Consider the following 144,179-nt stretch of genomic DNA (forward strand, 5'->3'; position numbering starts at 1 on the left):
GAAGCCATTACAGCCTGGTATTGTAGCCTACATTATAAGAGGGAGAGAGAAGGAAAAAAAAAATAAGAAAAACAGAGACCAGCAGAGAGAGGAAAAGCCAGAAAGATAGACTAATGCTGGCCATTAGCGATACAATTGTCAGTGTTCTCCCCAGAATTTATTTCCAGCCGGGTGGCATGAAAAAGTAGTCGGGTGGGGTGAGTGGGGTGAGACAGAAGCATGCAGGGCCGGCACTTCACAACTCTGCTTACCGCATAGGAGTTTGAGGAGGTGAGCAAATGACAGTCAGGTGCTCACTAAAATTAGCAGGTGGAGCACCCGGCTAAAATAGCCTGGGGAGAACACTTATTGTTCGGAGGATTGGCTGATCATGATATCGATCCTGGCAGACTCAACGCTCTTAGACAAGACAAATATTATTTGTCTTGTCTAAGAAATATAACATTAGTAGCAAAGAAGAGTCTCATAATTTTCCAGTACAGAAAGAGTTTAAAAAACAACCAAAACAAAAACAAAGCACACATATGCAAAACAGCTTCTCTGAGCAATTCAACCCACTGGGTGGAATACAATCCTATTTCCGAAGCACTTCAAGTGGACCTGAACTCTTGCTCAGGACAGAAGGAAAACAGAGAAACACATTCTGTATGTATTTAGAGAGTTTAGCCTGTGTAATTCCCCATCATTTGTGTCTAATCACAAGTTGTAATTTGCTCTCTCCCCATGTCACATGACTACTAGGGCAGATCAGCTTATTTGAAAGCACAGTGTGTTAACAATATGTCTGCTTCCATAAAAGCAGGAAGTAGAAACAGTGCAGATTTAATGCAGGGGTATTATGCTGTTACGTATCATTTAGAGCAGAGGAACTTCAGGTCCACTTTAAACAGCCAAGGAACAGTGAGAGACAGCTTGGGATGTTTTACTGCTGGAAAGTTTAAAGGGTCATGATGTCTATTTTGTTTAGACAGAGTGTTTAAATAAAAAAACAAAACAAAAAAACACTTTTCTTTGCTACTAATGTTCCATTAATTATGTGTACTACACATACAATTCATTATACCATAAGTTTGTTTTCGCTTTATTGTCATTTTAAATATCTACACTTTTTAGGTAAGTAACCAATAGAAGTCGCATGCCAGTTTATAGGGCTAAAAATCAATAAAGAGGGTATGCGTATGCTGCTTTATCAGCTCCTTTAAAGCGGACCTGAACTCAAAACCTTCTCTCTGCTCTATAAGATACACAACAGCATAATAACCTTCAAACTAAAAACATCTCTTTGTTACAGTTGATACAATTCCTAAAATAAATCTGTACTGTTTATACTTCCTGATTCATGGAAGCAGACATATTGTTAAAGTGACACTTAAGTCAAAGGAAAAAAAAAATGAGTTTTACTTACCTGGGGCTTTCCTCAGCCCCCTGCAGCTGATCGGTGCCCTCGACGTGTCCCTCCGATCCTCCTGACCTCGTCGGCGGCTACTTTCTGTTTCGCCGTCCCCGGCCGTCAGGCTGGGAACGCTAGTGATTCTTTGCGTTCCCATCCACAATATCGCCCCCTATGCTGCTATATACAAGCCTCATTTTTAGCCGCACAGAAGAAAACTGCCTGGGCATTTTTCCCCTGATGCTGTGCAAAGCATGATGGGATTTCTGATGTTGTTCTCCATCTGCTGTTTTGGTGCAATTTGTTTTTTTACATTTTGGATTTGAAGCCTAGCGCACGCAGATGGGAGGGGTGATCAGGCCACAGAACAGTTGGAACTGTGTCTCATGCTCCCTGTCACCTCCTTTCAACCAAAAAGATGGCTGCTCCCATGAAATCACAAACATTGCCTGTTCTTTTAAAACAGGGTGGGCAAGAGATTATATTACCTATTTTAGGGCCAGTGCACACCAAAAAGCGCTAGCATAAAAGCAAACGCTTATCGCTTTTTGAAGTGATTTTTTTAAGGCCATTTTAGAGATGTGCCTTGCGATTTTCTAAGCCTGCCTAGCAATTTTTGGAGCATTTTGGTGTAGCGTTTTATATATTTTGTTACAATAGTGCTGTAACTGAACAGCTTCTGTAACAAAAATGCTTGGAAAATCGCTCTGTTATAGCGCTTTTCAGAGCGATTTTCAACGCTCCTATTCTTAACATTGAGGCTAAATCGTCTCAGAAGTCAGCAAAACTGCTGCAGGATCCATGTTTGCGTTTGGGAAAAGAAGAAGAAAAAAAAAAAAAAAAAAAAAAAAAAAAAAGCACATTGCTCTGGTGTGCTTCATCCCATTCAAATACATTAGCAAAGCGCTAGCGTTTTTAAAAAGTTCAGAAAAAGTACTTGGTGTGCACCAGCCCTTAATTAACGTAACTAATGTATCTTAATGACAGTATGTTTGTTTAGGCTGAAGTTCCCCTTTAAAGGTATTGGCCCTGATATTTCTACTCCTAGAGAGTTCACTGACTTTCCATCTAAACAGACTTCATTAAAACATTAATAAAGGAACTGCTACATGTCACACATGGGGAGCTGTTGCGTGATGCATTCTGAATGAATGTAACCAACAGGGAGAAGACATGAAAACAAACATACATGCAAAAGAAAGTACCTGATCTACAGCCTGAGTTCCTGGAAACACATCCATGACTCCTGGGTCCTGATTCTCCCAAGGGAACTTATTTTTTCCTTTGCCAGCACTCAACATTCTACGAGCTACAGGATCTATGTGAGGGACTACCGATCTCCCGTTATGACCGGATTGGTAATGTCCGCTTTGAACTCGATTCCCGGTCAAAAGCCAGTCTGTGTCAGCTCCCGGCAAATGATGAGTTCCCCGGACTTGAGCCGAAGACGGAAACGGAAGAGCATACTCTACCAAACCTTGCGGAGAAATCCTTGGTAGGGTCTTGCGTGCCAACCTAGCCTGAACAGCATTCATTAGTCCGTCGCCATTTTCCTGTAGCTCAACTTCATCAACTGCTTTGAGTAAACTGCTTTTCCCAGGGCCCATAGAGGCTGCCAAGACAGCAAAGGCCTCCAAAGCAGCATGGCGGACCCTCCTTTTGCTGTCTATTAAACATGGCGCAATTTCACAAGCTAAAAATGGCAAATTGAAGTCTTCACTGGGATAGGTCAACAGGGAGACAATACAAATATTAACAACTTCTTCCCTTATTCTGGAGTTCTTATGTTTTAAATGTTCGAGGAGGACAGTTAATACTTTGAAAGGTCCAACCACCTTCATTAGTCTCATGTATATTTTCATGTACTCTTGTTTGACTGTAATTTTCCCATCTCCCAACAGTTTGACCGTTGAAGATATGACTTGTTTGAGAAATTCTTTGACGCCCTGGCCAAGATTCATAACAAAGCAATTCAGAACGTCCAGTGTGACCAAAACTACTGTAAAGTTGCTGTCGTCTAGTAGCGTACACAAAAAGCCAATGAACCCAACCATATCGGAATGAGCCACAGAACTAAAGTCGCGATCTTGGATGAGTTGTTTTAGTTCCTCAATTGCCCGGGTTCTAGACTTGTAGTCTTTCAAATCGAGAAGCCTTGATTGAAGTTCTTGAGGAATGATACCCCAGGTCAGATTGCTGCTCAGAGGCACATAAGGATTATCATTACTGGATAATTTTTTGTGACTGTGAGAATATGGCCTAACTTGAGAGATGCTTCTCCGTGTAGTAGGCTCACTTGGGAAATCCATGTAGGAGCTCTCCTGTGTATGTGACCTTCTTCTGGCAGATCCAGTTTGTAAAGGTGTGATGTCCCCGTTACTGGCAAAAGGTGCCACACGGGAGACATGGACCTCCATTACTTCCCCACAGATAAGTCCTGCTAACTTGGACTTTTCTTGCAATCAGAAAAGTCCACAAACTGCATGACAGCATATCTGGTTACTGAGGTGGCCTTCAAGGCTACCTCCAAACTTCATCCAGCTGTTAATGTCAACGAGCAGCAAGAGACCAGCAACAAAAATCATATTGCACATGAAACTAGGGCAACAATTTTCTTTATAAAAGATAAGCTTATGCTTAGCGAGTCATCTTCTACTTTAACACTGGTTCAGCGCATGCCCACTGTTCTCAAACCGTAAAGTATTCAGTTAACTGATGTCCTTCATGGAGACAAGACTCCTGCACAAATTAATAGGATAAAAAAAAAAGTTAGTTAATATTTATTGTATTTATAAAACGCCAACATATTACGCAGCACTGATCAATGGACAGTTTAATCTACATTGCCCCCTTCCCGTGAGTTAAATAATGTATATTTAAGATTTTAAAAGACCACTCCAGCGTAAAAAAGTAAGCAGTTAAAATCTGTCAGAACTGACAATTTTTGGACTAGTCCATCTCCTCATGTGGGATTCTCAGGGTTTTCTTTGCTTTCAAAAGCATTCCCTGAACGGCAGTGGTGAAGTCTAACCAACAAAATAGTGTGCAAACACATTGGGAGGCTGGCATCTTACTATTTTGTCTGTTAAACTGCCGTTAAGGAAAATGCTTTTTAAAAAAAAACAAAGAAAACCCTGACAATCCCCCCATTGAGGAGATGGACTAGTTCAAAGCTTGTCAGTTTTATTATATTTTAACTGCTTACTTTTTTCGCTGCATTGGTCCTTTAAAGAAAAAAAAACAATTTTTGGCCTCAATTCACTAAGCTTAACTCCTGTCTTTAAAAACTCTTCTGAGCCGTTTTACAGTTATCACCATGGTGATATAATTGTGATAACTGTAAAACAGCTCAGAAGAGTTATTGAAGACAGGAGTTAAGCTTAGTGAATTGAGGCCAATTTATTGTATCAGTAAAAGCAGCTTTCTGTGGCTCAAACCGTAACTGCACTATATGCCCAAAGCTTGCATGCTTAGATAAACTGGCTTCCTTCAAAATTGTCCTTAGACTACGATAGACCTAAGACCATGGTAGGGATCAGATTGTAAGCTCTGAGTGACAGCAACAAGACTATATACGCTGTAAAGCGCTGCAAAATATGTCAGCTATACAAATACACAAATAAACTGGCCTAAGAATCTTGTACAGTAATTGCTTCTTCAGAGTTCTATCACTTTTTATTTACTTTTAAATTAAAGTACAGAGTTTACTTATCCCTGAATTGGGATAAGTGGGCCAAAGTATGAATGGTGGCTATGGATGGTCAATGATATGCTGAAATCATGCATCATACACCCATACACTTGTCGATGGCCACGAGTTTAAACCAACCATCAGATGGATCCCTAACTTATTGCAATTTGATCAGAGAGTGATTTATTACTGCCACACACTGTACACAGATTTTCAATAAATCTGTGGATTCGCCTCTTTCTGCCCCAAAGCCTCCCCTCCCGACCTGGCTCCCCAATCTAATGAGCTCCCTCTGGGCTGTGCAGTGTTGCAGCAGAGCATAAGTCTGCCTATCTGCCAGTATGCCTCCACCTGTGTCTTTTCTCCACTGACCACCAGGGCAACATGAGATAAGGTACACTGGTGGATAGGTGAGCGTAAGCTTCAGTGCACAGCCTTGGAGGTAGAGAGACCGGCCAGGGGTCTGCCGGTTGTCCTTATGTCGACTGCAGCTACCACCCAGCACCCAACCGCAACCTTTCGGGGGAAGACCTTCACAGCTTTGGTGATTGATAGTTTTTATCAATTTTAATCAGACATTGACCAAATTAAAGAGGTCAAGAGATTTGTAACATTAAAAAAATTACCCTGCGGGTACTCACCTGAGGAAGGGGAATCATCTGGAGCCTATAGAGGCCTCCTCCGTCCTCCTGTGTCCCACTGTGGTCTCGCTGTTCCCTCCGAACAATGGGCATGTAAAGATTTACCTTCCCGGGTCCAGCGCAGACGCAGTAGCGGCTCGGAAATAGCCGCAGGCATAAGTCTCCTGCGCCTGCGCAGTAGAGCAGACCAGAGTGAAATTGGCTATTTCTGCCTATTTTTGAGCCGAGAGCCGCAACATCGCCCCCGCTGGAACAGGGAAAGGTAAATATTTCACGGCCTGACAAATTGTCGGCTGTGCATTCAGTGGGCTGTAGCGACACCCCCTTGGGACGGAGAAGGACGGGGGAAGCCTTGATAGGATCCAGAGGCTTCACCCTACCGAGACAAGTACCCCTCAGGGGAACTTTTTTTTCATTACAGAGTCTTTTTAAGAACAGTCTGCCACGTCTGTGGCAACGATCTCTGGCATATTCGACCACAATGTTGGAATATGCCAGGAATAAATTATAAATTGCCAGGTATATTAAATTATTTGTATCTGTCCCTAAAGGTCCGTACACACGCCTGACCAAAGGCAATGAGGGGTCCATCGTCACCTCCTGCTGGGCGTGTTTTCAGCAGACAGTACAGCGTGTGTACCGTCTGTCGATGGACTGATAAGGCTGTTTCTGAGCGCCTTTGATCAGGCATGTGTACGGACCTATATGGCAACTACATGAGGCAACCACCTTTGCAGTAGTATCATTAACCTTATCTTAATTAACTTTATCTACCCAAGCATCTCATGGAAAAGAATTTCTTTGTTCTCTGAAGATGCAGTGATGACAGGTTAACAAAAGCGTTTCCTCTCCTCAGCTTCCTTTTCCTGCCTGAAGGCAAAGGCAGGAGTAAGTGTCAAGGAGCGGGATTTTTCATTCACCGCACCAGAGGTATTTTGTTTTGCTTTAGGCAACAACATGATTTAGTCACTCTGACACATGCCCTGTTTATTTATGAATTGAGGTATTTTTTATTCAAACAGCTACACACAGTAATATTTTACAGATTAGTTTATTCATTTAAAAGGTATATGGAGGCTGCCATGTTGATTTCCTTTTAAACAAAATTAGTTGCCTGACAGTCCTGCCATTTCTTCAGCGGCAATAGTATTTGAATCCCATACCTGAAACAAACGAAGCTAATATTGTCAAGATTCCTCATTCTATCAAACAAAGCTCTACATAAGTTGCCCCCTCCTTACTAATCTCCAGATACCATCCCAAACGGAATGTTCGCTCCACCGGGTAGAGCCTCTTGTCTTCTAGCTTGGTCGCCTCCTCTCACTCCCGCCTTCAGGACTTCTCACGAGAGGCCCCTCTCCTTTAGGTCACTCTCCCACAGCTTGTCAGTCATGCTTTGAGTCTGGAAACCTTTAAACATTCTCTCAAAACACAACTATTCAGACAAGCCTACAAATTGCTATCGGTAGCATTGGAGGTTTACTGCCTCATCTGCTGACCCCCGGTGTCTCGTTTTCTAATCTCTCCAACCCTCTAATGTAATTTATGACATGAACATGCACCAGTAATGGTGATGTCTCAAACCACACATCAACAATAATAAATTCCAATATTTGTATAACGCTTTTCTCCTGTCGGACTCGAAGCGCTTGCGAGGCAGACACTGGAGCGAACCGAGTAGGCAGTTGCAGTGTTAGGGAGTCCCAAGAACTCCTACTGAGTTTACTAAATAGCCGAGATTTGAACTCAGGTCTCCTATGACCATTACACTATACAGCCACTACGCAAAGTATTTGTATTTCTGGATGTCCTAATCGTATACATGCTCTCCACTATTTGTTTTGTACTACAGCGCTACGGAAGATATTAGCGCTCTCAGGGCCGGCCCTAGGTTTCACAGCTCCCTGAGCGAAACCTGATTTTGGTGCCCCCCCCCTTCATCCTCTTCGCACCACATCAAACGCTCAGATCTCCGTGACACATCACATATGTATAATAAAAAAACACCAATAACTACAAAACAAAATGGATGGAAAGAGTGCATTTTCTTGAATACACTTAAAAATCAAGGCTATAAACTTTCAGGAATAGTAATAAAAATAATCAGTGGGACAGCTATTCCCCCCCCCCCCCCAATTTGGAATGATAACACAGCACCGACAATTTTCACACGTGTTGAAGCCGCAGTGCGCCCCCCCCCCCCCGCCAAAAAAAAACCCGCCTTCGGGCTCAGTATAGGTAGGTAGCCAGGTATAGGTGCTCCCAGTATAGGATCTAATGTGTAGGTGCTCTCAATATAGGTAGTCAAGCATAGGTGCCCCCAGTATAGGAAGTCAGGTGTAGGTCTGCTCCCATAGGTAGCCAGGCATCAGTACCTCCAGTATAGGTAGCCAGGTGTTTGTGCCCTCAGTATATGTAGCCAGCTCTAGGTGCCCCCTTGGAAGCCAGCGCCCTGAGCGACCACTCGGGTCGCTCAGGTCAAAGGCCGGCTATGAGCGCTCTATCAATAAAAAAATAATCTGCATGCTTGTTCAGGGTCTATGGTTAAACGTATAAGGCTCTTTTACATCCAGAACGCGTGCAGGTGCCGTTCTCCTGCACGTGTTATATGCCCTGCAGCAGCGTTGGGATGTACCGGTGCGACGCAATCAGCGGTGATAGTAATTAATTCACCCAACGGGAAAACGCCGGCTCCTGACGATTAAAAGCTCCCGGGTGCATTGAACCATATTGCACCAAAACGCAGCGTCGGATGTGAAAGGTAAAATGAAAGTCTTTGGACTTTCATTTTACCTTGGTTAATGCAAAGTTTTGACTTTCCGTTAAACCGCAGAAAACGGGCTCCGGTGTGAAAGAGCCCTTATTATTTTTTATTAGATTTATGTAGCGCCAACATATTACGCAGCGCTGTACAATAAATAGGATTACAGACAATAACAGGGGTGACAGAGCAATACAGGTAATAGCAATAAGATACACAACACAAGGCAGAATATCAGCATGACAGCCAGGCAATTTGCAATGTTTAAAAATAAATAAATATGTCAACCTCCATATTTCTCTCCCTATGAGGTTTCCCTCTGGATCACTTCCAGCTCCCTACAAATGATGTAAGCAGGATGGTAGAGTGATCACAACTGATTTCCTTACAAAATCAGCAGAAAGCCCTATGTGGAGGCTGCCCTAGATGAGAAGTAGCAGCCATGGGCAGCAGCAGAGATTACCTGTGGCTGCTGGTCTGCGGTATGGATCCGCTGTACGTGGGCAGAGCAGCTGCAGATCCCATCAGGATGAATCATACGAGACCCCCCACGTAACGTCCGCTGCCTCCCTCCCCTCCCTGCTCGCACTGCAGGCAGCTGCTCTGTGTTGCCGGTTGCTCTGGTCGCCTGCGATCAGCTGACCTTCTGACGCCATCAGTCTACAGGAGCCCGGCTGAGGAAATCTTTTGCAGTAGGCGATCTGGCCCCGCCCCCTCTTCCCTGGCATTGTTTCTTGGTAACCAGGAGGTTGCCCTGTACGTGACACCAGGGCTCATTCATGTTTTTATTTCCCGTGCCCGCTCCTACCCTTCCTCCAAATGCAGCTATACACAGCTAGAGCTTTAGCAAACCTCAGCATAACCTGTTTCATCATCTACACCTGTCTGTATGTTAGATTCCTTCCTACAATCACATTCCTTCTGTTGATGCACATTGGGCTCTATTCACGACCAAACATGCGGTAAGAGATTTTTGACCGCTATATTACCGCCAGTGATAATTTCCGCATTTTTTCCATATACAATAAAATTTTCGCCATGTCTTTACGCATGCGGGTAAATAATGCGTACAATTTTACGCAACCGTTTGTGAATGTCAACATGATCTTATTTTAGTTGGGAATTTACCGCAACTGCATTTCCGCATGCGGAAAATGATCGTGAATAGAGCCCAATATAGTTTTACCATGTAAAACAGAAGGCGTCAGCTGTTATTCTGTTTCAGGCCATGGAAAACTTGCATTGCTCTGTGCTATTTTTCTGCGCTGCTTCGCCGCCATGCAAGTTTATGAGGACTTGCACAGTTCATGCGGTACAACGTAGTGTGACGGAAATATCCAAATCACCACGGCTGGAGCGCGTTACCGCATGATCTGTGTCACACGGGTCCTGCAGCAATGCAAACCAATTGGCAACGCAGCAAGTGTGCATGACAGGAGTGTGACTCTGCGCATGCGCAGACCGACGGGAATCTCAATGACATACTTCCTGCCCAGCAGGGAGTACATTTTTAGCTGGGGGCGGCGCTATGCATATGACCCTGTTGCCGCACCATATGAAGGCTGATTTCTGCGGTGCTTGCGCCGCATTGCACCGCTACTTTTAGGTGTGCAACCAGCCTCAAGAAGTTACACTGATAATGTATCAATTCGGGACAGTGGGCTGAATCTGAAAAGAAATATACATTAAAAAAGCTGCTGGTTTATACCATGCATGTAGCTTTAAGTGAGAGATCACACTGGTATCTGAAGGAATTGTAAACAATTCCTGGCAAGCTTTTTGTCGCACAATAATGTATTTTGCAAAGCGTTTTAACTTGAGTTTTTTTTTCCAGTTGCCACTGATTTCAATGTAAAACCACGTGTTTTTTTTTGTCTGCGGCAAAGCGCTGCAGAGTTGCTCAAGTCGCAGGGCCGTGCCAACACAGAGGCCCGAGAGGCTGGAGCGTCTGGGCGCAGGTCATTAGCAGTCTGGCTGGGCGCAACTTGGTCTGTGTTGCCTCTGGCTGGCCGCCCCCTACTGTAGTCATCATGGTGCCTGCTGAGCCGCCCGCCGCTATTCACACAGTGCTGGCTGCCTGGCGCTGCCGGGGATGACAGAGCTGGAGCCGACTGTATACATTCCGCTCTCCGCTTCCCTGTTACCATGGTCACCATCCCGGACACCGACGAGATCCAATGCCGCCCGCCAGCCCCTCTCTCTCACAGAGCCAACCAGCGTGCGTCTCTCTGTGACGTCGGCAGCCTGTGGGTCCCGCCCCCCTGGCGGCTGGCTAAACGTGCCTCTCTGTGTCTCGCTGTCTCCTGTCCTGTGAATCAGCAGCTAGGAAGGAGTCAGGCAGGAGACAGTGGTGTTAGTGATGGGAATTCCGGCTCTTCTCAGAGAATCGGCTCTTCTGAATCGGCTCCCATTAAAGAGCCGACTCTTACGGCTCTGAATCGGCTCTTCATTAAATATCACTAGACACTACTCAGAATCGGAGTAAAAGCACCGCCCCCGTCTCCATGACAACTCCTGACTGCTTCTCTGACTGGGGCAATCCCTCCTGCTACTGCTCTGCTCCGCCCCATACACTCCTACAAGCTGCAAGAGGAGGACTACATCTCCCATCATGCCTCAGCGCCAGGGCCGGATTTACCATAAGGCACTGTAGGCACGTGCCTACAGGCGCCTGATAATGGAAAGGCGGCTCACTCCCCTCCCTGAGCGCCTCCCCTCCCTCCTTCCCTATGCACAGTCCCAAACAGAGCGTAAATGAGAGGTTACTCATCCAGCTCTCTGCATTCCACTGATGAGATCTCCCTACCTCTGGCTATCTAATGCTAAGGGACACCTGTAGCTACCTATGACGGGCAAGGGAAGTAAGGGAGAAGTGGCCGGTGGGCCAGCCAGCACACTTGCAGTGCAGTTTGGTGGGAGGTTTGTGGGTTTGAGGAGGGCGAAGCCTAGGGTGCCTATAGGCTCCAGTGATGTAAATCCAGGCCTGCTCAGCGCCCTTTATTACACAGCAAATCAGAGCTGTGTGTGGCGGCTGAGGCATCGGCTCTTTCAATACCAAGAACCGGCTCTTGTCGTTCGCAGCAAAGAGCCGGCTCTTAGAGCCGGCTCGTTCGCGAACGACCCATCACTAAGTGGTGTGGCTGTGGACGGTGGAATCGCCTGCCCTGTGTGGCCCGCAGCCTGGCTGTCCCTTCATAATTATTAAGTAAAAGTAAGTGTGACAGTCATTATGGATATTGGATAATAATAATCAGAGGCGGGACAAGGTCCTCCAGCACCCAAGGCTGAGACACCAAAGTGCGCCCCTCCATCCCTGCCACCCCAGCCGTCACACACTGGTTGCTATTAGACTAAGAGGTGCCACAGGGCCCACAACCTCCCTAACACCTTAATATCTAGTTATCTGGCTTGCAGTCACTGGTATGTATCCCCTTTTCTTATTTCTTTCTGCTTCATACACAATTAGGAATGACAGCTGAATGAATTGTGCGCCCCCTCCTACACTGCGCCCTGAGGCTGGAGCCTCTCCAGCCTATGCCTCGGCCCGGCCCTGATAATAATTATAACAGCTCCCATCATGCATTATATTTTTGATATTATTACATTAATGTGACAAGCACAGCTAAGCTCATGTCTGTCCTGCATTATGGATATTACATACATAATATTATAATGTGAGAAGCACATCTATCAGCTGCTGATAATATCCATTCATGGTGCATTATATATATGATGAATAATATAAAGGAATCATTAGGCCCCAAAAAAAAAATCAGCTTTACTCACCTGGAGCTTTCTCCAGCCCCTTGCAGCCGACTGTCCCATGCTGACCTCTCGTCCTTAGGGCCCGTTTCCACTAGGAGCGGTGCGATGCAGCTACATAGCCACATCGCACTGCAGGTGTCCTGAAACACATGCACGGCAATGGAAGAGTTTCCACTGCGTGCATGTTGTGATGTGGAAGTGATGCGGCCGGTGGCGGAAGTGATGCGATGCGGCTAGGCAGTGGAAACGGGCCCTTACTGCGCCTGCGTGAAGCGCTGCTGTCAATCATGGCCATGATGTCCATGGCGCACTGCGCAGGGCTGGTGTGCAATAGTTCATTTACAACAGCTTGAACTACTCGGGGGGGGGGGGGAGGGGTTCACTTGGGCAGCTCAGCCTCTGTTGATGGTGGATCTTGTCCCGGCCCTGCTCAAGTGTGACCCCTGCCTTAAAGAGAACCTGAGCTGAACTTCAGGTTCAGAAACACAAGGGACTCTGAGCACCTCTCATGGGCATGCCTTTAAGCCAGACGACTTCCAACAAAGACGTGCTATGACCCCTCTGGAGGAGTCTCTTGCAATGGCCATGCGTGTTACTTCCTCCTCCTGCTTCATTCAGTGATGCACTTCTCTAACAGAGAAGACAGGGGTGACCTGGAAGTTATAACCTAACCAAGATGGCAGCCGTGATCTTTAAATTGATATTGAACAAACACTATTTGGTGTAGAACGGCATCAAATGAAAGAGGAGAGCACAAGCTACAGAAAGGTATGCATCTTTAAGTACTTTGCAGTACTGGTCGGAGTCTCTTTAAGGCAATGAGGCATACCCATGAGAGGTGCTCGGAGTCCCTTTAAGGAGAGGAAAGCTTCTGGATCCTAATAAGGCTTCTCACAGTATCCTCTGGTCCCCCTACTCCCCCGTTGCCACCTGTGGATCCTCCAGCTGATCTGGGCCATGTTCCTCTTCTGGCATGAGAGCCGTCGCACAAGCATGGCTGTGCTTCCAGAGCTGGCATGTATGGTGAGCTGTCCTGATGCCCCCCGTTCTCCTGTCCCCCTTACCTTACATACCTAAAGCCCCTCCGGCAGTCTCTTCCCAGGCACCGCAGTCGCTCTTCATAGCACAGGCACTAGCCCGGCTTGTGTGTGTCCCTTAGCGCTACCGCGCCCGTGAGTGCTCTGTGCATGCAAATGCTCTATAAATCCTTTTCAGGGAATGTCTTTATAAAGAATAAAAGCCTTGTTGAGAATCCCCCATGAAGAGACGGACTAATCCAAAACATGTCGGTTCTGTCAGATTTCTATTAACTACTGTAAGTGACAGCAACATAGGAGAAAAGTAATTTATAGCTCATTTTACTCTGGAAGAAACACTTCTTATTTGTATATGTTTACATGTACTTTAAATTTTACATTTTTTCGCAATAGTTGTCCTTTAAATGGTTATTTCCTTTTAAACTCTCCTGAAATCTCTCTCTCCCCCCAGCAGCTCAAAAAACTCACAAATGTTTAAATCTCATTCACATTTGCTCACTCTCTCCCTCCTGCTCTTACTTGCAGCTGGTGATATATCATCTAATCCCGGGCCACAGCTTGTTGCGAGACAAGCAATCCCCTGCTTCACACACTTCACGGCCCTTTGTCCACAAATAACCTCAACATCCATCCTCGCCCCAACCTTATTTCCATCCATCCCAACCACAAACACATGCTCCCCCTACCCTGCGGTCTCTGGAATGCCAGATCCTTCGCAATAAACTTACAGCAGTCCACTCTTCCTCTCCAAAACCCTCACCATCCTCGCACTCACTGAGACATGGCTCACCCCCTATGACTCTGCCACAGAGGCTGCCCTCTCCTATTGTGGGCTATACCTCATTCACACCTCCAGACCAGACAACAGGACCGGGGAGGGGTGCGTCTGCTCCTCTACCCATCCTGCACCTTTCGTGTCCTCACCCCACCTCCCTACAATTCACATCATTCAAGGCCCACACTATCTGCCTCTACCATCCCCTCCCAGCCATTGTTGCGGTCTTATACCACCCTCCGTCGAGCTCCTCACCACAATTTCTCGACAACCTTGCCTCTTGGCTCCCACACATCCTCTCCTCTGACCTCCCTACCATCATCCTCGTGGATTTTAATATTCCCATAGATGAACTCAACAACTCCCTCGTGACCCAGCTATTTACCATAGCCAACTCCCTCGGCCTACCGGTAGTTCAACACACGAACACCTCCACCCACCCTGTAGGTCACACTCTCGACCTTCTATTCGCTAAATCCACCACCATTACAGACTTTGACATCACACCCTTCCCACCCTCAGACCATCACCTACTCACCACAGAGGATCAGCAGGACAGCCAGGAAATGTGCATTGTTTAAAATATATTGGCAGCCTCTATATCCCTCTCGCTTCAGGGGTCCTTTAATAAAAAGTGTCTTTTTAGTCAAATTAGTAGCAAGAGTAGAAGTACTCTTTTAGTTTACATTACCGCTTATCAGATACAGTGCACACATTTCACATCGTGTAATAAAACTCTAGGTCGGATAGCTCTTATGCTGGGAATACACGGCTCGATTCTGAGCCATTTAGATGGCTCAATAGATCATTTCTGACACGTCCGATCTCCGGGCCGATCGTCTCCGCGCTCGATTCTGCATGGAGGAGAATGGGAAAAGATAAGAAAAACAAGCGGAAGATAAGAGAATCGCCTGCAGAATTGAGTGCGGAAAACGATCGGGCTTGGAATCGAGCAGTAAAATCGAGCCGTGTATGCTCAGCATTAGGCACTCCTCATGCAACCTGCAGAAATACTCGTGTCCTCTCAAGTCTGAGCTTGTGTGTGCGCAGTATGAATGCGCTTGTCTTTGGAACTACTCAGGGACTACTCAGTAGTTACAAAGGCTGCGCGAATGCCAAAGACCCAGATTCTGGGCCTTTGGCATCCGTGCAGCCTTTGTAACTACCTAGAAGAGCGAGTAGCTTGCACCGGGAACAGCCCAGGAGCAACAAGGTATTCAGAGTTTACATAGGTACGTATAAACCCTGAAGTGAATTTATCACTTCAGATTTGCTTTAAAATGGCACACTGATCTCATTTACTGCCTAATCACCTCAGGAATGAAGCTAGGTACTATGGGTAAAAATTATCATTTCAAAGATTTAACTAGGGAGGGCAGGCAGTGTACAGTGTCCACTGAGCCTTGTACTGTACTATTCATCTCCACTTTCACTCGAGTTTGAGAATTAACTTTGCTAAGGCTTAATCAACACTAGGACAGATGCACAACGGTGCCTCTCCACTCTCCAGCATATTCTGGACGGATACACTGGTTCTAACTCAAGTCCATCGCAGCCAGTGACAATAAAACTTGTCGCTAGCATCCAGCCTAGCAATGTATCGGTACAGCCACAGACCCACACTGTCCTGAAAAGGATCCGGTCTTGAACCCTGCTGGGCAACAGTCCTTGTACATGTATACAAGGCTTAAAGTGAACCTGAGTGGAATCTGGGGTCAAAAATCAAATACTTACCTAAGGAGCAGGAAGCCTCTGGACCACCACTGCTGCCCGAGACTCTCCTCCATATTCGAACCGAGCTCCTCTTTATACACGAACGTCATGTGGCCATGCTGCACCTGCAGAGGCAGGGCCACGCTTGGGCACAAGCGGCTCCGACTTACTGCACAGGCATGGCTGCACTAGAGCCGAGGCAGTACAGCTGCACTCGTGCTGGGAGAGGAGCATGGTGGCAAGCTTGGAATCCGACAAGTTCCTTTCGGATTCCTTTGGTGCTTGGCAACGGTGAACCGGAGAACGTAGTGGGAAGACTCTACAAGCAGGGGCGTAACTAGATAAGATAACACCTATGGCAAACACTGAAATTTTGCCCCCCCCTCATTGTCAGAGCCCCCTTCTCTTTTAAAAACAGCATCCTTTGTTGCGTACATGTGTAATGGTTGCCTGTGTTTTTTGGCTCAAGATATTGATGAAGTTACATTTTTGGAAATATCTGTTCTTATTCCCTCTCTGTACTCTGTTCTAACACTAAACCAAGTGCGCCCTACATACATAAATTAAGTAGCCATGTTCCCTAGATAACAGAATTAATCTGAGGTCTGAGTGATGAGGAGGCACAGGGGCAGGCATGGCGGTGTAGCACAGGACCAGGAGCCCATGGTGTTGTGGCACCCATGGCACGAGCCATGCCTGCACCCCTCTAGATATGCCTCTGTCTACAAGATCCAGAAGCTTCTCTCTTCTTAGGTAAGTATTTGACTTTTGACCTCAGGTTCATCTTGGGTACACTTTAAAGAGGAACTTTAACCCAGGATTGAACTTCATCCCAATCAGTAGCTGATACTCCCTTTCCCATGAGAAATCTTTACCTTTTCTCAAATTGATCATCGGGGGGAAGTCGATATGGCCAATATTGTGGCCCCTCCCACAGTGTGATGTCAGGACCGTGGTCCTAACAGATTACTGTGTAACCTTGTAGCATTGTGGGGAATATTGGCTGTTTTCAACTGCCATATGGCCAATATTGTGGAGTCTATATGGCCAATATTGTGACCCCTCCCACAGTGTGATGTCAGGACCATGGTCCTGACAGATTACTGTGTACCCTTGTAGCATTGTGGGAAATATTGGCTGTTTCCAACTGCCAAGCTAGCAGCATCTCCCTCTGCGGCGTGTTTGCTTACTGAGAGTTCCATGCACAGAGATCACCTGGCAGGACTAAAGATGGTGCCTGTGATAAATTTCAGAATGTAAATCAGGGTGAAGAAAGATTTTATAATGGGAAAACGATGACTAAAGTATTCATAAATTAATATTGTGAAAAAAAAAAAGCAACTTTATTAATCATGTTATTTTCACTATAGTTCCTTTATAACCACTTGAGGACCGTAGGCTTACACTCCCCCAGTGACCAGGCTATTTTTTAGAATTTAGGCCACTGCAGCTTTAAGGCCTTGCTGCAGGGCCGTACAACCTAGCACACAAGTGATTCCCCCCCCATTTTCTGGCCACCAACAGAGATTTCTGTTGGTAGGCTCTGACCCATGCCGGCATGTTTGTTGTTTTTTTTTTGTTTATTTATTTGTTGTTGTTTTTTAAATAAATATTCTCTTTTTAAAATTATTTTTATATCCCTCCCTCCCCCCGCCAGCCAATCACAACAATCGGCTGTCATAGGCGTCAGCCTATGACAGCTGATCGCTTCTCTGCCTCCCAGGGGGCCTCCCGTGTCACACGGCTGTCTCCAGTACAGCGCTACCATAGATCACAGTGCTGTACAATGTAAACAGACGACCGTTTCGCCGTCTAACAGTCTCCTAGTGGCGATCTCTGCTGGAAGACTGATGACAGAGCGTGCGATCTCCTGCAAAACCCCGCCCCAGGACTTCACGCCAATTGCTGTTGAGCAGCCCTGGGGCTTTCGCTGCATTCACGCCAATTGGAAGTGAATCTGAACCGAGTAAAATTATTTAAAATTCGCACCTGCAAATGAATATTACATACTTATATTGTTGTTCAGAAGCTCACCATTTTCTTCTTAAGGTGGCCACACACCATACAATTTTTTAAATATCTGTTCAATTTAAGAATTGCAATACATTTTTCTGACTGATTGTAACATTTCAAAAATCTGATCAATGTACCACACACGTATGTTCAAGTTTTCCCCAATTATGATAAAAAATTATTGGAAACTCTGACAAAATTGCTAGGATGTGTATATTAATAAAGTGACAATCTAACACACACCATACAATCTTTATGAAGATTGAAGAAAAATATCTGGCATTCCGAATCGATAAAAATCGAAGAAAACCGGAAATCCAATCGGATTTTTCAGTCGAATGAAAAAAAAGCTTTCGATTTTTTCGAGAGATCCGATCATTTTTATCGAATTGCCATAAAATTGGATAATTTTTATTGTATCGTGTGTGCCCACCTTTACAATGATTCCTCCATGTCTGGCAAGATTTTGTCAGAGCTGAAATATATCAGTTGCTCTCAGTTAAAACTGAAAGGATAACTGATGAGCAAGGTAATGTCCATGTTTGCCCATGGCTCAAGTGGGCGATATTACCGTTTAACAGTGTGCTGACCAAGAAGCTGTTATAGGGTAATGGCCATTTTCATAATGGAGGATGGAGAATTCCATTGGTTACAGTGGGCAAACAGGACGCAGGAGAGAAGAAAGATATTGAGGAGTAGACTACATGGGAGGTTTGTATGTAAGTACGGTATAAGTATGATGTCAGGGAGGTGAGTATGATGTGTGTAGGTTTATTTTGACTTTCAATTTTCAGTTCAGGTTTGCTTCAGGCTAGGAGCACACATAGCAGAAACGCTATCATTGCGGAAAATGCTGCGTTTTTGCCCCTATTGCAAGTCAATAGGCCGCATCAAAAAACGCATATAAAAAAAGCATATGCATTTTTAATGCGTTTCAAAAAAGCTGGTTTTGTTGCGTGATTTTCAAAATGCAACAAAAGCACATACAATGAAAGCCAATGGTAACGCAATGGAATGCAATGTTCATGCGTTTTCATACGCATGGGTTTTTTTATTGGTTTTCTGATGTATTTCCGCTTCCTGATGTCTTCCTAGTGATTTGCATAAAACGCAATTGAAAAACGCATGGAAAACTCATACAAAACGTATATGCGTTACGTATATGTAAACCGCAAACGCATAAAAATGCCAGCAAAACGCTAGAAAAACGCATATGTGGTTAAAAAAACGCTAACGTGAACGCACTAAAAAAAAACACACACGGCAGAAAACTCGCCCTTTTCACGCACAGCCATATGTGCACCCAGCCTCAAGGTCCAGCTAAACTCCCTGACCAAACTAGCCTTTTACTAAATACAGATAGTAAATGTAATGCAGTACTAGTGATTTTCCCTTACTGCATCCTTGTAAACAGGATGCTAGAATTTTTTGCATTAAAAATACAAAATGGCATAGCGTGAAGGCTATGGCTGTGTGTAGGATATTATGCCTGGGGCTGCACTGGTGAAAAATCTGAAGAAATTTGTTGGGCATGCTTGTGTACGTGTAATTGCGATAATGACATGTTCACTTGTGTATAATGATGCTAAACATAACTGGAAATGTAATTACATAGGGAGGGAGAACATAGGAGTGCTGTACACACCTGTAAACCGCGCTAATTACATCTGTACTTGTTGTTAGCTGAGGCATGCTGGTGTCATGGGATTTGAGGTGAAAGGGACCAAGAAGCGAACGCACCTATTTACAAATATAAGCTAAACGCCTGCCTTCAAAGGGAACTCCACTTTCCCTGTAAATCTTTACATTGGTGCTTGTATTTCAATTAAAAAATATATTTTTCTTGTTAATATGCAGCTAAGAGATTTCCAAAAATGACTAAAACTTCAGACTACCTAGAGCACTGGTGTCAAACACAAGTCCCGCGGGCCGAATGTTGCCTTTGTTGCCATTTTATGTGGCCCTTCAGAGCTTCAAATGTGCACTTTAAAGGATACCCGAACTGACATGTCACATGATGAGATAGACGTGTATGTACAGTGCCTAGCACACAAATAACTATGCTGTGTTCCTTTTTTTTCTTTCTCTGCCTAAAAGAGTTAAATATCAGGTATGTAAGTGTGACCCTCACTGATAAGAAATTCCAACAATAATAAAACACTTTCCTAGCAGAAAATGGCTTCTGAGAGCAAAAAAGAGATAAAAAGGGGAATTTCTTATCAGTGAGGGTCACACTGTAGTCACTTCCTGTCTGAGTCAGGACTGAGTCAGCCACTTACATACCTGATATTTAACTCTTTCAGTTAACAAAAATGCACAAAAATGCAAAATGCTTCCGTTTGCATTTTCGATTTTGGGTGTAAATGAGGCCTTAACTACTTTACGACCGCTCCATGCCAATTGGCGCGGACGCGGCGGCAGCCCCAGGACAGCCAAACGCCGATTGGCTTAAGTTCCTTCAGGCGGAGTTTGCAGGGGCATCCCCGCTCTGATGATGAAGCTCTGCTCCTTCAGTCTACCAGCGGCGATCGCCGGTAGGAGACTGGTAGACGGCGAAACCACAGTCTATTTACTCAGTACAGGACTGCAATCTTATGCTGGGAATACACGGTTCGTTTTTGCCTTCGTTTAAACCTTCGATTCGTTTGGTAAACGAATCGAGTGTTGAAAACGTATGTGAAAATAGTCATAATCTCATTATAGTTTCGATTAATAGACCCCAAAAACGAACGACTAGTGATCGAACATGTTTGATATTATCTCTCTTTATCCATCTAATCGAGCCATTGGTAGGCTTGATGGCTGTTCAGATCGATTATATATTCGTTTATGCTAGTCTGTCCCTGTAAAAAGGGATTTTCGTTTCGTTTCTTTGCAGCCTTCGATCATTGGAAAAACGAAACCATCAGAATAAAAAAAAAAACGAAACCGTGGGTGGTGATATTAACCGTATGACCGATTATTTCGGGATCGAAAAGGACAAAAGGCACAATCGAAACGAAGGTTTAAACGAAGGCAAAAACGAACCGTGTATTCCCAGCATAAGGTAGCGCTGTACAGTGGACAGCCGTGTCACTCGACTGTCCCCTCTGGTGGCACAAAAGCGATCCACTGTGATAGGCTGAAGCCTATCGCAGCTGATCGCGCTCATTGACTGGCGGGTGAGGGAGGGAGTGCTGGGGAAATAATTAATAAAAAAAATAAATAGGGAAACTTATTAAGAAAAAAATAAAATAAATATTTATAAAAAAATAAATAAACAATGCTGGGGGTGATGATCAGACCCCACCAACAGAAAGCTCTGTTGGTGGGGGACAACTGAGTTGTGCGGCCCTTAAAGCTGCAGTGGCCCATTTGTTGAAAAATGGCCTGGTTTTTAGGGGGGTTTAACACTGCGTCCTCAAGTGGTTAAAACAAAAGCACATTGCCCTCCCACCCAGAGGAGCACACCAGGGACAGTTTCTGGTTGAAACATTGCCAGTTTGAGGCCTGGAACCCACTAGAGCGTTTTTTTGAGTGTTTAGGGAGCGCTTTCAATCACTAGCGATTTCCCTAAAGGCTCCGCCAATGTAAATGGATGGGACAGATTCCACTAGAGCGATTGCAATTAAGGAAATCACAATTGCAGAACATGCAGCATATTGGGAGTTTTTGCATTCTGATGAATTGGATAGGAGCTGGGAAATCGCTCCCAAAATCGATTGCAAAACGCTATTACAAATCGCTAGCGATTGCGATAGCGTTTTGCGCTTTCTAGTGGGTTCCAGACCTAAGGTGGGGTGCAGCAACAACTCACGGGATTCCCCAGTGAAATTAGCATGGGACTCTCTCCTGGGAACCAAACCCTCTTGTGTGCCTGGTAACTTGCCTCACTCCCCACACACATTTTTCCTACCACCTCAATTTACCAAAAAGACTACGACCTCAATTCCGGTAGCTATGTATTTTTGCACCTCATCCCTCCCTGTGTTTCATTACTAGATATCGCCCAACCGTGCTGCCATGGAAACATATGGAAAACGGAAAATTGAATACTTACCTGCCGGTAATTTTCCTTTCCAGATGTGTCCATGGCAGCACGGGGCTCCTTCCCTTTGATTCGGTGATTCCGAGTTAAAGACTGGGGGGGGGGGAGTCACTGGAAGAAATTTATAGGTAGGGTCCTAGCAAAAAAGTAAAGATGACCAGCACTTGCCAATTCTTAAAAAGCAGAATATTTTATTCACAAAAAAGAGTGAATAAAAATAGCCATAACATCCGGACTCCCAGAATGTAACTATAGCTCTTGGTAGTAAGTATAGCTCTTAGCTGCATACAATGGCATGAGGACTTCCTCCAGAATAGGTTACGCCTCCATTGCAGCCCAATTCTAGTCACAACAGACTGTCGCCGTTTCGAAAAGATAAACCGCTCTTTGTCAAGTGAAAGCAATGTGACAAAGCAATGCTTTCACTTGACAAAGAGCCGTTCGAAACGGCGACAGTACGTTGTGACTAGAATTGGGCTGCAATGGAGGCGTAACCTATTCTGGAGGAAGTCCTCATGCCATTGTATGCAGCTAAGAGCTATACTTACTACCAAGAGCTATAGTTACATTCTGGGAGTCCGGATGTCATGGCTATTTTTATTCACTCTTTTTGTGAATAAATATTCTGCTTTTTAAGAATTGGCAAGTGCTGGTCATCTTTACTTTTTTACTTGCATCAAGTCTGTATCAGCCACACAGGCTAGACCTGGCACAGCCGTTGAAGCAAGATAGGTGTGCTGTCCAAGAAGTATGAAACATAGGTAGGGTCCTAGAGGGGTCAAGTGGGCGGGACTTTACCCAACCGTGCTGCCATGGACACATCTGGAAAGGAAAATTACCGGCAGGTAAGTATTCAATTTTCCGTTATGTAGCAACCAATGATGAAAGGTATATTTATTGGCACCCCTTATCAAAAAAAAAAGTAAATATTGGGAGTTTTATTTCTACTATTCTTTTCTGCCTAAATAGGCGCTCCACTAAAACAGCAAAAGGAACTCCACTAAAAACTGCAAAATGCATATAAATTGACTTTATCCCCAGGTACAGGCAGGTCTTAAAGGGACTCCGAGCAGCGCAGAAACTATGGGAAGATACATATCATTTTAAAGCTCTCTTTCTCCTCTTTCCAATGATATATAAACCGCCGCCCTACGCTTTTTAGTTTTTGCTATTTTCGCGATTGAAATTGCCGCGGCTGTGATTTCGATCGCGAAAATAGAGAAAACTAAAAGGCGTAGGGCGACGATTTAGGTGTCGTCAGAAAGAGAGCTTTAAAATGATATCCATCTTTCCATAGTTACATTGTATTACACAGGGCGACTTCTTCTCAAAGTCAGCAGCTCCATTCAGCAGAAAAAGTCGCTCTGTGTAATACAAAGTAACTATGGAAAGATGGATATCATTTTAAAGCTCTCTTTCTCCTCTTTTTGACGACCCCTAAATCTTTGCCCTACGCCTTTTAGTTTTCTCTATTTTCGTGATCGAAATCGCGGCCGCGGCAATTTCAATCGCGAAAATATTGAAAACTAAAAGGCTTAAAGAGACTCCGTAACAAAAATTGCATCCTTTTTTTTATCATCCTACAAGTTCCAAAAGCTATTCTAATGTGTTCTGGCTTACTGCAGCACTTTCTGCTATCACAGTCTCTGTAATAAATCAATGTATCTTTCCCTTGTCAGACTTGTCAGCCTGTGTCTGGAAGGCTGCCAAGTTCTTCAGTGTTGTGGTTCTGCTATGAATTCCCCATTCCAGGCCCATCTATGCACACTGCCTGTGTATTATTTAGATTAGAGCAGCTTCTTTCTTCTCTCTTATCTTTTACAAGCTGGATAAATCGTTCTCTGAGCTGGCTGGGCTTTCACATACTGAAGAATTACAGACAAGGGCAAAGCTGTTTGCAGGAGAAAAAAGAGCAGCCTGAAACTTCAGTGCATGAGAACTGCAGGGAGAAAGAAACACACAAATGATCTCTTGAGATTCAAAAGGAAGGCTGTATACAGCCTGCTTGTGTATGGTTGTATTTTCTATGTGTGGACATACAGTACATCAACCTACTTCCTGTTTTGGTGGCCATTTTGTTTGTTTATAAACAAACTTTTAAAAACTGTTTTTAACCACTTTTAATGCGGCGAGGAGCGGCGAAATTGTGACAGAGGGTAATAGGAGATGTCCCCTAACGCACTGGTATGTTTACTTTTGTGCGATTTTAACAATACAGATTCTCTTTAAGTCGGTGGTTTATATATCATTGGAAAGAGGAGAAAGAGAGCTTTAAAATGATATGCATCTTCCCATAGTTTCTGCACTGCTCGGAGTCCCTTTCAACTGATGGGTAAATTATGCGCAAACATATCCCCTAATTTCCACGAGAATAGCTATTTTCGGTAAAATTAATGCAAATTACCTCATGAATTACCTCACAATTTACCTCATGAGGTAAAACATGACTAAAACCTACCAGAATTGCTAAATGTCATTACCTCATGAGGAAAATTACTTCACATGAGGTAATTTGTTTGATAACCCTACCAGAATTGAGGCCTATGGAGGAAGTGAAGGCAAGCATCTTGCCTTGGGCCACATTTCATCTTGATCCTTTTCTACCAAAGCAGCACTGAGGCAGGTAAATATTAAACTGATCCACAGTGCTACTCTGCAGAAGGAGGAGACGCTGACTCCCCATGTTCGCTATGGTTACCTAGTTTGAGACTGTTCAATAAATGTTAAACCTTAATAAACAATTTGGCCCACCTACGTCATACCTGTCTGGACTTTCTAAAAGCTCCTTGAACTGCCTGATTGTAACGGTTGTGGAATTGTCTCCGTGGTCAGCGCACAAGATGTGCGCTGACACTGTGGAAGTCCTCCACAAGCGTATTAAACGATAGAACCCAGATTTGGTGCAATGCACCTGTAGAGAGAAAAGTGAGCACAGAGACAGAATGTATGTGTGTCCACCAATCTAGTCACCACCCGGCGACAGTGAAACACACAACAGCGGAAACCAAGTGGGAACGCAATCGCAAGAATGGCGATTGCCAACAGCGACACAAGACTGAAAGAGCACAGAGATAGAATGTATGTATGTCCACCAATCTAGTCGCCACCCGGCGACGGTGAAACACACAACAGCGGAAACCAAGTGGGAACGCAATCGCAAGAGTGGCGATTGCTAACAGCAACACAAGACCGAGCAAAGACAGAGCATAAGTGTAGTAAGAGAGACACAGCAAACAATAATGCTCAGAACACCAAGGAAAATAACAAATAGCTAAACGCGAACTCCGCACGCAACAGCGAACGCGTTTAAGACACAATCACCGCGCGCTAGGCACCCAGTGACAAGTGTGCCACCCTAACTAACCAATGTAACACGAAAATGAAAAGAGAACTCGAATGCTTGCTAAACGGTAACCTCACCGAGCCTACAGCAAGCGTTCGTACCAGACAAGACAGACGGAGTAACCAGTAGCAATCGCAGCTCTGGCCTACACTCCCAGACAGAGTACAGAAGGAACCACTACCACTAGGGCGGATGCGATCCAGACAGACAGACAGATGGAGTAACCAGTAGCAACCGCTGCTCTGGCTTGCACCCCAAAGACAGAGTACAGAAGGAACCACCGCCACTACCGATAGGGCGAATGCGATCCCAACAGACAGAACTATTTCCTGTCGACAGCCGCTGGCGACAAGACAATCGCAACAGACAAGACAGAATAGGCAGTACAAATTAAACACAAACCTGACTGCACTAAATAGGAGTGCAAGGAGCACTCCCCAAGAATGAACTACACTAAGATAGCAATGGCTGACACTCCAGGTGAGTTAGCAGGAACAAACCTCTATGACCAGCAGGGAATTCTGGGAGCAAAAGGTATTTACACTGCAAGCCATCAAAGGAAGCAGCTAAGCAATTTGCATGACAAGTGGATGCAAATTTCTTACCAGCAGAGCAACTCTGAAACTTGCAGTGTGAAGACAGGTCTCTTTTCCAGAGACCTGCAGCACTTAGACCTAAAAAATGGTCAAACAGCTGTCTGCCTGTGCAGACAGCAGCGCAGATCATTACACTGATGAAGCCGGATATCACCCGTGAAACGTGTTGCATATTTGTGGAGTTAACTTGAATAAAATTACTTTTTAAGTGAACACTGACTCTTAAAGTGGACCCAAATTAAAAATACAAGATTTCAGAAATAAAATCTATTTTCTAAATTATAATAATAAATAGCAACCTTTTTTCAGCTGCATGATGACAAATATAAAATATTTTACATTTATTGGAGGAACCCCTCCCTTCCTTTCAAATTGCCGGGAAAAAATCAGGCAAACTGGTGGAGTAGATCGTGTCCGGCAATGGAGGAATTGCTAATGGCTGCCCCCAGTATAACCTTAGTTATGAAAAGAGAAAGGTGAAAAGCATGCACTGAAATGCTCATAGGTTTGAAGGAGTGTTTATTTATCTTTGTATGTGTCAGAGTGGTGCAACTAAATATTTTTAATTAAAAAAAATGTTTGGTTTGGGTCCGCTTTAAGTCTTCTTGTGGGAGGTAAGTCCACCACTACCTCCCTTTTTAAATGGGTTTTAACCAATTTATTCTTACCTGGCACCTCTGTTTAAACATTCTGTTTATTTTGTGAGTCCACCCTTGTTGTTACCCCCCTTTCTTCCACTTCTACGGAGAGAGACATCTTTTAACCCGAGTGGGGTCAGGTCGAATCTCTCCACCTGCCTACATGGTTGTTACTGGAGGTAACCCATCTTTGTGAGCATATCTGCTCATATATTATTTATCACACTCATTGAATTGACATATTGCACTATTGGGGCTCTCAATCATTTTTGTTTTTAGTTTCTCTGTGACCCAGTAGCATGTTACAGAGGCACCAGCAAGGATGAAGACTGAAGAATTCAGACTGTAGGGAGTGTGCTGGCTGGATGGGTGAGTTCACTACGCTACCATGAGTACTCTGCAGAGGCCCCCGGGGATCACTATTCACTTGGGGGAGACCTGGGGGGGAGAGCAGGCCATCATCTGTGTCTCTGGAGCCCTGGACAATTGCCCAGTTGCCCCCATGAAAACAGAGGCATAGCTATGGGTGGGCAAGGGGGGGGCACATGTCCCTGGGCACAGCACTGTAAGGGGGCTCCGCACAGCCACTGCTCCCCCACATGCATGAGTGGCGGCTCGCTGGCTGCCCCAAAGTGCCCTGCTTCTCCCCTGCCTCTGCAGAGGAGTGTAGACGCGTTAACGCAGTAGAAAAAGTGGGGCACACCTGGCTATTTATAGGGGGGGGACACCTAGCTATCTAAATGGGGAATGGGGGGCACATCTTGCTATCTAAAGGGGGGCACACCTAGCTATCTATAGGGGGCACACAAAGCTATCTAAATGGGGTACGGGGCACATCTGGGTACCAAAAAGGGGAGCACATTTGGCTATTTAAAGGGGGGCACAGCTGGTTATCTGAACAAGGGAAGGGGGCACATTTGGCTATCTAAATGGGGGCACATATTGCTATCTTTGGGGGGGGGGGGTTCATTTGGCTATCTAAACAGCATTTGTACATTTGACTCCACCCATGACCATGCACAAGTTGCACATTTTTTCCAGGTGGGGGATGGGGGAGGGGGTGCAAAAACTGTCTTTTTCCCCGGGCGCTGAAAACCCTAGCTACGCCTCTGCATTAGGGTACCGGCCATGCTTTGGACTATCTATGGGCTTCCCACTACTGAGAAAAGTTTTTTTGTATTTTACCAGTTCAGGTACACTTTGAAATGCTGGTGCGCAATGCCAGTTTCCTGATACCATCCTCAGCACTACCTGTGCTCTGCTGATGAACATCTCCTTGCATAAACCTTTGTCACTTCATCCCACTCTGCATACAGGACTCCCTGCGTCTGGGCCATCCTCTAGAACTCCTTCACAAACTCTGTTTGATATCTTCAAACTCAATGTAAAAATGCACCACCCCAGATAAATATTGACTGTATTTTTTGGACTATAAGAGGCTCCTGACCATAAGATGCACCTTGGTTTAGAGGACAAAAACCAGGGGGAAAATATATATATACTAACCCTGGTGAATCCATGGGGAAAGGGCATCTTGTGGATTATGCCCCCTTTGTACCTCATCCCCCCCCTGTACCTCTTGTGTCTCCCCGTTTCCTCCTGTGTCCACCTCTGTCCTCTTCTATGCCCCTTTGTGTCCCCGTGTCATCCGTTTGTCCCCATGTCCTCCTCTGGATGGGCACAGTACAGGGTGTCCCCGACATTGTGGCACGTTGGAGGTTCTTAGTGGCAGGCATTCACAAGTCAGGAACTCCCTGCATGCATTTGGACTATAAGATGCAGTGACTTTTTCGCACACTTTTGGGAGAGAAAAAGTGAGTCTTATAGTCCAAAAAATACAGTAATCTAACCTAGGACATGCTAGAGCCATTTATTGACCTAACACAGTTAAATTGTAAGGAAGTCAAGTATCCCAAAGCTGAAAGAATATGAAGAAAAATATACCTGTCGATCCATGCTGTAACAGGACACTTTGGGCTTGATTCACTAACCGGCGCTAAGCCGGTTATTGTGCCCTATCACTTAGTGGGCGCAAACTACGGCACTAAGTAGTTTGCGCCCACATATCAGTCTCAGTCCCGCTTACTGCGCGCGCAGCGCAGGTGCGCCTATATTAGTGCGCAGTGCGACGATAACGTCGCACCCGCTGCCCCTTAAACTTTGCACCTGGTGCAACGATAACAGCGCATCGGGTGCCCCTGAAGTGGCACATTAATGCGCCATTTCAGGGGCACCCAATGCGCCGTTATCATCGCACCACGTGCGACGTTTAAGGGGCAGCAGGTACAACGTTATCGTCGCACTGCGCACTAATATAGGCGCACCTGCACTGTACGCGCAGTGAGCGGCACTAGGGGGAAAAAATGGCTTTTCACATCGGCGCTGACACTTACTGCCGGTTAGTGAATCAAGCCCTTTGTAAGTAAAGATCCCGTTTAGATCCTACTAGGGAAAAAATAGAAGGTTCCACAAATCCCTAGAAATAATGCCTATTTCTCATTTTCGCCGCAGAAAAGCAGACAATGGAGTTGATTCATTAAGCTGCTTAATGTGAGCAGTGTGAGTTGTGCGCAAGCTGCGCGTTGTAGTGCAGCGTAGCGTGAGCTGCTAACTTACCCTCGCTCCATTCACATACCGGCCGCTCCACTCTTCTCGCCCCCTCGGTGGGTCCAGATGCTTCCTAGGACATGATCCCCACACATTCATTGGCCCAATATGCTTAATAAATCAACCCCCATAGCTTCCTCTTGGAAACAACCATTCCTATTCTATTTTTTTTAAGTGAGAGGGATATGGAGGCTGCCATATTTATCTCCTTTTATTTATTTATTTATTTTATTTATAAAGCGCCAACATATTACACGTTCCTTTTAAACAATGCCAGTTGCATGCCTCTCATGACAACCCTCTACTTCCAATACTTTAGGCCACAAATCAAGAATGAATACAGGTAGTCCCCAACTTACGAAGGCCCGACTTACGAATGAACCGCCGATACGAAAGGCATGAATTCTCTGTTTCCATGGGAACAAGGCAAAACAATTTCTTTTTTTTTTATTGAACTTGTAGTTTTTGAGAAAATCCATTTTAAAAAATTCAAATAAAAAATGGCTCTTAAACTTCTATAAGCAAGTACAGAGGGCAGAGGGGGACACTTAGGGCCGGATTTACCATAAGGCACTGTAGGCACGTGCCTACAGGCGACTGATGATGGAAAGGCGGCTCACTTCCCTCATGCCTCCCCCCTTCCCTATGCAGAGTCCTGATGAGAGTGTAAATGAGAGGTTACTCACCCAGCTCTCGGCATTCCACTGACGAGATCCCCCTTCAGTCAGGGGCACCTCTAGCTACTTAAAGCGGAATGAAACCCAGCATTCTTCTTTGCTCTAAAAAATTATTTACAGCATATTATATACAACCAGCATTTTTTTTTTTACTAGAACAGCATTCAAAGGGTTACTCACAGGGCTGGAAAGTTCAGTGCAGAGAAATATGGACGCATCTGAAGTGTAGATAATGTTATCTTGTGTTTACTTAATTGTATCAAGTGAGGAATGTGACACATTCTCTGACTGTGGAGAAGCTCCTGGACACAGAGAGACACTCAAAGCATTTCTGCCTTCAATATATTATGAATAAAACCAGTTATGAATAAAATGCCAAGTCAGCTCACAAAGCAAAAAACTGTACTTTTGGGAACGCATAATTTCTAAAAGAATAATAATACCTATGCACATATGCAAATATGATAACCGTATGGCATATAAAAAGTAGAAAAACATGTTTTTATTGAATATTATGTCAGGGTTTTATACCGCTTTAATACTTGGGGATAGCTCTGGCTACCTAACGCTAAGGGACACCTGTGGCTACCTATGCTTGTGAAAGGAAGTAAGGGAAAAGTAACAGCTGGAAAAGCCAGTACACTTACAGTGCAGTTCGGCGGGGGTTTCTAGGTTCATGGAGGGCGAAGTCTAGGACATCTGTGCCTATAGGCTCCTGTGATGTAAATCTGGGCCTGGGGACACTGGAGGCATGGGGGGCACAGAGGAGGTTCAGGGGGCAGAGATGGCACAGTGTTCCAACTTAAAGTGAACCGAGCATCATTTTTAACACCCAGTGCAGCTCTATAGCAAATTAAAAATGCATTCTAAAAATGTGGTTTATTATTAAAAAAACCTTTTGTTTTACCTCATCTTTTTACATTTAAGGGTTAAAATACTCACTTCTTGCGTCCCTGAAAGGACCTGCGGACAGAGATCAACAGATGATGGAAGGCTGATAAGAAATCACCTCATTAGACTTAATTGACCACAAACAAACCCTGAGCCTTCCCCATTGTACTTCAAACAGAAAACATAAGACGCACTTGAAAAATTTCACACCTAGCCTGGATAAGACATTGTAAAAGCAGCAGGAGTTTTTGAACTCCTGAAACATGGCAGCCCTTTCAGCTATTTGAAACCAGGAGCTGCTTAGATTACTTTAAAGTGAACCGAGCATCATTTTTAACACCCAGGGCAGCTCTATAGCAAATTAAAAATGCATTCTAAAAATGTGGTTTATTATTAAAAAAACCTTTCAATTTACCTCATTTTTTTACATCTAAGGGTTAAAATAGCCACTTTGTCCGTCCGCAAAGGACCTGTGGTCGCTGAGCAGGAGATTGTGGAACACAGATAAGAAATCACCTCATTAGACTTAACTGACCACAAACAAACCCCATTGTACTTCAAACAGAAAACATCAGTTACAGTTGAAGAATTTCACACCTAGCCTGGACAATGCTAGTTGTAAAACAGCAGGGGTTGAGCTTTTGAACAATGGCAGCCCTTGCAGCTGTTCAGAAGCTCAACCCCTGCTGTTTTACAACTAGCATTGTCCAGGCTAGGTGTGAAATTCTTCAACTGTAACTGATGTTTTCTGTTTGAAGTACAATGGGGGTTTGTTTGTGGTCAGTTAAGTCTAATGAGGTGATTTCTTATCTGTGTTCAAAAATTAAAAACAATGGTGCATGAGCCAGCCTGGGGCCCCGGGAACTCTCACTGCCCGGGGCCCCAGAACCAGCATCTAACACCATATGTGAGCGCAGCCAAAACCTTGGAGCTGCCACATCCAAGGCCTGTCTCCTACTGCTCTAAAACTTACCAAACACACAATTTGGTAAGTTCTTATCTGTGTTCCACAATCTCCTGCTCAGCGACCACAGGTCCTTTGCGGACAGACAAAATGAGGTAAATTGAAAGGTTTTTTTTAATAATAAACCACATTTTTAGAATGCATTTTTAATTTGCTATAGAGCTGCCCTGGGTGTTAAAAATGATGCTCGGTTCACTTTAAAGAGGAACTCCAGCCTAAACAAACATACTGTCATAAGTTACATTAGTTATGTTAATTAAAATAGATAGGTAATATAATCTCTTACCCACCCTGTTTTAAAAGAACAGGCAAATGTTTGATTTCATGATGGCAGCCATCTTTTTGGTTGAAAGGAGGTGACAGGGAGCATGAGACACAGTTCCAACTGTCCTGTGTCCTGAGCACCTCTCCCAGTTGCTAGGCACGTGAATAACAACATAGGAAATCCCATCATGCTCTGCACAGCATCAGGGAAAAAAGCCTGGGCTTTTTTTCTTTGATGGGTGGAACTTAGCTAAAAATGCAGCTAAAAATGATGCTTTGGTAAGAAAAACAAAGTTCTGATGCTGTGAAACTGTTAAAGAAACACCAAGCCTTTTCAGTTCTGCTGAGTAGATTTTTAGTCCGGAGGTTCACTTTAAGAACAGGTTTAGGTTAAGAACGAACCTACAGTCCCTATCTCGTTCGTTAACCGGGGACTACCTGTATATAGATTTATTTATGTTAATAAAATGGTGTCAAGTTATTTACAATATCCAGATGAAGCCTTTTGAGAACCTCCCACATACAGTAGATTGACCATGCCAGATATTTATAGTTGGAAATCATGGTTTTACTAATGTATCAGAATCAGAGTCAAGTTTATTGGCCAAGTACAGGGGTTTGTACCTGGAATTATTTTTGACACAGCACAGCTCAAGAGTACACAAGACAAGATATCCAATACTATAGTAGAACAAGGTATACAATAGTAGTACAGAAGGACAGTAGAATAACTTAAGTTAAGAAGTCAAGACAAGTTACAGTCAGGGCCGGCCCGCCCATGAGGCGGGGTGAAACTTTTGCCTCAGGCGGCACTTCTGGGGGTGCGGCACCCGCCCGTCCATGGGTGTGAGGGGCCGCCCGAGCTGAAGGGGATAGCGGGCAGGAAGGGGGTATTGGGCCTCGCGGCGGGGAGGGGGGTCGGACCCCCACTCCCTCGCCTGGGTCCCCCGTCCTCCGCTCCCCTCCAGCTTTAAAAAGTTGCGTGGCTGGCTGCAGCTGTAAGAGGCAACGGGGGGGGGGGATCACTCACCTCTTCCTCGTTCCAGCGTGCGCTCCACTGACGTCACTTCCTGCGGCGTAGCAGGAAATGACGTCAGTGGAGCGCAGGCTGGGCTGGAACGAGGAAGAGGTGAGTGATCCCCGCCCGTTGCCTCTTACAGCTGCAGCCAGCCACGCAACTTTTTAAAGCTGGAGGGGAGCAGAGGACGGGGGACCCAGGCGAGGGAGGGGGGGTGATTTGCTTAAAGCTTGCCTCAGGCGGCAAAAAGTCTAGGGTCGGGCCTGGTTACAGTGATGTGACGTGGGTGGGCATCTACTTGGGTGGGGAACGTTGAAACAAGGGACTGTGATTGGGAGGGTAGGTTGAGGAGTTCAACAGCTTGGGGAAAGAAGGAGTTTCTGTGTCTAGTGGCCCTGGTGGATAAGGACCTGTAGCGGCAGCCTAAGGGGATTAGATTGAGATAGCGGTTGCCGGGGTGGGAGGGGTCTCTTGCTATCCTAACGGCCATTAAGCACAGCCTAGAGGAGTAGAGAAGGTTGTGGTGGGAGGGGGGTACCGATGATCTTTTCCACAGCCTTTATGACTCAGCAGAGTAGAAGCAGGTCATAAGGTCTTGCAACATTCCAAACTATTTCAGTTGACGTAGGAAAAACAGTCGTCGTTGGGCTTTTTTCAGGGTTTTTGTGGTATTTTCCTCCCACCTTAGGTTGCTGGATATGGTGGTGTGGTGCCCGGCGAGCATATGGGACTCTGGCGACCTCTTTGATGAGGACCGGGGGAGTTCAGGATGGCCTTTTCTGAAATCTATGATTTTAGCTGTGTTCAGGACAAGCTTGTTCACCTTGCACCAGTTGCAGATATTCTTAATCTCTTGGCGAATTTCCAGCCCTTTGTAGTCTGTGGGCTCCCTCAGTATCAGTCCGTTCTGCCACAGTCAGGTAAAGACTACTAAGCATCCACACTACTCCTTGATCATGCTCCCGTTGCCAGGAACGTTCTACACATTAGTGTTGTCCGGATCATAAACGATTCGGATCTTTGATCCGAATCTATTTTGTGAGTCAAATCATCTGAATCATCAAAATGAGTGATTCCGATCGCAAAAGGGGTGGGGCCAGGAGCGACACGCCCCCTCTCAGCGGGCAGCGGGGTCCTGGAAGCAGAGCAGAGATGGATCGCTCTGTTGGAGGGGACTCAGGGGAGCCAGCCTTGCAGGGACAGGTAGAGAGGACATGGGTGCCACTGCCAGATATGTGTAGAGCACACATACTGGCTATAACGTGCTGCTCATTACAGGCTGTCTGTTCCGTAGTTGTGCACAGTGAACACATTGGAAACTTTTGGCTCAGCTCAGCATAGCTCAGTAACTTTGCAGGCATTGTGATTGCAGCGTAATATGATCCTCCTGCACTCGGCACTAAACAGCTGCACTTATCTTTGGGGAATGCTATCTTTCACTGTGCGACGTTTCCATTCAAGGTATACAGATGAACATGTAGGTGAAATATATGTAAAGCATATGATTGCAGCATGTGGGTATTGTGTGCAAGCAAACATGTCTGCTCTCTGCTTCCCTCCTCCCTTCTCTGTCCACTCCCTGCCCTCTGTCCATCTTCTCCCCTTCTCTGTGTGCCAACCCCCTCCCCTTCTCCTGTCCTGCTAGTCATTTCAACCCCCGAATCATTCGGTAGTAAAATGATCCGAGATTCGGATCAAAGATCCGGATCTTTTCAATGATCCGATTTGAATCATCCGGATCATTGAAAAGATCCGAACTTCCCATCTCTACTACACATGCGCAGTTACAAGCATTAACTAACTACGCAGGCGCAGAATGCTCTGGCCAAGGGAGCACAACCAAGGAGTCGCATGGCCAGGGCCGCGCATGCGCAGCACTCAGCGATTATGTGGGCTGACAGCGGGAGAGCAGATGGGACCAGACAGACACCAAGGGAGCCCAGGGACTACTGGGGGCTGGAGGAAGTCCCAGGTAAGTATCAACCCATTTGATGTATTTGTCTCAGGTTTACTTTAAAAAGCACCAGAGACAAATAGAACATAAGAATTTATACGTACCTTTGGCTTCCACCACCCCCTGTAGGGCTGTCTGCTTGATCACCATCCTCCCAGACCTCTCCATTTTTCCACAGTCTGGCCCTGTAAATTCATCGATTGGCCCAGTCAGGGGAATCTGTAACAAAAAAAAAAAAAAAAAAAGCCCTGGGAGGGGGAAGCCTCTGGATCCTAATGAGACTTCCCTTGTCCTCTTCAGTCTCAGGGATCCAGCGCTGGCAGTCCCCGTGAAAAATCCGCCACTCGGATGCACACTAACGCCTGCAATATTACCATCTGCACAAGAACAGTAGTGGCTTTCCAATGGGCTCCGGCAGAAATAGCCAAACGAGTCCGATTAGGTCAGCTCTAAGGGGAAGGCGCGAGTTGCCTGTGCAGTAGAGAGGACCCTATTAGCCTCAGCTATTTGCGCCAGAGCCCATTGGAAATCCACTACTGCGCCAGATAGTAAATATTGACATGTGTGAGTAAATATTGACATGTGTGCGGTTTGGGGACTGCCAGCGCTGGATCGCTGAGGGTGAGCAGGATGGGAGAAGCCTCATTAGGATCCAGTCTTCCCCCTGAGGTAAGTGTCCCCAAGGGAAAGTTTTCTTTATTACAGATTCCCTTTAAAGGGAACCTAAACTGAGGATATGGACTTTTCCTTTTAAAATAATACCAGTTGCCTGACTCTCCTGCTGATCCTGTGTCTAATACTTTTAGCCACAGCCCCTAAACAAGCATGCAGATCAGGTGCTCTGACTAAAGTCAGACTGGATTAGCTGCATGCTTGTTTCAGGCGTGTGATACAGCCACTTCCGCAGCCAAAGAGTTCAGCAGAACTGCCACGCAACTGGTATTGTTTAAAAGGAAACATCCATATCCCTCTCAGTTTAGGTTCCCTTTAAGGTGCCCCATAAAAATCTCTGTCAACACCTCAATTGTTCTGTGAATGGGACCCAGTCTGGTGAGGCTGCCTGCAGAAAAAAATACACAATGCATGATTTAATTTAACTGCTTCTTATTGTAGTTCTCTCCATCTTTGCAAACACAATTTCTATCATGGTGGGACTTCTGGTTCTCTCGGGGCTGGATCATGGATATTCCTCTCCTCCTTGTTGCCAACTGTCCCCCATAGAGATATTGCAGCTATTTCCCTACCAGGATTCCCCTGAGAGACCTCTGCAGCACTGACACACTTCTTCACTAGCTCAGGGCTCCGCCCCCCAACTTGCGCGGTGCACACCGGGGAATGTAGTCTACAGTGACAGTGCTGTGCCGCCTCCATGATATGGTGCTGGGTGGAGTCTGAGTGACCTGGAAGTGACGAGCCCTCCGCTGTGTTTGGGTTGAGACAGGAGAGGAGGCCAGGATCGTGTCTGTTCCGCTGTCTCCGGGTGACACAGGTGTGTATCCTGCAACACCCGCCCGCGGGAACGGGGAGGGGGGACACAGGTCTGCGGGGACACAGAGGGTGGGGGGAGAGAGAAGAGCTGGACTGGGTTGTACAACGGGTAGAGGTCATGTGTCATTTTGACAGAGGGGTCGCTGGATGTGCAGGAGACAGGTGACAGGGTGGGCTGGGTGTGCAGGAGACAGGTGACAGAGCAGAGGGGTGACTGGATATGAAGGAGACAGGTGACGGGGGGTGTGTGCAGGAGACAGGTGACAGGATACACAGGTGACAGAGCAAAGGGGCGGCTGGATATGAAGGAGACAGGTGACAGGGGGGCTGGGTGTGGGAGCTAGTTTACTTTAGGGGACCCACCATAAATCCCCATAGAGAATTGTGCAGGTGACAGCAGAGGGGTGACTGGATATGAAGGAGACAGGTGACAGAGGGGGGGGGCTGGGTGTGCAGGAGACAGGTGACAGGATACACAGGTAACAGAGCAGAGGGATGGCTGGATATGAAAGTGACAGAGGGTGATAAACATGAAGGAGACAGGTGACAGAGGTTTGGCAGGATATGCAGGAGGCAGGTGACAGAGGAGTGGCAAGATATGAATGAGACAGGTGGCAGGATATGCAGGTGACACAACAGGTAACAGAGGGGTGGCAAGATACAGGTGACAGATTGGTGGAAGAATACACAGGAGACAGGTGACATGGGATGGCAAGAAATGCAGGAGGCAGGTGACATAGGGATGGCAGGAGACAGATGGGACAGATGACAGAGGGTTAGCAGGATACACAGGAGACAGGTGACACGGGGTGGCAGGTTATGCAGGTGAGAGTGGGATGGAAGGATATGCAGGGGAAAGCTGAGACAGGTACCAGAGGGGTGGCTGGATATGCAGGAGACAGGTGAAAGAGGGGTGACTGGATATGAAGGAGACAGGTGACAGTAGAGATGGGAAGTTCGGATCTTTTCAATGATGGCACAACAGGCGACAGAGGGGTGGCAAGATATGCAGGAGACGTGACAGATTGGTGGAAGAATACACAGGAGACAGGTGACATGGGATGGCAAGAAATGCAGGAGGCAGGTGACATAGGGATGGCAGGAGACAGATGGGACAGATGACAGAGGGTTAGCAGGATACACAGGAGACAGGTGACACGGGGTGGCAGGTTATGCAGGTGAGAGTGGGATGGAAGGATATGCAGGGGAAAGCTGAGACAGGTACCAGAGGGGTGACTGGATATGCAGGGGACAGAGGGGTGGCTGGATATGCAGGAGACAGAGGGGTGGCTGAATATGCAGGAGACAGGTGATACTGGGTGGCAGGTTATGCAGGTGAGAGTGGGATGGAAGGATATGCAGGGGAAAGCTGAGACAGGTACCAGAGGGGTGGCTGGATATGCAGGAGACAAAGGGGTGGCTGGATATGCAGGAGACAGAGAGGTGGCTGAATATGCAGGAGACAGGTGATACTGGGTGGCAGGTTATGCAGGTGAGAGTGGGATGGAAGGATATGCAGGGGAAAGCTGAGACAGGTACCAGAGGGGTGGCTGGATATGCAGGAGACAGAGAGGTGGCTGAATATACATACTTAGCTGACAGCAAGGCATGTGGGAGATGGTATACAGGCAACTTAACCTAGCAATAGGGTAGTACCGGTAGACCTAGATAGGACTGTGTATGCAGGAGATAAAGATAGCTGATGTGGAGGTCAGGCAAGTGGGAATGACTGGAGAAAATCATACAGGAGAATTTGCATGTGAGTGTGCAGAGGGCTTACTAGTTTGGCTGTTTTATTTCCCAACCCCCCATTTGGCACCTCCCTAATACAAATTCAAATGTCCTAGCTCAAGGTGAGGAGCATGGATTTTTTGTACTTGCATGCCTCAGATGAGTCAGTTTTAAAGCAGACCAAACTCTTCCACAGCACACAATGAAAAGGTTTCATACCACATATAAATGATGTAGAAATCCACTGCTCTGTGTGTTTGTTTAGCAACATCAGAGTGTAATTAGCCTTATCAGTAGCTGTGAATGAGAGTGCCAAGCGGTGGTTCTGCCTGTACAGCAAAAAAGACTGAAGCTTATCCCTTTCTGTGCTCCCTGGAAAGTTATTCCATTTAAAACTAATAGTCTAGAGCAGAGAGAGTTCTGTGTTTAGACCCACTATAAAGGGAACTCGGCACAGATTTTTTTTTTTTTTACTCTGAACCTCTTCAGAAAGGGGGGGGGGGGGTTGTGACACTGAATGTTGTGAGAGGTGTTAGGGGGAGCAAGATTGGTTACCTACAGGGGGCTTCCCGCGTGAAGCCCCCCATCCCTGTGATGGTCGCCATTGCGACATACAGCTCCCAGCAAGCATTGTGGCCGGGAGCGAGCTTCAGGCGCGGGTCCTTTGAATTGTGGCTGGCTGTGGATGGGATGGCGACAATCACAGTAACGGAGGGCTACACATGCAGCTCCATAGGTAACCAATCATGCTTCCCCTAGCCTACCCCCTTCCACGGCATTCAGTGTTGCAAACCTCCCTGTGAGCTTCAGTGTAAATTTTTCTTTTCCTGTGCTTAGTTGCCTAAGCCTGAGATGGCTCAAAATAAAAAAAATTATACATAGCTGGGGCTTCCTCCAGCCCCCTATAGGCTAATCGGCCTCTCGCCATCCTCCTCTGCCGCCTGGATCCTCTGCACTTTGGCCCAGTAATTCTGCTAGTCGGCATGTACAGCGTATGCCTGGCCGTGTACCCTGCCGCGCTCCCCTTCCATGGAGAGTTCTGCGCCTTTGCAGTACTACTGTGCAGAACACTCCAGGCTGGGGGAGAGTGTGCCGCCGGACTTTGCCTGCGCTGACTGACAGACTTACTGGCCCGAATTGTGGAGGACGCAGGCGGAGGACGGCAAGGGAGCAATCAGTCTCAGGGCTGTGCAGTCGGTACATAAATCATCCGACTCCTCAGTTTATGAAACCCCCGACTCCAGGTACCCAAAATTGCTCCGACTCCTTGACTCCGACTCCTTGGTCTAATTTTTACAAAAGCTATGGATTTGGTTCAACATTTATCCGACTCCTCAGTTTATTGAAACCACCAACTTTGACTCCAGGTACCCAAAATTACTCAGACTGCACAGCCATGATCAGCCTGAAGGGGGCTGCAGGAAGCACCTGGTATAAATATTTTTTATTTTATTTTGAGCCATCTCGGTTACACTTTTACTCTAGTTAGAAGGCAAGAAAGTGATAAAACTGCATGGTATGTTGAGGGCAAATTGTGTGCATCACTGCCTATGCTCGTTAGAAGCTATGCCATGTTCATACTCGCTCCCAAAATACATAAGGAAGGGCTCCCATTACAGTATACCACATTCATGATTCTAAAGAATTCCTCTCGAAAGATAGTAAATTAAGCTTGGGAACAGTGATGTATGAAGTGTAGCGTCCACTGGTGTGGCTTAGGAGCTCTGGGCTCCAGTGCCAGTTTTACAATGGGCCCCCCAAGCACTCTGTACAAAACAATTGATACGGTGTACCAAAACCTGCCAAGGACAACCACAGTATTAGAGTAGTAAGCAGGGGACGGGGAATTGTTTGTTAATGATTACCACTATCATAGCTCCCAACTGTCCCTCTTTGGGAGCACTGTCCTTGTGTCCCTCTTCCACTCATTTGTCCCTCTTTCAGGACCGATGTACAGATTTATGTAAATATTTATATTTTTCTAATGAAAAATGTGTTAAATTGACTTTAAATTGATATATTTCTTATTTTCAAATGTTAATCTAAAAGAAAATGAACCAAGAATTTTAAAACACCTCTTTCTTATGAAATCTTTATATTATGCGTGACTAGGGGTGTGATTAGGGGTGTGGCTTAAAGCGAATCAGAGCCGAAACTCGGGTTTAAAATCTGCACTTACCATTGAAAGAGGGAAGCTGCAGATCCTCTTCCTGGTTTATGTGCTCTCAATGGGCGCGTGAGCCCGCATGCGCAGTAGCTCGGAGCCAGCGGTTTCATGCTACTGCGCGGGTGGGCTAAGTCGGCCATTGCGCACACTTCAACCAGGAAGATGAGATGGGCGGCCATGATGTGATTAGCGTCAATGCATGGTCGCTAATCTTCCGGGGGGCCCGCGCTCAGCAACGGGGGACCAAGGAATAGCGGGGGAAGCCTCAATTGGATCCTGAGGCTTCTCTCTCTTTAGGTACCGGTAAATATCTGATTTTGCCAAAGCTTGGGTACACCTTATGGCTTTGTTTACATTATAAATCGCCAGCGCTATCGCAAGAAGACTCTTGTACCCGGAAATGAATAAATGGGCTTGATTCACTAAAATGGGCTTGATACACTGGTCGATTTGCCATCAGATCGACCAACAGATAGATCCCTCTCTGATCGAATCTGATCAGAGAGGGATCGTATGGCTGCCTTTACTGCAAACAGATTGTGAATGGACTTCAGCATGAAGCCGTTCACAATCTGTGAAGCTGCCGCCGCCCCCCCCCCCCTCCCCCTTGCATACATTACCTGATCCGGCCGGCGCGAGTCCCTGCTCTCCTCTTCTCCATGCTTGGCTCAAGGGCTCCAGCTTCACTGAACTTCCTGTCCGGGGGAAGTTTAAACAGTAGAGGGAGCTCTACAGTTTAAACTTCCTGCCGGGACAGGAAGTTCAGTGAAGCCAGCCGGACTCTGAGCCCAGCGCGGATAAGAGGAGAGCGGGACTTGCGGCGGCCGGATCAGGTAATGTATTGCCGCTGTATTGCGTCGGTCGTTGGGCATTCGAACGCCGCTATCAACGCACCTACGACCCGCCGGCGATCGAGCAAAATCTTCCGCGCAGACGGAATGACGGAAACGATTGATTTCGGACAGAATTTGATCGTTCTGTCAGCGTTTGCGCAATGATCTCACAGCAGATTCGATCACAGTGTTCAAATCTGCTGTACATCGGCGGGAAAATCGTTAGGTGTATGGGCCCCTTAAGACAAATAGCATGCCTTATCAAAGTTAACACGCCTTATCAGAGTAGTATAGCAAGCGCTACAAACTTGCAGGGGCTCAGGGCAGGACAAGTGGAGCTCTCGTCATTGCCAATTAGTAGGCATACGTACGTAGCGCTCACTATGCTACTCTGATAAAGCGTGTTAACTTTGATAAGGCATGCTATTTGTCTTAGTGAATCGAACCTAATGTATTTATTCATTAAAACACTCGGGAAATCGCAATTCAAAGCGCTTTTTCAAGCGCTTTGCGATTTCCCTATACTTTCTATTGAACACAAACGCTCAGAAAATGGTACAGGAGCCGCGTTTGCGACTCAAAAGAAAGCTCATATATGAACACTCCTGTAGGAAATCATTGCACAAGTGCTCTTAGAGCGATTTCCAAAATTGCCAGCGCTTAAAAAAATCCGTAAACGGTCATAGTGTGAACAAGCCCTAAGTGTCCCTCCGTCTGATCTCAAAACGTTGGGAGGTATGACCATCATTCAGAACATCTACAGAAGTGATCATTACCAGCACCGGACCAATAAATGGCTAATACCGGTGTTGACAATCAGCCCTAGAGGCAACAAGTAGGGTTGCTCAAATACGGATCTGGGAGACATCCAAATAGTTCTATCGGGATATCTCCCAATTACCTGGGCGGGGGAGTCAATCTTACCTGTCTGACGCCTTCTTCGTTCGACCCTCAGGGCCTACCATGTGCTCCACGCGCGTCACGTGATTACAAACACTTCCTCCTTCAACCCGGAAGGAGGAAGTGTTTGTAATCACGTGACCGTCGCTTGGACCGCGTCGTGGGAGGCGCCGAGGGACGGACTGAAGAAGACATCGAACAGGTAAGATTGATCCCCCGCCCAGGTAACTGGGAGATATCCGGATCCGGATGTCTCCCGGATCCGGATTTGAGCAGCCCTGGCTTCGAGAAGGAGGATCTTTTGATCTAGCAGCCTTCAGTACATTTTCCCACACAAACTAATACCATGTTTTGAGTTGACCCACTCACTGGAACACATGCTGGTTGTTATTAGACCTTTACACCACTGTGCTAAGATAAAGTCCAGTGCAGTGGCAAAGCACGGGGTGTACCAACACTTCAGAGAATCTGAGCCTTTGTAAAAACAATTGTACTGTATAGTCAAAACAGAAAGCACCAGACTAAGGAACAGATGAGAGAATAAGAGATTGTGTAGCAAATAGTCATTCCATGTGTAGCCAGAGAGACCTGGGAGGATCTTGAAGCTCACCTACAGTAAGAGGGAGATGGAGGTAGCCATATTTATTTCCTCTTAAACAATGCAGCTATCCTGCTGATCCCCTGCCTCTAATACTTTTATCCATAGCCCCTGAACAAGCATGCAGCAGATCAGAGGTTCGCCTGAAGTCTTACTAGATTAGCCACATGCTTGTTTCAAACATTACTGAAACCCGAAACATTAGCGGCTTGCCAGGCAACTGTGATGGTTTTAAAGGAAATAAATATGCAGGCAAAATGGTGCTGTAGATTTTGGCGCACCGGGCACCGCCATAGGCTGTAATGGGAATTACGACTATACCTGCGCACAAGCAGTCATTTGGGTGTCGTCAAAAGACAGAGCCCAAATTACAATAAAAACAGTGTAATTGGTCCATCAGCAATAGCTGGCAGCCGAATTACGTATTTCCCCATTGTTCATGGTAACCTAGAGGGGAATAGTAATTAATGCCGCCGGGACTGTTGCATTAGCAGGGTGAGCGGTTTTTCAGCTTCACCCTGTGTTCAAATTTCCCAGCTCACTTCAGGTGTGCTTCAAAGCAGACCCAAACTATCACAACAAACAATGTAAAGTCAACAGATAGTTGCTGAAGAAATTCACTCTGTTTAGGCAGATCAACTTGTCTAATTAGTTCTTAGCAGCAACTGTGAACAGACCCCAGGAGAGTTCTGCCTAGGCAGGGCTCCATATAGTAATCACTGAGGCCTATCCCTTTCAGGCTAGGTGCACACATAGCAGAAACGTGTTTTTGCCGCAAATGAAAGTCTATAGGCCGCAGGAAAAAACACATGTGTTTTTAAAAACGCTGGTTTTATTGCATAATATTTATGAACGCATCAAAACACACGAATGGAAAGGCAATGGTATGCGTTTTTTGAACAAAAATTGTTTTGTGATGCATTTCCGATTCCTATTGTCTTCCTAGTGATTTGCATAAAAAGCAAAAGAAAAACTCATGAAAAAGAATACAAAACGCATATGTGAACCGCAAACGCATTGAAACACACGCAAAATGCTTAAAAGCATCTGCGGTAAAAAACATTAACGCAAACGCACCAAAAATGCAGTAAAACGCAAACAACATTGACATAAAACGCAGCTTTTCACGCTATGTTATGTACCTAGCCTCAGTGCCTTCTGCAAAAGGGAAACCAAGTGCTTCAGGTTTTTTTGTAAGATTTCCCAAAAATTTTAATGAACAGGGTCCCCCCCTCCCCCCAATAAAGGCTAATTGTGCTGTGTGTAATATTTTTTGGAGCAGAGAGGAAGTTTTGAGTTTAGTTCCACTTTAACCACTTCGGGACCAGCCACCCAACCCCCCTTAAGGACCAGGCATTTTGCGGTGGAGGGGGGTGCTCGCGTTTGGGGGGGGGCAGGTGGCCGGATCCCGGCTGTGGCTGGCTGGGCATGGTGTCCCCCATGGAGGCAGGTGTCCCTCCTTACGCCAGCAGCCATCACTCACCTTCCAGGCTCCAGCGATGAGCCGCAGTAGCCCCCTTCTTCTCCAGCCGGCATCTCCGCTCCAAATGACGCTCAGGTCGGGTCGCGGCTTGATGACGTCATCAAGCCACGATGTCTGCTGATCACTGAGGGGAGATGCCAGCTGTCATATGACAGCTCAATCTCCCCTCTCGGGTGCGCACGATCGCGTTGGGACAGTTGTTTAGCGCGGACGTTGAATCAACGTCCGGTCAGAACGGTAGCACCACCTGCTGGACGTTGATTCAACCTACGTCGGTCCCCAGAAGGTTAAAGAAACATCACACTCCCATTTTCTTCAAACCCAGAAACACACTGAGTATAAACAAAATAGCAGCGCAGAGAGGGAGAAATGCTGCTAGAGGTGGGCCGGCTTCACAGCCCAATGGAGAATGAATGTAAGTCTAAAGTACCTCAGCGCAGTGGATATAGAGTATACCCACGTTAATCAGGATGGCCACAGTACCTGTGAAGTTTTCCCACCTCTGGAAACAACGGGGGTGTGCTCAAGGATGACGTGTCTTGCTGTAATCCCGACAATCCTAGATGCGGCTGGCGGTTAATGGATGACGCCGGGTCCGCTCCGTAAGTATGGTGAAGAGGTCGCTCTGGGCGGATCTCCGGCTCTCCTGGTCATGTGATCTACGCTCTTTCCGGTTGTGCGCTCCACAGACGTCCCCTGCAGGAAAGGGCAATGCCGCGAAATGGCTGCAAAGGGAATAAAGGACAATAGTGCACACCGTGGGGGCAAAAGACCAGGCGCAGGAATCCACTGACTGAATGTAAACTTGTTTAATAGCATATATTGCAACGTAGCCTCCACTTCCCGACTCGAGTTTCGGCTTCAGATGTAAATTTTTTAGACCTGAACATATTTATTGAAAATGGTCGGTTGCTGACAAAGTGTTTTTTTAAGGACAGCGACCGAAATTCCTACATTGATTCAACTAGCTGCCATCACACCCCTTGGTTAAGGAATGTCCCTAGAGGCCAATTTTGTAGGGTACGCAGGAACAACCCCCGTTGTTGCCAGAGGTGGGAAAACTTCAGTAACAGGTACTGTGGCCATCCTGATTAACGTGGGTATACTCTATATCCACTGCGCTGAGGTACTTTAGACTTACAGAAACACACTGAGACTGACACTTGTAAACACCCAGTATCCAACATCAAAGGACAAAGCAGCTTAGTGTAGGTCTAGTAGAAAAGATGGTCACCTGTATGACAAGGAGAGACCAAGAGCCCAATGGTGCAGTATTGTAGGGTATTACCGTAGATGTTAGATCGTAGTATAAGAGTATTTATACTCACAAAGGTGGGTTGCAGTTCCGGCAACCATTGTATATCACCAACGGGGAAGCCGACCCCGCTCGGTATTCCAGGTCCTGCTGGAACTGGATGGTCGCACTCCTGGTTGGTCCTGCTTGGTTGTAGATACCACACCCGGAAGGTAAACACCTCCAAAGGAGAAGTAATGTATAGTACTGGGGGGTGGAGGCACCCAAAAATAGGTAATGTGATGAAACTAAAAATAATTAGGAAGGAGGGAGGTGTCTTTACCATTCCAGATGGAAGAACCCAAACCACAGGGTTAATGTAAAAAGATTAAATTATTTATTCAGCGACACGTTTCACCTGTCTCAGCCGCTTCTTCAGGTAAATACAAGAGCCTTTAAAATATAGCCACAAGCATAGACTCCAGCTGAAGTGGTAAAGACCCCCTCCTCCTCTATTATTATTTTTTGTTTCATTACATTACTGTATATTCCTGCGTATGACTACTTTTTAACCCTTGAAAATCTTCTGAAAAGTCAGGGGTCGTCTTATACGCCGGGTGTCATTGGTGCCGTGTGATACACCCTATCTTATTATCGGCTCTCAGATCTCACTGCTGAGGACTGTAGTGAAGCGACGCAGGCGCACATGTGCGAGATCTGAGAGGCAGAGAAGGAGGTAAATAGGATACAAGGGTGGGCCAGACGGGTGAAAGAGGCGTGTTTTATGGGCACAGCGATATCTATTCTTCCATACCGCTCTGATAAACGGGTAGACAAGGAGAGCTGACCAATCCACTTAGGGAGAGTTGACCAATCTAACCAGTTAATCCCCTGTATACTGTTATATACTGGGTACCACATACAGTACAGCACCAGTACCTGTTCATACATAGCACCAGTATATGAAGGTTTTTAAAAAAAATTTATTTGGTGTGCGTTGGAAGAGGGGTAGTCTTATACAGCAAGTATATTCCAAACTCCATATTGTAACTGGAAAAGTTGGTGGGGTCGTCTTATACACCGGAATATACGGTACCTATTTTTGGGCGCCTCCACCCCCTAGTAGTGTAGGTCTAGTTCTAGTGTTTAAAATTGTGGAAAGCTTTATACATTTGGAAGCAAACATTGAATATGCGCATGGCTCTCTTTGCGAGTCAGAATTCTGCAGTCAGCCTACACCTCATGGAGAGAAGGACACGCTTTTGCAAGAGGGATTAAAGAGGCCATCTATGTTAAACTGCCTCAACCCGACCTAAGTAAGGGAGAGAGCCTTTGACATCATTTGTCATCCATACGCAATGCTGTTTTATAGTGTTTTCCTAGACATTTTGGAGACCGTACACACCTTCAGTTTTCATCTGCATAACCTAGTCACTTATTTAGATTGTTGGCTAAAGGAAGTTTATTACATATAAAATGCCTAAAACCTCATAAACGCCTGACTTAAAGTGTAACTGTCGGGCACAAAATCAAAAATCAATGCTTTATTTTTATCTGGTAAACAAGTTATACAGATGCTAACCAGGCAATCCAAAAGTTAAAATCTCTATTCCTTTTCTTGTTTATAAATGATCATTGACCAGTTTACCTGACTCTTATTTGGTACGTTGCCGCACAAAGGAAGTTGCAGGACATGCTGGGTTGTCTTTTTTTAGCTTCTTTATTTCCCCTCAGACCTAAAGAGACACTTAAGCCAGAAAAAAAAGTTTTACTCACCTGGGGCTTCTACCAGCCCCCTGCAGCAGTCCTGTGCCCTCGCAGCCACTCACTAATCCTCTGGTCCCCCGCTGCCAGCTAGTTTCGTTTTTGCCGACAGGCCCGTCCGGCCCGCAATATCGCTAATTACAGTCGGGAATGCGGAAAAAGATACTTGGGCGTAGGCCTGAATGATAAATCAAATTTAAACCAAAATCACGTTCACCAAGATCACGATTTGGAAATCGTCTAAGTGGCTATTTACGAGATGACGTCATTTCTGCATGGGTACGTTTGAAGAAGGCCCTTCAAAATTCCCGGCGAGTTATACCTGCAGCATCGGCAGCGTTGGACATACCTTCCGACACGAGTCCAACGCTGTCCATCCTCTCTCGACATCTGTCAGCTCTTGTGCACGGTATACTTCCTGGTTCCTGTATGTCACATGAAATACACACACCGTACTTTTGCAAACTACGGGTCCATCAGACCCTCCCACAGGGCGATCATTCTGTTGCACGTGAGTACAAGCTGTTGGCAGACTGATAATACTGTTTTTGACTGATCCGCTCGGCGGATCAGTCAAAAACAGTCTTATCAGTCTGCCGACAGCTCATGTGCAACTGTTGGCAGAACAACCGCCCCGCGGGAGGGTCTGATGGACCCGTTGTTTGCAAAAGTACAGCGTATGTACACGCCTTAAATTTATTTTACAAATTGCCCAGCAAGCTTATGGAGAACCAGAACACCTAGGAGTTTGTAAGGGGCTGAAAGAGATGCAAACCCATTAATCTGTAGTAAAAAGAATTACACTGCGAATGAGCAGAAAGTCATGCAACCATGCATTGCGATTCCACAGTGAATCGCAGCGCATTGATGGGGACTAGTGTTGTGTGCTAGAAGTATGTAGCTACTTATAATTGAAATGTAACTAAGACAATGCTGCCCGCAGCAGAGGGGGGTTAACTTACCTATGCTGCCTATAGCCGATGCATTCCACGCGTGGTTCACGTAACTCCACAACTTCCTCCTCCAAACCTGGAAAAGGGAAGTAGTGGAGTTACTTGGACTGCGAATGGGCCCCTATAGGTGGCGGCATAGGTAGGTTAACACCCCCCCCCCCTGCCATGGCTAATGCTATCTAATTTAAATTTCAATTATGAGTAACTGCGTACTACATACTCGTAGCTATTCGTAGGGTACAACACTAATGGGGACATCAGACGGTGCACACTCTATGCACTTCTCATGTCCCTGCAGATCGCATCACTGCATGTTGCTGAAAATGTGACTGGAGTGGAAACGAGGCCTAACATGTTTCTTAATCAAATGACATTGAGATGAATGAATGTTATATTTTTTTTTTCTTTGATTTTTCAGATGGACCAGTCCTCTCAGTCCTACATGCTTGCCAACATAACCCACTTGCACTCAGAACAGCTTCTGCAGGGCCTGAACCTCCTCCGGCAGCACCACGAGCTCTGCGATATTGTCCTCCAGGTCGGCGATGTCAAAATCCACGCCCACAAAGTGGTGCTCGCCAGCATCAGCCCCTATTTTAAAGCCATGTTTACAGGAAACCTGTCGGAAAAAGAGAATTCGCAGGTGGAGTTCCAGTGCGTCGACGAGGCGGCTCTCCAGGCCATCATAGAATACGCCTACACGGGGACAGTCTTCATTTCCCAGGAAACGGTGGAATCTCTTCTTCCAGCTGCCAATCTGCTCCAGATCAAGCTCGTGCTGAAGGAATGCTGTGCGTTCCTGGAGAGCCAGCTCGATGTGGGGAACTGCATTGGCATTTCGCGCTTTGCAGAGACTTACGGCTGCCACGAACTCTACCTAGCCGCCAACAAGTTCATTTGCCAGAACTTTGAGGACGTGTGCCAGACGGAAGAGTTCTTTGAGCTGACGAATTCTGAGTTACTCGAGATCGTCTCCAATGACTGTTTGAATGTTGTCAATGAGGAGAGCGTGTTTTATGCACTTGAAGCCTGGATCAAGTACGACGTCCAGGAGAGGCAAAAGTTCCTCTCCCAGTTGTTGCACTGTGTCCGACTGCCTTTACTGAGTGTCAAATTTCTCACCAGGCTGTATGAAGCTAATCACCTTATACGCGATGACCACACCTGTAAACATTTACTCAACGAAGCTCTGAAATACCACTTTATGCCTGAACATAGACTCTCCCATCAGACGGTGCTAAAGACTCAGCCTCGCTGCGCTCCCAAAGTACTTTGCGCGGTGGGAGGGAAAGCTGGACTGTTTGCTTGTTTGGAGAGGTAGGTTACAATGGAAGAGTTGGTATGGTATAGACTACAAATCAGTCTGCCAGAATGAGGTCCTTTTTTTTTTCTTTTGAATCACTACTGTCCAGGCTTACCTGGACTAGTGGGACTGGTATGAAGTGTCTGAGAATTTCTTCTATTAATCCATTGTCCCTCTTCCATTGCGTACACATGCTAGTCAACCTAAAGCCAAGTTAAAAAAAATGAGATGAACTCACCTGGGGCTTCCCTCAGCCCCCCGCAGCCGATCGGTGCCCTCGCAGCCCCGCTCCGATGGTCCAGGACCCGCCGGCCAACACTTCCGGTTTGGCCGTATATCGCCCCCTATGCTGCTATTGTGGCCTCCTGGTGCTTTTTACAATGCTAGCTAATGTATTTGTATGGGATGGATCACACCAGAGCGACGCAATTCTTTCCCAATCGCAAACGCGGGTCCTGCAACATTTCTGAGGCGATTCAGCCTCAATGTTGAGTATAGAAAAGCGGAAAATCGCTCTAAAAAAACCTCTAGAACAGAGCGATTTTCCAAGCGTTTTTTCATACAAAAGCTGTTCACTTGCAGCTCTACTGTACCGAAAATAAAAAATTGCTACACCAAAACGCTCCCAAAATAGCTAGGCATAACTAGAAAATGGCTAGGCACATGCCTAGAATCGCTTAGAAAAATCACTTCTATAAACGCATAGCGTTTGCGATTACGCTAGCGCTATTAGGTGTGCACCAGCCCTGAGAGAAATGGCTTGAGATAAGGTTATACTGCAGGAAAGTTCAAAGGTTCATTATTTCTGCTTTGTTTTATAGCCTAAAAGATGGCTTAGATTGCCCATATGCAATTAACCTCTTCTCCTGAGTTTTCTCCTAGGTGAAACTTGTCCATAAAATGCCTTTTAGACCACCACAAGCAAAAAACTACTCAAATTCATTTTGATACTATTTTTTTCATCTACTTTTTGGTGCTTTTTCTATTGCAAAGTGCAGAAAAGTTATTCTACATCAAAGATGAAAAATAATCTCATAGGCGGAAAGTTAGGTGAAAAAATTTGCATATGGCCCAGAATGTGTTTTTTTAATTGTGACAGAATGATGCAGTGTGTTAAAAACAAAGCTATAGAACTAAAAATAAAAATAGGAGAGTATTTTCTTTGCTACAAATGCTCTATTCATTATCCGTACCATGCATACAATGTAGAGGGAAGACTCTGGATACCATAGTGCCTTCCCGGTCTTTAATCCATCCTGGCTTTCCACCGCTGTCCTCGTGGAAGTTATTCAGCCTGATACCGTATTTACTCGGATATGTCGACCCCAATATTTGACCCTCTTAAGGTGTCTTTTTTTTTTTAATTACTCAAGTATAAGTCTATCCAGAAAAGTTAATGGCTGCACTTGGGGACCAGGATGGGCCCCCAAGTGTAGCCAGTGCTTCCTCTAGGCCACCACATGCAGTCATTAATCCTCTAATCTGTCCCCTGTCTTTGTGTTCCCCATGCCCCCTGTCTGTGTGGTCCCCCTGGCTGTGTGGCCAGTAGGTGCTTTCTCTTCTATGTGGCCACTAGCCAGTATTCTTTTGCCACCCCCACCCCCCCTCCCTCTTCCCCAGAGCTGCAGTAGCTACCTTCTCTCTTCCCCTCCCCTCAATGCTAAAGCAGCCAGCCTGGTGAAACTCTCCCCTTCCCCCCTCACCCCCCATCCACCGCTACCACGGAAAGGGGGTCGCCTGTTTCTATCTCCCCCCTCTGTTTGAGGTTATGGAAAGCGCATCCCACAGTGTAAGGCCCTAGTCTCCCAGCGGCGATTTCATATGTATGCCTCTGCGATGGGAGTACTTCCGACAGCAGGCGATGAGTATGAGATGTGATGGTTGTGTAACTTCAACGGGGGCTGGTGCTGGAACAACAGGGTGGGACAGGGCGTGGACCGGGACGGCTCTATGGTATCAGAGCCTTCCCTCTGTAGGTCTGTATCTAACCAGAAGTGGATTTCCTCACTTCAGCTTTAGGACAACTGAAGTGAGAGGAATATGAAGGCTGCTATGGTTCTCTTAAACAATACCAGTTGCCTGGCTGTCCTGCTGATCTTTCTGGTTGGGTCTATGGCTAAAAGTATCAGAGGCAGAAGATCAGCAGGGCTGCCAGTGAATCTGCTTTGTTTAAAAATAAATAAATATGACATCCTCCATATCTGTCTCAGTTCAGTTGTTCTTTAACTTCCCCAGGACAAAAACTGCATTTCAGCCAGTAGAGAAGAAGGTACCATACTTTTATTTACTGGTTGAAAAGCGCTGATCCTGACCTAAAGAAGGCAGTCAGGACTCATGAAACACTTTAGGTCAGGGGTCTCAAACTCAATTTACCTGGGGGCCGCAGGAGGCAAAGTCAGGATGAGGCTGGGCCGCATAAGGAATTTCACAATCGCGGCGCATTGCCGCCTCTGCCCGCCCCTCTCACTCTTCCTTCACAGAGAGGGGCGGGGAGAGGCGGTGATCCGTGCGGCGATTGACGTCAGGATGGGCAGAGCTGAAGCTGAAAGCTCTGCCCCTTCCAGGAAATGCCAGCGGATTGCCCCCCTAACGATTTGGGGGCTCTGCAGCCCTCGTTTAGCATCGGGGATGCAGCGGATTACTTGGGAGCACTGAAGCGAACTATAAGGAAGCTTTTGCCGGCGAGGGCCACAAAATATTGTACCGAGGGCCGCAAATGGCCCGCAGGCCGCGAGTTTGAGACCCCTGCTTTAGGTCGTTTCTGTGATTGCCAGGTGTGACCCCATTAGAGATAGGCCAACATTTACCATCTAGTCAAGAAACATGGAGGTGCTTCAACTTCCCCCGTCCTTCTCCTCTGTCCCACGGCAGCAGTGATAGATCCCCGAACGGCGAGGATGTAAATATTAACCTTCCCGGCTCCAGCGCAGGCGCAGTGGTGGCTCTCGGCTCCGAAATAGGCGGAAATAGCCGATCCCAGTCAGGTCCGCTCCACTGCGCAGGTGCAAGTCTCCTGCACCTGCGCAGTAGAACGGACCCGACTGAGATTGCCTCTTTCTGAGCGGAGAACCACAACAGCGCCACCACTGGAACAGGGAAAGGTAAATATTGCACGGCCTGACAAATTGTCGCTGTGCATTCCGTGGGCCAGACAAGGCCACTGTGGGATGGAGGACGACGAGGGAAGCCTTGATAGGATCCAGAGGCTTCCCCCTCCTGAGGTGAGTACCCCCCAGGGGAATTTTTTTTCGTACAGAGTCTCTTTAAAGTGAACCTGAACTGTTGCACAGGACAGAAGGAAAACAGAGAGAAATGTACCCTGGATGTATTTAGAAAGTTTAGCCTGTGTAATTCCTTTCATCTTTGACTAATCACAAGTGTAATTTGATCTCTCATCTGTGTCTTTTGTAAACACAGGATGTTAACCCTATGTCTGCTTCCATGAAAGCAGAAAGTAGACACACTGCCGATTTTATTGCAGGATTTGTATGAGCTGTAACAAAGAATTGTTTTTTTTAAAGATTATGCTGCTGTTGCTTATCTTTCAAAGCAGTGAGGAAGTTCTGAGTTCAGGTCCGCTGTAACACTACATCTAAAAATCGAGTCTGTAAATTCATTAAAAACTGCTCCACAGTGGTCCTAGTCTACAATGAAAAATCCAAACTTTGACATATATTAAGTAGTTAAAGAGAACCAGAGACGAAGCACCCGCGTGTATTTCACCTTATAAATCAGTAGGAACATGACAGTAAACACCTAATCTGCTCTTTGTTTCATTGTTCTCTGTTTATTCTGACTGTTATCACCTCTGATAAGAAACCCCGACTGAGCATTCAGTCTGGCTTTGCTATGGAATGATTATAGCGGAGTCTGTCTTCTCTGGTGTCTTTTCCATCCCAAGCCTGCCGCCTTGTGGCTCTGCTATAATGACTCAGCAATAATCATTCCCGGCAAAGCTAGACTGAATGCTCAGTCCTGGATTCTTATCACAGCTGATAACAGACACCTTTAGCAGTGAGGATGAAACGGAGAGCAGGGTAGGTGTTTTCTCTAATGCTGGGAATACACGTTAAGTTTTTACTTTAGATAGATGGGTTCGATAGATAAATTCCAACCTGTTGGATCTGGTCGTTTCTACTTTCGTTTCGATTCTCCTACATTCAAGTGAATGTAATTGATAAGAAAAGATAAGGAATCGAGAGGGGAATCGAGCAGTGAATCGAGAGTAGAATCGATCGAAAGCGAAAACGACGGCAAAAACGAACGCAAAAACGCATCGTGTATTCCCAGCATAATGTTCCCACTGATATATATGGTAAAATACATAAGGGTGCTTCGTCTCTGGTTCACTTTAAACCCTGGGACAAGGGTTGCCTGTAGGCTTGTCTTTACCCGCCTCTGGGTGTCTTAGATAGCCAGGTGCCAGTTTTTAATGTTTTTACATTGTAGGATCACAGTTAGATGACCTTGCTGAGATGTTGTGGCTTTCTGTGGGTTTCTCCTGAGTATTTGTGACTAATATCTCTGCTTTAAATTACTTCAGAAGCTTATGTTTTTGCAGATTTGGTGTGCTTTGTACTTTTGTCTTTTTTTTTTTTTTTTTTTTTTTTTTTTACAACTGCTGAGAGATCTCTGTGATTTGCAACATGTTGAAAAATGGTGATGAGAAAAATATCCTAACTTTCCGGTCCTCCTTGACCCAGGAAGAGGCATTAGCTGCTGGTGAATTTACCAGCAGACAGCTTATCGATTGGTAGCTGTTGACTTTCACTGGCTCAATTATTTTCTGCTCTCGGGTCAATGAATATCTGTGTGTTAGGCCCCGTTTCCACTAGAGCTGATTTTGCCCAATTTCACGCACACCAATCCGGACCTGGAATCACAGTCTATTGAAAGCAATAAGCTGCTTCCGAATTGGCGTGTGTGAAAGAAACCTGAAGCACAGCTAAAGAATTCCAGACAACGCATCCGAATCCCTATAGAAGTGCACGGCATGGCTACAGGAATTCAGATTTCTAATCACACTATAATAATAATACTCCTAAAATTTGTATAGCACTTTTCTCCTGTTGGACTCAAAGCGCGCAAGAGCTGCAGCCACTAAGGGCGTGCTCAAGGGGCCACCCTGCAATGTTAGAAAGTCTTGCCCAAGGACTTCTTACTGAATAGGTACTGACCCTAGCCAGGATTCAACCTCTGGTCGCCCATGTCAATGGCAGAGCCCATAACCAATACACTATCCACTGCACAAGGGCTGGTGTTTGTCTCAGAGATGGACGCCCAGCGCTAGTGGAAACCTGACCTTAGGGCATACATTTGAAAAAGTCGCAACCTAATTTAGGCACAATGCTAAATAACGATATTACTAGCAATATTGGTAACTAACAATTTAAGTAAATAACAGAAAACTGAAACGGTAAATTACGATTTAATTGCAGTATTACATTATTGGTAAAACCTAACTATGACCTAACCTCTCCCTACTCTCACACAAAACCCTCCCCTGGTGGTGTCTAACCCTAATTCCCCCCTGTTGGTGTCTAACCCTAATTCCCCCCTGTTGGTGCCTAACCCTAAAACCCCCTTGGTGGTGCCTAGTCCTTAGACCACCCTGGTGGTGCCTAGCCCTTAGACCACCCTGGTGGTGCCTAACCCTAAGAGCCCCTTGGTGGTGCTTAACCCTAAGAGCGCCCTGGTGGTGCCTAACCCTAAGACTCCTCCCTGGTGGTGCCTAACCCTAAGACCCCTCCCTGGTGGTGCCTAACCCTAGGACCCCTCCCTGGTGGTGCCTAACCCTAAATTCTCCCTGGTGATGCCTAACCCTAACACCCCCGATCCCCGCTAACAATAATATGATGCTTTTCATTTCAATTGCAGCCGCCAGCTAAATATCATAACGGCTTTCTATATTACGTTAAATAACAATTCTGCCCACATACAGTGATGTGAAAAACTATTTGCCCCCTTCCTGATTTCTTATTCTTTTGCATGTTTGTCACACTTGAATGTTTCTGCTCATCAAAAACCGTTAACTATTAGTCAAAGATCACATAATTGAACGCAAAATGCAGTTTTAAGTAAAGGTTTTTATTATTTACTGAGAAAAAAACCTCAAAACCTACATGGCCCTGTGTGAAATTGCCCCCTGAACCTAATAACTGGTTGGGCCACCCTTAGCAGCAATAACTGCAGTCAAGCGTTTGCGATAACTTGCAACGAGTCTTTTACAGCGCTCTTGAGGAATTTTGGCCCACTCATCTTTGCAGAATTGTTGTAATTCAGCTTTATTTGAGGGTTTTCTAGCATGAACCGCCTTTTTAAGGTCATGCCACAACATCTCAATAGGATTCAGGTCAGGACTTTGACTAGGCCACTCCAAAGTCTTCATTTTGTTTTCCTTCAGCCATTCAGAGGTGTATTTGCTGGTGTGTTTTGGGTCATTGTCCTGCTGCAGCAACCAAGATCGCTTCAGCTTGAGTTGATGAACAGATGGCCGGACATTCTCCTTCAGGATTTTTTGGTAGACAGTAGAATTCATGGTTCCATCTATCACAGCAAGCCTTCCAGGTCCTGAAGCAGCAAAACAACCCCAGACCATCACACTACCACCACCATATTTTACTGTTGGTATGATGTTCTTTTGCTGAAATGCTGTGTTACTTCTACGCCAGATATAACAGGACACGCACCTTCCAAAAAGTTCAACTTTTGTCTCGTCGGTCCACAAGGTATTTTCGCAAAAGTCTTGGCAATCATTGAGATGTTTTTTAGCAAAATTGAGACGAGCCTTAATGTTCTTTTTGCTTAAAAGTAATTTGCGCCTTGGATATCTGCCATGCAGGCCGTTTTTGCCCAGTCTCTTTCTTATGGTGGAGTCGTGAACACTGACCTTAATTGAGGCAAGTGAGGCCTGCAGTTCTTTAGATGTTGTCCTGGGGTCTTTTGTGGCCTCGGATGAGTTTTCTCTGCGCTCTTGGGGTAATTTTGGTCGGCCGGCCACTCCTGGGAAGGTTCATCACTGTTCAATGTTTTTGCCATTTGTGGATAATGGCTCTCACTGTGGTTCGCTGGAGTCCCAAAGCTTTAGAAATGGCTTTATAACCTTTACCAGACTGATAGATCTCAATTACTTTTGTTCTCATTTGTTCCTGAATTTCTTTGGATCTTGGCATGATGTCTAGCTTTTGAGGTGCTTTTGGTCTACTTCTCTGTGTCAGCTCCTATTTAAGGGATATCTTGATTGAAACAGGTGTGGCAGTAATCAGGCCTGGGGGTGACTACAGAAATTGAACTCGGGTGTGAGAAACCACAGTTAAGTTATTTTTTAACAAGGGGGGCAATCACTTTTTCACACAGGGCCATGTAGGTTTTGAGTTTTTTTTCTCACTAAATAATAAAAACCATCATTTAAAACTGCATTTTGTGTTCAATCATGTTATCTTTGACTAATCGTTAACGGTTTTTGATGAGCAGAAACAAAAATGTGACAAACATGCAAAAGAATAAGAAATCAGGAAGGGGGCAAATAGTTTTTCACATCACTGTATATCGATAAATAACAATTGCGCCTGTTTTTGGACGTGACTTTTTCAACTGCTCACGCTTTAGGATTTGTAGCTCATCAGTATTGGAAACCCTTTCACTAGACAATCAGCAAAATGGGAGACTGTTAGTAGTGGGGTACCACAGGGGTCTGTTCTGGGTCCAGTGCTCTTCAATTTATTTATTAATGACCTAGTAGATGCAGTAGTGAGCAATGTTGCTATTTTTGCGGATGATACAAAATTGTGCAGAATCATCAACTCTCTCAGGAAGATAGTGTCATATTGCAACAGGATCTGGATAGGATGGCTATATGGGCACATACATGGCAGATGAAATGCAATGTTGAAAGATGTAAAGTCATGCATTTTGGTCGTACCAATGGTCTAGCACAATACAAAATAAATGGGATACAGTTGAGGGCATCAAATTTGGAGAAGGACTTAGGAGTACTCATCGACAACAAGTTAAATAATCGTACTCAATGCCAAGCCGCTGCAGCTAAAGCTAACAAAATTTTGGGATGCATTAAAAGGGAAATAAAAACTCGAGATGCTAGCATAATATTGCCCCTGTTTAACTCTGTAGTAAGGCCACATCTGGAATATGGAATTCAGTTCTGGGCACCACATTACAAAAAAAGATATTGCAGTTTTAGAGCAGGTGCAGTGACGAGCAACAAAATTGATATGTGGGATGGAAGGTCTAACTTACCAAGAAAGGTTAGATAAACTGGGTTTATTTAGTCTAGAGAAAAGACGCCTTAGAGGGGATCTAATTAACATGTATAAATACATCAGAGGGCAATATAATAGCTTGGCGGATGAGCTTTTTGTCCCTAGGCCTTCTCAAAGGACTAGAGGACATGATCTGTGCATGGAGGAAAAACGTTTTAGCCATTTATTTTGGAAAGGGTTATTTACAGTAAGAGTGATTAAGATGTGGAATGCATTGCCACAGGAAGTCGTTATGGCAAACTCTATACCTGCATTTAAAAGGGGCTTAGATGCTTTCCTTGCGTTGAAAGACATCCATGGCTACAATTACTAGGTAATGCCTAATGATGTTGATCCAGGGATTTTATCTGATTGCCATCTGGAGTCGGGAAGGAATTTTTCCCTTTTGGGGTTAATTGGACCATGCCTTGTAAGGGTTTTTTCGCCTTCCTGTGGATCAACAGGGATATGTGATGCTGGATACACACGTTGCGTTTCCGCGTTCGATGCGGCGTTCGATTCGCGTCGATTCGATTATTTCCGAGCATTTCCGAGCGCATTTCGATTATTTTTAGGTCGAATGCCATGTAAAGTATGGCAAATCGACCTAACGATCCATCGACCCGCGAATCGGACATGTCGGAAATAATCGAATCGACGCGAATCGAACGCTGCATCGACGCGGAAACGCAACGTGTGTATCCAGCATGAGGGAGCAGGCTGGAGTTGTACTTTGTACTGGTTGAACTCGATGGACGTATGTCTTTTTTCAACCAAAATAACTATGTAACTATTTTGCTTGAACCCATTAGAACGTTTATTTATTTATTTTTTGCATTTAGGGATCACTTTCAATCGCTAGCCGTTTCCCTAAACACTCTGCCAAAGTCAATGGATGGGACAGATCCTACTAAAGCGATTGCGATTAGGCAAATCGCAATCGCAGGACATGCAGCATTTTGGAAGCATTTTCATTCTAATGTATTGTATAGGAGCCGGGAAATCGCTCCCAAAATTGCTTGCATAGCGCTACCACAAATTGCTATTGATTGCGATAAGAAAAAGACACTGAGAGCCCAATATGTAGTATGCTCAGGACAATAGTGAATAATGTAATGTGAGAAGGTTATACTCGCAAACAAGGGTTACCGCTGAGGCAACCACTGTGTATGCAGGTGAGGAGATTAGACCTGTCCTCACTCAGGGTTAAGAAGCCGCTCTCCGTAGATAGAAGAAAGGTAGGGGTGGGTCCCCCTTCCACCAAGGGTGGACACTAAAATGACTTTGATGAACAGAGGCGCCAGCAGAATAAAAACAATAATTAAAAGTTTTAAAATATGTTGGGGAGGCAGTGGTGGACTTACCTCCGAAAGTAGACTAGACTACTTTTCTGACATAAGCAAACACTTTATTAGTACCCCAATAGATGCAACACGTCTTGCAGGACCAAGCCCGCTTCATCAGGCAGTAAAACAGGAGACAAAACAGTAGCTCTCAGGTAGCACATATAGCGCCTCTGACATTTATTCTGCTGGCGCCTCTGTTCATCAAAGTCATTGATTGCGATAGTGCTTTGCGGTTTGTAGTGTGTCCCAGGCCTTAATTATGATTGGCCAATCATGGACCAGTTTTACCACCTCCATGTAGTATGGTAAAATTGATGATTGATTGGCCATTAATAATTGAAAATGAGTACCAGGCTTATTTTGATTCAGATACTCAGGTCTGTGATAGTGCAGGCAGATTTTATGTATGGTATGATATTTTATATCCCGTAATTGCCCTTTTTCCAAAGCCATAAAATAAAAAAAATAAAAAATTCTTTAGCGCTCCTAAACATCTTATATACAGTAATAAAGACCCTGTCGCTGCGTCCTCCTATGTCCGTGCCTTGTGCTTGGCACGCTTGTGTTGCACGTTGACGAACTTAAAGGGAAGGTCCGAGCACTTTAAAAATAGAAAATCCACTTGCCTGGGGTTTCCTCCAGCCCCCTGGCATCCGTCCTGTGCCCTCGCCACAGCTCCGGTGGTTCCCGGCCCCCTCCGGTGGAGATGCCGACCTCGCCAGGTCGGTTTCTTCTGCGCTCCAGCATGTGACTCACTGGTCGCGCTGACATCATCCGGACTGTACTGTGCAGAAGCAGAACTACTGTGCCTGCGTAGTACAGTCCGGATGACGTCAGTGCGACTCTGAGAGCCGCTCAGTGGACATCCTGCGCCAGAGGGGACCCCGGGCCACCGGCGATGAACGGAGCTGCGGCGAGGGCACATGACGGCTGGCAGGGGCTGGAGGAAGCCCCAGGTAAGTGGATTTTTTTATTTTCAATGAGCTCGGGTGTGTCCTTTAAGAGAGCAGAGGAGGACGGGCATGCGCCGGGGAGTGCAGCCCATGTGCGCGTTGTGGGGGGGAGGGGAGTCGATGCCGAGGCCTAGTGCCCATTTTTTGTAACGGCCGGGCCTGTTGACGAGAGGCTGGATAGTGTAATGGTTAAGGGCTCTGCCTCTGACACAGGAGACCATGGTTTGAATCTCGGCTCTGCCTGTTCAGTAAGCCAGCACCTATTCAGTAGGAGACCTTGGCCAAGTCTCCCTAACACTGCTACTGCCTATAGAGCGTGGCCTAGTGGCTGCAGCTCGGGCGCTTTGAGTCCGCCAGGAGAAAAGCGCAATATAAATGTTCTGTGTTTGCTCTGTGTTAACTAGTGATGTAAATAAAGGTCCACATTAAGGTGTGGCTAGTCTTGCAGTGTTTGGAGTTCTGGGTATCAGGAGGAAAAAGATACAGCAGCCATATAGTTTCTTCAAATGAAAAGGAAAATATTATTTCAGTACTGGATGAAATCAATGCAGAGGTATGGTAAGGCTTGGTTGTTTGTTTTTTATAGTAAAAAAAAAACCCTCCTGAAAGTAGCTTGCTCCAGAACTAGCCCTGCACAGCCTCATTGTCATATCGTACTGTTAAATTAATAGAAAATCAGGCAATGTTCCAACTTCCTATATCTTCAAGCACTAAAGCAGGAGTGTTTGTATGTTGTGTGCTTAAAGAGAACCCGAGGTGTGTTTAAAGAATGGTATCTGCATACAGAGGCTGGATCTGCCTATACAGCCCAGCCTGTCTTGCTATCCCAACCCCCACTAAGGTCCCCCTGCACTCTGCAATCTCTCATAAATCACAGCCGTGCTGTGAGGCTCTGTTTAGATCTGTAGTGTCAGTCTCAGCTGCTCCCCCGCCTCCTGCATAGCTCTGGTCCCTGCCCCGTCCCTTCCCTCCAATCAGCAGGGAGGGAAGGGATGCAGGCGGGGACTGGAGTTCTGCAGGAGGCGGGGAGAGCAGCAGACTGACACTATAGAGATAAACACAGCCAGCTCTGACAAGCTGTTTGTCAGCAACGTGGCTGTGATTTATGAGGGATTGCAGAGTGCAGGGGGACCTTAGGGGGGTTTGGGATAGCAACAGAGGCTGGGCGGTATAGGCAGATCCAGCCGCTGTATGCAGATAATATTCTTCAAACCCACCTCGGGTTCTCTTTAAAGTGTCTCGTTACTAGGTTATCTAATTGGCTTGTGAGCTGTAGTTGAGTGCAACTCCCAGAAGACTCTGCTTATGTAGATCTATATGGGCTTGTATACATTTAGCACGGTGCATATAATCCAGAGGAGCTCTCAATTGCTGGAAATTAACAGAAGTTTGCTTTCCCAACCCCTTCAGTACCAGCGGTCTCTGCCCTCTTGAGGACCAGAGACTGCTGGCACCAAACAAACGCAGCATACCGACTAATCGCCGTACTGTATCGCGATCCTGCCGATCATGCCACACGCCCGTCGCCTCAGCCCACCTGCACTGCCATCTCTATGATGCCAGAGCTCTGTAAGCCGGTCATGAGCCGATTTAATTGGCACCTGACCGTGTCATCAATGTAAGCCAATATGATTTGCTAATATTGATGACAGGGTCAGGAGCGAATAAAAGTAGCTCCTGACCGGCTCACAGAGCTCTGCTGTCATACCGACAGCAGAGCAAGTGAGCTGCGGCTGGCAGAGAGCGACGCAATTAGCAGGAGTGGCAAGAGCGTGTCCCGGCAGTGAGTGAAATCTATGCCCTGGCAGGAATAACCGCCTCCAAACAGGGCGTATATTTCATTCACCGCCATCCGAAAGCGGTTATAGGATACCTGAAGTGAGAAGGATATGGAGGCTGCCATATTTATTTCCGAACAGTTGACCTAAGCCCGTTTAAAAACGGGCTCTAGGTCTCTTCACGCCGCCACCCAGCGCACGCGCCCACACCCACCCACTGCCAAAATTAGTTAGGGACAAGGTTACAATAAGTCAAGTTTTAACCCTTACCTAGCCTATTAGACTTTTTTTAACTCCTGTAATGTCTATATCTGTTAATACACCTTTAAGTATAGCTTTCTGTAGAGATCAGTTGTGATTGCTAGGGGTAGTTTCGGGACCCAGTGCTCTACAGTCTCAAACATCTGATCTGCATTTTAAACAATGCTAGTTACCTGGATGTCTTGCTGATCCTCTCACTCTCATGGTACCCATACACGGTATAATAAAAACGTTAAATTTTCCCGCTTTTTCGACCAAAATGATCAAATCGAATGAAAGTTGAAAAGAATCTTCTTTTTTTTTTTTTTTTCCTAGATCAAGAAAAACGAACAATTAACCCGTTTTTCTATAATAATCCGATCAGGCATGTTGGAATAATCTTTATATTTGATCTAACGGATTAATCAATCTATATTATCTAATCATGAAAAAAATATCCATACCAACTAGCATTTGTAAGGGCTGGAACCCACAGGAGCGCTTTTGGCAGCGCTGCGATACGCTAGCACTTTGCCAAAACGCTGGGCTAATGTTAATGGATGGGGCAACTTCCACAGGAGCGTTTGCGTTTCCCAGAAACGCAAACGCAGGACATGCAGCATTTTGGGAGCGTTAGCGCTTCAATGTAAAGTATTGAAACGCTAGCGGAAACGCTCAGCAAAACCTAAACTGAGCGGTTTTGCTAGCGTTTTGTGGTTCAGCACACTGTAACAAAATTAAAAATAATTCACAGGACCAATCAGGATAAAAACGCGAAACGCAAAACGCTACACAACCGCTGAGCAAAAAAATACACTGTTGCAAAAAGCGACCGAAAACGCGCATGAATCTGCTTGCAAACCTCTCAGACAAAACTCTAGCGGTAGCGTTTTGCGTTTGCTGTTTTCAGTGGGCTCCAGGCCTTCAAGGAAATAAATATGGAATCCTCTATATTGCCCTCATTTCAAGTTCCCTTTAGGGCTCTTTCACATCAGAGCTTGCGTTGGAGAACGCTCAAAGCATACGTTTTGTTGTATGCCTTTTACTGCGTTTTGATATGCGTTGCACTGCAGTGAGTGTGCGTTTTTAATCCGTTTTCAATCCGTTACTGCACATAGAAAAACGCAGGTAATTTTTTTTTCTTTTAGTTGTCAACTTTCTACATTGTTCCTCTGTTGCATTCTGGGACTGATTGCCTGCGTTAACGGATTAAAAACGCGCATAGTGTGCGTTTTACATTGACTAACATTGTAACGCATAAAGCTAGCGTTGGCCAAAAAACTGCGCCTGGGTGCAGTGGAACGCAACGCACAAAAAGGCTGCGTTATATGTGAAAGCTAAAATGAAAGTCTATGGACTTTCATTTCACCTTGGGTAACGCAAACTTTATCCTTTGCGTTGAAACGCAGAAAATCTGCCCTAATGTGAAAGAGCCCTTAAAGTGTACCTGAGATAACAAAAAAGGAAAAAAAATATGCATACCTGGTGCTCCTCCAGCCCCCTTCAGGCTGAGCAGTCCCTCGCCGTCTTCCCGGGACGCCTGGATCCTCCACTAGGCGGCCTGGTAATTCATCCAGTTGGTGCAGGCTCCCCCGTCATGCTCCCCTCGCCAGGAGTGTTCTGCACCTGTGTAGTAGTACTGCTCAGGCACAGAACACTCCCGGGCTTGGGAGCACGATAGGGCTTACACTCGCGGCTGAGCCACACATGCGCAGTTCCATCCTCAGGATGAATTACTGGCCACCTAGCGGAGGATCCCAGGAGGATAGCAAGAGACCGATGAGTATGTATATTTATTTTTTCTTTTTTTATGTATAATTTCTTGTTATGTGTAATACTTATGCCAGATCTCATGTACACTTAAAGTGCAACTGTCGAGCATAAAATAAAAAATCAATTCTTTTATCTTATCGGCCTATATTTCTCATGCTGAGACAATGCACTTTCTATAATGAAGGGCGGGCAAATCAGGCAGAGGAGACTAAGGGAGGAAATTACATCAGGATTGGCTTCAAAATAGCCAAAGCTGAAATGAGAAATGCTAAGAAGGATTTTCTCTTTTTTTTTTTTAACTGTAGAAAAATCACTAAAATCAATATGTGGACAGTGCAATACATATGTTATGTAAGTAGAGCAAGTATTTATCTACTTATATATGTAGGGTTTTTTTTTCCTGAGATAGTATCGCTGACCGCTCCTCATTATTAGCTGCAAATGTGCTACAAAGCAGCAGTTTAGATGCTTTCCTGGCTTACAAAGGTAAAACGGATTGTTCTGCATTACTCTGACCAATGTCCTGGATTGATGCATTATGGTTACTTCATTCTGAGCAAGGGGAAGCCGCCACATGTTACCATCTTCTGTTTGTTTATTATCTGTTTGTAGAGGACAGGTTGTCATTCCTATACAGTATTCCAGAAATGACTGCATTGTTTCTCCTTCCTTCCAGCATGGAGATGTATTTTCCCCAGGATGACTCATGGATAGGCCTGGCGCCCCTTTCATGCCCTCGCTATGAGTTTGGACTATGCACCCTGGACCAGAAGGTGTACGTTGTTGGGGGCATTGCCACGCACATGCGACAGGGAATCAACTACAGGAAGCACGAGAGCTCTGTGGAATGCTGGGACCCCGTCACCAACACGTGGACGTCACTGGAGAGGATGAACGAGTGCCGCAGCACTCTGGGGGCCGTCGTTTTAGCGGGAGAACTTTATGCTTTAGGTGGATATGACGGACAATCCTGCTTACAGTCGGTGGAAAAATATATACCGAAGGCTAAAGAGTGGCAGCCAGTGGCTCCCATGATAAAGACTAGGAGCTGCTTTGCTGGGGCTGTCCTGGACGGCATGATCTATGCCATTGGCGGTTACGGGCCGGCGCACATGAACAGGTAGAGTGTGAATTGTTGTGCAGCCTAGTGTTTAGCCTGTAGCAATGTGAGCATTCGTATCCTCATGGTAGTATTCATCAAGGGAATTAATTATCTGTCTTTATTGCTATAAATACTTGGTTGTTAAGGGAACAAATTTGTGCGCAAATAGCCCTGTTAAAAGGAACAGAAGAACGTCGAGGGGCACTCTAGACTCGGAGGACCTGGTGTGCAACAACAGGTAAACAGATGATAGAGGACAGTGCGATGGGATGCCCAAAGCAACCATTCAGGTTTAGCCTCTTAAAGTGAACCAAGCACCATTTTTAGTACCGAGGGCATCTCAATAGCACATTTAATATGCATGCCAACAATGTGGCTCATTAATAACCCCCCCCCCCCCAAAAAAAACACACACCACATATATCCAGGCACATCGCCTCTAGTTAGGATATTGTATAAGTTACCGTATTAAGGAAAGGGTGTGGCCAGAAAACAGCAAAAATCAATTGATCCTTCGCACTCTCGCATGCAAATGTTCAAACAAATGCATTCCCAGATTCACTCATCCAGGCACCACGGTTCTCCCTACAGCTAAGTTAAAAGCCGGGTCTTAGTTCACAGAAGAATACATTCTTATGCTTAATTACCTACCTGGGTACTTCTGCACAGTGTAGGTGACTAAGCATAAGAATGCATTCTTCTGTGAACTAAAACCCCGGCTTTTAACTTAGCTGTAGGGATAACAGTTGTGCCTGGATGAGTGAATCTGTGAATGCATTTCATTTGCATCTGCATGCGAGAGTGCGAAGGGTTAATAGATTTTGCTGTTTTCTAGCCACACCCCCTTCAGCACCTCCCTTTCCTTAATAATTTATTTAATGTCCTAATTAGAGGCGATGTGCCTGGATATATGTATTTTTTTTTTTGTTACTGACCCCGGTGGCTAGGGTCTAATTCAGTGCACTCCCTCCTTCCCCTGTATGTGTTTGTCAGCATGCACACAGCTTATGCTGGTGAATGCGCATGGTGCACATGGATACATAATGTTAGCTCCCTTGTGCGATTGGTAAGATGCACTGTCTGTCCCAGGAGAGGACGTCAGGATGTGTGCTCCTAATCCCTTGATAGGTTTAATGCAATGAATGTTTGTATGTCTGCACTATGCATGTTACAGGGCCAGAGTTAGGACACCTACGTTTACCTGGGTACTTCTGCGCAGTGTAGGTGACTGTTCACACTATATGCGTTCCTAGCCGTTTTCAGGGAACGCGTACTGGAACAAAAAACGCATAGAAACGGCTCCTAATGCTTTTGAATGGGCTAGTTCACATGTATGCGTATGAGACGCATACGTTTCTCATCCGCATTGCTGCACGCAGTTCTGTGCGATACGCATAGAAACGGACGCAATGAAAGTCTATGGACGCGTATCAAAAACGCGTACTATTGCGTTTTTAGCGTCCGTTTTCCTCTGCGGTTCCCATAATTCTTTTTTTTCCCCTGGGTCACGTGTTTGTGCAAAACGCAATAGAAAACGCATTCAAACGCAAGAAAAACGCATGCGTTTTTCAACTTGCGTTTCTTTGAATTTATACGCGTTCTACAAACGCAGCAAGTATGAACAGGCCCTAAGCATAAGAATGTATTCTTCTGTGAACTAAGACCCCGGCTTTTAACTTAGCTGTAGGGATAACCGTGGTGCCTGGATGAGTGAATCTGGGAATGCATTTGTATGAACATTTGCATGCAAGAGTGCGAAGGGTTAATTGATTTTCATTAAAGGACACCCGAAGTGACATGTGACATGAGATAGACATGTGTATGTGCAGTACCTAGCACACAAATAACTTTGCTGTGTTCCTTTTTTTTCTCTTTCTGTCGGAAAGAGTTAAATATCAGGTATGTAAGTGGCTGACTCAGACAGAAAGTGACCACAGCGTGACCCTCACTGATTAGAAGTTCCAACTATAAAACAGTTTCCTAGCAGAAAATGGCTTCTGAGAGCAAGAAAGGGATAAAAAGGGGAATTTCTTATCGGTGAGGGTCAAACTGTAGTCACTTCCTGTCTGAGTCAGGACTGAGTCAGCCACTTACATACCTGATATTTAACTCTTTCAGGCAGAGAAAGAAAAAAAGGAACACAGCATAGTTATTTGTGTGCTAGGCACTTTATATACACGTCTATCTCATCATGTCACATGTCAGGTATCCTTTAATAAAAAAAAAAAACTTCCATTTTACCTCTTATTTTTACATTAAAAAATTTAGCAGAGAGTTTTATTGGCCTACTTCCGCTTCCCAGGCCTGCCCGACCACAGAAGTTTAGATTGGACACTGTGCTTCAAAGAGTTTACAGAAGTCACAGATGCTTTCTTCACACCTTCCCCTGGATAAATAATGGGCAACTAGAAGGGGGGGGGGGGGAATGGCAGCTCCTATAGCTATTAGAAACCGGGGGGGGGGGGGGGGAGTGCTGCTTGGTTCCCTTTAAAGGACCACTACAACAAAAAAGTATGCAGTTAATATCTGACAGAACCAACAGGTTTTGGAACAGTCCATCTCCTCATGGGGGATTCTCAGGATTATCAGTGAGGGTCACACTGTAGTCCCTTCCTGTCAGGGCTGAGTAAGCCGCTTACATACCTGATATATAACTCTTTCAGGCAGAGAAAGAAAAAAAGGAACACAGCCTAGTTATTTGTGTGCTAGGCACTGTACATACACATGTCTATCTCATCATTCCACATGTCACTTCGTGTATCCTTTAAAGAGAACCTGAGGCGGGGTTCTAAGAATGCAATCCACATACTGAGGCTGGGTCTGCCTATACTGCCCAGCCTCTGTTGCTATTTCAAACCCCCCTAAGTTCCCCCTGCGCTCTATCCTCCATAAATCACAGCCGTGCTGTGCGGGCTGTGTTTACCTCTGTACTGTCAGTCTGCTGCTCCCCCCGCCTCCTCCATAGCTCTGGTCCCCGCCCCGTCCCTTCCCTCCAATCAGTGGCGAGGGAAGGGACGCGGGCGGGCCCGGAGCTCTGCAGGAGGCGGGGGGAGCGGCAGACTTACATTACAGATGTAAACACAGCCCGCTCTGACACGTTGTGTGTCGGCAGCGCGGCTGTAATTTATGGCTGATTACAGAGCGCAGGGGGGGCTTAGGGGGGTTTGAAATAGCAACAGAGGCTGGGCAGTATAGGCAGACCCAGCCTCTGTATGTGGATTGCATTCTTAGAACCCCGCCTCGGGTTCTCTTTAAAGGATACCCGAAGTGACGTGACATGATGAGATAGACGTGTATGTACAGTGCCTAGCACACAAATAACTAGGCTGTGTTCCTTTTTTTCTTTCTCTGTCTGAAAGAGTTATATATCAGGTATGTAAGTGGCTGACTCAGACAGGAAGTGACTACAGTGTGACCCTCACTGATAAGAAATTCCAACTATAAAACACTTTCCTAGCAGAAAATGGCTTCTGAGAGCAAAAAAAGATAAGGGGAATTTCTTATCAGTGAGGGCCACACTGTAGTCACTTCCTGTCTGAGTCAGGACTGAGTCAGCCACTTACATACCTGATATTTAACTCTTTCAGGCAGCGAAAGGAAAAAGAAAAGGAACACAGTATAGTTATTTGTGTGCTAGGCACTGTAAATACACGTCTATTTCATCATGTCACATGTCACTTCGGGTATCCTTTAAGAAAAATTTCCAGCATTCCGGATCGATAAAAATCGAAAAAAACAGGAAATCCGATCTTATTTTTCAGTCGAATAAAAAAAAAAAAGCTTTCTTTTTTTTTTTTTTTTTTTTCAGGAGATCCGATCATATTTATCGAATTGCTGTAAAATCGGATCATTTTATTGTATTGTGTGTGGCCACCTTAAGAGAGAGCGATAAGGTCCGTACACACGCCGGACTGGAGGCAACGACGGGTCCGTCGTCACCTCCCGCTGGGTGGGCGTTCCAACGACAGTCCGGCGTGTGTACACACTGTCGGCGGACTGATATGGCTGCTTCTGAGCGATCCGCACGGCGGATCGCTCAGAAACAGCCGTATCAGTCCGCCGACAGTGCGTACACACGCCGGACTGTTGTTGGAACGCCCACCCAGCGGGAGGTGACGACGGACCCGTCGTTGCCTCCAGTCCGGCGTGTGTACGGACCTATATTGTGTGCGCACCTCCAGATAATCAGAGTTCCCTGATTCTTATCAGAGCTGAAGCTGTTTGGTGCAGCATAGTGCAGTGTTCTCCCCAGGCACTTTTAGCTGGGTGCTCCACCCGGATAGTTTTTGTGAGCACCCGGCTGTCATCGGCTCACCTCCTCCGATGCTGTAAGCAGAGTTATGCAGAGAAGTGCTAGCCCTGCTTTCTCTTATCTCACCTCACCTGGCTACTTTTTCATGCCAACTGGCTACTTTTTTATGCCACCCAGCTGGAAAAAAATTCTGGGGAGAACACTGTAGTGATATAGAAATTGTTTCCATGTAACATTTTGGCAGTTATTTTGTTTACAGATTAGTTCCAACCTAAACTGTAAAAGTGGAAAAAACAAGCTAGTTTAGAAAGTTTCCATTAAGTCGCACCACAGTTCACACATAGTTTTTATTCAGAGGTGTCTGTGTCAGTAACATAAGCATTTCCTCCAGCGGTCTGGTTGGACTTACGCCAACAGCAGATCTGTGACTAAAATGAGGTACAGCTTGCTGGTGAGTGATTTCTCATAAATGTCCTTTAACCACTTTACCCCCGCGCGTACGTATTTCTCCGCCCCTTTTTCCATCCTTTAAAAACCAGGGACGGAGAAACACGTACTTTCCGCGTTCCCGACGCTGCCCGCGCTCCTGCTCGTAAACACGCCGCCCGCCGCTAGTAAAACCGCCGCCGCCCGCTCGCCCAGAGATCAATGAACGGGAAAATCCATTCCCGTTCGTTGATCTAAGCCCCGCAATGATCAGCTGCTCTCCTATGGGCAGCGCGATCATTGTGAGAAAAAACTCACGTGTCCATGCTCATTATACTTCCTCCAAGCTTCCGGAAGGAAGCTTGGAGGTCGCATTAAAACAAAAAGTTACTGTGGCCATCTTGTGGCCAAATAGTAAACTACACCCTAACATTTTTTAACATACAAATAAATGACTTTTAACACATAAAATTAACTCATTACCTCCCACACTCCCCATTTTTTTTTTTTTTGTAATTAAAAAAAAATTAAAAAATTTACAATTAAAAAAAATACATAAATAGTTACCTTAGGGACTGAACTTTTTAAATATTTATGTCAAGAGGGTATAACACTGTTACTTTATAAACTATGGGCTTATAATTAGGGATGGACGCAAAACTGAAAAAAATGCACCTTTATTTCCAAATAAAATATTGGCGCCAAACATTGTGATAGGGACATAATTTAAATGGTTTTAGAACCGGGACAAAAGGGCAAATACGTTTCATGGGTTTTAATTACAGTAGCATGCATTATTTAAAAACTATAATGGCCGAAAACTGAAAAATAATTATTTTTTCCCCCACATTTTTCCTATTTTCCCATTAAAACACATTTAGAAAAAAATAATTCTTGGCATAATGTCCCACCTAAAGAAAGCCTAATTGGTGGCGAAAAAAACAAGATATAGTTCATTTCATTGCGATAAGTAATAATAAAGTTATAGACGAATGAATGGAAGGAGCGCTGAAAGGTGAAAATTGCTCTGGTGGTCAGGGGGTAAAACCCCTCAGTGGTGAAGTGGTTAAAGGACAACTAATGCAAAAAAATAGTAACATTTAAAATATATGTGTGTGTGTGTGTGTATATGTGTGTGTGTGTGTGTGTGTGTATATATGTGTGTGTGTATGTATGTATGTATGTATGTGTGTATATATATATATATATATATATATATATATATATATATATATATATATATATATATATATATATATATATATATATATATATATATATACAGTGTTCTCCCCAGAAATTTTTTCCAGCCGGGTGGCATGAAAAAGTAGCCGGGTGGCGTGCGAGGGGGGATGCAACTCTGCTTACAGAATAAAAAGAGGATGAGGAGGCAAACCGATGTACCTGCTAAGTACACAGAATGCAATTTCCGGACAGATTTACTGTCAGTTCGACAATTTTCAACATGCCTGATCTGATTTCCGATTTTCTGTTCACTTCTATAGGAAATCGTGCAGAAATCAGATAGGACATGTTGGGAATAATCGATCTGACAGTAGATCTGTCAGAAAATTGCATTGTGTGTACCTAGCAGATTGTTTCAGATTAAGGTGCTCAGGTCCCTTTTTAAGCAGACCTGAACAGACAACCTCCTCTCTGCTCTAAAAGATGCACAACAGCATAACCTTTAAAGGACAACTGTAGTGAGAAGAATATGGAGACTGCCATATTTATTTCTTCTTAAACAATACCAGTTGCCTGGCAGCCCTGCTGATCTATTTGGCTGCAGTAGTGTCTGAATCACACCAGAAACAAGCATGCAGCTAATCTTGTCAGATCTGTCAATATGATCAGAAACATCGGATATGCTGCATGCTTGTTCAGAGGCTAGGGTAAAAGTATTAGAGGCAGGGGATCAGCAGGACAGCCAGGCAACTGGCATTGCTTATATGTAAATAATTATGGCAGCTTCCATATCAGTTTCACTTCAGTTGTCCTTTAAAGAAAAACATTTGTTACAGCTGATACAAATGCTGCAATAAATCTGCAGTGTGTCTACTTCCTGCTTTCTTGTAAGCAGACATGTTAACATTCAGGGCTTTTCAAATGAGCTTCTCTGCAGTCATGTGACACAGAAAGAGATCAAATTAGACAGGCTAAACTGTGTGTGTAAATACAGGGTGCATTTCTCTGCTTTCCTTCTGTCCTGTGCAAGAGTTCAGCTCCACTAAATTTCCCCAGTGTGCAGGGGGAGGGGCAGCACTACAGATACAAAGCTGGGGCCAGCGAGAAACACACACAGCAGGAGACAAGTGCACAGGGGGCTGCCTACAGACAGCCTGTCATTCAACATGCTCTGCATGGCTGTGTCTCCTCTGCTCACCCCTGCCCCCCCCCCCCCCCCCCCCCCAAAGTAAATAAACATGCAGAGGCCTGAAGGGGCATCACTTCTCCTGATCTCCGTGTCTCCCTCCAGCTGGATTAAACGTGCAGCTGCCGTTTTCAACTACTCAGGCATGTTGTTTAGCTGCAGTCTGGAGGAGACGGAGAGACTACGTGAGCCGCTCTGAGGCTGTCCCGGAAACTCACGTGGCTCTCATCTCACTCCTGGAAGCTGCTGCTGTGTGGGCGTTTTTTTTTGCTTTACTGCTCTCTCCGGTTTCATTAACGAGAGTGAGAGGCACCGTAATAAAACAGATCCTATCACTTGGAGAGCAGTAGGAAGAATCGGAGCAGGAGTCCCGCCCCTTACAACCCGCCCAGCCAATCCCTCCCTGTCTCACCAGAACACTTGAGCTGACAGGCAGAGGAGCGCTCCTTCAGTGTACAGCATCAGCCTTTGCTATTGTGTGAGGCTGGCGCTGACTGAAAGCAGGCAATGGAGCGCTCCTATGTGAAGTTTACTAGAAGCCCCAGGCGAGCACATGACAGGCGGGCGGGGCTTCAAATCAGCCGGGCGGCCCGCCCACCTAATTAGCCCTGGGGAGAACACTGTATATATATATATATATATATATATATATATATATATATATATACAGTGTTCTCCCCAGGATCAATTAAGTGGGCGCGCCGCCCGGGTGAATTAAGGCCCCGCCCGGCTGCTATTTTGCATATTAGAAAAGCCAGCGCTGTTCTCTGCACTCAGCGCTGACTCCTCTGTGCCCAGCAAGCTCAGCTCCTCTACATACGAGATCTCCCGCTTTCCGGCGGGCTCGTACACTCATTGGCTCGGCATGGCAATAGGCGGGGCCATCTGTTATAGTGCTCTTCTAGGAAGTTAGAACGAGGTACGTTGCAAGCAGTCTCTCTCTCACTCTGCCTGCACGATCGTGAAGGGACGCTGGAGCCTGTGTGACTAAAAGCAGAGCTGGGCAAACTACAGCCCGTCTGGCTCTGTAATCCGGGTATTTAGTGCCTCCTTTCCTCCTCATGGCTGTCTCACTTGTCTCTCTCCCTCCCCACCGTACAATTGTTGTACAATTACGTGCCGTACTAACTTTCCCATCTCTGAATTACGGCACTTTTTTGTCAGACTGAAGAGAGGAGTGCAGGCAATCACTCACTTCCTCCCCCGGGTGTCAGACGCACGGAGCAGATCTCCAATAGCTTCAGAGAGCGGGATGTTTTGGCTGCCCAGAGAACAGCATACAGACAGCAGCGCTGAAGGGGAAAAAAAGCAGTCTGATCTGATAGGTACAGGCAAAAAAAAGCTGTGACCTTAGGTCAGCTTGCACACATAAAGCTCTGTCCTGAAGTGTATTCCCACCCCCTCTTTTTTAACCCTTAGGATACACTAAGCTCTGGAATCTCAAGGGGCCAGCATGTCCTTTCAAACCATGCTGAGCTTTGCATTTTCTCAAAAAAAACCCAGTTCATACCTATGTGTGAATTTGCAGCTTCTCAGTTAAATCTGTAGGACATGCTGAGCCTTGTGGTTCCACAACAATGGGGTCCACAAATAATGAAAACCTTACCAATCAGATGATTAGTAGAGGAACCAACCCCAAAAACATTGACGGAACAATAGTGGTTGATCGGAACCATTAATGATGCCCAATACGTATAACAATATGATGTCTGTTTCACCTGCACTGTGAACCGGATTTGTGTACTGCAAATCAAGCCTATTTTTGTTTTGTTTTTTTCAAACGCAAACAAAAAGCACTGTAATAGCACATTAAAAACAACCAAACAACCGGTTTTTCCTGGTTTTGACTTGGCAGGTTCACTTTAAGACAGATGGTGCATATATAATACTGGGTACACACAGATTTTCCGGCTGATTTACTGTCAGATCCATTATTTCAAACATGACCGATCTGCGTTCTGATAGATTTTCGAGCATTTTCCGATCAATTTCCTATTGAAGTGAACGGAAATCGATCGGAAAATGCTCGGCAATTGATCAGAAAGCAGATCGGACATGTTGGAAATAATCGTTCTGACAGTAAATCGGGCAGAAAATCTCACCTAGCATCTCTGTACCTAGCAATAAAGCAAGAGTCATATGGAGGCTCAGTGTTTTCCCCAGGCCTCCATCCGGCTAATTTTGGTAAGCACCCGGCTGATATCGGCTCGTTTCCTCCTTCTGCTATGCTGTCAGCAAAGCTTACACGGCCCTGCATTCCCCCTGTTGTGCCCCACCCGGCTACTTTTTCATGCCACCCGGCTGGAAAAAATTTCTGGGGAGAACACTGTATATATATATATATATATATATATATATATATATATATATATATATATATATATATATATATATATATATATATATATACAGAGGGGCTGCAGCACACAACAGGAAAACAGTGACAGGGGCTCTTGGTTACGCTTTAACGCGCTTAAGCTCACCAACTGCGCCAAAGTGTCCCCAATCTGGTGAGTCCTACTCTACCATGCAAAATGCCAGTTTTTATAAGCAGTCTAGTGGGAACTAAACCAAAAACCCTAAAATGTCAACTAGATGGGAAAAAAGGAAATTAAAAACACCTCACCCTTCACCTAGCTACCAAACGAACTCTCTTAACATGTGCAAAGCACTCATTTATATACTTAACTGTGCTAGAGGTGGGCGTGGTCATGCAGGCTCACAGGGGAAAATTCTAAATAAATTACCAAGGGGTGAGCAGCACAAACCAAATATTTTTTTATGCAACTCTATGCAAAGCACTAACTCACTCCTGCTGCCCTCACCAGTTGCGCTGCACTACATTATATTACACTAACCCCTGCTGCCGTGGGCCGTTCACCACTAAACTGAATTTAACATTAATTCTGAGATGACAACAGCTGTGTTCCTTAGTAGTGGAAGAGTTTGTGCACTGATAAGTGACGTGAGAAAACAACCAAAGGTCTAATCACATTGCACTATTTGTTCTGTTCACTATGTGGTATAAAACCTATCGCCAGGAAGTGGTTAAGCATAAAGACTTTTGCAGTTATGTTAAAGGAAATTGAGAAATGCATGTTAGTTAAACAAAACTATTGTTAGTCCAGTGTGCCGTTTTAATACAGTATATTTTAAATGTCTGTCTTCATCATTGGCTTTGTTCGGTTAGAAACACAAATCATTGATAAACCAGCAGCAAAACTATTGAAGAACAGCAGCACAAAGGGCTAGCATACCGTGTGCTTGTGCCATGCTCTCCTCTACAGTGAGGTGAGACAGCCTGGCCAAAGCCCCTCCCTTAGTCCTCTGGTCAGCGTGGAACAGCAGCACTAAGATGAATCATTTTGGTCTCCTCTCCTTCCACCAGGGTTAAACTGTAATGCTGGCAATTGCAGTTGTTTGAAAAATTAATCTGATTAAGCCTCTATGAAAAATGTGTCTGTAAATGTAAGAATAATTAGTGAATTGCAATAATTTTCAGTTATATACAATTAAAGTGGAATGAAACCCATCATTTCTTCTTTGTTCTAATAGATTATTTACAGCATATTATATACAACCAGCATTTTTTACTAGAATAGCATTCAAAGGGTTACACACAGGACTAGTTCCCTGCAAGTAAAGCTGGATCCCAAGTGTAGATAATGTTATCTTGTATTTAACCACTTCACCACTGAGGGGTTTTACCCCCTGACCACCAGAGCAATTTTCACCTTTCAGCGCTCCTTCCATTCATTCATCTATAACTTTATTATTACTTATCCCAATGAAATGAACTATATCTTGTTTTTTTCGCCACCAATTAGGCTTTCTTTAGGTGGGACATTATGCCAAGAATTATTTTATTCTAAATGTGTTTTAATGGGGAAATAGGAAAAAATGTGGGAAAAAATTATTTTTCAGTTTTCGGCCATTATAGTTTTTAAATAAAGCATGCTACTGTAATTAAAACCCATGAAATGTATTAACCCATTTGTCCCGGTTATAAAACCATTTAAATTATGTCCCTATCACAATGTTTGGCAACAATATTTTATTTGGAAATAAAGGTGCATTTTTTTCAGTTTTGCATCCATCCCTAATTACAAGCCCGCAGTTTATAAAGTAACAGTGTTATACCCTCTTGACATAAATATTTAAAAAGTTCAGTCCCTAAGGTAACTATTTATGTTTTGTTTTTTTATTGTATTTTTTTTTTTTTTAATTACAAAAAAAAATAAAAATTGGGGAGTGTGGGAGGTAATGAGTTAATTTATTGTGTAAATGTAATGTTTGTATATGTAAAATGCTTTTAGGGTGTAGTTTACTATTTGGCCACAAGAGGGCCACAGAGTGTTTGTTTACATGCGACCTGTAAGCGTCCGGAAGGACGCTTACAGGAAGCAGTAGGAGGCTGGGAGACTCACAATGATCTCGCTGTTTCTGAAAGAAGCAGCAGATCATTGCGGGGGCTTAGATCAACGAACGGGAATGGATTTTCCCGTTCATTGATCTCCGGGCGAGCGGGCGGCGGCGTTCACAAGCGGCGGGTGCGCGCGCACGAGCGGCGGTAGCGCGGAAGGTACGGATTTACCATTGTGCAACAGTTTGGGACTGAGTGCAGCATACAGGGATTGCTACGGTATAGCCTAGCAATGTGTTCTGTTGCTATGGAGGTGGGAGCAGGGACAACAGTGTGCCAGACGGCAGAGTGGCTTCTGACAGGCAGGTTAAAGGAAACCAAGCACCATTTTTTTCCCCTGCAGTTTCTACTGGTTTCTAATAGCGATAGGAGCTGCCATGCTCCCCCCCCCCCCCCCTCTACCTTTATCCAGGGGAAAGTATGAAGATAGCATCTGTGACTTCTCTATTGCCTGGTACACACTATGCGATTTCCCATCAGATTGGCAGGCCTAATCAATTATTTCCAACATGTTTGATTTGATCTCCAATCGTTTTTCTGATTGATTTTCTGCTCCCGATCAATAATCCGACTGAACTTGCCGGAAATAATCTATTCGACCCGTCTGTCTGACTGGAAATTGCATGGTGTGTACTAGGGTACAGTTCATTCGGATTAATGATCGGGAGCAGAAAATCAATCAGAAAAACACATTAGCACAGAACATAACACATAATCTCTTTGAAGCACACTGTCCTTTCTCTCACTCCCCTGCTCATGAAAGCTTTTGTTTGCTCTCTGCTAATGTGTGCAATAAAATAATTACATCAGTCCTTATCTGCCTTTAATTTCTTTGGTCGGAAAGGCGCTGCCATCCACAGAAGTAGGGTAATTAAACCCTCTGCTAAACTTTTAAATAGATTGGAGCTGATTGGGCGCTCTGGACTTTTTATCTTTTTTTTATTTTCTTTTGCCCTTATTTTTGTAAAATCTATCCTATATTTCTTAATTAAATTAATCACTGTTTTGCTTGTTTTAATCTAGTGTGGAACGCTACGATCCCGCAAAGGACTCCTGGGAAATGGTGGCACCGATGAGTGAAAAGAGGATTAACTTCGGCGTGAGCGTCATGCTGGGATTTATTTTTGTGGTCGGGGGACACAATGGGGTGTTCCACTTGTCGAGCATCGAGCGATACGACCCCCACCAAAACCAGTGGACTGTATGTAGACCCATGACGGAGCCCAGGACAGGTGAGGAAAACTATAGGACCATTCGGAACCATCAATTATTCACCCTCCAGCTCTGCATTGTTGTGAATGTTTCATTAGTTGTCTTTATAAATAATTTACTTGTTTGTGAAAACCTAGCAGTTATTTCAGTTCCTATGGGGATATATAATAGTGACACGAGCTGCCACAAGAGGGAACAGGAATACCTCATGGCACGGTATTCATTCCAGTTGTTCTGTGACCTGACACACTGTGCTTCACTGAACCATAGATCATCAGTGCTGTGCCGCTTCTTCCTGGAAGAATGTCATAGAAGTGGCTGAACTGGGTTCGCTTTCCAGTAATTCCTTTACAACAAAGGGTCAGCTGTAATAAAAGCAACCATGGCAACAGTCAGATTACTACAGAAATTGGGATTGTCTCACACTCATAATGTTGGACCAGTCACCAGAATTGGTGCAGGAGTGCTACAGCTGAAGGTGGCCACACACAATACAATAAAATGATTCTATTTTACGCCAATTTGATAAAAACGATCAGATTTCCCGAAAAATTTAATTCTTATTATTATTTTTTTTTTTTTTAAATCTGATCGGATTTCCCATTTTTTTTTCAATATAAGTCAATTAGGAAGTGGGGGATTTTTTTCTAATCAGTTTTTATGAAAACTGGTGTAGGGTAGATTGTCAATTGTACATAGGTCAGATTTTTCAAATGTTACAATTAGAAAAATTGATTGTAATCCTTGAATTGAATTTTCTGCGCAATCCTTGAATTGACAGGAAATGTAAAAAATTGCATGGTGTGTGGCCACCTTGAGGATGACACTTCGGTCATATGTAGATTACTACAGAAATGTGAATTGTGTACAGTCTACTGTGTATGTTCTGTTGAGCACAGATTGGGGTGGGTGTGTTTTGGCTTCAAATCAGTACACGTTTCTTGTGAGGTAATTTACCTCATGCAGTTAAAATATTTGTATTGCATATTTGCAAAGGTTTTTACACATGCAGTGATAGTTCAGTAAATTATATATATAAAAGAAATCTTTAAAGGGACTCCGAGCAGTGCAGAAACTATGGAAAGATGCATATCATTTTAAAGCTCTCTTTCTCCTCTTTCTGGCGACACCTAAATCGTTGCCCTACGCCTTTTAGTTTTCGCTATTTTCGTGATTGAAATTGCAGCGGCCGCGATTTCAATCGCGAGAATAAAGAAAACTAAAAGGCGTAGGGCAACGATTTAGGTGTCGCCAGAAAGAGGAGAAAGAGAGCTTTAAAATGATATCCATCTTTCCATAGTTACATTGTATTACACAGGCCGACTTTTTCTGCTGAATGGAGCTGCTGACACTGGGGAAAGTGTCGTCCTGTGTAATACAAGTAACTATGGAAAGATGGATATCATTTTAAAGCTCTCTTTCTCCTCTTTCTGGCGACACCTAAATCGTCGCTCTACGCCTTTTAGTTTTCTTTATTTTCGCTATTGAAATCGCAGCCGCGGCAATTTCAATAGCGAAAACTAAAAGGCGTAGGGCAGCGGTTTATATATCATTGGAAAGAGGAGAGAGAGAGCTTTAAAATGATATGCATCTTTCCATACTTTCTGCACTGCTCGGAGTCCCTTTAAAAGGATTTTACCTCATGTGGTATTTCATTCAGTATTTTGAGGAATCGTGCAGTATTTGGTTCAATATGTGATGGATTATTGCAACACAAGGAAAATGGAAGCCGCATGTGATACTAGTAGTTTTTTTTAATGATCGTGACGGCTGTAGGCTGGCCTGGCTAGAGGTAAAATACTTAATATCTCACTTGTTAAACTGCATGTGTTATGCTTTGTGAATTTACATTTATGAGGTATTTACCTCACAAGTCAGTAATTTACCTCACAAGTCAGTAATTTACCTCACTGGTTGGTTATTTTAGTTTCCCATGCCTTAGGCCTTTTTTCCACGGAGAGTTCAACTCTATGCAGAGCAAGCAGTTACCAGGCAGCAGCAAGCAGTTGTGAAAGTTTGAGAGGCATTTCACTGCCTATCAATTGTCCGTGGAAAAGAAGCCTTAGTGAGTTAACATTTCACAAAATGTTTCATAAAATCAGTTGTTCTTTGCATTACTGAATGCGGTAATACTTAGTGAATTGAAGCCCAAGCCTAATGCTAGACATACACTGCACAATTTGTGGTAGATCAGGTAAATTAGATTGCCTGGTCTACCCTTTCTGAATTGAGGCTTTAGTAGGAGAAGGCTATAACTTTAGCTACTTGGATACTTAACCCCCTTGGCGGTATGATTCTTTCCGGATTTTAGGGTCTAAAGGCGGTGCAATTTTTTTGCACCCTTTCAGACCCTAAAACCGGGAAAAAATTGTGCTGCCAGGGAGATCTGCAGCAGTCTACAATCACTCACCTCCCTGGCTCCAGCACTGCAATTATGCCTCCATCCTCCGGGTGGTGCTGCAAATCTAAAGTGAAATTGCCGGCTGTCGTCATGACGACAGCCAGCGATCTCACCAGGACGACGCAGAGCCCCGGAAGAGAAGAAGAAGAATGGCGGCCGATGTCGGGATGCCCCGGGTGGTATGTAGAAATGCCCGCTGCATGCATTGCTCTGCATACAGCCTCCGGCGGCTACCCCGAGCAGAGGTCGGAATTACCGCTCTTAGCTGCGGTTTTCTGTCCCGACCCTAGCTTGGGATTACCGCCAAGGAGGTTAAAGCAGATGTTTTAGTGATGCAAATTGATAGCTACCACCCTGGTTTCACCATTGAATACACAACTATAATACTACAAGTGACCACTAGAGGGTACTTCATAGGCATATCCATTCCTCATAAACAATGCATGAAGTTCTTCAGCTGCAAGCTGACAAATTAGAGAAGGAGAATTAACATTAATTTGATTTTTATAAATAGCAGCTTAGTATTGCCTTTCACAGCATGCTGCTCCTTCCATAGCGCTTCAATTTGAAGAAGTCCAGTTAATTAGTCTAATTTCCTTCACCACACCTTCTTAAGCAGGAGCAGGGAAAGACTAATACATTTTTAAAGAACTTTTAGAGACATATTAACCTGGTTCTGAAAAGTTTTTTTTGGTAAGCCTACTTGGGCCCAATCCAGTTCATTTTTTATAAAGCGGTTCCCAATGACTTTAAAGGACTCGCGAGGTGAAGATGAAAATCTATGTTTACTCACCTGGGGCTTCCAACCCATAGCAGCAGTCTCAATCCCTCGCCGCAGCCCTGGTCCTCCTCGGTGTCCTGCTGGCTGCCTGTAATGATTGCGACCCGCCGCAGGAGTCGGCTCTTCTGTGCCTGTTTGCGCATCCATATCATCAGGCGCATATTGTGCCAGATGATGATGAACGCATGGGCACTTGTGCAAAAGAGCCGACCCCGCCGGTGGGTCGTGATCATTTCAGGGCACCGAGGAGGACCGGAGCTGTGGCTAGGGACTGAAACATCTGCTAGGGGCTGGAAGAAGCCCCAGGTCGGAAAAAATAGATTTTCAGTATGCAGTGGAGGAAAGGAAAGAGGTGAAGGTCGGCACGCCAATCTTCAGTATTTATTAATAGATATGAAAAGCAACAAGCAATCTACAATTGTTGTGAGCGTAGGTCGTTCAAACAAGTTGAGATACACATACCTGTCCTGGTGAGCAGGTGGGTGGATGGTGAGCACTGGTAGCCTGATGGCCGTTTTGCGCTAAACGCGCTTCTACAGAGGCTACGCGCGAAAAGGCTGTCCACTCACAGGTCAGAGCACGCAGTATCTCCGTAAGTGAGCGTACTGCTCCTGTAGCAACGCAGTAGCAATCCTCCAGTGATCTTCATGTACTGCAGTGCCTGTTGCTTTTTCTCTTCAATATTTGTTAAAATAGATTTTCATCTTCACCTCGTGAGTCCTTTAAAGCAAACCTAAAGTAAAAGTAAAAACTTACGAAATAATGAATTGTATGTGTAATACAGCTAAGAAATAGAACATTAGCAGGAAAGAAAAGTCTCATATTTTTTTCCAGTATGGGAAGAGTTTAAAAAAAAAACTTCAGTTATCGATGCAAAAGGACTTCTCTGATATAGATTGTATATAATATGTAACGGATGTCGTAATTCTAACTCACTGCATGTAAGCTTTGTATTAAAGTCTATGGCCAGTCTCCATTGCAGTTCACACTCCATTATAACGCGTGCGTTAAGCAACTGACCACTGTGAACTCAGCCTTACTGTTCTTACACTCCTTATTTGCTCCAGGTTTCTTTTAGGACCATTGTAGAAAAATACAAGTCCGTGTCAGCTGTAGGAACAAGCCCAGTTTCGGCTGTCGTTTTCCAGTGCAACTTTTAAACCATCTATTAGATCCATCTGATCTTTGTGTTTTTGCCCTTCTCTCCCTCAGGCATTGGCGCAGCAGTGATTGACAACTACCTCTACGTGGTCGGTGGTCACTCAGGGTCATCCTATCTCAACACAGTGCAGAAATATGACCCCATCTCGGACACTTGGCTGGACTCCGCTGGCATGGCTTACTCTCGGTGTAACTTTGGTCTGACGGCCCTTTGATGGACAAGCGCACTTTGTGTCATAGTATATATCTGCATGAGTGGATGTCTGAGGCCTCATATCCTGGAAACTGAACCGCCAAGACATGGAGACTGAAGATCAGCTCTTCTGCTGGGAGGAGATCTCCGGCAGCTTCCCACACGGTCGCTCTTCTGTAGTCGGTGATTCCTACCTAGCTTGACCTGTAATACCAAGCTTAGCCTATCTGACGAGATCTAAGTTAATAGTCAGTAGTGACAGGCGTTGCCTATGGGATTTTTCCCTGTATTGTGGGGCATCAACCACGTGGGGGCGCACTTCCACTGTGAGCTGGCAGAATCTTTTGGAGAACACATTACCTAAAGTACCATAACTCTGTAGTCTTGTTAAAAAGAATAACTTGTTCAGGCAGTTTCTCGCTATGCATTAATAGAAAACTATCTTAATTATGCAAAAAAGATTTCACAAACTCAAAAAGAAAAATGCATTAGTTTGTAGATTCTCATCTCCTCAGCGATCTACAACTGCCTGCCCACTCAGTCTGATATAGTCCCCTTTAGCTACATGGGCAAGGAGGGGGTGGAGTAATCAAACTTTCAGCTGAAGCCACTCCTCTTTATTGACTGGTTATACATCACAGCTGTCAGCACCTTGGAGGGAGGTGTGGTGGCAGTAGGAGGATTGGAGTGAGCAGGTAGGGTGCTGAGGAAGCTGCATGAATATATATCTGAAGCTTTATGGATTGGTGCAGTAGGAATTTTCTTTTTAAAAATTCACAAAATTAATTTAAAATGTTCTATTAAGTTCTTGTCAAGAACTGTGCCTGAACTTGGGTTTAAAAAAAATAATAATGCAGTGGTTGTCAAAATATTTAAGTTCCAGCTGCCTGGCATGCCCCTGCGTCATGTGACCAGACTGTAACCGCTACAGTGGGGAAGAGGGCATACTGGGGCTTCCATGCCCCTGGGTCATGTGACTAGGCTGTAATTGCTACAGTGGGGAAGAGGACATGCTGGTGTAAGCATGTCCCTAGGTCATGTGACTGTGCTGTAACCGCTACAGTGGTGAAGAGGACAATGGGGCGTAAGCATGTCCCTACATCATGTGACTAGATGGTAACCGCTACAGTGGGGAAGAAGGCATGCTGGCGCAAGCATGTTCCTACGTCATGTGACTATGCTGTAATTGCTACAGTGGTAAAGAGGGCATACTGGCGCTTGCATGTCCCTACATCATGTGACTAGGCTGTAACCACTACAGTGGAAAAGAGGGCATGCTGGTGGGCGCTACAAACTCTTCAGAAGTGCCAGCACAGCAGAGAACCCATAAGGCTCTTTGGAGCCACTTTGTGCAGATAGGACACAGCAGGTAACACTGCAACATATACAACCTTGCATGTACTATCATTTTTTAACTAGACTACAGAGGTTATTTTAAAGGACCGCTATTGTTCAAAATTGTAAAATTTAAAATGCATAGATATAAAATGTAGGTTTCTTCCATAGTAAAAGGCGCTATAACTTATTTTTTTTCCTAAAAAGCAGTAAACATCTGACTAGTCCATCTCCTCATGGGAGATTCTCATGGTTTTCTTTATTTTTAAAACGACTGAATCACAGTTGCTCAGTCCAACTCCCAATATAGTGTGAATATGAGTAGGCAGGCCAACATCTTTATATAGATCCTTTGCAAGGAGTGCTTTTATAAATAATGAAGGTGTGATACTGAGAATCCCCCATGAGGAGATGAGCTAGTCCAAAACCTGTCTAATCTGTCAGATTTTAGCTTTCTTCTGTAAGTGGCAGCGACAAATGTACTCTGGGACAAATGTACATGTATTTTAAATTTTACAATTTTTCATGGTGGTATTGAATGATAATAGCAGCTGTGGATTTCTTTTTCGAACGCGGTTTTTGTAACTGCTACATTACTGCTCCAGTATCTCTTGTGTAACATGGTTATTATTATTGTGGGATAATATTCTCCATTATAGCAACATCTGCCTACCTTTTAGATGGACCTTCGGAAGGTGAATTGCAGCGCTAAATGATGTTATAACAAGAGATGGGATTAATAACTAACAAGGAACCGAGGATCCCTTAGATCTCCCTATTCTTCCCCAGGTCACTTGTTCTTTGCAGCAGCATGAGATCCTCTGAAGCTGTGAAAGTCACTGCCATAGAAAACCGACCAGTCCGTGAGACTTCACAGACCTTCATGTAGCAGATTGTGTTCTTTGCTGTGTATGCTGGAGGGAAGCAGATCTGGGCCTCAATTCACTAACATAATGCTGGTGTTAACAAATGAAAACTTATCACAAAACAACAATCCACACTGAAAATGTCAATTCACTAAAGAACTTATCACTCCAGTCCTTAAGTTATCACCTCTAGTTATCTTTACATGCAGTAGGGAGGGGAGGAGCACACACAGGCTCCACCCCTCCTGCTGCCTCCTCTGCCAGGAAGATTACTGCTAGCCTGCAGGAGGATCCTGCATATCGCAGCCAGGGAAGTAAAATGACTGAGAGTGGCTGTGTGTGTCAGTGTGCATATCTGTGTGTGGGTGTGTATACATACACTTGAAGTCTCTCTCTTCCTCCCTCTCTGTATGCCTACTGTGTAGATTTCTCTCTCTAGAGTCCCTTTCTGCATAAAATACTAGAAAATAAAGCAGACCGCTCAGAATCCTCCATTTGACATTGCAGTCTCCAATATCACTCCAGCTGAGGCCAGGTGATGACTCCTCACACACTTTAGAGTTATCACTTGCATTCCTCTCTGTGAATTAACATCCTATCCTTAAATTTAGGATTAAATCCACAACTTAAGGATTTCATGAGGTAAATTTCTCAGTGAATACAAAAGGATTTATTACCAAGTTGATAAAAGGAATAAACAGTTTAGAATAGTTATTAAAGGGAAGGTCCAAGCAAAATAAAAAAGAGTTTCATTTACCTGGGGCTTCTACCAGCCCATGCAGCCATCCTGTGCCCTCGTAGTCACTCACTGTTGCTCCAATCCCCCGCTGGCAGCTTGCTGACCTCGAAGGTCGGCGGGCCGCATTGCGTACATTTTTACGCATTCCCGCTAGTGCAGGAACATTAACACATAAATTTTTACGCGTTACTGGCTCAATGTGTACATTGTTACGCATTGAACCAGTAATCCGTAAAAATGTATGTGTTAATGTTCCTGCACTAGCGGGAATGTGTAGAAATGTACGCAATGCGGCCCGCCGACCTCCGAGGTCGGCAAGCTGCCAGAGGGGGACTGGAGCAACAGTGAGTGACTACGAGGGCACAGGATGGCTGCATGGGCTGGTAGAAGCCCCAGGTAAGTGAAACTCATTTTTTTATTTTGTTTGAACCTTTCCTTTTAAAGACATAAGATAATCTTAGTGAATTGTGGCCTTGTCTAAAGCTTTGCACCTACCACTGGCAGAAAACCGAGTGGACTAACGCCGAAAATCCAAGTCTTGCATGAATGGTTATTTTTTGTTTATTTTTAAGATTTTCAAAGGAAGGCATGTTTTGGAGAGGACATTGACCTCATCGGATAACCTCTTTACGAGGAGGGCATGACAGACAACTTTTGATGAGCATAGCATTTATTTGTAATTTAGGACCTGGAAATGGCTTTGTACCTATAGCTGCCATGAGCTGTCAAAATTCTGAACAGCAACAGAATTTGGAATTGTTGGTTGGACGTAATAGATCTCATGACAGCAGTGCAAAGTCGTGTAAAGCCTGGAGCATGGGAAGAGCAGTCGCTGGATACTGCTGATCCCCAGGATATGCGTTTACATTCAGGCATGTTTTCTTTATAGAGCTACAGTTACATTCATCCATTTCATATTTTCTTGACTATTATTATTGTATAAAAAGTTTGTAAAAAAAATAATAATAATAAAAAAAAATAGTGCAGGTATAAATACTGTTCTGCACAGCAGCCAATCAGATGCATCGTTCTCCCTGTTCACTTTGGAGAACCGCACATTCTGGTGTATGCCCAGTCTTCCACATGAGAAATGACGCTCAGGTGGTCCTATCTGAAGGATTGATTGTTTGGAACGATCTACACGATGGCCTTCATATCGGGAAGTTGTTTTTGTTTTGTTTTTTATCAGCGGAGATAAACGGAAAATCAAGCAATAATGCTCATCCCACCGCTATCATAACCAGCGTCATTCTCCTGATACGATCACTGGGCATAGTGAAAGGAGTGATTTGTGTAGAATTGGCTGTATCATGTCATAATATAGAGCTGCCTTAATAGCTACTTATTCAATTGAACGATGTGAACTGTCTTGCCTGCCAAAACCCGTGTTGTACAGTTGCTCTTATGATCCAAATACTCCCCTGCCGGACAACCCAGCCAAATCGGCGACCTGTTTTTCCTCTTCCAAAGCTTAGTTATTAACTGTCCATTCCCCAACTCAAGTTCCCAGAATTCCCGGTGGAAAGTGATTTATTTACCGACCTTCAATCTTTTGCTTTAACCAATTTTAATCTAGCTTGTTTACGGCCACAGTACAGTAGTCCCCATTGTCTGTATCGTGCGACCCCTTCCTCTCCCAGGTTTGACCTCTGTTATACAGGGGGCAGGAGCTACTATTAGTACGGATTATGACACTTAAAAAAATATAGGTTTAAAGTGGATCCGAGGAGAACTTTTACCCATTGCATAATTGTGTCCCTTTCCTATTGTTTATAGGGCATTCCTCAAGCCAAATACTTTTTTGTTTTTGTTCTAATACTCTAATTCCCTATAAACTAAAAAGGCCCCACCCACATGTTTTCAGAGAGCCTTGGCAGTAGCAAGGGCTCATGGGAGCTCAGTCTGAGCAGGAGGAGGGGGAGGTGTTACCAGCCATTGATTTCAGAGGCAGAGGGGAGGAGAAGGGGGATTAGGCTGATGGCTCAAGATGCAGATAAGTCTGTCTCTGTGTAATGTTTACAAACATGGCTGCTGTCATTGTATCACAGGAATAAATAATTGTATTATATTAAAACTGTTTTCAGCTAGATATGCTGTGTAAACCATCTAAACTTTAGATAAGATATATAGACAAATTACTTGTTATAGTTAGTTTTTCATCTCGGATCCGCTTTAAGCGAAAAGGGATAAAAAAAAAACAGTACATTGCAAAGTGAGAAGTTAATAAATAGAAGATAAGATTAAGAAATGATTGAGATTCGCCATGTAATTTGCTCATGTTGTTGGATCCCCAATGAAGCCTGCTCGTCCTCATCTTTACTACTGGCAGACATGAACAAAAACAGACAGCACCAACTGTCATTATCTATAGATATACAGTAGATGGTGGTCTAGAGTGGGCCAAACATAATGCAAAGTGGGGGAACCACTTGGGGGCCAAATCGAATGGCTCCCTGCGCCAGATCTGGCCCGCGGGCCAGAGTTTGATATGTATGATTTAGAGGCTTCCCTCTACTGGGTTAAGTATCTAACCTTTCCCATACATGCAGTGGCGTAGCTAAGGAGCTATGGGCCCCGGTGCAAGTTTTACATGCCCCCCCCCCCCCCCCCCAAGCACTCTATACATAACAATTGATATGGCACACCAAAACCTGCCAAGGACAACCACAGTGTCAGAGTTGCAAGAAGGGGATGGGGAGCAGTGTGCTAAGGATTACTACTATTCAACGCATCTATATAAGTGATTGTTACAAGCACAGGACCAATAGAGAGCTAATACTGTGATAGAGGGTGGACCTTTCGGGGCCCCGATGGCCCAAGGGCCCCGAAGCGGTGGCTACCTCTGCACCCCCTATTGCTACGCCACTGCATACATGCCTTTAAAGTTTAGACTGCCTCTGGTGAATTTTAAATAGTTTTTTATGATTATATGGCTTCCATATAGACAGATCTTGAACCTTTGAACTTTTTACATGTTCCCTGCACTCAAGTGTTTCTCAACCACACAGGAGTTAAATGATCTCTAATTAGTTGTCAGTGAGCCTTGTACTTCAGTCAGACAACAGTTTGACTGCTGAGAAAATTGTCATTGAGAGCTTTTAACGTTTACAGTGAGAAAAAATGGGAACACAGGCTAGTTTTATGTAAGATTGAAACTGTAAATACATATTTATCTCATCATGTTATCGGTCACCTCAGAGTCTTTTTTAGAGTGCATCTGTTACATTAGGCCCAAACTGCATGTGCTCCACAAGGTGCCTGCAATACCTTTATTTATGAACAAATTGATCCATGTGGCTCTCACCTCTTCAGATGCTACTCTGGTGCACGTCTGCTGTCAGCATTGCAGCATGTGTGCCTCTGTTGGCTGCTGGAAACAGCAGACATGTTCCTTCCAGGCACCTATTACTTGCAGACCATCTTGTATAGACAACTTCATCTCAAGTCATAATTAGCTTACTGAAGTTTGTTTCACATTGTCCCTTTTTCTTCAAGTGAGGACACTTTTTTTCCATAGTCCCCCACAAAGCACCAGTAAGGCATTTATAAAGCATTTCTGATGGCATGCTAAATATGCCCTCGAGATTTGACCTGGAAGAGAAGGATTGTGAATTGTTGGTCTTCTTCTATTCTATTATTCTGGGCAGACATCACTTTGAATGCATGTATCAAACACATCTCCAACATATTTATTAAAATGTATTAAGTTCTTAATGTTTACAGAGGACCTCAAATGTTTTGCTTCCATTAGCTCAGATGATGATTAATTTAGCTCTGTGGAAGCCCTTTGAGTGGTCTTCAACTAGGATATTTCTCATGAGATGTCCATCTTAAAGTAAGAAACAAATACGTTATATATTTCCCTATGGAGAGGAAAGGCTCTGGATCCTATTGAGCCTTCTCTGTTCCCTCACGGTCCCCTCGTTTCAGCACTGTTACCACCCTTACAATTCAACCAACTAGTCAAATACACCTCCATGGGCTGTAGGAAGGCTTCAGAAGCAGTCGTGTCCCTGAGTCCTCCTGAAAACGTACATCTCTGCATTGTTCGTGCGTAGTATGCCATTCTTTGGGACCAGTCTGGGACATGAGTGCTCCTGCAGCCCTCCAAACTCTCCCAGAGGTAGTGATGGTCAAGTAGATGCAAATTTATGCAATATTTTATGCACATTTATGCAGCTTTAGTCCTCTTTTCCATGGACTGTTGAACTGTGTGCTCAGCAAACAGTTACCAGGCAGCAGTGAGCAGTTGTGAGAGTTTGAGAGGCATTTCACTGCCTATCAACAGTTTGTGGAAAAGAGGCCTGAAAATGAACCAATCGAATTTTACCTCAGCAGAATTTAATTGGTTCATTTTCAAGCTGCATAAATTTGCATATTTTTTTGGCTTAATTTGCATCAACTCAGTAATTTGATCTACTTGACCATCACTACCCAGAGGTGGCATAACTTCAGCGGGGGGACCATACTGGATCTGGATCCTTCCCTATCCACAGGGTTTAGGCATGCTTGGAAGGATCTGTTCTTGTGCTTTTCACAAGATAATGGCAACACGGAATACTATAACTTCTAGTGTTTCAGCAGTGGACAAGCACTAATCTATCTTAGAAGCATAATAATAACACCTTCATATAGTTTGATAGGGCAAGTCTTTACAGCTTTTGGGGTCTTGGCAGGCAGCGCTTCTCTCACCCATGGTCGTAGAAATTCAGTAAAATCTGCCCCAAGCCACCATAAGTGAAATAAAAGTACAGCTTACAGTCAGCCTTTATGGATTGCTACATCAGTGGTCCTTATCGCAACTTGCTAAGCTTTATATGGGCCGTTAGCAGTAGATGGTGCTTGGATCATGCTTCTGTAGTCTGACCCATGAACAGTATGCATGTTCGTGTGACATAAACCTGCTTCCCTATGTTGTAAGCCTAGTCCACTGTTTACATCGCTAAGTCTCATGTCATAATCTTACTGGAGGAGCTTCAGGTCCACATTTTACCAGTAGATGGTGCTGTTGAGAAAACATGGAATCAGTTCCACATACACCTTTTTTTTTTCTGGATATACTGATGTTGTTTACTTACCAGTCTTCCCCTAATGTTTTTCTGGAATTGTATTTACCTTGGCAGAAATTCATGATCTGTCATTTGTTTTTTTACAGTTGATCTCTCACAAGACCTTATTTTCTCTGGTGAGATTCTTAAGTAACCGTAAATGAGAAGTGTTCTTCTGGGCCTGTGGAGGTTGCAGTGCAGTCTAGAGGTGTTTACAGGGTGGGAGGACCTGAGTTGAATTGCTGGATCTCTGTGAGTTGAGGTGAATGAGAAGCAGAGATCACAGAACCCTAGCAAGCTGCCCATGGGGGTTTATCACATCAGCTAGCTTGCCGGATCTGGTTGGTAGAGACCGATCATGATGAAATGGAACCCTAGGCGAGATAGAAGCTTTTGCCCACCCCTGCTGACCACCTTTTTCTTCTACTAAGATCTTGGTGAGGGCTGGGTTCAGCCAGGCCTGTGGTTGTTTTCCAGGCCCTTGGCACCTGCCTGCCTAAGTTGCCTTGTGGGTGATCTGGCTCTGCTGGTTGGGCTTCTCTCCTGATAATCTGGATTGCCTTCTTTCTTATGCGTGGAAGGTTGCAGTTTGCCACATTGATTACCACAAATTATTGTAAGTGAAAGTTTTTTTTTTAGTAGATTTCTATCATGAAATCCTCTGGTAAGGCTGTATACTGTACTTGGCCATGTTCTATGCCAGTGCTGTCCAACTGGTCACCCTCACTAGCCCGGACTATTTTTTTGTGTCAATCAACATTCTCTGACAGGTCCACATCTTATTCACTTGGCTCCACCCCTAAACCCTGGACATTGATGCTCTGCCCCCTCCAGTCGAAAAAAAATCCAGTGCTGGCCACGCCCACTGCCCATGAAGTTGGACAGCACTGTCCTATACCAACTTCTGAATCACTGCAGAGGTCAGGCAGAGCTTACAGATGTGGAGCGCACCAGAAGGTTGTGTCTGGTGATGAAACTTTATTCCTTTGGGGATCCTCCACGGTGCCTCCTCCTGAACACCAATGAGGTGTTTACGCTGTATATAATTACCATGGGTTTGATTCGCTGTGACCCGCTACAGGGAAAAATGAAATTAAAACCCAACTAGACCCAGAATCAAACAAGGCAAATTTTACTAGAAATCATCTTGATAAGTGAATATAAACTGTGTCTGGAAACAAAGCGGTGAACAGGTACCGGTTTCATAGGCCAAATGTGCTAGGCAATGGCACTACCTCCATTCCTCTCTTCTCTGGATACAGCCAGTAGGCGGGGTCATTTGGGTGTGATCATGTGACACTCAATGTAGAAAGAACTACTGATGTCAGACTACATTTCCCAGCATACCTTTATTACAGAATAAACCATGTGTTCCTTTTTAAGGAGGTGGAAGTGTGGTTTATTGGAAGTAGGTTGTGAGCAGCTGTGAGGGTACTTTCACATTGCGATGCAACACCATTTTCTTGCACTGTAACGCAGTGCCATTCAAAGCCTATGAACAGCTCTCGCCTCATCAATTGCACTGCAATGGAACGGAGTTACTACGCAGAACTTGCAGTACGTTTCTAGTAACGCACATGTGAGTAAAGGGGCACATTGGGCAGTTGCTTCTTTGCGTGCGTTGCATCGGATGCCTTGATGTGTACCTTACAACGCAACAGTGTGAAACTAGCCTCAGACTGCAATCTGGTAAGGGCTCATTTCCACTACGGGCAGGTGTCATATGAATGCAAAATTTGCGAGGGGTTCGGCTTTATGTTCCTCATAAAAGCATGTGCTGTCCAGGTATAAGCTGCATGTCTGAAATCATTTGCATTAATTAACATGATTTCAAGCGTGTGCCTTGTTCAGTTTTTGGTTTAGTTCAGCAGTAAGTCGAGAATAGGGCTGGCCAATGAGATGGAAATAATTCTGAGTTTATGCAAGATTATGCAAATGTGTGCAAATGGACCAATCGTGTTAAAGTGAACCTAAACTCTTGTACGGGACAGAAGGAAAACAAGAGAGAAATGCACCCTGTATGTATTTACAGAGATTAGCCCATCTAATTCCCCCCTCATCTGTGGTTAAAGGGAAACTAAACTAAGAAGGGCATGGCTTTTTCCTTATAAAATAATACCAGTTGCCTGGCTTTCCTGCTGATCCTGTGTCTCTAATGCTTTCAGCCACAGCCCCTGAACAAGCATGCAGATCAGGTGCTCTGACTGAAGTCACACTGGATTAGCTGCATGCTTGTTTCAGGTGTGTGGTTCAGCCACTACTGCAGCCAAAGAGATCAGCAGGACTGCCAGGCAACTGGTATTATTTAAAAGGAAACATCCATATCCCTCTCGGTTTAGGTTCCCTTTAAGCACAACCTGTAATTTGATCTCAGCTGAGTCATCTGGCTGCCAAGGTAGAGCAGCTATTTGGTAAACGCAGGATGATAACAATATGGCTACTTCCATGACAGCAGGAAGTAGACACACTGCAGATTTATTGCAAGATTTGTATCAGCTGTAACAAATGTTTTTCCCTTACAGGTTAGTATGTAGTTCAGGTCCGCTTTAAACCTCGTGGGATTTGATTGGACCATTTTTAAACTGCATACATTTTTGTACAAAATTCACATAATCCTGCATCAACTCAGAATGATTTGCATCTCATTGACTATCCCTATACAAGAACAATTTTAAAGTTTATTATCAATAAAATTGGAAAACTCTTCTATGTGTCTGCCAGGCAAACCCCAGAATTGTGGATCTTGTATATCACATTTTCATTCGTGGCCACAGCATACCTTTCACTGTGCCCATCACCAAATGTCTTCCGAAAGATGTTTTCACCTCTGTGTGCGTTACAGGTGCGCATACCTACATATTCTACACAGGTTTTGTTTTTATGTACTCAGTTGTCTCTAGATATATCTTGTCAGTACATGAGATTTCTTACAGTGTGTTAATTACTGTGTCAATCCCCTTTGAATTTACACACTGCTGAATATAGATGACATCCTGAAATTAAACTTGGGAACAAGATGCTGTTAGGCCACGTTCACAGTGGTGCATTGTGATGTAACCACTCGGGATGGTCAGTGAGATGGAAAAAGTGTCATGTAGATGCAGCATTATGTACATTTTATATGCAAAGTCATGCAGCTTGAAATTATACCAATCAAATTCTGCTGAGGGGAAATTCGATTCCATTTTCAACCTGCATAAATTTGCATACAACCTTTGTATAATCCTGCATCAACTCAAAATTACTTTCATCTCATTGACCATCCCTACTTAACACCCTTCAATGCACCGCCCATGCAAAGTTCACAGTGAGGTGAGAGCATTGCAGTATGGTAATGCACTGCATGCAGTCCGTTACCGGTAAACGTGTGTGCTTACAGTATGAGTGAAGCATACTTGTTGTTGGCTGTATGCTTCACTGTACCTGATGCAACATGAGCATAATGTGCTGTCACGACCTGTTGCGATCCTGCTATCATGGAGAACGCAATGCATTTGCCACTGTGAACGTGGCCATATGGTTTACTCCAAGAGTCGCGCGTGCGTGAACTGTTTTTCTACTTTAAATACAATTATTATTAGAAATCTATAGAGGCAGTCATCTTGCTCTCCTAAAATATGCATTTCCTGGCTGTAGTACTGGTAATGATTTCTACAATACAGTATAATCTCATTATAATAAACTCTGTTATAGTAAACTACCTCTCCAGGTCCCGGCCAATCTCCATAATAAGTCTATGGAGCAATGCCTGGTATAATAAACCGATATAAAACTTCTGTTCTAGTAAACATGTATTTTGGCCCCTACATGACGTCGACACTGGATATAGTAAACAGTGGGCGGTGCATGCATTTTATGTCAGTGTGGAACCCATGGTAGGCTGCTCTCTTCAGACTACCACTTCCACGTTGCAATCCACGATACAAGTATCGTCACAGTCCTCCCACGGGATTGTATGCACTCCCGGATACCTCTTCCCTTATTAGTGATGACGCTCCCGGTAGCATGTGGAGCGCAGTACAGGCTACTTTCACTTGTAGTGCAGATCAGAGCGGGCCGACTCGCTGCAAAACTACGGAGAGTAGAGTGCTACGTTCCGCCTGTGGAAATATCAGAGCCACTTGCATTACAGATGCAAGGGGATTATTATGATTGGCTGCATTTTGAAGAGAGGTCATGATTGGCTTAAGTGTGAGCAGAAAGTTTTGCAGGTCACGTGCTTCAAGTCCCACCCACTGAGGTATCGGAGCCACTCACAGGAATCGAGTGGCTGCCTCTATTCCGTGATAACTGCATTTTTAAGGAGCCCTGGACACTGTACCAGCAAATTGTCCAGTCTGGCTGTGCAACCCTAAGGTATACTTGTAGACCACCAAAAGTGCAAGTGCTTGTACTGTACCTCCAATGGGAGGACAGAGTTGCTCCTTTGTAGCAGATAATGTTCCAGTGCATGCTGGGCCATTTCTCTAACAATTTCTGATATAGTAAACTTCTGATACAGTAAACCACTTTTCCTGGTCTCTTGGAGTTTACTATAATGAGATTATACTGTATATGGTATAGACAGAGAATCCGCATTACAGCCAGGGAACTAGCACTTTTGAAATGATGGCAGACTTCATAACTTTCATTTAAACAAAAAATCCACTTTTATTTTCAAGCTGCTACAAACCTTGTAATTCGCAGGTCCATTTATTTTGTCATTTTATGATATAATGTTCTTCAGATTTTGGTTTGCAGCTGGTTAAGAATTTGTAGAATTATACTTCCTTGCAGCCATGGCAGCAGTACTCACTTTAGGGTACAGATTGTCCACAAACGCCCATTTTTCTGTGTGAGAATTTAGCTGCAAAGGGCAGGAGACCTTGTTGGTCAGCAACTGGCAGCAGATTCTGACATTTCTGTCTACAAGTTTCTGATAGCCTGTGGGATGGCTGAGTCTTATGTACATCTACAAATAAAGTAAGAAAGTGAAATTATGTTTCTGTGAATCATTGCAATATTCTGATCTGAACTGTATGAATTGCATTTAAATGAAAATTGAAAAAATTTACACAGGTCAACATTACAAGCATCTATTTTGGATAGTCAAACTGCAAAGGGCAGCATGCGTTTGCCGATTCTTAAAGAGAGACTGAAGTGAACAAAACATGTTATTTTTACCTCCTAGTTCACTTCAGCACTCTCAGTTGTAAACCGCCGCATCCCCGCCGCAAAACGAGCGCTTTAGACCCCCCAAATCCCCAGGGGAGGGGGGGCACAATCCGGCCGGCACTTCCTGAAAGAGGCAGAGCTTTCAGCTGCAGCTCTGCCTCTCCTGATGTCAAGTGCCGCCTCTCCCCACCCCTCTTACTCTTCCTTCACAGAGAGGGGCGGGGAGAGGCGGAGATCTGCGGCGATTGACATCAGTAGAGGCAGAGCTGCAGCTGAAAGGTCTGCCTCTCAGGGAAGCCCCGGGATTTGGGGGGGGGGGGGTCTAAAGCGCTTGTTTTGCGGCAGGGATGCGGCGGTTTAAATCTAATGATACTTCTCAAGCAAACTAGCAGGTAAAAATTGCAATTTTTGTTTGCTTCAGAGTCTCTTTAAGTGCAGACTGTTTAAAATAAGAATCTTAAGTGGGCTTTTCCACTGCTGCGTTCCAATTTAAATAAAAAATGAAAATGCATGTCTGTGCGATTATGATGCGTTTTGCGTTTCAATGTAAAGTATAGAAATGCGTTTTGCATTGATTTAACCACAGTATCTATTTTTAAAAATCAAGACAACACTTGCCAATCAGAAAAACGCAAACGCATAAAAAACAAACAAAATCGCACATCAAAATTGGTCAAAAATGTTTTGCAGTGGAAAAGGGCCCATATTAGTACTAAATGCAGAAAGTTTTCATAAAAATTTGCAATTTACACAAATTCACATGCCGTTTTCAGGTAATTAGTTGTATTATCTATTCTGGGGGGACATCTGGCTACTACCTATAGTAGGGGGACATCCAACTACCTATACTGCAGGGACATCCGGCCACCTATATTGGAGGGGCATCCTTTCAACAGGGTGGCTGAGGAAGGGGGCCCCAAATTTATTGTTCTGCTTGGGGCCCTGTGTGGTCTTAATCCGGCTCTGGGAGGGAAGGGGGGAGGGGGTCATCTCGCTACCTATACTGGAGGGAAGGGGGAAAGAACATCTGGCTACTTATACTGGAGGGAAGGGGACATCTGGCTACCTATTGTGACAATCCAGCCCCGCGATCCCGTGCTGCCGTTGGCATACGCAGGAAGTACGGGTGCAGACGGACAATGAAGACCGGTTGCTGGATCGTCAAAGGAAAGAAGGTTAATACGACAGAGCGTGCCAAACCCGTCTAATCTGCACCTGTTAGCATACGCAGGAAGTACGGTGAACAGACTGACAAAGATTGGTCGCGCAGCTGCCGACAATATGTAATGGGACAATCCCTCACCAATCTCGTATTACTAGGCCACTGTTGCCATGCAGGTCTCATGCACTAGAGACTCCTGGAGGCAAATTCAATGTGTGGGTAGTAAACTACAATCCCGATTGTACGTACAACCGGTAAACAAAAAATATTGATTTTGCGCTGGGAGATGGATTCTTTTGATCTCTCAGGACATGGGGCCAGGTGACAAACCCTGCTGAGATCGGTGCCTCCAGGTCTCCCTTGAACTCAGGCCAGAGGCTGCTATGTGCCGGACACCTGCTGGGTCGGTGCCTATCAGTCTGAAAAAGAGCAGTGGAGGTGTGAGATATCCCTTTGTCACACCGAGGTGGGAAAAGCTAGGTAATTAGAGCCAGTGTGTACTAGCAGGCAGAAAGGTGAGAGGGAAAAACTAGTGCATTTAAACCGAAATGTCATTTTGGGTGGTTTTGCAAAGAGACTTGCGTTTGTGGCTTCATGACGCATTCGATAGGTCATATCGCCAGCGTCACACCTATACTGGAGGGAAGGGGGGGGGGTCATCTCGTTACCTACAGTATACTGAAGGGAAGCGGTTGATGACAGTGGCCTTGGGCGGTAAAGAGTACAAATCCGGCCCTGTCTGTCCACCAGCTGAAGCTCAGCAGAAGATGGATGTTGCAACAGGACAACGACCCAAAGCATAGGTAAAACAACAACAGAATGGCTTAAACAGAAGAAAATACGCCTTCTGGAGTGGCCCAGCCCTGACCTCAACCTGATTGAGATGCACTGTGAATGTTTACATGGTGTGTTCAATAAAAACATGGAAACATTTAATTATTTGTGTGGTATTAGTTTAAGCAGACTGATTGCCTATTGTTGTGACTTTGAAGAAAATCAGATCACAAAAAAGAAAAAAAAAAAAAGAGCCCAAGGGGAATGATATGAATAATGTTAATATTAAATACTGCACTACATAGTCCAAATATGAAAAAGTATCAATTTTATTTTAAACCGTGTCAAACAGAAAAAAGTTTAAAAAAACAATTTAAAAAAATCTTCACTGATTGATCAAAGATCATAATTTACATATAGAAGATATACACCAATATGGATCTAAGCATAGATACGAGGTAGCAAGAAAAGTGCTAAGAGTCATAAAATATATATATGAAAAATTGAGAAAGAAAATTGTATATATTTGATTGCAAAAACCTCAAATAACTGTATATCCCTGTCTGTCTGATCCAGACAGTGGGAGAGAAAAGTGCTAAGTGCCACAGACATCTGCATAGACATCAATAGAGTATGTGTGCTGAAAAAACAAGAAAAAGTGGGGGGGAAAAAATGTATGTGCTATAATTGCAGCTGTCAGCTGCTAGTCAATGAAGTGGATGAAAATAAACAATCCACGTCTAATGCAGAAAGTCGAGTGTATATTAATAGACAGTGTTGTAATACTGTGCAATATACAGTCTGTTTAAAGTGAACTCCAGGTGAGAGGTAAGTGGAGGCTGCCATATTTATTTTCTTTTAAGCAATACCAGTTGCCTGGCTATACTGCTGATCCTCTGCCTCTAATACTTTCAGCTATAGACCCTGAACAAGCATGCAGTAGATCAGTTGTTTCTGACAATATTGTCAGATCTGATAAGATTAGCTGCATGCTTGTTTCTGGTGTAATTCAGATACTCCTGCAGCCAAATACATCAACAGGGCTGCCCAGCAACTGGTATTGTTTAAAAGGGAATAAATATGGCAGCCTCTAGATCACTCTTTCCTTGGGTTCACTTTAAAAGGAGGAGGGTGGGCGGGGATTCGCTGGGCAGAATCTATCATGCGTGGCCACAAACTGACACCAGTGGCGAGGCGGAGACATCAGCGCCTAGCAACCAGGTCCTAGTTGTCAAGAAGTGCAACGTTATTGTCAAACTCCTAAATGAACAGCGCTAGTGAGTTAGGGAATAGTATTGCCACAGCCCGATATAGTAAGATGTGTAAATGAGAAAATATGTACAGGATCTTCTCAAAAAAATAGCATATTGTGATTAAGTTCATTATTTTCTGTAATGTACTGATAAACATTAGACTTTCATATATTTTAGATTCAAATACACACAACTGAAGTAGTTCAAGACTTTTATTGTTGTTCTTATTGATGATTTTGGCATACAGCTCATGAAAACCCAAATGTCCTATCTCAAAAAATTAGCATATTTCATCCGTCCAATAAAAGAAAAGTGTTTTTAAAACAAAAAAAAGTCAACCTTCAAATAATTATGTTCAGTTATGCACTCAATACTTGGTCGGGAATCCTTTTGCAGAAATGACTGCTTCAATGCGGAGTGGCAAGGAGACAATCAGCCTGTTGCACTGCTCAGGTGTTATGGAGGCCCAGGATGCTTCAATAGTGGCCTTAAAGAGACACTGAAGCGAAAAAAAAGTATGATATAGTGAATTGGTTGTGTACTATGAATAATTACTAGAAGATTAGCAGCAAAGAAAATATTCTCTTACTTTTATTTTCAGGTATATAGTGTTTTTTCTAACATTGCATCATTCTATAATATGTGCAGATTACACAACACTCAGCATTCAAAATGAGTCTTTTAGAGCAGTCTGTGAACTAATGACCTCTCTTCTAGCAGAGGAAAAGTAAATAGTCCAGGAACAGTTGAGATAATAAAAGTCCGATAACAGCCCTCTCCACGACTAAAGGTGCGTACACACGTCAGATAAAAGTCTTTGGAAAATGAAAGATCACAGACCAATTTTACCCCCTTTCATGTAGTATGAGAGCCATGCTCTACACAGTCTATTCTATGGAGCTGAACTCCCCATCAGAAAAAAATCTTTGCAAGATGCTGCACACAAAGATGCTGTACACATGCAACAGATCAGTATCTGCAAAAGATCAATCCCTGCAAAAGATCCATTCCTGCAAAATGCCTTCATAGTCTATGACATCTGCAGATCCTCATACACACCTTGTTTAATGGATATTCATCTGCAGATCAGACAATTATCTGCCGATCTGAAGATCCAACCTGGTGGATCTGATCTACAGATAATTGTCCGTTAAACAAGGTGTGTATGAGATCTGCAGATATCATAGACTATGAATGCATTTTGCAGGAATGGATCTTTTGCAGGAACAGATCTTTTGCAGATACTGATCTGTTGCATGTGTACAGCATCTGTGTGTGCAGCATTTTGCAAAGATTTCTGTCTGATGGGGAGTTCAGCTCCATAGAACAGACTGTGTAGAGCATGGCTCTCATACAACATGAAAGGGGGTAAAATTGGTCTGTGATCTTTCATTTTCCAAAGACTTTTATCTGACGTGTGTACCCACCTTAACTTAGTTGGAGAGCTTAATGGCTTGTTTGCATAGAGATAACAACTGGAGTTTCTCAACTCTTCCTGTACTGGAAACAATTACACTGATGTATCTGATCTTAATGTTTTATTTCTTAGCTGTGCTACACATACAAATCATAATATCATCAATTTTTTCCGCTTCAGTGTCTCTTTAAGCTCATCCAGAGTGTTGGGTCTTGCGTCTCTCAAACTTTCTCTACACAATATCCCACAGATTCTCTATGGGGTTCAGGTCAGGAGATTTGGCAGGCCAATTGAGCACAGTAATACCGTGGTCAGTAAACAATTTACCAGTGGTTTTGGCACTGTGAACAGGTGCCAGGTCGTGCTGAAAAATCTGTCGAATCTGATGGCAAATTGACCAGTGTACAAGCCCTAACAGAATGCAGGAAAACACAAAGACAAAAAGGACAACACAAAAAAAAAACACGCCCAAGACTATTGTGGGTCAGAGATTAAGTCATCCCGAAAAGAGTTCCAAACAGTCTGCTACTCACAATCAGACTGCTGGGTAAATATAAAGAAACACAAAGGTAAGACGGAACCCTATTAAAAGAGGTTAAGCAGATTATCTCCATACTCACCTGATCCTATAGAATAAATTGGTTCACACTGCCTGGATGACTACATTAATCACATTAATCAGTAAAAATTCTAAAATGACAGGCAGGGCCAGCGCTACCATAGAGGCAAAAGGGGCATTTGCCCTGGGGCCCCGACCTCTGCTTGGGCCCCAGCAGCGCCGACCCTGCGATATTCCCCAACATCCCCCCCCCCTCCATTCCTGGTCGCACTGCTCCCCGGGGCTCTGCTGCAAGTATATTAGCAGCCATAATCACCTTATCCCCATCGGGTGAGCAGACAGGCAGCGGCTGCACTCGGAGACACTCTGTCTCCATCCCACTCTATGACTCGGCGTGTTTACACATGACGCGCCGGGTCATAGAGAAGGAGGGAGACAGCGTGTCTCCGAGTGCAGCCGCTGCCCGCCCGCTCACCCGACGGAGATAAGGCGATTATGGCTGCTAATATACTTGCAGCAGGGCCCCGGGGAGCAGAGGGGCAATGGGGGCGGGAGGCCCCAACGATGAAGTTTGCCCCAGGGCCACTTGAACCGGCACTGATGACAGGAAAACAAAATTGCAATAGAGAGTGAATTCAAGGGACATATATAAAATATATAGATGTACTGGTGTTAATGAAGATTATAATTATGGATGCTTTGTGCACCAAGATCATGTGGACATTGAGTCCTAAGTTCATGGATCCACCCAGGTAAGCTTTTTAACAGTTTTACTGTAATGTTGCCACCCCTATCACTAAGTTTAACATGTTCTATGCTCATGAACATCCATCCCTTCATAGTTCCACCATGGTAGGTTAATAAATGTTCTGCTAATGTGGTTAGGGTTTTACCTTCTATTTTGTCCTTCTCAGCCAATCATACTGTGGACAGATGTTTCTGTGGTTGAGATTTGAGTTGGTTCTTAGTTTGCCCCACGTACCGTTTGCCACAGGGGCATTCTAAAAGATATGTAACCCCCTGTGTGTTGCAATTAATGAAATCTCGGATATCAGAAGTCTTTCCAGTACTTGTACTCCGAAATTCTTCAGTTGTTTTCATCCAGGGTCACACTGAACAGGTGCCGCATCTGTGGCTACCTTTAATTTGTAAAAAATGTTGGGTTTCCCGTGTGAAGGGACTCCTACTTAACATGTTTTTAAGAGTGGGGGGCACGTTTTGCTGTCACACTTGGGTGGCTGGTGGTGCACTTCCTAATAATGGAGTCATTCATAAGTATGTCCCAGTGTTTTCTCAAAATCCCATAAATGTCATTCCATGCTGTATTGTAGGGAGTCACAAATTGTGTGATGTTATTTATCTTCTTTTTGGGCCATGTGGTCAATAAATTGTTCTCTTGGAGTGACCCATGCCCTTCTCAGGGCTGTCTCTAGACATCTCCTCGGGTGGCCCCTCTGTTTGAATCTTTTACCTACGGCTTTACTTTCTATTTCCTCTTTAGGCATATGAATTGGCGACTGGTATATTTGTTTTGGGACTGTGTGGTGGGATCTAAAATCTATTAAGCTGTTAACTGAAGTTGGCTTCCTAAAAATGGTTGCTTGTAAAGTCTCTGTCTTGTTTTCCATATTTTGATGTCCAGAAATTCAATTTCATCTGATATGTCAATTTTATGTTAACTACTTTCGCCTCTTGCAAGTACTAGCTACGTCCAGGAGGCTATGTGCGCGTCAGCGCACTCCCGGCAGCAGATCGTTAGCCTAGGAATCAATAAATCAGGCTATGGTGCCCGATCACTGATTCCTCTCCCCCGCAGAAAAAGCGACTGCTTCTCTCGGAAGCTTCGCTTTTTCTTGCTCTTGCGTCCCCATGTGTCCCTCTAAGCGTATATGTTACGCTTAGAGTGACGTCATGTAAACAAACTCATGGATGCCATCTTGTGGCCAAAAAGTAAAACTACAACTAAATGTAAAAAAAAAAAAAAAAAAAAAAATCAACACATATTTACAGATAAAAATTACTGTTTACATCCCACCCTCCCAAAAATACCCAAATAAAATGTTTAATATAATATAAAAAAAAAAAAATGTAAAATTTACCTAAGGGTCTAAACTTTTTAAATATCAATGTAAAGATGAAATATTTCTATTTTTTTTTAACTTGTAGATAGTGATGGATGCAAAACGGAAAAAAATGCACCTTTATTTCCAAATAAAATATTGTCGCCATACATTGTGATAGGGACATAATTTAAACGGTGTAATAACTGGGACAAATGGGCAAATACAATACGTGAGTTTTAATTATGGAGGCATGTATTATTTTACAACTATAATGGCTGAAAACTAAGAAATAATGATTTTTTTTCCATTTTTTTTTCTTATTCTTCCTGTTAAAATGCATTTACAGTAAAGTGGCTCTTAGCAAAATGTACCACCCAAAGAAAGCCTAATGGTGGCTAAAAAAACAAGATATAGCTCAGTTCATGGTGATAAGTAGTGATAAAGTTATAGGCTAATGAATGGGAGGTGAACATTGCTCAGATGCATAAAGTGAAAACGACTGAAGACTGAAGTAGTTAAGGTTGTTGACATTTAGGGCTTCCAGAAACAGTTTTCCTCGCGTTTACCGCCTCTGAAAGCAGCATGTTGCTTTTGAGACTAGACGCAACACTGGGATCTATTGCCAGGCTTTCATGAAAGCCTGCAAAAGCCAGCTCTAAACGCTCCCATTCACTTGAATGGGATGGCAGTAGATCTCAAAAAACGCTGCGTCTGAAACGCTGCGTTAAACGCCACAAAAACGCCCGTCTGAACCAGCCCTTACCTTGGTCCTTGCTAGAGGAGCAGTTAGTATATAAACCGGTACAACCCCAATCAGATCACATTTTATGACCAATTTGTGCAGAAATCCATATAATTCCAAAGGGTTCACATACTTTTTCTTGCTACTGTATTTCTATAAAGGAAGTGAATGTTAAAAGAGGAACTTTAACCCAAGATTGCATTTCATCCTAGTCGGGGGAAGTTTTGGGGGAGCCATCAGTGTGTGTGTGTGTGTGTACGTGTATACATATACATAAATATATATATATATATAGGGCGCATTTCTCTGTTTTGCTTACATTTTGAAAATTTGATTTTCCTCCACTTTAAACATTTGTTCCGCCCCCTGCCGCGATGACGTTACGACGTATGATCGCCGCTCCTCTGCGGTCATTGGCCGCCGGGTCTCCGGAAGAAGAGCGGGGGACATTAGGTATCCTGGTGGCCGAAAAGGACGCAGATAGCAGCGGGGAGGATCTGAGGGAGAAGCGGGGACATGGGGATGAGGGAGAGGAGGCGGATAGCCGTGGGGAGAAGCCTGGCCACTGGGTCCCCGGAATCAGAGCAACGCAGTTAGCTGAGGGGAGAAGCCTGGGTCCCGCTGTGCAGCGCTGAGTGCGTGGGACCCAGAAACAAAGCACACGTGCAGTTTTTAGGTAGCCCGACCTGAGCACGGGCTTACCGCTCTCAGCACACAAAGCGGAGCCCGTGCCCAGATCAGGATTACTGCCGGGGGGGTTAACCCATTCGCATTCCGTCGTTTTCACTTGAGCAATGTTAACGTCCCATTCATTAGCCTATAACTTTATCACTACTTATCACAATGAACTGATCTATATCTTGTTTTTTCCGCCACCAATTAGGCTTTCTTTGGGGGGTACATTTTGCTAAGAGCCACATTACTGTAAATGCATTTTAACAGGAAGAATAAGAAAAAAACTGAAAAAAATTCATTATTTCTCAGTTTTCAGCCTTTATAGTTTTAAAATAATACATGCCTCCATAATTAAAACTCACGTATTGTATTTTCCCATATGTCCCAGTTATTACACCGTTAAAATTATGTCCCTATCACAATGTATGGCGACAATATTTTATTTGGAAATAATGGTGCATTTTTTTCTGTTTTGCATCTATCACTATTTACAAGTTTACAATAAAAAAAAATATAGAAATATTTCATCTTTACATTGATATTTAAAAAGTTTAGACCCTTAGGTAAATATTTACATGTTTTTTTTTTATTGTAATGTTTTTTTTTTTATATTAACCACTTCACCCCCCCAGTGCTAAATTTCTCCGTCCCTCTGCACACCGCTTCACCACCAGGGACGGAGAAAGGCGCACTTGTTTGTTTACTGGCTGGGAGTGGGTGGGGAACTCTCGCGCACACTCCAGCCAGCCCGCACAGCAGGTGAGTAATTGGATGTTAGGAACAAGCGTTCCTAAATCCTAAAGCCTCGGCGATTGCGAGTAGAATGAAGACGGCTTCAAACAGAAGCCGTCTTCATTCAAAACAATGTAAGGTAAACAAACGTGCAGCGCGCGACCGCATGCGCACGCACGCACAAACCCCGGCTCTGCATTACAATGATTGGTTATGGGGACTCTCCAGTCCCCAATAACCAATCATAGTACATCAATACTGGAATGGAAGCAGCGCTGAAAGGGAAAAATCGCGCTGGTGTTTCAGGGGTAAAACCCCTCAGTTGTGAAATGGTTAAACATTTTCTTTGGGTATTTTTGGGAGGGTGGGGTGTAAACAATAGTTTTATTATGTAAATGTGTGTTGAGTTTTATTTTTTTTACTTGTAGTTGTAGTTTTACTTTTTACCATGAGTTTGTTTACATGACGTCACTCTAAGCATAACATACACTTAGAGAGACGCATGGGGGACGTTGCAGCCAGAAAAAGCAAAGCTTCCGAGAGAAGCTGTCGCTTTTTCAGCGGGAGAGAGGAATCAGTGATCGGGCACCATAGCCCGATTCACTGATTGCCTGGCTAACGAACCGCGGGCCTGGGAGCGCGCATGGTTCCTGGACGTAGTTTCTACGTCCAGGAACCAAAATAGGTTAAGCAAAGTTTTTTTAAATGGTCTCCCGTGCACACAGATTCACCCTAGACTAGTCTTCAGCAGCCACCCGAGCCGAGTTTAAGCTAGCAAGTATACAAAGGTTTAGATCTTTTTTCAATAGCATCCATCCATGCTGTATAACGCACATACTCCCTCCCTGCATGGTCTCTGTGAGCAAAATTATCCCTGAAAAAAGGAAGACATTTCACACTGATGTTACTATACAACAATAACAGTGGCTGGCACTGATGCTTTGAAGTGCTGGGTTCCTGGGTAGTATCCCAGCCAGGACACTTTCCACACAGTTTGTATGTTCTCCCCGTGTCTGTGTGGGTTTTCTCTGGCACTCTGGTTTCCTCCCACAGCCTAAAAACATACAGATAAGTTAACTAGCTTCCCCTAAATTATCCCTAGACTACCATACCCACACTACACGATACGATACATACGTAGACGTACAGTGTAAAAGTCATACCGTTTTGTCACTCCATAATCAACGAATGCATCGCCTTGACCACGCAATGGAACGGAACCTCGCATTTGGGAAACTGATGCACGGATCAGTTTTTACACGGATCAGTTTTCCCATCCATGCCAGTGTGAACCGGGCCTAAAAGTGTCAAAAAGTAAATAAATACTTAAAGGACAACCGAGGTGACATGTTGCATGATAAAATAGACATATATATATGTACAGTGCCAAACACACAAATCACTAAGCTGTGTTCCTTTTTTCTTTCTCTGCCTGAAAGAGTTAAAATCAGGTATGCAAGTGACAGTTTCTGTCTGGGTTGGGACAAGGTTGGACTGGGTCAGACTATAGCATAACCCTCACTGATTAGTAATTACAGCCATAAAACACTTTCCTGTCAGTAAATGGCTTCTAAGAGCAGGATATAGATAAAAAGGGTTAATATTTCATGGATTTGAGCTCTAGCATACTTCAATGAAGGTATCATTGAGCAGAGACAAAGAAGCAGTCAAAACCTAAAACCTAGATTTGAATATAAAATAAAACTGTGAGATAGCAAAAAAGTCATTTTTAGGAGAAGTAGGATAGATACAATTGTTTTTCTCTTCCGTTTATTTTCACCTCGGATGTCCTTTAAGAGGGAAAAATCTGCATCCTATAGAGGCTTCCTGTGTCGTCCTTGCTCCACCTGCCACTCTGCCCGGGACCCTCCAGTTGATTGGGGCCGCGCTGGGGTCACAGATTATTACTGATAAGCAAGCAGCTTATCAGTCTCATGCCACCATGTATAGCCCCAGAAATCCCCTCTTTTCCCGCAGCACCCATGTACATAGGAGAAAAACACTCAGAAATCTGAAAGCTAGATTTCATTTATTTATTTTCACTGTCACTCTCCCACTCATGTGACGTCACATATCGCTGTCACCTCACCTGTCCCCACACTGGGTTCCTGGTAATGCTGCTGCTGTGTCCTCCAGTGTGTGTCAAGGCTTTAGGCACGGAGCACACTTGGCTGTTTTCGTACGCGTTTTCTGCACAGAAAAACTGAGAACTCATGTTAATCAATGAGCTAGTTCACACTTAACCACTTTACCCCCGCGCGTACGCATTTCTCCGTCCCTTTTTCCATCCTTTAACCCCCAGGGACGGAGAAATACGTACTTTCCGCGCTCCCGCCGCTGCCCGCGCTCCCGCTTGTAAACACGCCGCCCGCCGCTAGTAAACACGCCGCCGCCCGCTCGCCCGGAGATCAATGAACGGGAAAATCCATTCCCATTCATTGATCTAAGCCCCGCAATGATCCGCTGCCGCTCGGCTGAGCAGCGCGACCATTGTGGGAAAAAAAAAAAGTTCTCAGCCTCTTTCTACTTCCTGCAAGCGTCCTTCCGGACGCTTGCAGGTCGCATAAACAAAATGTTACTGTGGCCATCTTGTGGCCAAATAGTAAAACTACATCCAAAGCATTTTTCACATAGAAATAAATTAGTTTAACACACAAAATTAACCCTTTACCTCCCACACTCCCCAATTATTTTTTTCTTGTAATTTAAAAAAAAAAATTACAATTAAAAAAAAAATATATATATAAATAGTTACCTTAGGGACTGAACTTTTTAAATATTTATGTCAAGAGGGTATAACACTGTTACTTTATAAACTATGGGCTTGTAATTAGGGATGGACGCAAAACTGAAAAAAATGCACCTTTATTTCCAATTAAAATATTGGCGCCAAACATTGTGATAGGGACATAATTTTAATGGTTTTATAACCGGGACAAAAGGGCAAATACATTTCATGGGTTTTAAATACAGTAGCATGCATTATTTAAAAACTATAAAGGCCAAAAACTGAAAAACAATAATTTTTTTCCCACGTTTTTTCCTATTTTCCCATTAAAACACATTTAGAATAAAATAATTCTTGGCATAATGTCCCACCTAAAGAAAGCCTAATTGGTGGCGAAAAAAACAAGATATAGTTCATTTCATTGCGATAAGTAATGATAAAGTTATAGACGAATGAATGGAAGGAGCGCTGAAAGGTGAAAATTGCTCCGGTGGTCAGGGGGTAAAACCCCTCAGTTGGGAAGTGGTTAATATGTTGTTCGCGTGCAGAAAAAAAACTGACATTCTGCATCATGACTCTGCACATTCTGTCAGTTTTTTCTATCAATTAGGGCCCGTTTCCACTAGAGCGAATCTGCATGCGTTTCCTGCATGCAGATTCACATAGACAATACTAGTGGATGGGACTGTTTCCACTTGTCAGGATTTCTGAGTTTTTCTGTGCAGAAAACATCTGCACGGCAGAGCCCTCAGAATTGATTCGCATACAATGTATTTAATATGGAATTCGCATGCGGTTTTGGTATGCGAATTCGCATGGAATCAATGGAAAAGCACACAGGCACTGCCATGGTTAAATTCGCATACAGTCACCCATGCGAATGCACATAAAAATTTGCATACACCCACATGCGAAATTCACCTCCGCATGCGAATTTTTACTGCGGCGATTCCCACCGCACAAGTGGAAACGGGCCCTTGCATCAGCTTCTGTGAAAAAAACGTGCGCGTTTTCCTGCATAGAAACACACTTGGTGTGCGCTAAAAGTATGCAGAAAATCGCGCGCAGAAAACTGAAAGACAAGTGTGTCCCCTGCCTTAAGGGAGGAGGGGTGGGGAAGAGCAGTGTTGACTGCTCTATTCGCCGGGGGAGGGGGTATGTATGGAGGCGGAGGCAGTCGCAAGCACGTGGGGGTGCGTGTTGAGCACTGCTGTCAGCCCGGAACGCGGTAAACAAAATAAGAGTGAATCAATCGCGGTCACAGCAGTAGCATCAGGCAGCCGCAGCTTTTTCCCCGCACGACGCTCCAAGCGGCCGCCTGTACTGAATGGTGGGGGAAACAGCCCTGTAGACATATGACTATGGCAGGGATTAGTTTGTGAGACACTCTGAGGGACAGTTAAGTGACAAGACAAAATATTCTGTACAGCACAGCAGAAAATGTTGTCGCTATATAAATACCAATTAATAATATTCTAAGCTGCCCATAGATGTGTCAATTTTTAATGAATTTCCACTCAATTCAATTACACCGATCTAATATGCAAACATGCATTGTTCCAACATATCTGATCAATTCGCTTGCCGTGCATTCTGACCACTTTACCAAATGGCAGTCTGATGGTCGGCCACGTTGGAAAAGGTCAGTGAAAGGGAACAGTGGCAGATTGATGACCCCACAGTATTGCGCTACATTGCACAACATGCACAGTATACCTACCCACTTACTGTAAGCACTTGACAGGCAGTCTATTGCGCCAAAGTGCAGGGATCACGTCCCATAAGGCCGCTGGACCCGACAGGACTCAAGGCGGGATGAGTGGAGCACCCGTTATGTGAATAGAGCACGCGTAAGCTACCAGTGCACAATATGCAGCACTTTCGGGCACACAACTCGCGCTGAACACACTCGTAAATTACACGCGCGATAATGCAGCACTGCGACACTTGTCTAGCACAGTCACTACTTCGTTAAGTGACGTAGTAACAATTGCGGTAGACAAGTGTTGCGGTGCTGTACTAGCGCACGTAATTAACGAGTGCACAGACCTTAAAGGAAAGGTTCAGGGAAACCTGTAAAAAAATAAAAATCCCTATCCACTTACCTGGGGCTTCCTCCAGCCCGTGGCAGGCAGGAGGTGCCCTCGCCGCCGCTCCAGAGGCTTCCGGTCGTCTTCGGTGGCCGACCCGACCTGGCCGGCTGCCAGGTCGGGCTCTTCTGCGCTCCAAGGACGGGCTCTTCTGCGTCCCACGCGGGCGTGCTGACGTCATCGGACGTCCTCCGGGCTGTACTGCGCAGGCGCAGTAGTTCTGCGCATGCGCAGTACAGCCCGGAGGACGTCCGATGACGTCAGCGCGCCCGCGTGGGACGCAGAAGAGCCCGTCCTTGGAGCGCAGAAGACCCCGACCTGGCAGCCGGCCTGGCCAGGTCGGGTCGGTCACCGAAGACGACTGGAAGCCTCTGGAGCGGCGGCGAGGGCACCTCCTGCCTGCCACGGGCTGGAGGAAGCCCCAGGTAAGTGGATAGGGATTTTTATTTTTTTACAGGTTTCCCTGAACCTTCCCTTTAAAGAGACTCCGTAACAAAAATTGCATCCTGTTTTTTATCATCCTACAAGTTCCAAAAGCTATTCTAATGTGTTCTGGCTTACTGCAGCACGTTCTACTATCACCATCTCTGTAATAAATCAACTTGTCTCTCTCTTGTCAGACTTGTCAGCCTGTGTCTGGATGGCTGCCAAGTTCTTCAGTGTTGTGGTTCTGTGATGCATCTCCCCCCTCCAGGCCCCTCTCTGCACACTGCCTGTGTGTTATTTAGATTAGAGCAGTTTCTCTCTGCTCTCTTATCTTTTACAAGCTGGATAAATCCTCCTCTGAGCTGGCTGGGCTTTCACATACTGAGGAATTACATACAGGCAGAGCTGTCTGCACTCTGCAGGAAGAAACAGCCTGACACTTCAGTGGAAGATAGCTGCAGGGGGGAAGAAACACACAAATGATCTCTTGAGATTCAAAAGGAAGGGTGTATACAGCCTGCTTGTGTATGGATGTATTTTCTATGTGTGGACATACTGTACATCAACCTACTTCCTGTTTTGGTGGCCATTTTGTTTGTTTATAAACAAACTTTTAAAAACTGTTTTTAACCACTTTTAATGCGGTGAGGAGCGGCGAAATTGTGACAGAGGGTAATAGGAGATGTCCCCTAATGCACTGGTATGTTTACTTTTGTGCGATTTTAACAATACAGATTCTCTTTAAGAGCGCATGCTACACTGCGGCAGCATGTGTAGCGTGCAAGTGTAAAGGTGGCCATACACTGGTCATTTGCCATCAGATCACTGCACATTCAAGAGCAAAGAAGTGTTTTTGTTTTAATGATGGTTTTGACTTTCTGCATCATTTGTGTATAAGGCGCAATAGATCCTGTCATCTTGTCTTGGACGCTGCATGACTGGCTACATTCAGCGCTTCCATGTCCCCCTGGGGTGCTCTAGAGGTGACAACATAAACCTGTGCTCCCGTCGTTCTGCTCGGTTGCAGAAAAGCATTTAGCATCAGCTAAATGAGAAGCAGGTAGAAGAACGTGTGAACTGACCCTTCAACCTCTTTTCTATAGGTGTCTGAACTATTTCACTTGACGTCATTTCAGCCTCCAGATCACAAAGCGCGCCTCTCGTACAATACCCGTGCCAAGCGCTAGCAAACGACAGTCTGGTGATCGGGAGCAGTTGTAAGGCAGTGAATTCACCTCCTTCAGCTACGTGTGGAAAGGAGGCCTTACTGACCAGATTTGGCTTGTAGAAAATATATATATATATATATATATATATATATATATATATATATATTATGTATATTATGTACATCAGCATATACAGCCAGAGCACTGTACTTCAACATACACAGTACAGCAGCAAGTTGCATGTAATTCCTCATCTCCATGTAGCTGTACCTTCAGCAATAATACAATAAGTGCAGTGAGACTAATGGTGGTGACAGGCAGGAACTAGGGCTTCATATTCCTATTAACAATCGCATGGTACAGTAACAGCAATAGGGCCGTGGTCATGTGGATTGCATGAGCCGTCCTCAGCGGTACAGGAGCGCCCACCAGCACACGCGAGTCAGCCCGGCGCCCACCTTCGTGTAGACGGAGCGGCGGAGACAGACTCGTCGTGCGGCATTTCCCTCCGTCTCCTTGACAGCCAGAAGCCATCTCAGCTACGCCACCCACCGGCAAACCATCCAGGAACAAGACGTGGAACAGAGCAGCTGTCCGATCAGTAATGCCAGCTACAGCCCGGAGCTCCCCCTAGCGGCTGGTAGGACACATAGCACTGTAGAGTAAATGCATTGTAAATAGATATCTGTGAATATAAATTAGACGATAGCATGACGTTGCCACAACGTTCTCCTCAGGAGAGGTGCACACGCCCTGTGACATTCCCCCCCTGCATGTACTGCACCCCCATCCTCCACAGCTGTCCCCAGCAATAACACGGGAAGTGCAGAGGCTGCTGGTGGGTACAGGCCGGGCCTAGGGATTTATGTGCCTATCAGCACTAGCATAGTACAGCAATAGCAGAAGGGCCGTGGTCACGTGTCACTGCATGAGCCATCCCCAGCGGTACACGGGCGGCCCGCCTGCACCACATCACCTGCTATGACGTCATCCTGACGCTCGAGCTTCCAGCAGACAGAGCGGCGGAGACAGACGTGCGGCCTTTCACTCCGCATCCCCGACAGCCAGAGCCAGTCTCAGCTACGCCACCCACCGGCAACAAGAGGCTGTCCAGTCAGTAATGCCAGCTACAGCCCGGAGCTCCCCCTAGCGGCTGGTAGGACAAATAACACTGTAGAGTGAATGTAATGTAAATAGATGTCCGTGAATATAAATTAGTTGCTAGTATTACCAGGGCACCGGTGTAATGACAATTATAGCATCCTATAATATTTTGCCTCTTCAATGGACTGTGCTACACTGCGCATGCGCGTCTTATTCACATTTCCCGGCTGTCATTATGTGCAACCACACCGGGGTCAGGAACAGCGCTGGGAGAATGTCACACTGAGTTCTGGGGTATGGGAATCCCGTACATGAGGCTGCTCAGCACACAGGAATAGGGCGGCTGCATACAGAGCTTCACAGCAACAGGGGCGCTGCTGCCAGTGTAACCAAACTGCCGCTCATACTATATGGTGGGTCATCAGGAAAACGTGACAGTTGTTTTTATGTTACTTGTTCACTGTTATGGAGTTAATGAAGATTGTTCAGCGCTGAAAACATAATTCCTTTATTTCCCTTCTTTTTAGTAATACTATGGCTCTATAACTCATTATTACTAATGATAATGTGGGACACACTATGGGCCTGATTCACAAAGCGGTGCAAAGTGTTTGCACGCCTGTGAAAAGCCCTTTATCACGCCTAAACTCAGTTTAGGCGTGATAAAATGAAACTCGCGCGAAATCCCGCGCGCAAAACTTTCGCCTTTTTGCAATCGCCTGATGCACGGTGCAGTTCGCGCGATGTGCCCATTAAACCCTATGGGCGCTGCACGCGAAGTTGTGCGATTGCGCGAGCGGAACTTTGCGCGCGATAAAGAGCACAAAACGTGCTAACTCAGTGGTGCAAAGCTTATCACGCCTAAAGTCTTTTAGGCGTGATAACTGAGTTATCACCGCTTTGTGAATCAGGCCCTATTAACTATATTATTTACTGACATACTGCTTAATGTTATTTGAGGTTAGTTATGCGGCTATCTACCACTAAACTCCGCCCCCAGTTCCCGGGGAGCTCCGCCCCCACATGCACGTGCCTGTGTGTGATACTGAGAGGATCCCAGGCGCTAAGCTCCGCCCATATAACCACATGAAACCCCGCCCCCAGTCCCCGGGAAGCTCCGCCCCCACATGCACGTGCCTGTGTGTGACACTGAGAGGAACCCAGGTGCTAAGCCCCGCCCATATAACCATGTGAAGCTCCGCCCCCAGTCCCCGGGAAGCTCCGCCCCGACGTGTACATGCAGTGGCATAGCAATAGGGGTTGCAGAGGTCTCCACCGCACCGGGGCCCTTGGGCCAGAGGGGCCCCGAAGGGTCCACCCTCTATCACAGTATTAGCTCTCTATTGGTCCTGTGCTTGTATTAATAACTTCTATAGATGCTTTGAATAGTGGTGATCATTCACAAGCTTTTCCCCACCCCCTTCTTGCACCTCAGACACTGTGGTTGTCCTTGGCAGGTTTTGGTGCACCGTATCAATTACTATGTATAGAGTGCTTGAAGGGGCCCAATGTAAAACTCGCACTGGGGCCCATAGCTCCTTAGCTACGCCACTGTGCACGTGCCTGTATGTGACACAGAGGATCCCAGGCACTGCCAGCATTAGGACAGTACATTACAGCCGTGCATCAGGGGACCTTCAGTCATTCAGCAGTGTGAAAGGTGAGTTGTGTCACGTGGGAGCAGCTGTGTCTATGCCCCGCCCCCTCTTTGGCCTTTGCTAAGTAGAAGGCTCAGAGGGCATGAAATATAAAAGCGGCTGCAGCCCTGAAGCGTAGTCTGACCGGCCAGCAAAGGCGAAACGGGGCGGGGCATAGACACAGCTGCTCCCACGTGACACAGCTCACCCTTCACACACAGGAACGTGGGGGCGGAGCTTCCTGCGGACTTAAGGCAGAGTTTCATGTCACGCTGATGCCGACTCCCTTTAATGTTATTATTTAATCTTACATTATATGCATTTAAAAGGCCGCTGTGACCGGGGCAAATGGACACTAGGCTCCGCCCCCAATCGACACAAAACTCCGTCCTCATCTCCCCTGGTCAAGGTACTTAAAGTAATAGATCCCATAATATAACCTAATCAAAGATGTATTAAATATATTTTAAGCAATGTTATGGCATTGCACATGGTATTGTGGTGTATATTACAGTACTTTGGCCAGGGGAGCTGGTGGCATGCCCCCATCACGTCACATGCACGAGGCAGCCCCATGACGTCACATCAGTGCTGCTGCTGCCCGGAAACAGCCCTCCCTGGACACACTAGCGCCAGACAGTGAATGAGCGCACGTGTCTCTGGCTACACAAGCAGAGGGTACAGGTCTGAGCAGCAGAAGGGAGGAGTGTCGCCTAGCAACTAGCAGCATCACAGGAGCAGCCCGGAGCCCGTATGTCAGCCGAGAGGACGGCATTAGCTGTGCCGTAGCGCCCCCTGCTGGCCGGGATCAGGAACAGCACTGGGAGAATGTCACACTGAGTTCTGTGACGCTGGAAATACATATCGGGGAGACAGCGGAGTGATGAGAGAGTGATCGGATATTGTGACTCTTATTTCTGCATTATGGGAATCCCGTACATGAGGCTGCTCAGCACACAGGAATAGGGCGGCTGCATACAGAGCTGCACCGCAACAGGGGCGCCGCTGCCAGTGTAACTAAAGTGCTGCACATACTATATGGTGGGTTAATAAGAAAATAGTGACAGTTAAAATACATGTAAACACATACAAATAAGAAGTGCATTTCTTCCAGAGTAAAATGAGCCATGAATTACTTCTTTCCTATATTGCTGTCACTCACAGTAGGTAGTAGAAATCTGACATTACCGACAGATTTTGAACTAGTCCACCTCTCCATAGGGGATTCTCAACATAGCCTTTATTCTTTATAAAGACACTCCCTAAAAAAGATTTACAAAAAGATGCTGGCCAGCCTCCCAACTCGCTGCACACCTCATTGGGCAGATGGACGGAGCAACTGCCTTTTGCTAAGTGAGCAGCAACTAAACAAAATCATTCGATTCACCCATGAGGAGATGGGCTAGTCCAAAATCTGTCAGTTCTGTTAGATTTCTACTACCTACTGTTAGTGACAGCTACATAGGAGAAAAGTAATGTATAGCTCATTTTACTCTGGAAGAAATGTACTTCTTATTTATATATGTTTAAATACATTTTACGATTTTTGTGATAGTGGTTCTTTAATGAAGATTGTTCAATGCTGAAAACATAATCCCTTTATTTTCCTTCTATGACACTATATAACTCATAGTTATTAACCTCCCTGGCGGTAAACCCGAGCCGAGCTCGGGCTAAGCCGCCGCGGAAGATTTCTCAGGCCCTGGTTGGCCGATTTGTACAATTTTTTTTTGTGTTACACGCAGCTAGCACTTTGCTAGCTGCGTGTACTACATGATCGCCGCCGCTTCACTGCAACCCGCCGTGCCGCCCCCCCAGACCCCTTGCGCAGCCTGGCTAATCACCGCCAGGCAGCGCTAAGGGGTGGATCGGAACTCCCTCCGACGCCATGACGTCATCCTGATCGTCGCTATGGCGACGGGGGCAGCCAAACAGGAAATCCCGTTCTGAACGGGATTTCCTGTTTGCTCTGATCGCCGGAGGCGATAGGAAGGGGAGGGGGGGATGCTGCTGCACAGCGGCTATCATGTAGCTAGCGCTAGGCTAGCTACATAATTTACAAAAAAAATTTAAAGTGCTGCGCTGCCCCCTGGCAGTTTGAATAGACCGCCAGGGAGGTTAATGATAATGTGGGACACACTATTACCTATATTATTAAGTGACATACTGTTTAATGTTATTTGAGGTTGGTTATGCGCTATTTACAACAAAACTCCGCCCAAGTCCATGGGAAGCTCCGCCCCCACATGCCTGTGTTTGACACTGAGGGGAAACCCAGGCACTGCAAGCATTAGGACAGGACTTTACAGCCCTGCATCAGGGGAAGTTTATTCAAACAACAGTGTTGCTGTTGTGTGTAAATCCTTACTATAGCTATATCCATTCCTCAGACTTTATTCTGCTATTTCTATGGTTTAGCAGGATGACCTCTCTGTACAACTATGTCTCAGGTGGCTTCTCTAAGGTCTCTGGTCTTACAATATCTATGAAGAAGCTGCTTGTATTGTTGAATCTGTGATATGATTTGTGCAGTACCTTAATCATTACAAACCCTGCTACTGACATCAGATAGTTGTCTAGCGTACAATGCAACTGCAATCAATGTGTACAAGCAGTGATCCTTGCCAGCTGTGTACACCAGTGGCCACATATTATTTTCCACTGGATATGAGAACATAGTAAAAATAAGAGCTTTCCTGCTGTATGTCTTTTTCTTGCTCTCTGGCCTATTTGTGATGTATTTTCAAATTAATCTGTTATTATGTCCCTTAGTAGTACTAGAGAGGATGGAGCACTCATATACCTACAGGTAATTGTTTCCTAGTCTGTCACTAAATGTTCAGGCTTTGTGCTAATTATCAAATGTTGGTTTGGCTCACATTGGCACTAGATTGGTGCTTAGGACCACTTCGATTGTAATAGTTCCAAGCTGTTCTCAGCAGCTCTGTAACTGGATAATTCCCAGAATAGATTCCTGTGTACAGATACAGATTCCTGTGCAAAGTCTCCACATCAGAATCCTGGTCAACAGGTACGACTCATTCATTTGTGAAATATAATCTAACTCCAGTTTAACAAACTCAAATTAATTTGCAACTTTCTTCTTTTGTAGATGGTTATTCTCCTCAGAACATCAGCAGGTAAGTTCCTACGACTTTCTCTCAATTTCAACAATAATTAAACTTATACCAGCTTCTTCTTCTTTTTAGGTTTCCTGGCTCACTCACTTCCCTGCAAAGGTAAGTCAGCAAAAAAAACTGTGTGCACAACAAGGTGTCATTTTAGAAAAAAGGAACAGTGAAAACCAAAGGAAGGTGTTTGAAGATGAGAGAAGGGATACATAGTAGGACAGAAGGAAGACGGTAAAAGAAATAATGGAAAACCATATAAAGGAACAAGAAGACAAAAGACAAAACTGGTAAGTATAAGAGCCAATAAAGGCTAAATATATGTGTCATTTCAGAAAAAAAGAAAATAATAATGCAAAGGAAGGCATATGCAAGTTAGAAGATGGAAAGAGGGAGAAATGGAAAACAGCAGTGGTAAGTCAAAATAAAAACTTGTTGTATGTGAATGTGTCATTTTAGGTAGAAGGAGTAGTGAAAAGAAAGAAAAGTCTTAGATCATGCAAGAATTGCTACACAGGAGGGCAGAAGAAAGATAGCAAAAGTAAGTATGAGAGCAAAAAAAGACTGCATGTATGTGTGTCATTTCATAAAAAAGGAGTACTACATAAGAAGGCATATGCACGTTGTAAGATAAAAAAAAGAGGAACATAGAATATAAATAAAAGTAAGTCAGAAAGAAAACAGTTTGTATAATGTTTCATTTTAGGAAGCAATAATAGTAAGAAGAAAGAAACGTGCTGGAAGATGTAAGAAGAAGTACACAAGAGTGCAGAAGGAAGACAGCGATGGTCGGTATGAGAGCAATAAAATACTGCATATGTGTGTCATTTCAGAAAAAATAGAAGGAATAATACAAAGAAAGGCATATGCAAGTTTGAAGATGGACAGAGGGAGAAACTGAAGACAGCAGTGGTAAGTCATAATGAAAAAAATGTTGTATATAAATGTGTCATTTTAGGTAGAAGGAGAAGTGAAAAGAAGGAAAAGTCTTAGAACATGCGAGAATTGGTACACAGGAGGGCAGAAGAAAGACAGCAAAAGTAAGTATGAGAGCAAAAAAAGACTGCATGTATGTGTGTCGTTTCAGAAAAAAAGGAGTAATAATACATAAGAAGGCATATGCAAGTTGGAAGATGAAAAAAGAAGAAGATGGAAGACAACAAAAGTAAGTCAGAAGGAAAACAGTCTGTATATAAATGTGCCATTTTAGGAAAGAGGAGCAGTAAGAAAGAAATCTTAGAACATGTGAGAAGAAATACACAGGAGGGCAGAAGCGAGACAGCGGAGGTAAGTATGAGAGCAATAATAGACTGCATATATGTGTGTCATTTCAGAAAAAAAGGAATAATAATACATAAAAAAGGCTCATGCATGTTGGAAGATGAAAAAAGAAGAAGATGGAAGACATCAAATGTAAGTCGGAAGGAAAATAGTTTGTATATAAATGTGTCATTTTAGGAAGCAATAGCAGTAGGAAGAAAGAAACGTGCTGGAAGATGTGAGAAGAAGTACACAGGTGGGCAGAAGGAAGACAGCGATGGTAAGTATGAGAGCAAAAAAAGACTGCATGTATGTGTGTCGTTTCAGAAAAAAAAGGTGTACTACATAGGAAGTTATATGCAAGTTGGAAGATAAAAAAAAAAAATGTGGAAAACAACAAAAGTAAGTCAGAAGGAAAACAGTTTGTATATAAATGTGTCTTTTTAGGAAGCAATAATAGTAAGAAAAAAGAAACATGCTGGAAAATGTGAGACTACACAGGAGTGCAGAAGGAAGACAGCAATGGTAAGTATGAGAGCAAAAAAAGACTGCATGTTTGTATGTCGTTTCAGAAAAAATGCAGTACTACATAGGAAGTCATATGCAAATTGGAGGATGAAAAAAAGAAGATGGAAGCCAACAAAAGTAAGTCTGAAGAAAAACAGTTTGTATATAAATTGTGTCATTTTAGGGAGAAGGAGCAGTGAGAAAAAAGAAATCTTAGAAGATGCGAGAAGAAATACACAGGAGGGCAGAAGCAAGACAGCGGTGGTAAGTATGGGAGCAATAAAAGACTGCATATATGTGTGTCATTTCAGAAAAGAAGGAGTAATAATACATAAAAAGGCATATGCATGTTGGAAGATGAAGAAAGAAGAAGGTGGAAGACATCAAAAGTAAGTCTGAAGGAAAACAGTTTGTATATAAATGTGTCATTTTAGGAAGCAATAGCAGTAGGAAGAAAGAAACGTGCTGGAAGATGCGAGAAGAAGTACACAGGAGGGCAGAAGGAAGACAGCGATGGTAAGTATGAGAGGAAAAAAAGACTGCATGTATGTGTGTCATTTCAGAAAAAAAGAAGGAATAATACAAAGAAAGGCATATGCAAATTTGAAGATGGACAGAGGGAGAAACTGAAGACAGCAGTGGTAAGTCATAATGAAAAAAAATGTTGTATATAAATGTGTCATTTTAGGTAGAAGGAGCAGTGAAAAGAAGGAAAAGTCTTAGAACATGCGAAAATTGGTACACAGGAGGGCAGAAGAAAGACAGCAATGGTAAGTATGAGAGCAAAAAAAAAGACTGCATGTTTGTATGTCATTTCAGAGAAAAAGGAGTACTACATAAGAAGGCATATGCAAGTTGGAAGATGAAAAAAGAAGAAGATGGAAGACAACAAAAGTAAGTCAGAAGGAAAACAGTTTGTATATAAATGTGTCATTTTAGGAAGAAGGAGCAGTAAGAAAAGAAATCGTAGAAGATACAAGAAGAAATACACAGGAGGGCGGAAGGAAGACAGCGGTGGTAAGTATGAGAGCAATAATAGACTGCATATATGTGTGTCATTTCAGGAAAAAGGAATAATAATACATAAAAAAGGCTCATGCATGTTGGAAGATGAAAAAAAAAGAAGATAGAAGACATCAAAAGTAAGTCGGAAGGAAAACAGTTTGTATATAAATGCGTCTTTTTAGGAAGCAATAGCAGTAGGAAGAAAGAAACATGCTGGAAAATGTGAGAAGGAGTACACAAGAGAGCAGAAAAAAGACAGCGATGGTAAGTATGAGAGCAATAAAATACTGCATGTATGTGTGTCATTTCAGAAAAGAAGGAGTAATAATACATAGGAAGTCATATGCAAATTGGAAGATGAAAAAAGAAGATGGAAGCCAACAAAAGTAAGTCTGAAGAAAAACAGTTTGTAAATAAATGTGTCATTTTAGGGAGAAGGAGCAGTGAGAAAAAAGAAATCTTAGAAGATGCGAGAAGAAATACACAGGAGGGCAGAAGCAAGACAGTGATGGTAAGTATAAGAGCAATAAAATACTGCATATATGTGTGTCATTCCAGAAAAGAAGGAGTAATAATACATAAGAAGGCATATGCATGTTGGAAGATGAAAAATAAAGAAGAAAATGGAAGACATCAAAAGTAAGTCGGAAGGAAAACAGTTTGTATATAAATGCGTCTTTTTAGGAAGCAATAGCAGTAGGAAGAAAGAAACATGCTGGAAAATGTGAGAAGGAGTACACAAGAGAGCAGAAAAAAGACAGCGATGGTAAGTATGAGAGCAATAAAATACTGCATGTATGTGTGTCATTTCAGAAAAGAAGGAGTAATAATACATAGGAAGTCATATGCAAATTGGAAGATGAAAAAAGAAGATGGAAGCCAACAAAAGTAAGTCTGAAGAAAAACAGTTTGTAAATAAATGTGTCATTTTAGGGAGAAGGAGCAGTGAGAAAAAAGAAATCTTAGAAGATGCGAGAAGAAATACACAGGAGGGCAGAAGCAAGACAGTGATGGTAAGTATAAGAGCAATAAAATACTGCATATATGTGTGTCATTCCAGAAAAGAAGGAGTAATAATACATAAGAAGGCATATGCATGTTGGAAGATGAAAAATAAAGAAGAAAATGGAAGACATCAAAAGTAAGTCTGAAGGAAAACAGTTTGTATATAAATGTGTCATTTTAGGAAGCAATAGCAGTAGGAAGAAAGAAACGTGCTGGAAGATGTAAGAAGAATTACACAGGAGGGCAGAAGGAAGACAGCGATGGTAAGTATGAGAGCAAGAAAAAGACTGCATACATGTGTGTCATTTCAGAAAAAAAAGAAGGAATAATAGAAAGAAAGCCATATGCAAATTTGAAGATGGACAGAGGTAGAAATTGAAGACAGCAATGGTAATTCATAATAAAAAAATGTTGTGTATAAATGTGTCATTTTAGGTAGAAGGAGCAGTGAAAAGAAGGAAAAGTCTTAGAACATTCGAGAATTGGTACACAGGAGGGCAGAAGAAAGATAGCAAAAGTAAGTATGAGAGCAAAAAAAAGACTGCATGTATGTGTGTCATTTCAGAAAAAGAAGGTGTACTACATAGGAAGTCGTATGCAAATTGGAAGATGAAAAAGATGGAAGGCAACAAAAGTAAGTCTGAAGAAAAACAGTTTGTATATAAATGTGTCATTTTAGGGTGAAGGAGCCGTGAGAAAAAAGAAATCTTAGAAGATGCGAGAAGAAATACACAGGAGGGCAGAAGCAAGACAGCGGTGGTAAGTATGAGAGCAATAAAAGACATATGCATATGTGTGTCATTTCAGAAAAGAAGGAGTCATAATACATAAAAAGGCTCATGCAAGTTGGAAGATGAAAAAAGAAGAAGATGGAAGTCAACAAAAGTAAGTCTGATGAAAAATAGTTTGTATATAAATGTGTCATTTCAGGAAGCAATAGCAGTAGGAAGAAAGAAACGTGCTGGAAGATGTAAGAAGAAGTACACAGGAGGGCAGAAGGAAGACAGCGATGGTAAGTATGAGAGCAAAAAAAGACTGCATATGTGTGTCGTTTCAGAAAAAAAAGAAGGAATAATACAAAGAAAGGCATATGCAAGTTTGAAGATGGACAGAGGGAGAAACTGAAGACAGCAGTTGTAAGTTATAATGAAAAAAAAATGTTGTATATAAATGTGTCATTTTAGGTAGAAGGAGCAGTGAAAAGAAGGAAAAATTTAGAACATGCGAGAATTGGTACACAGGAGGGCAGAAGGAAGACAGCGATGGCAAGTATGAGAGCAAAAAAAAGACTGCATGTATGTGTGTCATTTCAGAGAAAAAGGAGTACTACATAAGAAGGCATATGCAAGTTGGAAGATGAAAAAAGAAGAAGCTGGAAGCCAACAAAAGTAAGTCTGAAGAAAAACAATTTGTATATAAATGTGTCATTTTAGGGAGAAGGAGCAGTGAGAAAAGAAATCTTAGAAGATGCAAGAAGAAGTACACGGGAGGGCAGAAGGAAGACAGCGATGGTAGGTATGAGAGCAAAAAAAGACTGCATATGTGTGTCGTTTCAGAAAAAAAGAAGGAACAATACATAGAAAGGCATATGCAAGTTTGAAGATGAACAGAGGGAGAAACTGAAGACAGCAGTTGTAAGTTATAATGAAAAAAAAATGTTGTATATAAATGTTTCATTTTAGGTAGAAGAAGCAGTGAAAAGAAGGAAAAGTCTTAGAACATGCGAGAATTGGTACACAGGAGGGCAGAAGAAAGACAGCAAAAGTAAGTATGAGAGCAAAAAAAAGACTGCATGTATGTGTGTCATTTCAGAGAAAAAGGAGTACTACATAAGAAGGCATATGCAAGTTGGAAGATGAAAAAAGAAGAAGATGGAAGCCAACAAAAGTAAGTCTGATGAAAAACAGTTTGTATATAAATGTGTCATTTTAGGGAGAAGGAGCAGTGAGAAAAAATAAATCTTAGTAGATGCAAGAAGAAATACACAGGAGGGCAGAAGCAAGACAGCGGTGGTAAGTATGAGAGCAAAAAAAGACTGCATATATGTGTGTCATTTCAGAAAAAAAGGAATACTACATAAGAAGGCATATGCAAGTTGGAAGATGAAAAAAGAAGATGGAAGCCAACAAAAGTAAGTCTGAAGAAAAACAATTTGTATATAAATGTGTCATTTTAGGGAGATGGAGCAGTGAGAAAAGAAATCTTAGAAGATGCAAGAAGAAATACACAGGAGGGCAGAAGCGAGACAGCGGTGGTAAGTATGAGAGCAATAAAAGACTGCATATATGTGTGTTATTTCAGAAAAGAAGGAGTCATAATACATAAAAAGGCTCATGCATGTTGGAAGATGAAAAAAGAAGAAGATGGAAGACATCAAAAGTAAGTCGGAAGGAAAACAGTTTGTATATAACTGTGTCATTTTAGGAAGCAATAGCAGTAGGATGAAAGAAACGTGCTGGAAGATGTGAGAAGAAGTACACAGGAGGGAAGAAGGAAGACAGCGATGGTAAGTATGAGAGCAAAAAAAAAGACTGCATGTATGTGTGTCGTTTCAGAAAAAAGAAGAAGGGATAATACAAAGAAAGGCATATGCAAGTTTGAAGATGGACAGAGGGAGAAACTGAAGACAGCAGTGGTAAGTCATAATGAAAAAAATGTTGTATATAAATGTGTCATTTTAGGGAGAAAGAGCAGTGAAAAGAAGGAAAAGTCTTGGAACATGCGAGATTTGGTACACGGGAGGGCAGAAGAAAGATAGCAATAGTAAGTATGAGAGCAAAAAATAGACTGCATGTATGTGTGTCATTTCAGGAAAAAAAGGAGTACTACATAAGAAGGCATATGCAAGTTGGAAGATGAAAAAAGAAGAAGATGGAAGACAACAAAAGTAAGTCAGAAGGACTTAATGTATATAAATGTGTCATTTTAGGAAGAAGGAGCAGTAAGGAAAGAAATCTTAGAACATGCGAGAAGAAGTACACAGGAGGGCAGAAGGAAGACAGCGGTGGTAAGTATGAGAGCAATAAAAGACTGCATATTTGTGTGTCATTTCAGAAAAGAAGGAATAATAATACATAAAAAGGCATATGCATGTTGGAAGATAAAAAAAGAAGAAAATAGAAGACATCAAAAGTAAGTCGGAAGGAAAACAGTTTGTATATAAATGTGTCATTTTAGGAAGCAATAGCAGTAGGAAAAAAGAAACGTGCTGGAAGATGTGAGAAGAAGTACACAGGAGGGCAGAAGAAAGACAGCAATGGTAAGTATGAGAGCAAAAAAAGACTGCATGTATGTTGGTCGTTTCAGAAAAAAAAGGTGTACTATATAGGAAGTCATATGGAAGTTGGAAGATGAAAAAAGAATGTGGAAGACAACAAAAGTAAGTCAGAAGGAAAACAGTTTGTGTATAAATGTGTCTTTTTAGAAAGCAATAGCAGTCGGAAGAAAGAAACATGCTGGAAAATGTGAGAAGGAGAACACAAGAGAGCAGAAATAAGACAGCGATGGTAAGTATGAGAGCAAAAAAAGACTGCATGTATGTGTGTCATTTCAGAAAAAAAGATAGAAGTTGGAAGATGAAAAAAGAAGATGGAAGCCAACAAAAGTAAGTCAGAAGGAAAACAGTTTGTATATAAATGTGTCATTTTAGGTAGAAGAAGCAGTAAGAAAAGAAATCTTAGAAGATGCGAGAAGAAGGTCACAGGAGGGCGGAAGGAAGACAGCGGTGGTAAGTATGGGAGCAAAAAAGACTGCATGTATGTGTGTCATTTCAGAAAAGAAAGAGTCATAATACACAAAAAGGCATATGCATGTTGGAAGATGAAAAAAGAAGAAGATAGTAGACATCAAAAGTAAGTCGGAAGGAAAATAGTTTGTGTAGCAATTTGTGAAGCAATAGCAGTAGGAAGAAGAAAAAGTGCTGAAAGATGCGAGAAGAAGTACACAGGAGGGCAGAAAAAACACAGCGATGGTAAGTATGAGAGCAAAAAAAAGACTGCATATATGTGTGTCGTTCCAGAAAAAAAGAAGTACTACATAGGAAGTCATATGCAAATTGGAAGATGAAAAAAGAAGATGAAAGCCAACAAAAGTAAGTCTGAAGGAAAACAGTTTGTATATAAATTTGTCATTTTAGGAAGAAGGAGCAGTAAGAAAAGAAATCTTAGCAGATGCAAGAAGAAGTACACAGGAGGGCGGAAGGAAGACAGCGATGGTAAGTATGAGAGCAAAGAAAGACTGCATGTATGTGTGTCATTTCAGAGAAAAAGGAGTACTACATAAGAAGGCATATGCAAGTTGGAAGATGAAAAAAGAAGAAGATGGAAGCCAACAAAAGTAAGTCTGAAGAAAAACAGTTTGTATATAAATGTGTCTTTTTAGGGAGAAGGAGCAGTAAGAAAATAAATCTTAGACGATGCGACAAGAAGTACACAGGAGGGCAGAAGCAAGACAGCGGTGGTAAGTATGAGAGCAATAAAAGACATATGCATATGTGTGTGTCATTTCAGAGAAAGAAGGAATAATAATACATAAAAAAGGCTCATGCATGTTGGAAGATGAAAACAGAAGAAGATGGAAGACATCAAAAGTAAGTCGGAAGGAAAATAGTTTGTATATAAATGTGTCATTTTAGGAAGCAATAGCAGTAGGAAGAAAGAAATGTGCTGGAAGATGTGAGAAGAAGTACACAGGTGGGCAGAAGGAAGACAGCGATGGTAAGTATGAGAGCAAAAAAAGACTGCATGTATGTGTGTCGTTTCAGAAAAAAAAGGTGTACTACATAGGAAGTTATATGCAAGTTGGAAGATGAAAAAAGAATGTGGAAAACAACAAAAGTAAGTCAGAAGGAAAACAGTTTGTATATAAATGTGTCTTTTTAGGAAGCAATAATAGTAAGAAAAAAGAAACATGCTGGAAAATGTGAGACTACACAGGAGTGCAGAAGGAAGACAGCAATGGTAAGTATGAGAGCAAAAAAAGACTGCATGTTTGTATGTCGTTTCAGAAAAAATGCAGTACTACATAGGAAGTCATATGCAAATTGGAGGATGAAAAAAAGAAGATGGAAGCCAACAAAAGTAAGTCTGAAGAAAAACAGTTTGTATATAAATTGTGTCATTTTAGGGAGAAGGAGCAGTGAGAAAAAAGAAATCTTAGAAGATGCGAGAAGAAATACACAGGAGGGCAGAAGCAAGACAGCGGTGGTAAGTATGGGAGCAATAAAAGACTGCATATATGTGTGTCATTTCAGAAAAGAAGGAGTAATAATACATAAAAAGGCATATGCATGTTGGAAGATGAAGAAAGAAGAAGGTGGAAGACATCAAAAGTAAGTCTGAAGGAAAACAGTTTGTATATAAATGTGTCATTTTAGGAAGCAATAGCAGTAGGAAGAAAGAAACGTGCTGGAAGATGCGAGAAGAAGTACACAGGAGGGCAGAAGGAAGACAGCGATGGTAAGTATGAGAGGAAAAAAAGACTGCATGTATGTGTGTCATTTCAGAAAAAAAGAAGGAATAATACAAAGAAAGGCATATGCAAATTTGAAGATGGACAGAGGGAGAAACTGAAGACAGCAGTGGTAAGTCATAATGAAAAAAAATGTTGTATATAAATGTGTCATTTTAGGTAGAAGGAGCAGTGAAAAGAAGGAAAAGTCTTAGAACATGCGAAAATTGGTACACAGGAGGGCAGAAGAAAGACAGCAATGGTAAGTATGAGAGCAAAAAAAAAGACTGCATGTTTGTATGTCATTTCAGAGAAAAAGGAGTACTACATAAGAAGGCATATGCAAGTTGGAAGATGAAAAAAGAAGAAGGTGGAAGACATCAAAAGTAAGTCGGAAGGAAAACAGTTTGTATATAAATGTGTCATTTTAGGAAGCAATAGCAGTAGGAAGAAAGAAACGTGCTGGAAGATGTAAGAAGAAGTACACAGGAGGGCAGAAGGAAGACAGCGATGGTAAGTATGAGAGCAAAAAAAGACTGCATGTATGTGTGTCGTTCCAGAAAACAAGGAATACTACATAGGAAGTCATATGCAAATTGGAAGATGAAAAAAGAAGATGGAAGACAACAAAAGTAAGTCTGAAGAAAAACAGTTTGTATTTAAATGTGTCATTTTAGGGAGAAGGAGCAGTGAGAAAAAAGAAATCTTAGAAGATGCGAGAAGAAGTACACAGGAGGGCAGAAGGAAGACAGCGATGGCAAGTATGAGAGCAGAAAAAGACTGCATGTATGTGTGTCGTTTCAGAAAAAAAAGGTGTACTACATAGGAAGTCATATGCAAGTTGGAAGTTGAAAAAAGAATGTGGAAGAACACAAAAGTAAGTCAGAAGGAAAACAGTTTGTATATAAATGTGTCTTTTTAGGAAGAAGGAGCAGTGAGAAAATAAATCTTACAAGATGCGAAAAGAAGTACACAGGAGGGCAGAAAAAAGACAGCGATGGTAAGTATGAGAGCAAAAAAAGACTGCATGTATGTGTGTCATTTCAGAAAAAAAGGAGTACTACATAGGAAGTCATATGCAAATTGGAAGATGAAAAAAGAAGATGGAAGCCAACAAAAGTAAGTCTGAAGAAAAACAGTTTGTATATAAATTTGACATTTTAGGGAGAAGGAGCAGTGAGAAAAAAGAAATCTTAGAAGATGCGGGAAGAAATACACAGGAGGGCAGAAGCAAGACAGCGGTGGTAAGTATGAGAGCAATAAAAGACTGCATATATGTGTGTCATTTCAGAAAAGAAGGAGTCATAATACATAAAAAGGCTCATGCATGTTGGAAGATGAAAAAAGAAGAAGATGGAAGACATCAAAAGTAAGTCGGAAGGAAAACAGTTTGAATATAAATGTGTCATTTTAGGACGCAATAGCAGTAGGAAGAAAGAAACGTGCTGGAAGATGTGAGAAGAAGTACACAGGAGGGCAGAAGGAAGACAGCGATGGTAAGTATGAGAGCAAAAAAAAGACTGCATGTATGTGTGTCGTTTCAGAAAACAAGGAATACTACATAGGAAGTCATATGCAAATTGGAAGATGAAAAAAGAAGATGGAAGACAACAAAAGTAAGTCTGAAGAAAAACAGTTTGTATTTAAATGTGTCATTTTAGGGAGAAGGAGCAGTGAGAAAAAAGAAATCTTAGAAGATGCGATAAGAAGTACACAGGAGGGCAGAAGGAAGACAGCGATGGCAAGTATGAGAGCAGAAAAAGACTGCATGTATATGTGTCGTTTCAGAAAAAAAAGATGTACTACATAGGAAGTCATATGCAAGTTGGAAGTTGAAAAAAGAATGTGGAAGAACACAAAAGTAAGTCAGAAGGAAAACAGTTTGTATATAAATGTGTCTTTTTAGGAAGCAATAATAGTAAGAAGAAAGAAGCATGCTGGAAAATGTGAGAAGGAGTACACAAGTGAGCAGAAAAAAAGACAGCGGTGGTAAGTATGAGAGCAAAAAAAGACTGCATGTTTGTATGTCGTTTCAGAAAAAAATGCAGTACTACATAGGAAGTCATATGCAAGTTGGAAGATGAAAAAAAGAAGATGGAAGCCAACAAAAGTAAGTCTGAAGAAAAACAGTTTGTATATAAATGTGTCATTTTAGGGAGAAGGAGCAGTGAGAAAAAAGAAATCTTAGAAGATGCGAGAAGAAGTACACAGGAGGGCAGAAGGAAGACAGCGGTGGTAAGTATGAGAGCAATAAAAGACTGCATATTTGTGTGTCATTTCAGAAAAGAAGGAGTAATAATACATAAGAAGGCATATGCATGTTGGAAAATGAAAAAGAAGAAGATGGAAGACATCAAAAGTAAGTCTGAAGAAAAACAGTTTGTATATAAATGTGTCATTTTAGGAAGCAATAGCAGTAGGAAGAAAGAAACGTGCTGGAAGATGTAAGAAGAAGTACACAAAAGGGCAGAAGGAAGACAGCGATGGTAAGTATAAGAGCAAAAAAAGACTGCATATGTGTGTCGTTTCAGAAAAAAAAGAAGGAATATTACAAAGAAAGGCATATGCAAGTTGGAAGATGGACAGAGGAAGAAACTGAAGACAGCAGTTGTACGTTATAATAAAAAAAATGTTGTATATAAATGTGTCATTTTAGGTAAAAGGAGCAGTGAAAAGAAGGAAAAGTCTTGGAACATGCGAGAATTGGTACACAGGAGGGCAGAAGAAAGACAGCAAAAGTAAGTATGAGAGCAAAAAAAAGACTGCATGTATGTATGTCAGTTCAGAGAAAAAGGAGTACTACATAAGAAGGCATATGCAAGTTTGAAGATGAAAAAAGAAGAAGATGGAAGCCAACAAAAGTAAGTCTGATGAAAAACAGTTTGTATATAAATGTGTCATTTTAGGGAGAAGGAGCAGTGAGAAAAGAAATCTTAGAAGATGCAAGAAGAAATACACAGGAGGGCAGAAGCGAGACAGCGGTGGTAAGTATGAGAGCAATAAAAGACTGCATATATGTGTGTTATTTCAGAAAAGAAGGAGTCATAATACATAAAAAGGCTCATGCATGTTGGAAGATGAAAAAAGAAGAAGATGGAAGACATCAAAAGTAAGTCGGAAGGAAAACAGTTTGTATATAAATGTATCATTTTAGGAAGCAATAGCAGTAGGAAGAAAGAAACGTGCTGGAAGATGTGAGAAGAAGTACACAGGAGGGCAGAAGGAAGACAGCGATGGTAAGTATGAGAGCAAAAAAAAAGACTGCATGTATGTGTGTCGTTTCAGAAAAAAGAAGAAGGGATAATACAAAGAAAGGCATATGCAAGTTTGAAGATGGACAGAGGGAGAAACTGAAGACAGCAGTGGTAAGTCATAATGAAAAAAATGTTGTATATAAGTGTGTCATTTTAGGGAGAAAGAGCAGTGAAAAGAAGGAAAAGTCTTGGAACATGCGAGATTTGGTACACGGGAGGGCAGAAGAAAGATAGCAATAGTAAGTATGTGAGCAAAAAATAGACTGCATGTATGTGTGTCATTTCAGGAAAAAAAGGAGTACTACATAAGAAGGCATATGCAAGTTGGAAGATGAAAAAAGAAGAAGATGGAAGACAACAAAAGTAAGTCAGAAGGACTTAATGTATATAAATGTGTCATTTTAGGAAGAAGGAGCAGTAAGGAAAGAAATCTTAGAACATGCGAGAAGAAGTACACAGGAGGGCAGAAGGAAGACAGCGGTGGTAAGTATGAGAGCAATAAAAGACTGCATATTTGTGTGTCATTTCAGAAAAGAAGGAATAATAATACATAAAAAGGCATATGCATGTTGGAAGATAAAAAAAGAAGAAAATAGAAGACATCAAAAGTAAGTCGGAAGGAAAACAGTTTGTATATAAATGTGTCATTTTAGGAAGCAATAGCAGTAGGAAAAAAGAAACGTGCTGGAAGATGTGAGAAGAAGTACACAGGAGGGCAGAAGAAAGACAGCAATGGTAAGTATGAGAGCAAAAAAAGACTGCATGTATGTTGGTCGTTTCATAAAAAAAAAGGTGTACTATATAGGAAGTCATATGGAAGTTGGAAGATGAAAAAAGAATGTGGAAGACAACAAAAGTAAGTCAAAAGGAAAACAGTTTGTGTATAAATGTGTCTTTTTAGGAAGCAATAGCAGTCGGAAGAAAGAAACATGCTGGAAAATGTGAGAAGGAGAACACAAGAGAGCAGAAATAAGACAGCGATGGTAAGTATGAGAGCAAAAAAAGACTGCATGTATGTGTGTCATTTCAGAAAAAAAGATAGAAGTTGGAAGATGAAAAAAGAAGATGGAAGCCAACAAAAGTAAGTCAGAAGGAAAACAGTTTGTATATAAATGTGTCATTTTAGGTAGAAGAAGCAGTAAGAAAAGAAATCTTAGAAGATGCGAGAAGAAGTTCACAGGAGGGCGGAAGGAAGACAGCGGTGGTAAGTATGGGAGCAAAAAAGACTGCATGTATGTGTGTCATTTCAGAAAAGAAAGAGTCATAATACACAAAAAGGCATATGCATGTTGGAAGATGAAAAAAGAAGACGATAGTAGACATCAAAAGTAAGTCGGAAGGAAAATAGTTTGTGTAGCAATTTGTGAAGCAATAGCAGTAGGAAGAAGAAAAAGTGCTGAAAGATGCGAGAAGAAGTACACAGGAGGGCAGAAAAAACACAGCGATGGTAAGTATGAGAGCAAAAAAAAGACTGGATATATGTGTGTCGTTCCAGAAAAAAAAGAAGTACTACATAGGAAGTCATATGCAAATTGGAAGATGAAAAAAGAAGATGAAAGCCAACAAAAGTAAGTCTGAAGGAAAACAGTTTGTATATAAATTTGTCATTTTAGGAAGAAGGAGCAGTAAGAAAAGAAATCTTAGCAGATGCAAGAAGAAGTACACAGGAGGGCGGAAGGAAGACAGCGATGGTAAGTATGAGAGCAAAGAAAGACTGCATGTATGTGTGTCATTTCAGAGAAAAAGGAGTACTACATAAGAAGGCATATGCAAGTTGGAAGATGAAAAAAGAAGAAGATGGAAGCCAACAAAAGTAAGTCTGAAGAAAAACAGTTTGTATATAAATGTGTCTTTTTAGGGAGAAGGAGCAGTAAGAAAATAAATCTTAGACGATGCGACAAGAAGTACACAGGAGGGCAGAAGCAAGACAGCGGTGGTAAGTATGAGAGCAATAAAAGACATATGCATATGTGTGTGTCATTTCAGAGAAAGAAGGAATAATAATACATAAAAAAGGCTCATGCATGTTGGAAGATGAAAACAGAAGAAGATGGAAGACATCAAAAGTAAGTCGGAAGGAAAATAGTTTGTATATAAATGTGTCATTTTAGGAAGCAATAGCAGTAGGAAGAAAGAAACGTGCTGGAAGATGTGAGAAGAAGTACACAGGTGGGCAGAAGGAAGACAGCGATGGTAAGTATGAGAGCAAAAAAAGACTGCATGTATGTGTGTCGTTTCAGAAAAAAAAGGTGTACTACATAGGAAGTTATATGCAAGTTGGAAGATGAAAAAAGAATGTGGAAAACAACAAAAGTAAGTCAGAAGGAAAACAGTTTGTATATAAATGTGTCTTTTTAGGAAGCAATAATAGTAAGAAAAAAGAAACATGCTGGAAAATGTGAGACTACACAGGAGTGCAGAAGGAAGACAGCAATGGTAAGTATGAGAGCAAAAAAAGACTGCATGTTTGTATGTCGTTTCAGAAAAAATGCAGTACTACATAGGAAGTCATATGCAAATTGGAGGATGAAAAAAAGAAGATGGAAGCCAACAAAAGTAAGTCTGAAGAAAAACAGTTTGTATATAAATTGTGTCATTTTAGGGAGAAGGAGCAGTGAGAAAAAAGAAATCTTAGAAGATGCGAGAAGAAATACACAGGAGGGCAGAAGCAAGACAGCGGTGGTAAGTATGGGAGCAATAAAAGACTGCATATATGTGTGTCATTTCAGAAAAGAAGGAGTAATAATACATAAAAAGGCATATGCATGTTGGAAGATGAAGAAAGAAGAAGGTGGAAGACATCAAAAGTAAGTCTGAAGGAAAACAGTTTGTATATAAATGTGTCATTTTAGGAAGCAATAGCAGTAGGAAGAAAGAAACGTGCTGGAAGATGCGAGAAGAAGTACACAGGAGGGCAGAAGGAAGACAGCGATGGTAAGTATGAGAGGAAAAAAAGACTGCATGTATGTGTGTCATTTCAGAAAAAAAGAAGGAATAATACAAAGAAAGGCATATGCAAATTTGAAGATGGACAGAGGGAGAAACTGAAGACAGCAGTGGTAAGTCATAATGAAAAAAAATGTTGTATATAAATGTGTCATTTTAGGTAGAAGGAGCAGTGAAAAGAAGGAAAAGTCTTAGAACATGCGAAAATTGGTACACAGGAGGGCAGAAGGAAGACAGCGATGGTAAGTATGAGAGCAAAAAAAAAGACTGCATGTTTGTATGTCATTTCAGAGAAAAAGGAGTACTACATAGGAAGTCATATGCAAATTGGAAGATGAAAAAAGAAGATGGAAGCCAACAAAAGTAAGTCTGAAGAAAAACAGTTTGTATATAAATGTGTCATTTTAGGGAGAAGGAGCAGTGAGAAAAAAGAAATCTTAGAAGATGCGAGAAGAAATACACAGGAGGGCAGAAGCAAGGCAGTGGTGGTAAGTATGAGAGCAATAAAAGACTGCATATATGTGTGTCATTTCAGAAAAGAAGGAGTCATAATACATAAAAAGGCTCATGCATGTTGGAAGATGAAAAAAGAAGAAGATGGAAGACATCAAAAGTAAGTCAGAAGGAAAACAGTTTGAATATAAATGTGTCATTTTAGGAAGCAATAGCAGTAGGAAGAAAGAAACGTGCTGGAAGATGTAAGAGGAAGTACACAGGAGGGCAGAAGGAAGACAGTGATGGTAAGTATGAGAGGAAAAAAAGACTGCATATGTGTGTCGTTTCAGAAAAAAAAGAAGGAATAATACAAAAAAGGCATATGCAAGTTTGAAGATGGACAGAGGGAGAAACTGAAGACAGCAGTTGTAAGTTATAATGAAAAAAAAATGTTGTATATAAATGTTTCATTTTAGGTAGAAGGAGCAGTGAAAAGAAGGAAAAGTCTTAGAACATGCGAGAATTGGTACACAGGAGGGCAGAAGAAAGACAGCAAAAGTAAGTATGAGAGAAAAAAAAAGACTGCATGTATGTGTGTCATTTCAGAGAAAAAGGAGTACTACATAAGAAGGCATATGCAAGTTGGAAGATGAAAAAAGAAGAAGATGGAAGCCAACAAAAGTAAGTCTGATGAAAAACAGTTTGTATATAAATGTGTCATTTTAGGGAGAAGGAGCAGTGAGAAAAAAGAAATCTTAGTAGATGCAAGAAGAAATACACAGGAGGGCAGAAGCAAGACAGCGGTGGTAAGTATGAGAGCAAAAAAAGACTGCATATATGTGTGTCATTTCAGAAAAAAAGGAGTACTACATAGGAAGTCATATGCAAATTGGAAGATGAAAAAAGAAGAAGATGGAAGACAACAAAAGTAAGTCAGAAGGAAAACATTTTGTATATAAATGTGTCATTTTAGGAAAAAGGAGCAGTAAAAAAAGAAATCTTAAAACATGCGAGAAGAAGTACACAGGAGGGCGGAAGGAAGACAGCGATGGTAAGTATGAGAGCAATAAAAGACATATGCATATGTGTGTGTCATTTCAGAAAAAGAAGGAATAATAATACATAAAAAAGGCACATGCATGCTGGAAGATGAAAAAAGAAGAAGATAGAAGACATCAAAAGTAAGTCGGAAGGAAAACAGTTTGTATATAAATGCGTCTTTTTAGGAAGCAATAATAGTAAGAAGAAAGAAACATGCTGGAAAATGTGAGAAGGAGTACACAAGAGAGCAGAAAAAAGACAGCGATGGTAAGTATGAGAGCAATAAAATACTGCATGTATGTGTGTCATTTCAGAAAAGAAGGAGTAATAATACATAGGAAGTCATATGCAAATTGAAAGATGAAAAAAGAAGATGGAAGCCAACAAAAGTAAGTCTGAAGAAAAACAGTTTGTAAATAAATGTGTCATTTTAGGGAGAAGGAGCAGTGAGAAAAAAGAAATCTTAGAAGATGCGAGAAGAAATACACAGGAGGGCAGAAGCAAGACAGTGATGGTAAGTATAAGAGCAATAAAATACTGCATATATGTGTGTCATTCCAGAAAAGAAGGAATAATAATACATAAGAAGGCATATGCATGTTGGAAGATGAAAAATAAAGAAGAAAATGGAAGACATCAAAAGTAAGTCTGAAGGAAAACAGTTTGTATATAAATGTGTCATTTTAGGAAGCAATAGCAGTAGGAAGAAAGAAACGTGCTGGAAGATGTAAGAAGAATTACACAGGAGGGCAGAAGGAAGACAGCGATGGTAAGTATGAGAGCAAGAAAAAGACTGCATACATGTGTGTCATTTTAGAAAAAAAAAGAAGGAATAATAGAAAGAAAGCCATATGCAAATTTGAAGATGGACAAAGGTAGAAATTGAAGACAGCAATGGTAATTCATAATAAAAAAATGTTGTGTATAAATGTGTCATTTTAGGTAGAAGGAGCAGTGAAAAGAAGGAAAAGTCTTAGAACATTCGAGAATTGGTACACAGGAGGGCAGAAGAAAGATAGCAAATGTAAGTATGAGAGCAAAAAAAAGACTGCATGTATGTGTGTCATTTCAGAAAAAGAAGGTGTACTACATAGGAAGTCATATGCAAATTGGAAGATGAAAAAGATGGAAGTCAACAAAAGTAAGTTTGTAGAAAAACAGTTTGTATATAAATGTGTCATTTTAGGGTGAAGGAGCCGTGAGAAAAAAGAAATCTTAGAAGATGCGAGAAGAAATACACAGGAGGGCAGAAGCAAGACAGCGGTGGTAAGTATGAGAGCAATAAAAGACATATGCATATGTGTGTGTCATTTCAGAAAAGACGGAGTCATAATACATAAAAAGGCTCATGCATGTTGGAAGATGAAAAAAGAAGAAGGTGGAAGACATCAAAAGTAAGTCGGAAGGAAAACAGTTTGTATATAAATGCGTCTTTTTAGGAAGCAATAATAGTAAGAAGAAAGAAACATGCTGGAAAATGTGAGAAGGAGTACACAAGAGAGCAGAAAAAAGACAGCGATGGTAAGTATGAGAGCAATAAAATACTGCATGTATGTGTGTCATTTCAGAAAAGAAGGAGTAATAATACATAGGAAGTCATATGCAAATTGAAAGATGAAAAAAGAAGATGGAAGCCAACAAAAGTAAGTCTGAAGAAAAACAGTTTGTAAATAAATGTGTCATTTTAGGGAGAAGGAGCAGTGAGAAAAAAGAAATCTTAGAAGATGCGAGAAGAAATACACAGGAGGGCAGAAGCAAGACAGTGATGGTAAGTATAAGAGCAATAAAATACTGCATATATGTGTGTCATTCCAGAAAAGAAGGAGTAATAATACATAAGAAGGCATATGCATGTTGGAAGATGAAAAATAAAGAAGAAAATGGAAGACATCAAAAGTAAGTCTGAAGGAAAACAGTTTGTATATAAATGTGTCATTTTAGGAAGCAATAGCAGTAGGAAGAAAGAAACGTGCTGGAAGATGTAAGAAGAATTACACAGGAGGGCAGAAGGAAGACAGCGATGGTAAGTATGAGAGCAAGAAAAAGACTGCATACATGTGTGTCATTTCAGAAAAAAAAGAAGGAATAATAGAAAGAAAGCCATATGCAAATTTGAAGATGGACAGAGGTAGAAATTGAAGACAGCAATGGTAATTCATAATAAAAAAATGTTGTGTATAAATGTGTCATTTTAGGTAGAAGGAGCAGTGAAAAGAAGGAAAAGTCTTAGAACATTCGAGAATTGGTACACAGGAGGGCAGAAGAAAGATAGCAAAAGTAAGTATGAGAGCAAAAAAAAGACTGCATGTATGTGTGTCATTTCAGAAAAAGAAGGTGTACTACATAGGAAGTCATATGCAAATTGGAAGATGAAAAAGATGGAAGTCAACAAAAGTAAGTCTGAAGAAAAACAGTTTGTATATAAATGTGTCATTTTAGGGTGAAGGAGCTGTGAGAAAAAAGAAATCTTAGAAGATGCGAGAAGAAATACACAGGAGGGCAGAAGCAAGACAGCGGTGGTAAGTATGAGAGCAATAAAAGACATATGCATATGTGTGTGTCATTTCAGAAAAGACGGAGTCATAATACATAAAAAGGCTCATGCATGTTGGAAGATGAAAAAAGAAGAAGGTGGAAGACATCAAAAGTAAGTCGGAAGGAAAACAGTTTGTATATAAATGTGTCATTTTAGGAAGCAATAGCAGTAGGAAGAAAGAAACGTGCTGGAAGATGTAAGAAGAAGTACACAGGAGGGCAGAAGGAAGACAGCGATGGTAAGTATGAGAGCAAAAAAAGTTTGCATGTATGTGTGTCGTTCCAGAAAACAAGGAATACTACATAGGAAGTCATATGCAAATTGGAAGATGAAAAAAGAAGATGGAAGACAACAAAAGTAAGTCTGAAGAAAAACAGTTTGTATTTAAATGTGTCATTTTAGGGAGAAGGAGCAGTGAGAAAAAAGAAATCTTAGAAGATGCGAGAAGAAGTACACAGGAGGGCAGAAGGAAGACAGCGGTGGTAAGTATGAGAGCAGAAAAAGACTGCATGTATGTGTGTCATTTCAGAAAAAGAAGGTGTACTACATAGGAAGTCATATGCAAATTGGAAGATGAAAAAGATGGAAGTCAACAAAAGTAAGTCTGAAGAAAAACAGTTTGTATATAAATGTGTCATTTTAGGGTGAAGGAGCCGTGAGAAAAAAGAAATCTTAGAAGATGCGGGAAGAAATACACAGGAGGGCAGAAGCAAGACAGCGGTGGTAAGTATGAGAGCAGAAAAAGACTGCATGTATGTGTGTCGTTTCAGAAAAAAAAGATGTACTACATAGGAAGTCATATGCAAGTTGGAAGTTGAAAAAAGAATGTGGAAGAACACAAAAGTAAGTCAGAAGGAAAACAGTTTGTATATAAATGTGTCTTTTTAGGAAGAAGGAGCAGTGAGAAAATAAATCTTACAAGATGCGAAAAGAAGTACACAGGAGGGCAGAAAAAAGACAGCGATGCTAAGTATGAGAGCAAAAAAAGACTGCATGTATGTGTGTCATTTCAGAAAAAAAGGAGTACTACATAGGAAGTCATATGCAAATTGGAAGATGAAAAAAGAAGATGGAAGCCAACAAAAGTAAGTCTGAAGAAAAACAGTTTGTATATAAATTTGTCATTTTAGGGAGAAGGAGCAGTGAGAAAAAAGAAATCTTAGAAGATGCGGGAAGAAATACACAGGAGGGCAGAAGCAAGACAGCGGTGGTAAGTATGAGAGCAATAAAAGACTGCATATATGTGTGTCATTTCAGAAAAGAAGGAGTCATAATACATAAAAAGGCTCATGCATGTTGGAAGATTAAAAAAGAAGAAGATGGAAGATATCAAAAGTAAGTCGGAAGGAAAACAGTTTGAATATAAATGTGTCATTTTAGGATGCAATAGCAGTAGGAAGAAAGAAACGTGCTGGAAGATGTGAGAAGAAGTACACAGGAGGGCAGAAGGAAGACAGCGATGGTAAGTATGAGAGCAAAAAAAGACTGCATGTATGTGTGTCGTTCCAGAAAACAAGGAATACTACATAGGAAGTCATATGCAAATTGGAAGATGAAAAAAGAAGATGGAAGACAACAAAAGTAAGTCTGAAGAAAAACAGTTTGTATTTAAATGTGTCATTTTAGGGAGAAGGAGCAGTGAGAAAAAAGAAATCTTAGAAGATGCGATAAGAAGTACACAGGAGGGCAGAAGGAAGACAGCGATGGCAAGTATGAGAGCAGAAAAAGACTGCATGTATATGTGTCGTTTCAGAAAAAAAAGATGTACTACATAGGAAGTCATATGCAAGTTGGAAGTTAAAAAAAGAATGTGGAAGAACACAAAAGTAAGTCAGAAGGAAAACAGTTTGTATATAAATGTGTCTTTTTAGGAAGCAATAATAGTAAGAAGAAAGAAACATGCTGGAAAATGTGAGAAGGAGTACACAAGTGAGCAGAAAAAAAGACAGCGGTGGTAAGTATGAGAGCAAAAAAAGACTGCATGTTTGTATGTCGTTTCAGAAAAAAATGCAGTACTACATAGGAAGTCATATGCAAGTTGGAAGATGAAAAAAAGAAGATGGAAGCCAACAAAAGTAAGTCTGAAGAAAAACAGTTTGTATATAAATGTGTCATTTTAGGGAGAAGGAGCAGTGAGAAAAAAGAAAGAAGATGCGAGAAGAAGTACACAGGAGGGCAGAAGGAAGACAGCGGTGGTAATTATGAGAGCAATAAAAGACTGCATATTTGTGTGTCATTTCAGAAAAGAAGGAGTAATAATACATAAGAAGGCATATGCATGTTGGAAAATGAAAAAGAAGAAGATGGAAGACACCAAAAGTAAGTCTGAAGAAAAACAGTTTGTATATAAATGTGTCATTTTAGGAAGCAATAGCAGTAGGAAGAAAGAAACGTGCTGGAAGATGTAAGAAGAAGTACACAAAAGGGCAGAAGGAAGACAGCGATGGTAAGTATAAGAGCAAAAAAAGACTGCATATGTGTGTCGTTTCAGAAAAAAAAGAAGGAATATTACAAAGAAAGGCATATGCAAGTTTGAAGATGGACAGAGGGAGAAACTGAAGACAGCAGTTGTAAGTTATAATAAAAAAATGTTGTATATAAATGTGTCATTTTAGGTAAAAGGAGCAGTGAAAAGAAGGAAAAGTCTTAGAACATGCGAGAATTGGTACACAGGAGGGCAGAAGAAAGACAGCAAAAGTAAGTATGAGAGCAAAAAAAAGACTGCATGTATGTGTGTCAGTTCAGAGAAAAAGGAGTACTACATAAGAAGGCATATGCAAGTTGGAAGATGAAAAAAGAAGAAGATGGAAGCCAACAAAAGTAAGTCTGATGAAAAACAGTTTGTATATAACAATGTGTCATTTTAGGAAGCAATAGCAGTAGGAAGAAAGAAACTTGCTGGAAGATGTAAAAAGAAGTACACAGGAGGGCAGAAGGAAGACAGCAATGGTAAGTATGAGAGCAAAAAAAGACTGCATATGTGTGTCGTTTCAGAAAAAAAAGAAGGAATAATAGAAAGAAAGGCATATGCAAGTTTGAAGATGGACAGAGGGAGAAACTGAAGACAGCAGTTGTAAGTTATAATGAAAAAAAAATGTTGTATATAAATGTGTCATTTTAGGTAGAAGGAGCAGTGAAAAGAAGGAAAAGTCTTAGAACATGCGAGAATTTGTACACAGGAGGGCAGAAGAAAGACAGCAAAAGTAAGTATGAGAGCAAAAAAAAGACTGCATGTATGTGTGTCATTTCAGAGAAAAAGGAGTACTACATAAGAAGGCATATGCAAGTTGGAAGATGAAAAAAGAAGAAGATGGAAGCCAACAAAAGTAAGTCTGATGAAAAACAGTTTGTATATAACAATGTGTCATTTTTGGAAAAAGGAGCAGCAAGAAAATAAATCTTAGAAGATGCGAGAAGAAGTACACAGGAGTGCAGAAGGAAGACTGCGGTGGTAAGTATAAGAGCAATAATAGACATATGCATATGTGTGTGTCATTTCAGAAAAAGAAGGAATAATAATACGTAAAAAGGCTCATGCATGTTGGAAGATGAAAAAAGAAGAAGATAGAAGACATCAAAAGTAAGTCGGAAGGAAAATAGTCTGTATATAAATGTGTCATTTTAGGAAGCAATAGCAGTAGGAAGAAAAAAAGTGCTGGAAGATGCGAGAAGAAGTACACAGGAGGGCAGAAGAAAGACAGCGATGGTAAGTATGAGAGCAAAAAAAAGACTGCATGTATGTGTGTCGTTTCAGAAAAAAAGGTGTACTACATAGGCAGTCATATGCAAGTTGGAAGATGAAAAAAGAATGTGGAAGACAACAAAAGTAAGTCAGAAGGAAAACAGTTTGTATATAAATGTGTCTTTTTAGGAAGCAATAATAGTAAGAAGAAAGAAACATGCTGGAAAATGTGAGAAGGACTACACAGGAGTGCAGAAGGAAGACAGCAATGGTAAGTATGAGAGCAAAAAAAGACTGCATATATGTGTGTCATTTCAGAAAAAAAGGAATACTACATAAGAAGGCATATGCAAATTGGAAGATGAAAAAAGAAGATGGAAGCCAACAAAAGTAAGTCTGAAGAAAAACAATTTGTATATAAATGTGTCATTTTAGGGAGAAGGAGCAGTGAGAAAAGAAATCTTAGAAGATGCAAGAAGAAATACACAGGAGGGCAGAAGCGAGACAGCGGTGGTAAGTATAAGAGCAATAAAAGACTGCATATATGTGTGTCATTTAAGAAAAGAAGGAGTCATAATACATAAAAAGGCTCATGCAAATTGGAAGATGAAAAAAGAAGAAGATGGAAGACATCAAAAGTAAGTCAGAAGGAAAACAGTTTGTATATAAATGTGTCATTTTAGAAAGCAATAGCAGTAGGAAGAAAGAAACGTGCTGGAAGATGTGAGAATAAGTACACAGGAGGGCAGAAGGAAGACAGCGATGGTAAGTATGAGAGCAAAAAAAAAGACTGCATGTATGTGTGTCGTTTCAGAAAAAAGAAGAAGGGATAATACAAAGAAAGGCATATACAAGTTTGAAGATGGACAGAGGGAGAAACTGAAGACAGCAGTGGTAAGTCATAATGAAAAAAATGTTGTATATAAATGTGTCATTTTAGGGAGAAAGAGCAGTGAAAAGAAGAAAAAGTCTTGGAACATGCGAGAATTGGTACACGGGAGGGCAGAAGAAAGATAGCAATAGTAAGTATGAGAGCAAAAAATAGACTGCATGCATGTGTGTCATTTCAGGAAAAAAAGGAGTACTACATAAGAAGGCATATGCAAGTTGGAAGATGAAAAAAGAAGAAGATGGAAGACAACAAAAGTAAGTCAGAAGGACTTAATGTATAATAATGTGTCATTTTAGGAAGAAGGAGCAGTAAGGAAAGAAATCTTAGAACATGCGAGAAGAAGTACACAGGAGTGCAGAAGGAAGACAGCAGTGGTAAGTATGAGAGCAATAAAAGACTGCATATTTGTGTGTCATTTCAGAAAAGAAGGAATAATAATACATAAAAAGGCATATGCATGTTGGAAGATAAAAAAAGAAGAAGATAGAAGACATCAAAAGTAAGTCGGAAGGAAAACAGTTTGTATATAAATGTGTCATTTTAGGAAGCAATAGCAGTAGGAAAAAAGAAACGTGCTGGAAGATGTGAGAAGAAGTACACAGGAGGGCAGAAGAAAGACAGCAATGGTAAGTATGAGAGCAAAAAAAGACTGCATGTATGTTTGTCGTTTCAGAAAAAAAAGGTGTACTATATAGGAAGTCATATGGAAGTTGGAAGATGAAAAAAGAATGTGGAAGACAACAAAAGTAAGTCAGAAGGAAAACAGTTTGTATATAAATGTGTCTTTTTAGGAAGCAATAGCAATCGGAAGAAAGAAACATGCTGGAAAATGTGAGAAGGAGAACACAAGAGAGCAGAAATAAGACAGCGATGGTAAGTATGAGAGCAAAAAAAGACTGCATGTATGTCTGTCATTTCAGAAAAAAAGATAGAAGTTGGAAGATGAAAAAAGAAGATGGAAGCCAACAAAAGTAAGTCAGAAGGAAAACAGTTTGTATATAAATGTGTCATTTTAGGTAGAAGGAGCAGTAAGAAAAGAAATCTTAGAAGATGCGAGAAGAAGTTCACAGGAGGGCGGAAGGAAGACAGCGGTGGTAAGTATGGGAGCAAAAAAGACTGCATATATGTGTGTCATTTCAGAAAAGAAAGAGTCATAATACACAAAAAGGCATATGCATGTTGGAAGATGAAAAAAGAAGAAGATAGTAGACATCAAAAGTAAGTCGGAAGGAAAATAGTTTGTTTATAAATGTGTCATTTTAGGAAGCAATAGCAGTAGGAAGAAGAAAAAGTGCTGAAAGATGCGAGAAGAAGTACACAGGAGGGCAGAAAAAACACAGCGATGGTAAGTATGAGAGCAAAAAAAAAGACTGCATATATGTGTGTCGTTCCAGAAAAAAAAGGAGTACTACATAGGAAGTCATATGCAAATTGGAAGATGAAAAAAGAAGATGAAAGCCAACAAAAGTAAGTCTGAAGGAAAACAGTTTGTATATAAATTTTTCATTTTAGGAAGAAGGAGCAGTAAGAAAAGAAATCTTAGCAGATGCAAGAAGAAGTGCACAGGAGGGCGGAAGGAAGACAGCGATGGTAAGTATGAGAGGAAAAAAAGACTGCATGTATGTGTGTCATTTCAGAGAAAAAGGAGTACTGCATAAGAAGGCATATGCAAGTTGGAAGATGAAAAAAGAAGAAGATGGAAGCCAACAAAAGTAAGTCTGAAGAAAAACAGTTTGTATATAAATGTGTCTTTTTAGGGAGAAGGAGCAGTAAGAAAATAAATCTTAGACGATGCGACAAGAAGTACACAGGAGGGCAGAAGCAAGACAGCGGTGGTAAGTATGAGAGCAATAAAAGACATATGCATATGTGTGTGTCATTTCAGAGAAAGAAGGAATAATAATACATAAAAAAGGCTCATGCATGTTGGAAGATGAAAAAAAAAGAAGATAGAAGACATCAAAAGTAATAGCAGTAGGAAGAAAGAAACGTGCTGGAAGATGTGAGAAGAAGTACACAGGAGGGCAGAAGGAAGACAGCGATGGTAAGTATGAGGGCAAAAAAAGACTGCATGTATGTGTGTCGTTTCAGAAAAAAAAGGTGTAATACATAGGAAGTCATATGCAAATTGGAAGATGAAAAAAGAAGATGGAAGCCAACAAATGTAAGTCTGAAGAAACAGTTTGTATATAAATGTGTCATTTTAGGGAGAAGGAGCAGTGAGAAAAAAGAAATCTTAGAAGATGCGAGAAGAAATACACAGGAGGGCAGAAGCAAGGCAGTGGTGGTAAGTATGAGAGCAATAAAGGACTGCATATATGTGTGTCATTTCAGAAAAGAAGGAGTAATAATACATAAAAAGGCTCATGCATGTTGGAAGATGAAAAAAGAAGAAGATGGAAGACATCAAAAGTAAGTCAGAAGGAAAACAGTTTGAATATAAATGTGTCATTTTAGGAAGCAATAGCAGTAGGAAGAAAGAAACGTGCTGGAAGATGTAAGAAGAAGTACACAGGAGGGCAGAAGGAAGACAGCGATGGTTAGTATGAGAGCAAAAAAAAGACTGCATATGTGTGTCGTTTCAGAAAAAAAAAAGGAATAATACAAAGAAAGGCATATGCAAGTTTGAAGATGGACAGAGGGAGAAACTGAAGATAGCAGTCGTAAGTTATAATGAAAAAAAAATGTTGTATATAAATGTGTCATTTTAGGTAAAAGGAGCAGTGAAAAGACGGAAAAGTCTTAGAACATGCGAGAATTGGTACACAGGAGGGCAGAAGAAAGACAGCAAAAGTAAGTAGAAGAGCAAAAAAAAAGACTGCATGTATGTGTGTCATTTCAGAGAGAAAGGAGTACTACATAAGAAGGCATATGCAAGTTGGAAGATGAAAAAAGAAGAAGATGGAAGCCAACAAAAGTAAGTCTGATGAAAAACAGTTTGTATATAAATGTATCATTTTTGGAAAAAGGAGCAGCAAGAAAATAAATCTTAGAAGATGCGAGAAGAAGTACACAGGAGGGCAGAAGGAAGACAGCGGTGGTAAGTATAAGAGCAATAATAGACATATGCATATGTGTGTGTCATTTCAGAAAAAGAAGGAATAATAATACATAAAAAAAGGTTCATGCATGTTGGAAGATGAAAAAAGAAGAAGATAGAAGATATCAAAAGTAAGTCGGAAGGAAAATAGTTTGTATATAAATGTGTCATTTTAGGAAGCAATTACAGTAGGAAGAAAAAAAGTGCTGGAAGATGCGAGAAGAAGTACACAGGAGGGCAGAAGAAAGACAGCAATGGTAAGTATGAGAGCAAAAAAAAGACTGCATGTATGTGTGTCGTTTCAGAAAAAAAGGTGTACTACATAAGAAGGCATATGCAAGTTGGAAGATGAAAAAAGAATGTGGAAGACAACAAAAGTAAGTCAGAAGGAAAACAGTTTGTATATAAATGTGTCTTTTTAGGAAGCAATAATAGTAA

The 144,179-nt window shown here is 43.1% G+C and overlaps 2 protein-coding genes and 1 long non-coding RNA gene across 5 annotated transcripts in view; 1 reads left to right on the forward strand and 2 right to left on the reverse strand.

The window, feature by feature from the left end:
• Positions 1-9,111, reverse strand: part of LOC137533143 (TOG array regulator of axonemal microtubules protein 1-like) — a 90,584-nt gene extending 81,473 nt beyond the window's left edge. For both annotated transcript variants that reach the window (XM_068254356.1, XM_068254355.1), the window contains exons 1-2: positions 8,947-9,111; positions 2,596-4,129 (exon numbers count right to left, since the gene is read on the reverse strand). In XM_068254356.1, the coding sequence (XP_068110457.1) occupies positions 2,596-3,807 (1,212 nt within the window). In that variant the 5' untranslated portion in view covers positions 3,808-4,129; positions 8,947-9,111. The remainder of the gene's footprint in view (positions 1-2,595; positions 4,130-8,946) is intronic.
• Positions 9,112-36,160: 27,049 nt separating this feature from the next.
• On the forward strand, positions 36,161-84,847 carry KLHL28 (kelch like family member 28). Its single transcript, XM_068254357.1, has 5 exons — positions 36,161-36,254; positions 48,335-49,233; positions 64,244-64,687; positions 77,165-77,373; positions 81,748-84,847. The coding sequence occupies exons 2-5, from the start codon at positions 48,335-48,337 to the stop codon at positions 81,909-81,911; spliced, it is 1,716 nt and encodes a 571-aa protein (XP_068110458.1). The 5' UTR covers positions 36,161-36,254; the 3' UTR covers positions 81,912-84,847.
• A 9,661-nt stretch (positions 84,848-94,508) lies between these two features.
• Positions 94,509-111,509, reverse strand: LOC137533152 (uncharacterized). Of its 2 annotated transcripts, none has more exons than XR_011024146.1 (4): positions 111,280-111,506; positions 106,498-106,611; positions 105,572-105,706; positions 94,509-94,828 (listed from the first exon to the last, which is right to left on the reverse strand). It is a non-coding gene; the product is annotated as an uncharacterized lncRNA (long non-coding RNA). The 2 variants fall into 2 exon arrangements; XR_011024147.1 differs by lacking the exon at positions 94,509-94,828 and adding an exon at positions 98,447-98,719 and having other exon boundaries at positions 111,280-111,509.
• Positions 111,510-144,179: the final 32,670 nt, after the last annotated feature.

Source organism: Hyperolius riggenbachi, chromosome 9, assembly GCF_040937935.1.
Source record: "Hyperolius riggenbachi isolate aHypRig1 chromosome 9, aHypRig1.pri, whole genome shotgun sequence".
Taxonomy (NCBI): Eukaryota; Metazoa; Chordata; class Amphibia; order Anura; family Hyperoliidae; genus Hyperolius; species Hyperolius riggenbachi.

Excerpts from the sequence above, each read along its gene's own strand:
- KLHL28 (XM_068254357.1), top strand. The coding sequence starts at position 48,335 with ATGGACCAGTCCTCTCAGTCCTACATGCTTGCCAACATAACCCACTTG. Across the intron at positions 64,688-77,164 it reads GGGCCGGCGCACATGAACAG|TGTGGAACGCTACGATCCCG; the intron begins GTAGAGTGTGAA and ends GTTTTAATCTAG. Across the intron at positions 77,374-81,747 it reads CATGACGGAGCCCAGGACAG|GCATTGGCGCAGCAGTGATT; the intron begins GTGAGGAAAACT and ends TCTCTCCCTCAG.